Source organism: Aythya marila, assembly GCF_965140915.1.
Source record: "Aythya marila genome assembly, chromosome: 6".
NCBI lineage: Eukaryota > Metazoa > Chordata > Aves > Anseriformes > Anatidae > Aythya > Aythya marila.
Genome location: NC_139047.1, coordinates 16,966,071 through 17,110,249, shown reverse-complemented (window position 1 = coordinate 17,110,249; position 144,179 = coordinate 16,966,071). Strand labels below are relative to the sequence as shown.

Genomic DNA, 144,179 nt, shown 5'->3' with positions numbered 1-144,179 from the left:
AGATGAGGTGTTCCCAAGAGAGCAGATGAGCATAATTAAGCCTGTTACAAGGAGCACATTAGTTTGCCACATCCTGCCCAAGACCACCGGAGTGCCACTCTTATCCTAATTGCGAGACTTGCAAAGCTATTCTGTACTATCCAGGGCTCTCCCTGCATGCCAGAAAGCAGCCTTCCCATTTTACCTAACATGTGAGGCCATATTACTGACTGACTGCTATTCAGCTCAGGTATTTTTCAGGTGTTAAATGAAATGTCAGAAGTTTACAAGAGAAGTGCCGTGTCACCCAGTTCACATGGAGTGGCTGCAGAAAGAGGGACGTGTTGTGCTGGCTGCCCAGCTAGGGGTAAGCTGGGCTTGATCAGCAGGCAGACAAGCTCTTAGCGACAAAACCGCTGGAAAATTACAGCAAATCTCTGATTTCTAGGGCTGTTTCTCTTTCCCTCTCTCCATGACTCAGCCTAGATCCAGCCTGGAAAAGCAGGTCACCCATTTCTCCCTGAGTTTCAAATAATTCAGAAATTATCCAAGAACCACAATGGCTGCTGCTCCCACGAAGTCAGTGATGAAAGTCTCACTGAATTTAGCAGAAGAAGGATCTATGAAAACCTTCCAGTTCAGCCCTATGTGCCAGGCACACTGAACAGGAATGTGCCACCCCAGTGCTTTCTGCAGTGTGGAACAGTTAATTCAGTCCAGATACCAAACTAGGATTTGGTGACCTTCACACATCTGCTTGATATAGACTCAGTGATATCAGTACAGAAAAAAAGGATCCCCAGTACATTTAATACTCAGCACATGTTGTCTTCTCCTTGTTTGGCCAATTCTTCAAAGAGCTTCCAATTATTGCAGGTATTTTTTATGTGAAGTCATTCACTAAAACTTATCAATACATGAAAAAATGACATGCAGAATGTTTGCTGTTGAAAATACAAGGCTTATTCATTCATCTTATTTGGGTAAAAGGCCACATGCTGTTTTTTACAGTTCACATTATGATGGAATAATTTTTACAATTAGATTTCTGCTACTACTATTACTTAAATTTCAAAAATATATATTTTTAGACTCAATTAAAATTTACTTACCTCTCCTTCATGCAGAAGTATGTCTATTTGTCAATCTGCTAAAACAACCATAAAATCAAGAAAAAACTAATTTAATATGAGTCTTTGCGGGACTAACCACATACAATCATGGGAAATATTGTGCATGATTCTGACACTGCAAAAGGAAAGACATCATATTAAATATACAGCAAAGCTGAAATACCTCTTCTGATCCCACTGTTTCTGGAGGCTCAGATGCAATGGGGAGGAAAATTGAATTTCCAGTTCTTGCAGCATGAACTAAAGCCTGCCTAAGTCCTGTAAAGGACTACACAGTACATCCATGGACATGTACCATATTGGTAAATCAAGAGCTGCCTTCAGCAGTTTCACAAGTGGCCTCAGCCTCTGCCTGCCTAGGGGCAGCTGTGCTTGTAGGTGAGTGGGCTAGAGGCAACCAGCTGTGGAGACACCTTCATCCTCAAGTAACTTAAGACCAAATTTAGCACTGGCAGCCTGGAGATGCACATGTTGTCTATAGCATACTCATTTCTTTCAGCTATTGGGTTGGGTCTAACAGTTTCTGTACAGAACCAGTCTATGCGCAAAAAGGCTTTGAAATATCTCATAACTAAGGCAGAGGCCCATGGTGAAGATGATGCAAGAGATTTTTGTCCCCTTTCTACTACTTTAATTTTAAATTTGCCTCATATCTATATATTGAAGATACTCAGAGGGGATGAGTATATAAATGAAAACTACCAGGGAAATAAATAAAAATTCAAGTTCTCTCTGCTAGAAATACAGACTCTTTCTCAAGCACTTTTTTCAAGTTGAGCAGTCAGAAATGTATTAAATTCTGATATTTGCTCTGATATCAGCTAACTGAACAGAACTGGGTGATACACAGAACAGAGAAAATATAAAATGTATACCACCAATGATATTTATTTACTGTTTTGTGGATTTCAACTCCAAGCTTCCCATTGCCTTTTGAAGAATCAGAATGCCTAGTACAATGACTGGTTACTTAATCTGGAGTCACACGTACCTCATATAGGAACCTGTGAGATGAATCCCAGTCTTGCAAGCTGTCCTTGAACTCAACAGGTAGGAGTGAGACATTGGCTGACGGTGTCCTGATGTGGAAATGCAGAGTCTGCATCTGAAAATGTGATTTTATTTTTTTTTCTAAAAATCTTCTGATAATATTTAAATCCCCCAAACCAAACCAAAACAACAACAAAAAAGCACTTGTATCTTATTCAACTCATTGACAGGTTCAAGCACTTAAATGAGGAATACCCATGGTCTAAAATATTGATTTCCTCACATAACTGAGCTGCAGAATGTATCCACTCTTGGTCACACATGTGACAATGGAGAGGTGGAGCTGAGATACTTCCATAGCAGGTACTGCCCCTCACATTTCAGTGCCTCTGTCTTTTTATTTAAATTATTGCTTATTTTTTAAGATGGATTTGACTGTTAAATCCCACACCTCCAGGACTGGGGAAGAAGTGCTTGATAGACTCACCAGCCAGGTATCCAAGGAGCATGTGGTCTCTGCTCTGATAGTATTTTCCTGATGAATCCTTGAGCCAAGATTTTCAAGAGACAACATGTTTTCCTTTCTTCTACCTGAAGCACTTCAAATGGATTTTGGAGAGAAGATCCACAGAACTTTCTAAAAAGACTGTACCTGAAGACTGTACCATAAACACCTCTCATTAATCCTTCTTTCTAGTCACTTCTGAAAACCTAGACCTGAAGAGAAGGAACAGTGTGATCCAGATTTCAAACACAACAGACCATTATTGTTGCGCTATTTCACAGTGACATTGAGACATTTTTTTCAGTAGTCTCAATCTTGAACTGTCTTTCTCTAAAAAACACTCACCCAACGAGCTGCTCATATCAACTTACTCCCCTCCTACCTTGTGTCTGCTTGCAGATAATGGATCTAATTGTTGTACTGTGGTCACTGAAGATTGAGTTGAAATAGGGACTGGGATGCACGACAGGTTGTACGTGTAACCAAAGTACTTAACGTCTCCAGCAACTTTTGTTTTCAGGAACACAGAAAATAGAGAAAATGTTTTCAAAATGAGAGGGAGCCTGAGCTCTGCAGAAGTGCCGTGCCCTGGTCACATCCCATGGCAGTGGCTGTAGCCGAGTTGTGTGAAATTTCTTCTATGCTTCCTGTGGAAAAGATGCAGGATGTGAACCACAGAGTACAAATTTGTTCCGAAATAATAGAAGAGCTCAGAAATGTTAATTTTAATCAAAACTCCCTTTAGTATGCAGGAAACATGCTGATTTCCTCAGTCTTTAAATTTTGCTTTAATACCTTAAATTAAGCAGCTGGCTGAAGATGACAGAAAGATGACCATTTTTCCCAAGTATGTAATGTTTGCTATAACATAAATATTGACAAAAACAGCTTTTGAAATCATTAATTTTGAAGACTTTTTTTTTCCTTATATATGAAACATCATTTTCAATGAACATTGTACTGGTTATGTTCAGAACATTAATTTTTTCCCTGTTTGCTTTTTAAAGATCTTCTGTGAGGGGCAAAAATAATAATAATAAAACAGTTTGGAAAAATTTCACAGATCCTTATAAATATATATCAGTACTACAGCCACTAACAAGATCACTGCAACTTTCTTAAGAGCTGTCAGACACATTTACAATTCAGATGATTAAAAGTTGCAGATATAAACTTCACCACATGATATTTTCCAATAATACAAACAGCCTTTGCAGCAAGGGTAGCATGAAATTCAAAGGAGACTTTGATTACATCTAATCTGGTAAAGAAATGAAATCATAAGCATGCTTATCTCAACCAACAAGGAAAGAAAGCAAAATAATACATCAAATCCCTGAGTGAGCAGTCACAAAAGACCTTTAAATAACTCAACTTTCTACAATATTTTATTATCCTTTCCTAGTTTTATAGCATTATCTGCTACAGAAATGCAGGGAGATTTGTAAAACACTATAGCATTTAAGTCATTACATTTTATAGCTAATTTCTAATGTGGATTTGATTTTTTACGAGCACAAAAAGAATCTAATTTGCATTAGTGACAGTAACTAGAGAAATTTAACACCTGGCACTGGTTGTACTAGAAATTGAATATTAGCTACTTGGGTGCTAAAAAGCACATTCATATCTTCAAGGGGGATTTTTCATTTATTTATGCTGTACTCTCATGTTTATCATTACAAAAGTGTTCTTACATCATGATGGAGGAAAACTCTCAGGAATGTAAAAATACTGTGCACTTGAAAAGGTAGTTTGCAGCAGCAGCAGCAAAATGAATCATTTATACACTAAAGAATGTACAAACCCAGAAATAAATCTCCAATGAGATATAAAATTAGAACAGCAATGTACAGACAATTCATTTCCACAACTGTCTTATTTATTTATTTTTCTGTAGATGCTACCGCTTTCTTAGAGCAAAGCATTAAACCCAAATTAAACCTCCATTAAGAAGAAAAGAAAAAGCAAAAAACAAACAACAACAAAAAATATAGCTGACATGAAAAGCTGACCACATTTCTATATGAGCGATCCATGTATTTATAAAGTGTGGAAAATTAGGAGTTGCAAAACAGGCAAAGCTGCTGTAAAATGATATGGGAAGTGACATTTTACATAGCCGGCTACAATTAACACATTGATGGCATTTTGCTGGGCTCCTTGCAGTGATAATGCTGTTGTCAAATGTGTTTAGTGCACCAAATCTCCTGGAGCCTTCAGCTAGGCAGCAAGCTTTTGACAGATTGAAGGTTCGGAGATAGGCTATCATGACAGATGGAAACTGGCACCGATGTTCAGCTTTCGCCGATCACAGGGGACCTGCCCCCCTTATTCTTCAGGGCTCAGCTCTGCAACCTTCCCCCTTCTGATGAAAGCAGGGGATGGCATTGTTAAATAGTGCATCTGTGTGAGTTAGACTACTCTGATGAAAGCATAAGGCAGACGCTCTGTGAAGCAAAAGACAGCCTCTGCTCTAACTGCATTTTAGATAGACTTGGGGAAGGCTCCAGGGAGCTGGGATAAAACTTTGGTAAATTTCAGACAAAAAGAAAAAGCCCACACTAGCCATTAAACGTTACTTCTTAGAGATCTGCATTCCTAGGCTGGGGGAAATGCACACCTACAAGTTACCACCAGCTATTGTGTGAGACTCTCCATAGCACCCTCTGTTATTATTTTGATCATTTAATCAAAGTGGATCCTAAAAAACACACATTAGAGACCCCCATCCAAACAGGAGGTATGTACAGAGAGGGAAGCAATGTGAGAGCCAGTCTGTTTGCTGTGTACCTCCAGCTTGCTCAGAGGCTAATTCAATTATTAGGAGAGGCTGTTCTTGCAACTGGTCTGGATTCTTGAATGCAATATTAAAGCCAGGGTGGGAGCTTGTCTTATTGAGCTTTACACAGCTGGGCATAAACAGGCAGATAATACAGTTAATTAACCTTTCACCCCCCCAACACCTTTTGAAGAAAGGCATTTGTTATTTTTTTTAATCAGCCTCAGGATATTTCAAAGGCTCTTGTCCCAACTATATTTGCTTCTTTCTATCCCTGACAAATTCCTGTTTGATTTCTTTAAACTGGGCTGTAGAGCCTTCTTTTTGCTGTCTTAATCTTCAATTCCACTCTCGCTGATATAGTATTTGGAGTAGCATACTGCAGCCCATTTGAGGTATGATAATCAGCTGATTAGCTAGTGAAGTCGTTTTCCCTGAGGCTCTTTTCTGTGCAAAATCCTCACACTCAATTGACATGTGGACATCATAAAGCTGATGAAATGCAATTGTAATGAACAAGAGGGAGAGGCATCTGCAGCAGTCTAAATGAAAGACCCTTCCCTCTCGACATGCTAATTCAGAAAATCTGCTCTTAACTTGTACTCCCTCTGGATCCCAGTGGATGTGAATCTCCATGAATGCATATTCAAAACAGTGCATTAGCCTCAGTAGCAAGTGAAATTTGAGCCTGGATGGACCAATTCTAATTTCAAGACAGATTATGCTGCATCAAACGTAGTAATGATTTGACAGTTCATTTGTGACGAGAGTCCTGCAGTCAAGGTTTAATGTGCGGACAGGCGCAGGTGTGCTGTGAGCACCAACAAAATCCAAAGGCTGCCAGTTTACAAAGTCCCAGACATGAGGAAAGGTGGGACATGGTTAAGAAATTGATACTGTCTTCTTTAAAGCTTCTCCAGGCTCACCTTCCTTACCACGCTATCCCACTCTGGTGAGGAGGGACCAGGGAGGGCAGCCCAGTGTACCCCAGTTGGCACAAATTAGCTCCAGGATGGAAAAATTAGGGAATGAGGCAAGAAGGTAGTTTGGTTTCCTAACCACACCTTAGATAAATAACTGGGTTTGTCTTCTGGAAGTTGAGGCAAGCTCTAGCCATGTCCTTGTCAAGGTGTACGAGTGCAGCCACTGGGATGTAGTGGTGTGAGCAGGGTGGTGCTGGGCACTGCCTGCCTGGTGGAGCCTACAGGCACCCCACGGGCTTTCAGTTCTTCTCCTGCAGCTTCCAGGGTCAGTTCTGAGCTCCTCTGCTTCAAAATAATCTGAATCACTCATTGCTTTTACCAGCCTGATACCCTACAATTCCTGAGTTTTTGTCATTCGTGTTTCTTTTTTAGAGAAATTTAAACACACATATTCCTGCTGTGTGTATATATTTAAGTAAAACATACCTTTAGAACCTGGAAATTTTAGAAATAATATCAAATGCACTTTCAAGGGTTAAAAATGCATGCAATAATTTAAGCATAAAATAAAATAGTCATACATGTATAGCCTTTGCTACACAGAGGTTTAAGTGCTAATTAGCTGACATGTTCCGGTAGCCTGGAAACTCCACCCGAGCTCAGGAAAAGTCATTGCCTGACAGGATCTTCAAGTTATCCAGCACATCTTGTGCCGTAGGGCAGAGAAATTAAATAAAGGAAGCTACTCCTCAGCTCCCCCACCCTCTCTCATGCTGACTGGGCATGTAATATGCAGGTACAAAGAGGGGCAGGAGCCCCAGGTTTTCCTTCAGAGATATCTGGTCTAAAACCAATGCACGTCAGGCATGACAGGCTATCGGTGCCCATACTACAAGAAAAGTGAGCTGCAACAGAGGTGAGAAGCACCCTGTCCCTTTGCTGGTTTTGCCTTTTCTGGTTTTATTGTGACCAGATGGCTGGTATCAAAGCTCCAGGGCACATATTTTTAAGCACTGGGCTCCCCTTGAGCCAAGTGATGGGCTCTCTTTGCATTATGAGGTGGCAAAGCCACCATGAGCAGTGGATCTGGGAGAAGTCCAAGTCCAGATCTGGGGAGTTCCTAGAGATAAACCTGCTACAGGATATGACCTATCCCCAGGTAAAGGGCATGTGCCATTCTCCTCTCATGGGAGAAAAGTTGTGTCAGAATTTTTTCTATTTTTCTTTAAAAACACCACACACACGTACACACAAAAAAATAATGTACTGGCACTAGTCTGTGATGGGGTAGCTGCCCTGCATGGAAGAGAAACATTACCAGGAAAGGCTGTTACAGACCTTTTCTGCTTGCAGGATAGTTGTGTAAGACATAAATTAAATAAAAAAAATATTTTGTGTAGCCCTAGCTTCTTATTTAGCCTGAGTTTTTCATCACTTAGGTGGAATTTTTATAAAGTCTTTAAAGTACTGAAGTATCAAAGACTAATAGTTATTGCAGAAACACTGTCTGAGGCCATAAAAATCATAGACATTGGTCAGACACACACTCAGATCATAAGTGTGTGTGTGTGTGTATATATATATATATATATATAAGCATCTTTAAATATTTTCCCTCCCTCGCCAAGGCAATATGTACTTTTTAAGAACAGTCATGGCTTGGATATCATCCAATCCCTCTCCACAATGTATTTTTAGGGCTGGGAGAGATAAGGGAAGTCAGAAGTCTGCGGAGTAACAGTAAATTTCCCACTTAGCTCTTACTTACATATTCCCGAATTTGTCAGCAGTAGCAATTTAAGATCAAATAATTCTTTTTTTTCCTGGTTTCTGCTGTGTGTGCTTACTAAGGCTCAGAAAGAAGACTTTCCAATGGTCTGCAAGAGTAAGTATGGAATCATTGCTTACAAAAACCACTATCATTCTAAACATTAAATATTGTTAAGATAATATCATTCATACCATATGTCATGAGTTTGGTTCATAGTTAGTACCCTCTTCAAACCTGCTCAAGGGTAACATAAACCAGAGTCACTTCTAATAAATTACTGCAAGAAAATGTGGCTTTGTTGCCTGTGGCTTCAAAAAGCACCATAATGACTATGATGCTTAACTTTTATCTTTTCTTTCTTCTTCTTTCTTTCCACTGAATGCTTCAAACCAGTTTGGCAATCCTTAAAAGGTTAATGAGTACTATCTGCTACAGAATGCCAAACTGATTTAATTCAGAAAATGAGAAAACATCCCTAAAATGTAATCAGCTGTCACTTAAAAAATGACATATAACAAGATAGGAATGTTTTACATTTTGCTTCCCCTTCTGAGAGGTCTGGAGAAAATGTCAGGTGACCCTACCAAGATGCATCTCTCTCCAAATTTTTTTTTTACCTGGAAGAACAAACAGCACTCGCTCAATTTCCAATTTTATGTCCCTCCAGATAGCTACAGCCATGGCCCCTGTTTGCTCAGGACACCCTAGCCTCCTCTCACCTCACACATTTCTCATTGAGTGGTATCTTTGGTGTGCCCCTGCACTTCTCCAGCATCTCAGGGTGATCTGAATGCCACTTGGTGCTCTGAGCATGCCTGCAGAACCTCTGTGGCACAAGGAGCTGGAACAGAGCAGAAGGACCTGGCAGCTTAGAGACTGGCACCTGGGGACGGACACATGGGGTTGGAGTGAGCCTCTCTATTCTGCCCACAAAAAGAAGAACAAAAAAATGAGACTGGGGAACAGGGTCAGAGTGGTAAGGAGCAGAGAGCACCTCCTTGCCCTGTAGAATTCACATACCAAGGCGCAACCACACACCTTTTCAACATGATGGACCCAATGAAAAGGTCTCCATCACAGGTCTCCCCTCTCTGAGGGGTACGTATGCACTTCTGGAAAATTATCAATACCCAGATACACTGCAGAACTTCAGGAGGTGTTGTTCTGCTCTTTCCTTGGCAGCACCTACCTCAGGTTGGTTTGACAGGGCCACATTTTAGAGTTCTGGCCAGGCTTGGGAGTCATAGAAATTACATCAGCTTTTTTTTGAGTTGACAGGCTAAGTAATTTTACATTAATAGAATTCACAGCCTCCTAGAACATTTTTGAAGCAAACAAACAAAAACAACAAACATCTGTAGGTGCAGGTTACTTGCAGACCATGTTGGAATATGATACTACATGCCTACAGAGCAGCTTGTAATTGCTTCATCCAGGCCTTTCTGCAATTGTAAGCCCTGCAAGACCCCACTCTGCACTGTGCAGCAGTTGAATAGATTTCATCCATATTATCACCATAATTTTTTAAAGTTTTTCTTCCTGATTGAATTTAGTGAGCGTCACTGCTGCTGTCAGCAGAAGGAGCCCTTCTGGCATGATCTCTGAGTGCACAGAAGCAGTAGGATGTATTTCTTCTTGCTGGGTAGCATAAACAACCTTCCATATATTCTACATGTATCAAGAATGCTGTAAACTTTAAATTGGGCAATCTGTAATTAACTATGTTTTTAAGAGTTTGTAGGCAATTTCAGAGCAGGGCTCTACCATATTAACAGTTTCACAAGGAGGAAGCAGAACTTAAACAGAGGAAACAAACACAAACATGTTCTTTATTTGATGGCAATGAAAATCATTTGAAAAAAGTAGGATTGCAGTAAACTCGATTTTTTTTTTTTTGAATGAAAGCTTCCTGTGGACATCTAATTAACTAATAAATTAATTAAATTAACCAAAACCCAAATAAACTATTCATACGTGTATTTCTTACGAAGTCATCACTAAAACCAATTACTCTACTGTTATCATATTTGTACTTTGTGTAAGTCTGTTTTTGTAGTTTACCCAGAGCAATGGTGTTTTCTGTAGTAGTCTTTTATGTAAAAATATAGAGAAAGCAGCAATATTATGTAGACCTTGGTCAGACTTCTGGATTTGAATACAGGCACAGGAGAGCAATTATTTGTCACCAGCTGAGAGGCTTTTCTACCTGCCAGCACGATGCAGGAAAAAAGAAAACAAACAAACAAACCAACCAACCTACGACTATAAACAAGTACTTTTTGTTTTGGGTCATCCACAAGGAATTTCCGTTGTTAGTAATATTTCCAATGGCTCCAGCAGATGGAGGAACAACCACTGCTAGATTTTTGTATTGCACTGTGAGAATGTGAAATTTGACAGAATACCAGCAAGCCTCATCATTAACAATGTGTTCTCTATACCCTTTAAATAATATAAAGGCCAAAAAGGAATTACAAAAACATATTTCCCAACCCATTTATGTCCAGGCATCTTGTGTGTTGTTGTTTTTTTTTTTTTTCCATGATTTTGCAAACAAATCTCAGACAGGAGGGAACCCCGAAAACTACCTGTGCTTTAGATCTCATTAGCTTTTCCTCAAGAAATACCCTACACTTTGTGAAACCGAGAGACCTCCAAAGGCTCTGTGCACCAACAGGGTGCTGGGGCAGGCTGAGATGACCACAGAAGGCTTAGAAGAGACCTAGCAGTTTCACTCTGCCTGAGAAGCGCAAAGGACAAGCGAGGCCAGTGCACATCTGGTATCACCTCCCTGGGGTATTTCAGGCTTGTGGTGAGTAGTGGTCTGTATGCTTCCTGGGGCAAGCAGGAGGGCCTGGTTTAAAGCAGCAGTTAGTTGTAGTTGTAATATTGAATATCTTACCCTGTAGTAGGATGCTGGCTGTGAATAATTGTTTTCTAGTTAACTGGCTAATACTTTGTTCAGGATTGACAATATTTCTGCATCCGAGCACACAGGGGGTGTGGGCACAATGGTGAAACACAGCAGCACCTATTGATACCTCAGCAGTCTTGGGTCAGGGGACAGACAGAAGGGCTCCTGTCTGTCTTGTTTTCCATCACCTCCTTAATGTCTTTATTGATACAGAACTTAAAATTTGTCATTAGTTTGTACATATTTCTAAATCCTTTCTCATCTGCAGCTTAAAATGTCATGCCAACACTGGGAAACAAAACCTTTCCAATTAGGCAGAAATGCTTAACAATTATTTCACAGTATGGCTTAATACAAATCTGTTGATTGTTTAGGGATAGTACTTTGGATCATGCAGGAAACTGCACTTTATCTACAGCAAAGACAGTAAGCCAAAGGGTATCCCAAGCAGTCTTGAGTGCACATCACTAGCTGACACGTACATTGAGGGATACTGCCTCAGACCAGTGGCTGAGTGCTGGGCTTCACCCTCACATATGACAATTATGTGATATAAATACAGTAATTACAGCTCTCCCCTTTCTTCGTTCAAGTAATTTCTTCCCCCTTTTACCTGGCATTGGCAAAACTTCTTGATTTTGCCAAGATTTTAAAAGTCATTCAAAGTGTTTAGCTCCCTGTACCACTGAAGTCACCCAATAGCCTAGGAAACAGATATGCTTTCCTTCCTCCTTTGACGATTTAAGGAATTAAGGTCAAGAGTATTGCCCAGTGCTACACAAGTAACTACTGCAGTATGAGGAGAGAGGGAGTAGTAGCCTTAGAGTGTCAATTCTAGCACTACAACTACCTGGGTTCTCATAGAAACATATAGAATCATAGAATGGTTTGTGATTAAAAGGAATTTTAAAGATCATCTAACTCCAACACCTCTGCCATATGCAGGGATGCTATCCACCAGATCAGGTTGGCCAAGGCCCCATTCAGCCTGGCCCTGACTGGGCCTTGATCATTTCTTCTTCACCTTCCTAAACTTTACCCTACCTCAATCATGTTTTCTGTAATTGTGCTGAAAACAATTTTGCCCTCTTTTTCACATTTGTTTTATCTTCTTTCAAAGGTGGAGAAGGGAACTGGGTCAGTTCCCAGATGAGGGAGTCATCCAGACTTGGACCTGGTTCTGTGGTGCAACCTGTATATGATGGCAGCGAACCCTTTGAACTCCAATAATTAGATGAATATACTTAACAAGGCTAAAAAACGATTCTGCTTTTTGGTTTCCAATACACATCACAAAATCAAGGAGGAACCCCCATGTCCCCCAAACAAACATGTAACATGCTTATAAACCTCCAGCTTATTTCTGGCCTTTAAAGGTAATTTAAGAAAGAACAATCCTGTCCAAACTCTCAGTAAATTAATCACAGCCCCAGAATTTGCTGACTGTCTAGTTATCTGAACATCTCTGCAATTTACCAGACCAAAGACTGCTCTCTGCTGTCTTGGCTGCTCACCTTATGCAAACCTCAAAATCACATCCCTCTGAACTGCACCTCTAATAAAGAAGCTGTGCTCTCTACTGATGATCCTGCTGCTTGTAAACAGCTCTACAAAGACAACCAACAATAATGGAAAATGTTTTGTTTTGTTTTGTCAAAACAAATCACTAACTTGATGTATTTTTGTTCCCTGGCCCCAAATATCATTCTGCAGTCCAGAATCATCACACACTCTGCAGTGATTGTTTTCATGAACAGTAATATAGTCTCAAAACACTCTGACTAATATGGTTTCCTTATTCCCCAGGACCGCCCAGCATAAATTCCCTGGTGCTGAAATGGCCAAGCCCTTTCCTAGGTGAGGCACCCTACCATAGTCGATGGCTTAAGGGAATTATTGTAGAAAAATCATTAAACCATTGACCTAGTGCACAGAAACAGGGAGGGAGGCAAGCAAGATATGAAATGGTATTAGCAAGGAGACAGAGCAGTAAACAAGCATCGATACATTTCTGTGTGAGAAGACCCTTAATAGCTATAACCTGTCTGGACCCTACCTAGACCTCTTTGCCGGGCTGGGCACTGCAATGTAGAAAGCACAGCAGTGCCTTGCAAAGGATGTACCATAGGGCAACAAAGATAATATCAGGTCTCCAAAATCTAAGTTGTAAGAAAAGGTTAAGGGAGTTGAGTTATTCTCCGTAGAAAATAACAGCCAAAGATATGACCTAAAAGAAGTTTTCAAAATTATGGGAAGGTTCTGATAAAATTCTTAGTGATACTTTGGTCACAGTGGTGAGACATTCAGAAAAAGAGAAATACAAATGTTATACAACTGGGATCAAAGAAGGATTCAGAGAACGGAGCTATTTCATGCATAGATAATAAAAAATAACTGTACTCTTCACTTCCAGGTCAACAACAAAAAACTTGATTACCCTGGAGGAAATAGAGCTATTCTAGAGTAAATCCCAAGACACACAAAAACATATTGCACAGGTGTTAAAACAATGTTTTGCTCAGCTATTAATTTCTGAAAAAAAGAGCAGCAATGCAAGAGAAGCACCAAGAAGAAAAAGGTGAAAGTACAATAGAAAGGCTGGGTGGCATTTCTTCTTTCTGCCTGGGAGAACACATGTTGAAGGAAATTCCTAGATCTAGAGTTTTTCTGGGAAGGCCCAGGGCTGAACCTGTCTCAGATGAGGAGGAGGCAGCCATTAACCTGGATTTTACTGTTCTGCATCCCCTATCTGTGCATTCATAGATGAGGAGGAGGAATTGCTAGAAGTTGCCACTTGGACAAGGAACCAATGCCATGGGTGCAGGAATCTGTGGCCTGCAAATCCAGCAACTGACCTAGCTTCAGTGGGAAGGTGCCTGCCATTGAAATAAAGCACCTGCATTTCTCCTGCCCATGAGCTGATGTGGGGAGAGGAGGAGGAGCCTTTGTGATCCCTAAGCAGGGAGAAGTACCAGGAACCATCAATCCTGTCCGAAATGGGGGAGAAGAGAATGCATTCAGCAGGCTCTGCAGGGAGGGAAACACTTCCCTGAGCTCTGGCAGAAATGCTGGACAAGCAGCTAAATTCCTTCCCAGAAACTGCTCTGGTGACAACGCAATGCCTCCTGACTCCCTCCAGCCCACCTCTCACAATAAATGTCAGCCTGCAGCCGTATTGGGCATAATTAGCCTATGATAATAAATTACCCACATTTTCAGGAAAATATTAGAGACCATCATTATTTGGAATAGAACTGCATTCAGCTGCACAACCCTACCTAATATGATGGATGGAGCAGTCATAGCACTGAATACATTTATCTAGAATGAAGTGATTATTTCAAAGATGAACACAGTCAGAAATAAGTGCATATGAATCATATACTACTACACACTGGAGAGTATCAGAGTAGCAGAGGTTGTAGGTCAGCTGACCAGCCCATAGCTTTTAGTTGATAGATTATTTCACACATATACCCTAGGATTTTAAAACTCAGTCTCAAAATCCCTCTGAATTTAAAAGTGATTCCATATTTTCTCTTAGAAAAAAAATACAGGTGTTGTTTTTTTTTTTTTCCCTCTACCTTAAAGAAGATCTTTGCTCTTATTCAGCTCCACTGTCCACACATAGATGATACCCAAAATATCATAGGCAAGCACTTTAAAAAAATAATTTTGATAACAGCTAATTATTGTATGAAAAAGAATGTAAGCAAAGATGGACTTGCTGTAAGGACTCACTAGTGTCCAACTGAAGGAAGAGAGACAGGAGGCACTACAGCAAAAAAAATCCATCAGCTCTACAACAAAACTATGCATTCCTTTTTTCACATCTTAGTTCCCTGTATTTCTTTGGCCTTTTACAATCATTTTAGTAAAGTGATGAAAACCATTCATAATCATGGGCAAGGTTCACAACTCTGTTCTGTAACAGAATGCAAGCACTGGCAGCATGTTGCCCTCTTTTCCATGTTCCATTAGACATCACATTCCATTAGACATCAAGAGTGCATACCTGTGAATGAAGATAAGGTTCCTGCATGGCTGCTGGCATCTCCAGAGTGCTCTGAACAAAATTAGTTGCTTCAGACAAGGTGTGTGAATATGCTGCTTTGTGTAGCTTCACCTTTCTAAAATGCAGTAGCATAATTATATCTTCTGTAGATTCCTCTGAAGCCTGAACTTGCTTTTGGATGCATGTGGAACAGTGTAGAGGCTCTTCGCTCAATCTTGCAACTCAAAAGGAAAAAAAAGTGCAGTCAATTTTCAGTCATATTCCATGTTCCTATTATCACCACCCCTGGAAGACACAGCATTTTCCTCCCTTGAATCTGACACAATCACAAAAAAAAGTTTTGCCCCCAGAAACAATGTCTAGGTTTCTGCTGATAGGGGGAGTGTAGTCAGCTTGTGCAAAAAAAAAAAAAAAAAAAAATTTACCAACATTAATGTGACATCTCCAGCTCCGAAAAACTAAAAAGTGCATCTCTTTTATTGTCAGAGTAGGAAAATCCTACTTATCCTTTTTGGATAAGAAAAACAGAAGTAATTTTTAAAGGTGAAGTTTTGAGTTATTAGATATATTTAACATAAATTGCCACTAGATATGTTTTTTTTGTTTGTTTGTTTTTTTTTTTTTTTTTCTATTGTAGTTGTTAAGAGTATTTATTACTTCAAGAATCCTTCTTAAAAGTCAGATGTCTTGTTCACCATAAATCAGAATTATAAGCTAGTTTCTGGCTGTGATACTGGTTATGGGTACATAACCAAAAGTCAACCTCATCAGTGTAAGCATTATAATCACATAAAACTGAATGTGTGATGATATTTCTTTGGTTCAGTTAAATAAGTATTTGAAAGAAATAGTATCTACATGAAGGCCAATATTTTTATTTTTTTTTTGAGATTTGCCTAAAACATTAATATATTCCGAATTAAGGAGCTATTTAAAGGTAGAAATCAATGCTACCCCTATGAGAGTGTCCATCATAGCAATAGAACATTTAAAATGTAAATATATATTAAACATTTGAAACATAAAATAAAAATTCAGAGAAGTTCAAATCTTTTCAGATAATTTTTGTTTTCATGTGTTCAATTTATTTAGGAAGCACTGGAGCAGGTGAAACTCTTTAGTAATGCCTGCTGAAAGAAAGAGGTATGCTAATAAATCGTAAAGCAGCCTGGATGCGTTACCCATGTGGTGAATAAAAGATGGAGTGAGAAGGGAGGAGCCTTTTATAGCTCAGTCTATCCTTCAAGAGCTGCAATGCCTGATAGAAACAATTACTTTGCATCTAATTTATCAGACTTCCAAGGATAGTCTGGTTGCTTTGTCTTTGGACAACAAATTTGCATGAAGAGCTGAGTAAGCCTTTCACGCCCTCCTGCACTGGGTTATCTACCCAAAGGAATTGCTTCATGGTGAGGGCTCAGCTCAGAAGGGGCACTGCAACAGCACCGTCTCCACCATTAACAGGAAGGAAAATCCCCTCTCCTCTGCTTCTCTCTTTTAGCAGCTGGTGACCGAGATCTTGTCAGGCAAGGTGAATGCCAGCGTGAACTGGCAATATTAGGAAAACAAGGTGACTGTTTTGTTAGTGCACTAGGTTGTCACCTGCAAGTGGTGGCAAATGAAGGGATTCCTGGAGGCATCCTATCTTTATCCATGCTGGGAAGATGTTTCACACTTACAGCTTGTCTTTTTGCCCAGGGAGACTGAGAAAGGGAGCATCACGCCTTTCCATAGTCAAACTTGCTTCTTGATGATTTCTGGTCAGTTGAGGAGAAAATAAATTCAGTACTGAGGGGATAAAAAAGGCAGAACAGGATAGAGAATAAGAACAAGATAGGAAAGAGAAAATAGGGATTTTTTTTTTTCATCTGTTCTTTTAAAGTTGATCATTTTATTTATTTATTTATTTTCTATGAAATTGATATTTTCAGGTATCTGCTTTTGTCCCAGCCTGGGTGAAAATTGATATTGAAACTTATTAGTCTGGAAAATGTGAAGCACAGCAATGCCAGAAATCTCTACTGAAATACTCTTCCATAAGATATCATGAAGCTTTGGGGATCCATAACTAAGGTACTTCTCACCCCGCACTCACAGGATGGGAGGCTGTTTGGGAGTATGAATTCCTCTCTCAAAAGACTGACTCTTCCACTCATTTATGGGCTGCTTTGTATCACTGCAAGAGCATGCAAAGCTACACCACTTGGCAGTACATAGATTGAACACCTGAAGCAGGGAACATTCCTTCCTCATTTGAATTACTTTAACTACAAGAAGTTTAAATGCTGCCCTATTGGGCCAAGTACAATGGAGGCAGCAGGTCTTCATGCTCCTTCTGCCATTAGTGGAAGTGCATACAACCAGAAGGCACTATATGTTCCCCATATGCAACTTACCTAGTGCACATATACACATTTCCAAACACTCACACATATGCATGTTATGATACTGAAATCATCTCCTAACTAGGGCTTGATGATTAGGAGAAAGGTTGCTCTATTAGTTACACCAGTCAATGCTCCCTCTGTCACAGCAGAATTAAGTCAACATTGTTTTAAAAGTGCTCAAAATCTTCCTTCATAAACTTCACAAAATGAACTGAAATATGCAATAGAGATGTAATGATCAGCTGCTCTGCTTTTCTGATAGGAGTTTGACTCAAATCCCAAACCTCTGAAGGTATAGACAAATGGGAGACTTACTCAAATTAATTTGCTAAAAGAACAGGTAATCATGAAAATTATCCCAACATCTGATGACAGGGAAGCCCATGGTCATGCACACCCAGTCACCCACACATCCTGTCACTGAAAACAAAGGATGCATATCAGAACTGAATTGCTAGGAAACCATTGCAAAAGAGCTATTCATACATACACAGGTAAATTAATTAGTAAATAAGCAGCAGCTTATGTGGTGCAATCTTTTTTACAATCTTTCTCCTAAGCTGTTAGTACATCATGAGATTTGTCCTCCAATATACTTGTCTAATCTTTGGCTATTGGCTAGTTAATTACTAACCAAAATTTTAAAGTGACTACTTGGTGGGGGCTTTCCATATCTATTAAAGATTAAAAATTACATTTTAATGTTTTATACCCAGTCTTTCTTTGTACAGTGAAGGGAAGTTGTTTTTTTTTTTTTTTTATCTGATTTGGAAAACACGATATGCTTTCAAATATATGTTACTTACTGTATTTTACTTTAGATTGGTTTGAGTTATGGGCAAGCCAAGAAAACTGAACAGCAAAGTAGCCTTCGCCCAAAGGTGAAAAGCAAAACCTTGTGTCCTTCATGTTCCCAGAGCATCCTTGCCCATATACAGCAAGCCACAGAGAAAATCTCCACCTGAACTGTATGGGAGAGGAGGAAAGCTGCCGCCACAAGGTAGGAGAGCAAAAAGTGTCTTCTGGGACCTCCTTATGACTCTAAACAATTTTCAGCTGGCAATAAGAGATCAGTGTACATGTTCAATCCTGAAAGTCAGAGGGAAAACATCGTGTCACATCTGAGTGCATATCCACATTAATCCTCCCTTTACCATCAATTTGTCAGATACCTATCTTGTAAGTGAGGTTTCAGACACCCAGGTTTGAGGTGTATTTCTCTCGATTTTGCCCAAGGGCCTTTAGAAGTAGAACAGTTCAGGTCACGAGACCTACAAAAATCATTGTGTCCAATTGTCTGACCACTTCAGGGCTAACCAAAAGTTAAAGGATATTACACTCAACAACTATTAACTGCTATAATGGCCACAATACATGACAACAACTATTTTACAAGTCTTTCCAAAATTATTTATTAGTGTCATACAAATATTACATGTACTAATACATAAAGTTTTCCCATGAAATTCTTAAAAATAATAATAAAAAATTTCCATCCCCAAATGATATTTTTTTAAACAAGATCCTTATAACAAGGTATAGCTTCTCCAAGAAAGTTGCATTTACTTTAAAATAACAATGCCATCAACAGAAAACATAACTAGGACCTTATTTTCAGAAAGTACCCTGTGAACGTCTTGACTTCTGCAAAGAATTAAACTGGACTACCTATTCATAGTCAACTGTCTACACAGAGCAAGAGAAGACCATAGGTAAAAGGCAGTCCTTCTCAAGGAGAATGGGAAAGCTGCTACAACATCAGTCTGCTGTGCAGTAACCCCTGCTCCTCAGATTCATGTTGGTCACATTTAAGGCAAAGTATTCAGGAAGTAAATGAATATAGTTAAAGAAGCATTCATCAGTGACCTCAATCACAGCTTGATCCAGCTCCCAACAGCAGAGTTCCTTTTGACTCAAGATCAAACATTAAAAAGGAATGCTTTTTTTTTTTTTTTTTTTCTTAAAAATGCTATATTTATTTGGTTGATAGGAATTATCAAGTTATAACCGAAGTCTTTTAAAACCACAAGAGTCCATGTGATACTTATCTTCAGCTCCTTATAGACTCCAGAATTTAAGGTTTTTTTTTTAATAGAAGCAGAGCAAAAAGTAATTCACAGTCTGCTGAAACTACCAAGATTATAATTGCTTCTACTCAAATTAGTAAAGTTATCCTAGATTCACTGAAAGTTTAGTTCAGACTGAAATGCAGTTAGAGCTTTCAGGGATGGTCAAACTTTTGGGTAGACCACTACATTTTTCAGACTTCTGTTAAAGCTTACAGGCATGCTTCATTTTCAGGTCTGGGATCAGAAAGAATGGAAAAGGGATAAGCTATAAAGTACTTTCTCCCACAGAGTGATTTTAAAATTACATCAGTGGAGAATTTAATATCAGAAAAATGTACTGAAGTCACCGACACAAATGTGCCAATACACACCTAACAACTTCTACAACACTTTCAGTCCCTTACATATACTTCTCCAACCCATTTTGTTTTTCATTCTTCACAACACCCCAGAACTGTGAATTCCAGCCAAAGGGTCCCTAGACATATGTCTAGTTTCCTAGTACTCAGGCATCTCCAGATGATCACTGGATCAGATGCAGTTAAAAATATTAGTGTAAAAATATGATGTTGCAGTGATTATTGTGACAGTAAAAGCAGTGTGGCATACGGTCTCTGAAGTACAAGATTAGGTACTTAATGTATACTATTTTATTAACTTTATATCTTCCATATAAAAATGCATGCATAGGGTTTTAAAAGAAGGTTTTTTTTAAATAGACAATGTATTCCACAATTTTAATCCTTTCTTGTGTATTTTGTGCTAATCTGAGTTTGCAGTATGCTCACAGTATCAGCATCTTTTTGATTGCTTATGTAACAGTGCTTCTTTTACAGGACAGGTCTAATCCCTAATCTGATTCTATATTTAATCACAGGAACATCATGTTTTCAATTTCTGTGACCATTCATACAAAAGACACTCATTCCATATTCTTTCCACAAAGGAGGTGCACGAGAGAGAACCGTGATGAAGGGGAACTAATGGTTAAACATAGCTAGAGCCACCAGACGTTATTACACGTTCACCCACTACATAAAATGCATATACTAATATCATTGACCTTAGAGACAAAGCAGAACATACATTTACAACTGTTTCTTCAGATGGAAAAATTCAAGCAAGTTTTCTTTAACATTTTAAAACACTTTGTAAATCACATTAATACATCGTCAAACATTGTTGGTCCTAACGCTGCATTTGTTCCCATTTGCTATAAAGAATCATAAGAAAGAAGTAGTAAGTGCTTCAAAAATGCATACATCTCTGCCTAAAGAATGTGTATTAGTGGCACATTTGTCATGGGCTCAGGGAGAAGGATGCAGCCCAAACCTCTACAGTCTGCAAGTGTACTGAATTCCAGACAAAATTTCTTTGAAGCCCACTGAGACTTAGTGCAGCTGTGGAGCCTCCTCTCTTGCCCTTGCCCCAGCCTTAGCTTACACCCTACATGCAGCCTGGCATTGCCTCTCCTACAATAGTGATTCTGGTCCTGCATCTGGATCAGGATCAGATCCTTACCAGACACCCGAAGCCTCTAACCCCAGTGCAATAATTTGTAAATGACTTACTAACAAGGGATTTTGAAAAACCGATGGGAAAAATTTAAGGTAGTGGCAAATGAACATATATCAACATCGGTAAAATCAAAGAATAAATATACCAAGACACAAACAGCAATCTCCCAGAAAGCAGGTCCTATTCTCCAAGTCTGCATTTCTGTGACAAATGCACAAATAAAGCATCACTTTATGTTGCTAACCATCTTGTTTGAAAAAAGTGTCTCGTGTTTCTTCTTTACAGCATTTCAGCCTTTTTGTCTTTGTAGATGTTCTAATATGTAAATGACCTTCCTTAGCCTCTTCAGAATAAAAAGGAGATCTTTGGAATTGAAATTCTATTTATATTTATCATAACTTGATAAGAGGAGCGTGTGTTTATTTAAATACTCTACCATTATTTCTTCTTAACAACAGGCAGCTCTGAAGTGCAGTTATAAGTCTGTTTACACCACACAGATATCAAATTGACTTGCTAATGGTAACTTTTATTCGGTATCCATGGGTTACTGTGTCATGTGATTTGACATCAAGTACAGACAGTGCTGATTAGTAGCATCCAGTTCTGTCCATCTCTGTGCATCACTGAACCATCTGGTCATTTATTCACTAATAAGCCCCTAATGGCCCAAATATTCACCGGCCTGTCATTGTGACATGGCATAAAATGCCTACATCTTTCAACTTGCTTTGACATGTTGCTTGTTTCACATCAAAATCCGTCATTTACAGGAAAAGAGCTCAGAGGGGTAAAAACTTGACCTAATCTGCAGTGTTAACACAAAGACAGAGGCTTTGTTATCTGGTAGCCTGACTGAAAGCATGTAAATGGGCATGAATTCATTTTGTACATTTTTCCATGCTCATTTTACAACATTCTTTAAGTTTGGTATCATTCCTAATATAGGTTTTTATGTGGGTTTTGCTGCGAAATCTCTTTTCTTTATCTGTTAATATTCTTAGGAGTGTTTTACAGGGAACTGGATGCCCAGAGACATTTGTCAGTTTTCTATAAGGAAAATGTGCATCAATGAAAATGTTATGGAGAGCCATGGAACTTCTTTAAACCCTTATTTAAAAATTAGTATGATTAACAATTTTTCTTTGTGTTTCTCTTATTTTTGACTAAACATCAAGAGGCAGCATAATACTTCCCACCCTGAAAGAGGGGAGATGCATTAACCATCTCATGTGCAGCATGTTGTATTTTGCAGAAGCTTTCTAGATGAGAAAATCTCACAGGATATCATTGCATGGCAAAGTCAAACACATTATTACTTAAGGCTTGTGAATGCTTAGTAACTGAAAAATCTCTCTCTTCAGTCCCATCACACAAAACTGCTGGAGAAGAAAGAGGTCACAATCAATGCTTTATTTTTTATTTTTTTTTTATTTTTTTAAATCTTACTGGATATAACCACAGTTAAAATAGTTTAAAAAAAGCAAACACCCATTAAACTAATTGCTGTTGAAATCTTGGTTAATACATCATTAAAATGTGATTAAAGCATGATGTAATTGATTGTAACTAGAACACTTAGGGTGGTTTTATAGCTCTGCAGTCATTGGTGTGATGGGACATATAATTCACCCAGTATGTTAGCTTCACTTGATGTGTGCCTCTGTTGGCACACGAGCTTCTTGAAGCAAGCATACTCTGCTCAACAAAAACTTCCATTGTGTTGCCTTCTGGCTATTATACTGGTTTAAAGGTGATGACAACAACAACAAAAAAATATTTTAACCTGACAACCTGACAGAGCTTTTGTTTTGTTTTCAAATAACATTTTTTTTTTTTTTTTTGGTTTGGTTTGGTTTTGGTTGTTTGTGTGTTTTTTTTTTTGGCTCTAATTATATGTATGTTGCCAGTGGTAGTTCCTGTTAAAGACATGAAATCATTCAGAATAAATCCTCTGCCTGTGCAAGCTAGTAAATTTTATCAGAGAATTCAGGTCAGCTAATGAATCAATCTGAATTTTGGCATCTTCATGCTGAGATGCAATCAAGTTTAAATTCATTTTGAAATAGTTAGTTTACAATGCTTACAATCAAACCCATAGCCCAGTCTGAGGATATGTACACAGAATTTAGTACAAGCATTCAAATATTTCTACTTTTTGATTATTCACTTTACCAATTCTTGCTGCACAATGTTATTCTCAAGGGCATCAATAAACACATTCACTCCTGTCTTACAAGCTTGAGAATACCTCTTGCACTTGAACCCTGAGTGGGCTGAAAAACAATCGTGTTTTGTTACAACTGTTGAGGTTTTGAAACTGATTTTTATTCAACATTACAGCAAAAAACAAAACAGAGTCAAGTCAAGCAAGATATAAAATGGTATCTTTCTAACTCTTCAGTGGGCGTCTTATTCATAATGTTGTTAATTCCTTTTGCTCTAAAGAAAAATCCTATTCCATACAAAATCCTTTCAACAACATTTAATTCAAGTGGAAAATTGCCATAAAAAAAAAATCTCTTTTGATGACCTGACATTTTCTGATGGAAAAAGCAGTTTTGTCAACAAGATAAACTGTGAATGAACCAGGATATATTTCCATTTGTGGAAATAGGACTTAAAGGTACTAAATATGAAATGTAGGTTCTCAGTCCCTTAGAGGATTTGTGCGCTGGTTCTAAATTTTTAAAACTGACTGAGCATGCTCAAATCAGCTTATACAATAACGTTACATATCTGTACTGAGAGTTGCAGCTCTTAGGAGAGCAGTTCTTTTGCATGTTATGTTTTTCATATTTCTAAAATTAAATAACTAAATTTATGTGAGCTGAAGAAATGCATTCTAGCAATTTTGGTCACATTGATACTTCTGAAAACTTTTATGATTTTGAAATATTTTTTCAAGAATGAATCCTTTGAATTTTCTTTTTCTTTTTCTTTTCTTTTCTTTTCTTTTTTTTTTATTATTTGAAATGTGTGAAATTATTTAAAATTTAGTTGACATAAAAGTGATTACTTGAAATAAGTAATCAGGTCAGGCAACCAATTTTTTCATTACATAAATTATGAAAGTGAAACATTACAGGTATTGGGGAAAAAAAAAAAGAAAAATAAAGAAATATTGGGTAAGAAAATGAATGGTAACTACTTCCACAACCCTGGCCATTCCCAGGAAATATGTTTTGTTTGTCTAAGGGGCAGTCTCTGAGACAAATCCTAGATCTGCACAGGACCTCATAAGCCTGAGCTCACAACCAGCTCTAACGGAGTAATAGTAATGGCAATGGAGTGGGAAATAGGAGCTTATTTCTGAGATTTATGGGGAAACTTCCTCAGAAGAATCACACTCTGGAAAACTTTTTATTTTTATTTTTTTATTTTTTTTTTTCAGGAGGAGGGGGCTCAGGACATCTTAAATTTATCTTGAATAACATGTTCTGTCTACTACTGTGTATTATAGGACTTGAACACATCTTGAAACACAATGATGTTGTCAAATGGAATATTTTTAAACCCAAGTGACAATTCATTTCAACAAGCATAAATATGCCATGCAGAGATGGAGTAGTAGCTATTGGGTGATAGTATGTGTTATCATCAGCTGGCCATATTTTAAACACAGAACACTGTTGTCAAATCTCCGTTCAGTTTTTAACTGTAGAAAGGCCAGATCACAGGTCTAACATGCCCAGATATTAGCAGAAAAACAATAATGCTCGTATGATTAATGCTTAGGTATTTGAAATGCCTAACCAACACTTCAGACAGATCCCTTCAGATCAGAATTAATAGAATATAGCACCACCTATTTTTGGAAAAAAACAAAAACAAACAAACAAAAAACCTACAATGCACACAACAATGGATTGCCCACTCCTTAAACTAGAAAGCTAATTTTTTTTCAGGAAATACTTTCCTGATGGCTGATCTTTTGCACTTACCAGAGAGAAATGCTTGCCTCAGAATAGCCATTTAAGAAGCCGACTAATAAGTATTAAAAGGAAATCTTATTATTACTTTCTTACATACAAGATAACAAGATTTCATTTGTATAGCATTGTTTGACTGAAGATCATAAAAATTGCACACCTGACAAGTAGTGTAGCGTGGGGCTCCTCACCACAACTCTGCTCTTGACAGTGCAACTTTGGTTATCTTTTCCAGACTTCCTTAGCAGAGCACTTAATTTCGTGCTCTTCAGAATAAACACCAATTACTAACTGGCCCACTGCAGTAAAAAGCGCCTTTTTTTAAAAATATATTTTTAATTCAATGAGGTACCATGAAAACTGTTCCTGGCTATTGAGGAAAAAAATCTGCCACTAATCTCATACACTTTGAAGTAGTAGCATATTGCTACTGTTCACTTAGGTGAGATTTAATGTGATAACAGCAAGTTTTCATACTGAAAGCCAAAGCTGCAAAAATCTATTCAATGAGCCTCTGAGGATTTTTCCAGAAAATATCCACATTTTCAGATAGAAATAATTATTTGTGAAAGTGGCACTTGTACAACCAGCTTTACAGACAGAAAACATTAATACTGCATCCTTTCAGAGTAGATAACCTTACATTTTTTTGACATTCCAATTAATTACATCCCAATTCTGCAAAGACATTTATGCATTCACTTAACTTTTCATATATGAATATTTCTATTGATATAACATGTATACAAGCCTTTGAAATATTAAGGCCTGAACACAACGCTAATTACATGCAAAGACCATTTGTAACTCTTGGTGACATCAACTGTCCCATATGTGAAGCTAAATGTGCCTACTACCATGCCTAATTGTTGACTTTCTATCAAGTATTTTGCTTGGAAATGCAGTGGTAGAAATTGAATTTTAAACTTGCATATATGGGTATTCAGACCCAAACTGATATGTATTATAAAGAAACAAACACTGTTTATTAATGCAACAGAAATACTGCTAGTACATTAACCACACCATAATTAGGAATGTCAAAAATAACGTATGCCTCAGCATTACTAGATGCAACACAAATGCACACTGTATGCACCCAGACATGAGAAAAAGTTTGAAGAATTCAGGTCCGTTATTGTTCATAAACAGTTAAAAGAAGCTCTCTAATTCAATAAATCTCAAGGAGGGTCAAATATATGTGTGGCAAGCTAATGAACAGACTCTCATGATATCCATATGGTGACTTAAGGTGCAGACCTAGATTTTTAACGAGTCCGATTCCGTCTTCTGAAATAACAGCTGTGATGACTTGCCACACAACTCTGCAAGCAAAATGACTCTTGTGCATGACTGACTATGCATGCCCAACACTAGGCAAAGCAGCCATCGCTTTGGCCTTGAAGTCACGCTTTTTGCTACAAGAATGTCAGGCAGTTTAATAGGTGATGGAGAGGAGCTGAAGATCAAATCTTCCCCTTCCATGTGTGTGTTTGTGCACATGTAGATAGTGCTCAGTCTCCTAGCACATCCAGACCCACTAATCACTCACAAATGATCTGATCCCACGTTTGCTCCCTGAAGTAATTAACTAACAAAGGTGATTATCCCAGGGCCACCAGCAGGCTACCAAGAAAAGATTGTTACCACAAACAAGACAGACTGGAGTGAGAACATCACAGTAGTCTGATCCACTACAAAGTTATGAGCCCTGTTTCTGTGATAAGAAAATATCCTAGTGTAGTTACACACCATCATATGGGTGTACCGTTAAGATTTGTCACCAATAACAGACAGTTTGTTCTGCAACATTTTCTCAATCTGCTGTATCTGATGTACATGCTTGTGTTCATTATTGTCATCTGCACAAGTATCTGACAACAACTTTATCTGCACACACGTTTTCTTTGGAGCTTCCACTGAAAAAAAATGCCAACCTTGTCCTCTCAACAGTTGTCAGACACCCTTGGTCAGTGCTTTCAGAAAAATCTCTCTTTTTCTGGTAGATTCCTTTCCAGTAATCTACCCTGAGACTCTGGAGAGATCCTCAGATTCTTAGCATGCATAAAATAATCCAAAAATCAATTGCATTTAAGGGTGTACAATAATTCTAAAAATAGAGACAAAGCACAAACTTCAAAGTGCTTAGAATCTCTGCCTTTTCAGAAGAAAAAAAGAGACTCACTCCATGTCAAACTAAATCTACAGCACAAGCGGTAGTCTCACTTTACCACTGCGTATAAGAGAGCATTCATCAGCGAGAAGTATCATTTCCCAAGGAGCCCAGTCATAAAGACCTCACCCTGATAAATCTATCTCTAGCTTGGATCTAACTTGAATTCTTTTCTTATATAACACCCAAAATTCAGTTCTTAGAAGCAACCATCAGAGCACCTGTCACCAAATCCCTCCCTCATGGTGCTGCAGTGCTGGCTTTAAGAGAAATAGAAGCTTTCCTGCAGCTGGCTTAACTCCAGAATTAATTATCTGAGATTAGTGACCTGCACAAACCTTGCTGATTTCAAGGAAATTCACCAAACAGACTCCAAAACAAATGCAAAAACATGATTTTTTTTTTTTTTTTTTCACACTGGCAACAGCAGCCCTGTGTAAGATATTTCTCCCTCCTGTGAAATCACAGAAGAAAACTCACACCAAGCAGAAAAGGGGTTTAATCTATTTCAGAAACAAATCTTTTATTTTTAACTCTCTCTCTTTTTTTTTTCTTTTTTTCTTTTACTTTTTTTTTTCCTATTAATTTTCTTCTTTTTCTTTGCAGAGGGATCTGCAATTTTTAACAATGTTTAGGCCATGGCTGCTACAAATATTTGTAGGACATCTATGACATTTCACAGGGGAACACTGGTACTTAAAAATAGGAGCAAGGATCATTCTTAAATTCATGTGCTCTGTGAGGACCTTTGTCATACCTGAGCTCCCCAAGTGCAGTGAAATTACTTTCTCCTACAAGTCAGGATCCATCCAAATGGAAATGCAAGTTTTCCTCAAGTTAGAGACTTCCTCCAGTTTTCTAGTGAAAGGAGAGGAAACAGTATGTTAGTACCTTCCAGTTAATTTCTGACAAATAAGAGAGGCACTTACTTTAGACTACTCACACAAACAAGGCTGCTAGGTGAGAAAAGTTTGGATTTGAAAGGATTGAATCACTAGAAATAGAATAATCAGTTCTATTCAGTTTTGGCACCTTTATATTGTTTTAATTCCTACCTACAGTAAGAACAAACAGTGCTGGGCAGCATTCCAGAAAACCCTGCTGAAACAAATAATGTATTATAGAGAGGGCTCCACCTCTTACAAAAATGAACCAAGATGTTGATGTAAATAATTTGTATTTATTTATATACAGGAAGCATAACTTTTATATTAATAATTCCAAGACTCAGACTTCTGACTGAGTTTATACTGGCAATATTCTGTTCTATAGTCAAAACTGTATCAATCTCTAATATTGGCTGTTAAAGCCATAAGGATTATCCTCATTTATTTTTAAATCCAGTGTATACATAAGTAGCATTTACTGATGTAAACTGCAGTGCATTCTTTACTGAACTGGCTTTCTGCAGGAACAAAAAGTAGGCTGAATGAATTAAAATGCTTGAAGAGCACGTCCAGTATATAAAACTAGTAATGTAATGCAGTTGCAGAACTCCATGAAGCATATAGAGGGGAGACAGAAGGGAGGGTGCATTTGTTTCATAATTACCAAAACTTGCATATTTTTTAAAATGCTATCAGGTGTGAGTGAAAGGGTGACTATATATGTATACTTTAATTTCATTTCATTGAATAATTATTTTTTTAAAAACGTTGAATGGAAACACTAAGCACATTATGTGTCTTGTTTTGTCTGAAACCTTGTCAAAAAAGTAGTTGTAAAACTGTTCAAGCATTTATACATGTATATTATGCAAACTCACCACTTTATAATTTTCTATTATGCTGAACCATTCTAGAAAGGGTACTCTCCAATGCTGGTAGGCAAGAAGTGTCCTGTTGTCACATACCAGATGTCAGAGAATATGTCACTTCCAGGGACTAACAGCATCATCACAATTCATACAGACAGATATATTCTATTTCTTCCACAAATAAATATTTTCTCTGATGATCAGCGCAGAATTTTAACAGCTGAATGAGGACGTGTAAGATTCCTGCCATAAAGTCATAATTTCAGTTTAAAATACAGAGTGTCATAGGAAAAAAAGACAGATAAAAACTGAGTGGACCAAGATCCATCATTCTCAGTCTCACCGCAAGTGAATACTTACCACCTGGAATGGTCTCATTGAAGTCCATCACCTCTTTATAAATCTGCTTTCTTCAGAAAAGAAAAATACAGAGTCATGGGGTTCTGAGGAAAGTTAAGATCACCCATCGATCCCAGGAAAACGTTATTTTTTCTCCTCTGTTTGGTAAGGGAGTGAATCCTTTCAGAGATGAAACAGTTGCCTAAGTAATGGCTGCATACCTCTGTTCCCACACATTTCCTGAACTCCATTAAAGCTAACACTTGCAGGCCTTTAGCAAGAGATAAGAAAATTTATCCTCTGATAAAAGAAAAATCCTCTGTGTATTTAACTTACACTTTATTTGTTTTTAAAATATATTCAGGTATTCCTGGGCAATTTGTTGCTAATGCTTAATGAGCCAAATCCTTTTAGCTATTTGTCTACAGCTGTAAAATTCTCTACTGGCCTTTTCATAAAACCAGAGGTTTTAGCCCCAACTTATTAGAGGCAAGAGAAAAACAGAAACTCCAGAGGCCTTCCCAGTGCCTGGTGCAGTCCACTGTCCTGTACTTTTTGCTTGTAACTGATGAAGAGTCTTAATGTGTATATCCTCAGGTGCATGAGGCAGCCCAAGAACTGGCATCCAGCTTTAATATCCCAGAGCAGTTCCATGTAGAGAACACTGCAGTAATTCCATGGGGGACTGAAGAGGACCCAGTGAGATTCACCCTCCTCCCCCTAAAGCGCTCTTTTGCCAAGTGTGCACTCAGCAATCTCTTCCAAGACTGCTCAGCCCCTGCCAAGATCTAGATACACAGTGTGTGGCAGCAGTGCTCAGCTCTAAGAGCCTGCAAACTTGAGAGCCTTTAGGGGATGGGGCTGCCTGTGTGGTCAGCACCATCAGGAGCGAATCTCCTCGTGCAGGGAAAGCTGGGTCCCCTTTCCTCACAGCTACAAAAGGGCACTGCATACTGTAACCAGCTCTCTGGGGCGCAGCTGGTAACCTGCTCCCCAGAATTACAGTAGTAGCATTAGAGTTAACTCTACTCTAAATTGGTTAAGATGGAGAAATCTTAGACAAATACAGCACTGCTGGGAAATAAAAAATAAGAAGAAATTCAACCGTAACCAATGCTGACTTCCTTTAGACAAGGCAACTAAAGAAAGAAAGAAAGAAAAAAAAAAAAAAAAAAAAAAACACATTTTGAGGGCTCTCTGTAGGCTATTTGGACACCTTATTTAAATTCTGTAAGAGAAACTGAAACCATAATGATGGTCCTACGGAAATATCAAATAGCTCAGTTATGCAGGAACAACATACCCACAGGAACCTTTTTTTTTTCTTTTTTTTTTTTTTTGCATAGGGCGTCAACAAACACCTATGGATTTGAAGACTAGATGGTAATACACAACAAAAACTGTAATTCTCTTTAACAGGAAAATCAGAAAGAGCCCATGCAAAAAGCTGTAGCCAGAGATATTCCTAACATAGTCATGAATTTAAATTCTGCCAGAAGCTCTTTCGCTAAACATTTAGCACATGTTTGTGTCTTAATTTTCAAAAAAAATCAATATAGAGCCTATCTTTAATAAATAAATTTTTCAGTGTTGAGCAGACCCATCTTGGGCCCTGGAGTTCTAAAATTGCTGTATTTTTAAATTTCTTTAAAAATTCAGTGCAGTTGTCAGATACATGCTCATTTTAGTTATGCATAGGTGGGTTTGCAGTGACATCAAATGTGCAATTAGCCCATTCCCAGGTGAACATTCTCTGCAGATATGTCACTGGAGAGTCCCTTTCACATCCCTGCCTATTCAGAGGTAGCAATAAACCAGTTGTCGCAGCCTTCACACTTCAAACTGATTTCTGAAGCTGTGCTGTAGCAATACCTTCCCCATGCTACAACGCTGACAGTGCTGAACGCACCCTGCCAAGAGCTACTGAGGAAGGACCCTGTGTATGGACACACCGGCATGGGACTTCTCCTGGGAAAGAGGTGTAGCACTGATAGCAACATGGCAAAGTGGCTGATGAATTACAGTACTTTAAAGGACCTGTCTGTGGAAAACAGAAAAAATCAGACAGGTAATGGGAGAGGTTTGGAGAACTAATCTGGTTACCAACAAGGATAAAACTTCTCTAGAACATGTTTACCTCACTTGCTGCCTACTGAAGGAAACATGGGGAGCTCAGTATCTAACAGACCAGGATAGCAGTGCAGTTGAAATGCCTCCACCACTCTGACAGAGTCAAAAAACTTACAGGTCCAATCCTCCACCAATGCATGTCTAAACAAATCAACTTCAGGGCTAATTCTGCAGTTCTCAACTCACGGTCATGGAGCTCCAGTTGGGTAGTGCCAATTTAACCCAGCGGAGCATCTCCCTTCAGTTTAACACACAAAAAGTATCACCTATAAAACAGAGTCACACAAAAAAATTGATCCCCCCCATGCATGTTTCTTCTAGCACCCTCACACAGACTATGGTTATATGCAGTATATGACCCCGATCCCCTCCTGAAGGCCAGGGCATGCCACGCTGCGGGTGCTCCCACGCTAGCCGCCTGTGCTCCTGGCGTTCATCATCATGGGACGGACTGCAAGGCGCTCCCAAGGCTTTACAACCAGTGAAAATCGGCACCAGCTTCGTAATTCTGGCACAACATGTCTTCTCTTTGAAGTCTGGTTGCTGGTTTTTACAGTTCTATTTTTAAAATGTATTAAAGATGTTTAAAAGTGGCAGGGACTTCCAATAAAAGCCATGCTGTCCAGAATCAGGATGCTGGTCCCAATTTAAACTGGCTGTTAAACAATAGTATATCCAAATAAAAGTGTTCTGATTTACAAAATACCTCAGACTGATTGCATGTTTATTATCCAATTTTTTCTCTTTTCAGGTCTTCAGAGGTTATTTGCTTTATCTTTTTCTGTTTTGTTTTGTTTATCTGCAAGACTTTCCACAACTACTGTATGGAATTCACTTACCATGTTTAAAATCCAACTGTTAATGGGAAATACTAAAGCGTAATAAAGGAAAGATGCTAACAAAGATTTAACATTTTTTCTTGGCTGCATGCATGATTTAAACAACAGCTTACAATATTATCTGAGCTCAGTCTTTTGAAACACACACCCAGGATATAATGCAATCAGCTTCTGTTTTTTATCATCAGGCATTTCTATTTTCCCAGTATAAACTCAACTCATATTTAAAACTTTATATCCACAGCACATTGGATTTTCTATTCTGGAGAAATGAAGGGACATAGATGGGACATTAGCTGGAGGGATGCATTGCTCCAAGGAGGAGCCCAGAAGAGCCAAGGCAGCTGATCCCCTGGGTCCACCTGGAGTTTGTAGACCTTCATCTCTGACCAGCCTCCTGTTTCTGCTGTGATCATGGGTGAATCATTTCACATCTCCATCTGTCTCATCTGTTTAGGCTGAACTCCTCAGGGCAGGGTTTTTCTTTTGCTTTGTGTATATATGTAGTGCAAAACTAACTCAAAAAATTAAGGTGATAATAGAAACCAACTACAATACACGAGTAAAAAAAGATACAGCAAAATTTAATGTACAAGAGGACTGAGTTTGATGACCAGGGGTAGCCAACCTTCATACAAAACTTTTGCCAAGATTTTCATCACTAAGGTTGCTATTTCTGCAGCCTGTACTCATATCTTGTAGTTATGTCTCTGCAACACGCAACTAAAACAGGTTTCCTACCCTATCAAATCCTACCACTTCACATAATTCTGCCATAAAATAAAGCTAAAAATTAGTATCCAAAAATCTACAGCATTTTCTAGTATATTTGGCAAGCAGACATAACAAAAACCTAATGAAAATTTCAGATATAAGTAGCTTACTTGAACTTTCTCTCCCGTCAATACCTTCCCTATAAATGGTAAAATACTTGTTTCCCATTCTACAGACTGGAAAAAAGGAGCAAAGGACAAGTAAAGCATCCTGCCCAAGGTGACAGCTGACTTGCATGTCCTCTGCAGTGGACCACATGGCTTGTCAGTGAAATAGCACAGTAACTGTGAAGTCATTAGACCTCCAAGATTCATGGTTACCAAGCATTCCTAAAATTTTGATTAAACATTTTGTTTCCTAGTAGTTTTAAATTGGATGTGTCATTTTGTAAATGACAGATGGCTACTATACAGTAAGCAAGTAGGTTTTTTAGTTTAGGACAGCAAATACTTGAATACATTGGCACAGAGTTTCAGATTATTTTTTCTACTGAACTCTTGCCAAAAATGATATATTGGTGTCCTGTTTCTGGAAATATAAAATCTGCAAGTGGGTTTGGTTGCCTTTTGTAAAACATAGTGTACTGAAAAAGAGCATTAAATTACCATCCAAACACAATATTAAACAGATCAAAGAAATATATTTTCCCAGAAGCACATATGATTTTCTGTCAAAACATGAAACTAAAAAAAAAAAAAAAAAAAAAAAAAAAAAAAAAAATTTGGCAAGGAAATAAAAGTAAATCCTTGCCTTGCAAAAAGCAAAATCCATTATAAAACATACACAAAACAAAGAAAAACCATTGGACAATAAAACACAAAAATATACATGTTTTAGTAGAGTTGAATAAACATGCAGAGGGATGCTGCATAATTTTCCTTTATTTTCTGTTTACTGGTAGGGATGTTTTTGTAAGAGTGAGTTTAAACTTTGCACAACATATGTTAACTCAGACTCAGTTCTACTCACTGCTTTTATCAGCTCAACCAACTGAAACCTATTGCATTTCCTAGATGTTCAAGAAATCCAGAAAACATGTAAGAATTAAAACAACAGGTTAATTGAACAGCTAAGAATAGAACTTGTTTCTGTTGTTGTTGTTTGCTTTTTCTTAGGAAATTTTGTTGGTAGCATAAAGGACTTCAGCAAAGAAATTGCAATGACCACAGAAGTCCAAAGCCCATCCAATCCAGGATCCACATACCTTATTAAGTCAATCCACGTAACACATCTGTTAGCACAGCTCACAGCACACCAGGACCGTCCAAGCTCACATTCACTCCATCTTGGCTCCTTGGCTGAAAGCTTTGCCCACTCCTACCATTGGTACTGGCACTGTCTTTTCCACACACCTGAAATTATTTCTCTGTCTTCAGACTAAATCATTTGCAACAGTGGTAGGGGCTTTGCTGCTGCACCCTAAGTAAGACATGGTCTCTTAATTTAGTCAAAATTTGGCCAAGGACCTGATGCAATGTGTTTTGAAATCACTGTGTGTCGGAAATGGCAAAAAGGGAAAGAGTTGGAGAGTTATCTCTATTTCTGATCAAGTTTTTGTGCATGCCTTCTCCATCTGTTGATGAGGAAGGACAATATAACACCCTACGGTGAGCATAAACAAACCCCAAATCCCTTTTACTGAGAAAAATAGGCAGTAAGTCATCATTAGTATAAAGTCCCCGAAAAAACAGTAGCTGTAAAGCAAGTTCCTAGAATTCACTCTAGCCTCCACTATTGCCACACTTTCCTAGTCCTCTGGCAGGAAATCTTGCAGCACAGCATGGCATGGCATATCATCTGGTAGTTTTTTGAGAAGCCCAGGCTGGGTGAGGATGTGGCTGGATGCAAACACATATGTAGTGTTTGCATCACTGTATTTAAAATCTGGTTAAGCTAAGCCATAACCAGAAGTTATTTTTAGTGATCTCCAGTGCCAAAATTTTGTCACTTTGAGTGCTCTGTGCCTATCTGATGTCTTTTTTTTTTATTGCTGTTCTCCAAGTTTTCAATTTATGACTACTGCTTTTATGCAGAAATACAAATCTAACCAACTATAAGCACACAATATTAGTTATTTGATAGTATGCACATCAGGAGGAGTTAAACTGCTGTTAAACAACTTAGAACGTGGTATTCCTTCAAGACAATTATTTAAAAAAAAAAAAAAATCACAGCAGGAACAGCTGGATGTTATTCCAGCCTTGGCTATTTTTTCCACTGGTAAACAAATCAGATACAGGGTTTAAAAGTTTTTTGTTTTTGTTTTCTGTCACCTCTTTTGCTTCTCCAGGCAGTAATCATGATTCAGCCATATTTGTTTCTTACTGATTAGAGTCTGAATTGCTTCTAAACCTCAACTTGGTTTGTAAACTTTCATTTCTCAGAAAATATCATCTGATGTAAAACTGAGATGTAAAACTGAGTCTCATCCCCTTCAGACTAGATTCAACTAATACATTAGAGCTACAAAAATAATCTAATGGAAAAAAGAGGCAATGTCCTGAAAATATCCAGAAATAAACTGCAGGATCATTTTGATATTGGGAAAACAATTGGTCAGATTTTTAATGATAATTTCTGAGATGCAGTAAATGGTGCAGGTTGGGTTAGCTGTTGAATGGTGCAACTTCTGCTGCTCAGAAAGCCAGCCTAAACTGTAGGCTGTAGGGACTAGAAGAGAGATCTGATGAATGTTGCTGGGCAAAGGAGGGATTGAGCTGCTGCTGCTGCCGCCTATGGAATTGAGCTTTTTAATCACATACAAAAAAAAAAACAAAAAAAAAACAAGCACAACAAAAACCCTTCCATCATTTGATTAAATGCTATATTCTAATAATAATAATAATAAATCTTTGTTGAATAAGGAAGAGGTTTCCTTTTTAATTCTGTTCAAGCAGGTACAGGTACTGCTATTATGAATGATCTCCTGTCTGCAATTTCTTCTGGAACTTCTCAATTTCTGTACCGGCCAGCTACTCAGCTGCTACACCATGCAAAATGTTTATATATGTATTTATAAAGTCAGCCCCATTTTGTGCACCATGACATCACATTGCAATATCAGACCCAGATTCCTCAACTACTTCTGAAATTAAACTAAAACCCAGCTATTTCCTTTATTACTGTATATTTTCTTCTCAACACTAAGCAAATTAGTTTGCACATCTTGTTTTAACCTACAAGTCACAGATCAGGGATAATGCTGCTTCACCATCTGCATCTTCTACGGGTGCCTGCAATAATTGCTCCTACTGCTAATTTTTTTTTTTCCTTAACACTGGAGCAAAAACGGCAAAGGCACAAGTAGATCATTACACTGGAAAAAAATGCCTTCAAGATTCTGACAAAGAGTGGTCTTAGAGCTGTGGCATGTTTGCTTTTGAGAATCTGCTGCTGTAAACTGGCTTCTGGAGCTCAATATCCACATGCAATCTTCCTGGCCTGTATGGGCAATCATAGCACTTCATTGTCCAGTGCTATCATTACAATATTGTTATCATCTGAGCTTGAGTCTGACACTTTCTCTAAGACCTTTCAAATAACCCCTTTACTAGGCTTCAGTACCAAACCATTCAGGGCAAATCTCTGCTTTGTGCTTGTCAGCCTTAATAGACTGGATGTCACTTTTGCCTGTAAGAAGTGCCCGCTCTTCAGCTGTCAGTCAGTCCTTGCGGTGTCAGCCGAGAGCGTGGCTGGAGCCGCTGGATTAGAGGGTAGTTACCACAGCTGTCAGATTACTGACAACCTGACACCCACATCCCCAACTTCCTCCTGCTGTATTTGGTTTCCATCTAGCTCCTTGGACCTTTCTTAAGGTGGATCCATCTGGTGAAGTTAAATAATAAATGTTGTAACGAGCTAGGAAAGTTTTGCTCTTGCCTCCAATTCCTCTTTGAGGCTGGTCTGCCTTTCTCAGACACTCACCATCAGCTGCTTTTTCTGAACTTTTTGCTGATTTATGAGGGGAGAAAATCAATTTTCTCAGGTCTCTACGTTAATGACATTATTTCTACAAATCATGCCTCTGTGTTTGGAGATCTTTTAGTTGTTGATATTCGTCAAGGACACTGGGGAGTTTTTATTTGTTTCTCAATGCATTTTAAATTTACTTATCACCCCAGTCCTTCAATTCTTCTCCACTTCTACTCTTAAAGGGTTGCATAGTGAGCAATTTCGTGAATATTTTAGTTTTTGGAAGTAACATGCATTATAGCAGTGCTCTATAGAACTTGCCCTGTTTCACATTCCACAGTTGATGCATATGTTTTTCTTATTGCTAGTACATAAACCAAGACTAAGAAGAAAAAATTGCTTAAATATATTATTTAGGATGAGAAACAGTCACACACACACACTTCGTCTGTCTTCACTTTGAGGAATATCCCTGGAACTGAACTGCTCATTCAGAGTTAGTCACCTTGCTCTTGTACCCCCCTGCAGTTCGAATGTAACCATAGTTAATTGAAATAAATCATCTATATTCTGTCTGTAGCTGGTCTCAGCCAGTAAGACAGAGACAAAAACTGTTTTTGCCCTCTCTGTTTGGGTTACATAAATAAATGCCTATTTTAAATAACGCTTTCATAAGCTTTCAGGGAAATAAGGTGAAGAACACTACTAAGAACTGTCCTTGTGGTGGAAGACAGCATACGTGTAAGGTTGGCATAAACTTGTACCCATGTCTCCCTTGCAAATATTTTAAATTTAAACGTCTCTTTAGGAAAAGAAATGCAAATCTTCACAACATTTTAAGATACAGTTATTTGCTTCAAGATGATTGAAACCTGTAATGTAACCCTGGACCATTTCAATTATGTAAAATTATTGTGGAAACGCTGCCATGCAGGGGAAGTGCTGGTCCCTCATTTGCACTAAATATTGCAAGTAATCTACAAATCAGAAGAGAAGAGACAGGTTCTGGACCATCACAAACACTGTTCTTCCCATTTAGTAGTAAGTGGGGGTGTTGTGTTAAAATCCAGCATAAGGCAGGTAATTTTCAATATGGTGGGCATTCAATGCAATTTTTAAGGGTGTAGCACACCCCTTACTTACTGAAAATTGGGAGACTGGCTTGCGAGCTTGGAGGGAAGGATTTCATTCCCCCCTGCCCCACCACCAGCTCTACATCCCTCCGCTCAGTGCCATAGGAACAGCAGTCATGTTCTTGCCAGCTAGCTCTGCCTATCTGCGTTTCTATCTACATGTTGAGATAGCAACATGTAATAAGGGCTTCTCTGCTCCTTACTGCTGGCAGACCCATTCTTTGGGTTTTCAGATTTTCATGCACTCTGGTGCATTGTCCAATAAAATTTGTAACATATATTATATTTTCATTAGGTGCTGAATAAGTGCTTACCAAACAGCTTTTTCAAGAAAGATTAAAGCACTGAAGCAAGGCAAGAATTCTTTAGTTCAGATGAAACCTGCCCAAGACTTCACCTCAATTTTCAATACTTTTATAAGTTTGCAAACACAGCTTTTTTTTTTTTTTTAAATGCAGATTTAAATAAAATTGCTTATACCTAATGAGCTTTAGAGATATCATCAGCTCCTCTATAAATAAGACTGACTCAAATTCAGAACAAAATTTGACTTTTTTTCTTTAGATAGAAACCACATTATGATGCATTTGCTACCTTTTCACATTTCTTTCAGTGTTTTCCTTATTACACTTCATGCTTGTGTAGCTATTGCCTTGCCAGACAGACAGATGTGATTATGGATACTCCACACCTCATCTAACCTTGCTATTCAGAAAGCCAGGCAGAAATGGTTCCCTGCCTGAAACCAGAAGCTGAGTCTCTGCCTTCAGACCAGAAGAGGAACTAACAGAAGGTGACGTGTCAGAACTTCAGTATCTTACTAAGCTATTTTCATTAAGCAGCAGATTAGTTATCACTATGTTATACCAAAAAGAGCTAAGCAGGTAAACATTGGGTTTACCATGCATGTTCTTCTGACTTGTATGAACTGTCACGTCAAACCATGTCATATAAAACTTCAATTACCAAAGCTTGACATTGTTTCAAGTACCTTTATGCTTCTTTCCAAGTTCCAGATACTTTCTTTGGTTCCCCAATAGGGAGTTTACCATATTGGAAACTGAACAAATACTTAGAGAGAACTTCAGAATTTGGCCTCTTGATCTTATGATAAAAGATACAGCGATGACATTTCCCAGCCACATTTCTGGAACAGAGCATTCCCTCATCAGTCAGGGGAAAAGATAAGAAGCACCTCCAAATTTGCAACAAGGTTTCAAGAACATGCATGGGGATTGTTTTCTTTTGATGATGTCTAACACAATGAGCCAACTTTATTTAAATATATTTTAAATATTTATTTCAATTCTAGAGGTTCTCAAAACATTGCACTGTAATATATTTTTAAGTGAGATGAGGGTTATAAAAATGCATTATTAATCCAATTCAGCTGAACAACTGTCAGAAATGTCATACCTAAAACCATTTGCAAAAATTAATGCATAATATTACCCAGTAGATAGTAAGGCACAATTCACAGTAGTGGGTAAATCCCTGTTTGAACAGATGGGCTGAAATATTGGGATATCAAACTGACTCATTTGGGTACCTCCCAAGTAACCTCCATAACCATGGGTGTGCTGTTATTTTTCCCTCTCACTGCCAGGTACAGTTACAGAGCAAAATCCAGCAGTGCTCCTCCAACCGCCATGCATGGCACGTGGGCATCATTCACAGAATTCACTAACCCAAGGGAAGAGCTCTGCAAATGACAGCCACACCTTCCCCTTCAAGATGCAAGGAGGAAGCATCATGTATCTAACATGTCACAAAGTCATCTTCAAACCCAGCTGGGGACACTTCACTCCTCTGCTCAGGAACTTTCAGGGAATTTTTGGCTGCTTTCCAGCCTAAATGCTTGCATGTACTCACACCACTGTTGGTGAGAAATGCCACATACTGGCAAAATGAAGCCAGAATTCACCTGGAGATTGACTGTGTAAGCTTCTTCCTGGTGAGCCCTTCGTCAGCAAGGCTGCCTCCATAGATAACCACCTAATGCAAATCAGGGAAAGGAGTTAACCTCTATCTTCTCTGCAAAGGTGGCAGAGCCAGGCTTGCTGACAACCAGAAAGGGAACGATTCGCGTATCATTTCCAGAAGTCCTCTTAAACAGTACCACCTCCTGATCAGTGCTTTGCCAAAGGGGCTTGGAAAGCTTTGAGGAGAGATCCCCAGCACCCCAAACCATTTGGGTCTATTGCTGATCCATGTGAGTGTAAAATTACCCCTCAGTTTCCCAGTGAGCCCAAGGAGAAACCTAACATGAAATGGCCCTTTTTAGCCCCTGTAGGAGTCAGGATTTCAGAAAAAGTAGGTGTTTGGTGACAGCAAACTCTGGACTTACATTCTAGAGCTAAAAAAAATGTTTTTTGTTAAGTAGCATCTTGCTGAACTCAGGAGTAAGTAATTTTAAGCTGTGGTATCCTGGTTTATAACTCTCTGTTGCAATACCCAGTATATATTTCTTTTACAGAAAACTACTGGCAATATAACATATTAACAGATTGCTTTCTAAATATATATATATATTTTTTAATAAAAGTTTGTGAGTTACAGAAGTGCAAAATGTGCTTTAAACCTCTTAATTTGTTTTGTTTACTTCTATGGCTTAAAAAAACAGCCAATTGTTTTTAATTGGTTTAAAAAAAATTGCTCGAGGCAGAACCCAGAAAACCAATCTTCTGTCTGGAGTAAATTTTTACAGCTGCCTTTTAAACCTCTGAAAATAGGGTTTATAATGGAAGTGCTGACACAACCTTATCTACAATATATCAGTGTGAACCGTACTGCTATAATAAGCAGTTATTATGTATGTGTAAAAATAATGAGAGCCAGTGTCTGAGGAGAGTTAATGTAAAATGCTAAGCAATTGTGGTTGGTTACACAGTATAGGTTAATATTCTTTCATATAGCTACACTTTTTCCCCTTTTGTCCTCCAGAACTCCTAATGAAAATTTTGATACCTGACGGTAATGATAAGCAGCCATTCACACGTCCTTTGTGTCAAGGCTAGAGCATTAATGCTTTCCTTCATATAACATTTTGCATAGCCTAAAGCATCTATTAAAATCCTTTGTAAAATTCATGAAACAAAAGTGGTGGGTTGAGTCTAGTGGGAGAGCAAGTAAGCTGCTTATTAGCAAAAAGTCAAAAACACAGGGCCAATTACAGATCTGAACAAGAAGGGCTACAGAACAGCACGGGGAGTAATTCTTTCTTCAGCCCAATGGGCTCAAGTGAGAGGCAACCTAGATAAAAATATAGCAAATATTCTAAGCAGTAATTAAACTAAAATGTTTGGAGTTAGAAACAGCTCTATAACAACTGAAGGATATGCTCAAGTAAAACAATTGTCTGGTCTCACATAGATGCTAAATTGGAAGGATTTAAGACTGCTCCCTAAAGGAACGACTAAGGGGTAGTCAAGAGGAGCTGTGAGCTCAGGAGATATGTAAAAAATCTGTTTGGTATTTCAAATGCTATAAATTAGATAAAAAATGAGCTTTTCTACTGAACAAGCAACATAAAACTGAATAAACCACAATAAGATTGCCCTTTTTCTGTTATAAACTTGACATTAAGCCTGTCATGTTCAATGACAGCCTAACAGACCTCATTCTTTACCCTTTGGAATTTGAAAGATTGGCAGATGTCATGATTTCCTTAACATAAAAGACCTTGCTGATAATGTTCACCACACATACTTTTAGTTTCATAACTTCACTCCCTTACTTTCAGATTCATTGGGAAAAATTTCCAAATAAGACTTGAGATTTTTCTCTGCTCAATAATTGTTTCTGACCCTGAGGAAAATCTTTTATTGACAAAGGAAAAAACGTGACATGGGCAGCAATTTTTATGATTTGCTTTACTAGTCGAAACATGCTCTTACATTCATAATAATGAGCTGCTTTGCACAAAACAGCTCATTATTATGAACAGAGGGGTATAATATTGTTAAGTTCTTTGGAAAGCTGAGTCAAAGCAGAACTAGTTGAGGTTAGCTCTCAACTGGAAGCAGTTTTCCCTTTAAAACATCCCTCCTCCCCTTTAAAATCTTTTGAAAAAACACACGCTTATTTTTAAAAAATTGGAATGTGGCAAGAATCACAACTCACATTTTCTAACACTTGCTTGGTAAACTTTATGTGTTGTTATTCATTTACTTTTCAATGTAAGAATTGTTCCAAGATGTTCTATAAGTCAAGGTCGTTATGCAACTTCTTAGGGGGCCACTCTTTATTCCTGTGAATCTGAGAGAGAATTTAACACCTATTTAAACAAGGAAATCCTGCTCTGCACTTTCGCAGCCAAGCACTATCAAAATGCAATGAAGCTGCTGAGCTGTATGGTGGGAGGGAAGCAGGAAGGGTAGATGCTGCTGCAACCCATCCTGTGCAGTCAAGCTCTCTGCTTGCATTCCCAGAGAAACATCTCAAGAAGACCAAGCAAAGGTCATTAGCTCACCTGCTTCTTGGTCAGAGAGCACTATCCCATGTAGATTTGCCACAGAGAATCCTTTCAGAAAGCGAAGTGTTGAGTGGAGATTCAGTAAGCGCCCTTGCCTTGCAGGATGTGTGAGGATTTCATTCCTCCTGCTGTCATCCAGGCTACACCTTCATGCTTGGATTTTGCCTGATTTCACTCAAAATCAACCTGCAATCTCACAACAGCTCTCTGCAAGTCAAATGCATTTGTTAGCATTGAGGAACTTCTCCTGCCAGACTAGAGAGTGTACAAAAACCATGCCAAATGTTTGCAACCTCTTCTCTTGTGACAGGTTTACCCCTTAGGAAGTTGTATCAGCCTCACCACCAGCTGCTCGCATTGAAGCAGACACCTGAGCTCATGTCTGAAAACAGACAGAGCCACCCAATTTACATACAAAGGTAGATAAATAAACAAACTCTATATTGCGCCTCCAGCGTGCACACATCTGTCTACAAAATCAGAATCCCAGAAAGTGTGAGGTTGGCAGCAGGTCACCCAGTCCAACCCCCTGCTCAAGCAGGGAAACCCAGAGCAGGGTGCCCAGGACCATGTCTGGGTGCCTTCTGAGGATCTCCTTCCTTGGAGACTCCAGAGTCTCTCCAAGCAGCCTGTGCCAGTGCTCGATAACCCACATAGTAAACAAGTGCTTCCCATATAATACTGTCACCTTACTAAGATCTTCTGCATTAGATATATAAATACTTCCATTCCAGGACTGATATGTTTTAGGGAAATCTTTTAGGAAGGCCATCCACTCAAATGCCAGCAATGGTTAGCAATTTTTTTTTTTTTCATTTTTAAATTCAAATTTACAGGAGCATATTGGCTAAACATCCACATTCTGTTTAAATCTAGATTTATTTTTTTTTAATCCTGCCATAAGAATACGGGTATCATATACTTCTCAAACAGAATGTATTAATGCAGCATAATTAAAGAAATTGTAATGTCTTTCTCAGTCAGTAGTTATAATAAAATAAAATAATCTATTTATTGTTATTCCTGGTTCTGATACACTTCACTAAATAGATTTGATCTGCTCAAATTTTCACAATATGAATTTGTTTTTTTTTTAAAGAAGTTTCCCAATTGGTCATGTTTTATTATAACATTTTAACTACTACCTCTTCAAACATAGAACAGTCTAATCAAAAAAAAGAGGTTGTTGAAGAAGCATATAGCATGGATGACATAATTGCATTAGAATAAGGAAATCAATGGGGCCGACCAGCATTTCACTCCAGTTAGCCATTTACATACATTAAAGTCACGATGTTGATAGGAGTAGCACAAATATGACTTAAATGTACTAGATATTATATTCAAAGGAAAAAAAATCAAAACACAAAAACAAATCTCTTTGAAATTATTCCAAATATAGCATCAAGAATGTCTTGTGGTTTGCATTTGCCAAATGAGATTTCTTAAAATGCAATTTAAAAAAAATACGTAGCACTGAACAGATTAAAAAAAAAAAAAATCCAAGGCTGTATCTCCCTATAGTTTCACTAACATGTTAACCTACTTACAGCAATTAGTGCTTCATTAGTAAGGCTAACTAACTGTTGCTATGCCCTGTAATGATTTGCCAGGTTTTCTATATACAAGTGCATAATCAATGTTTTCCAATTACTGCTATAGTGCAACCACTATTTCAAATAAACTAGATAATAATACAAACCCATTACTGAATCTGGAGTAGCAGAGGCATTTAATTGCAAGGCAGTTCTTTTCAGCTTTTAAAATTTTTCACACTAATGAAGTGTCATACAAAAAAGTTGTATTGATTTTTCCACCACATGGCTTCAACCACAAATATGTAATTATCCCTTTTATATCTAGCAAGGGGATTAAAATAATCTATAGTATATAGCCTTTACTTATCCCTGATGGGTCTAGTAGTACTTTTACCCTTTTCAAAATATGCAGCTTTTTGATGAATGAACTTTCAGTAAAATGTTGCTTTATCTGCTTCATATCTCTACTTTTTTTTTTTTTTTTAAGTCAGCCAGCATGCAAGGGTGGGAATTTTAACTCCTCAATTCTGCCACTAGCAGAAGGATAAGAAGCTTGCCTCAGCGTTGCTGAAACCAGAACAAGTCTGCTGCAGAACCAGGACCACAACAGCTAGTTCTGGTGGTCTCCAGCTGGATTGTCCTGATCTGTTCACTTCAGAGACCAGGAAAGACAGATTTGGCTCGTAAAAACCACTTTTGGTATTTTCATATTCTCTACAGAGAATAGCAGTTCATGTATGCTACTAACATAACGTACTTAGCTAAGTACCCCTCAATTTGCTTGGGAAAATGCAAACTGATGCCTGAGTTCTGCAGGGCCTCGCAGGTCCTCTGCAAACAGATCATCCCCTCTGCATGAAGGGCTCAGCCCCCAGGGCCTTGCTGGGCGCTTACCTTGGGAACAACTACACCTACAGAATTTGGGTGCTGTAGCACTGATTGGATACTTGCATTTTAAATGTCATTTTAGGAAAAGGATGCCAGGTGCAAATATGTCAAAGAAATTACTGTTCTACTAGATGAGATTAGGACACATGATCAAAATTGGGTTGTTTTCATGGATATTCTACACATCCTTATTGAAATGCTTGGGAGTAAATTTATTAATAAATTAAAAAAACAACAACAACAAAAACATAGAATGAAGATAAAAAAGAAACCAAGACTGAAACACAGCTTTAACACAAAAAAATGTTCTTCACATGTTCTTCATATAAGTAGGTCCAAAACTGCATCTCCTAGTAGTTTCACTAGCATGATAATCTACTTGCAGCTGTTAGTTCATCCAGATGTTGGAGTTCACTGAAATTTGTTGGTTTTCTACATGCTGTGGAATACGTATTTTACACAGAAATTTGTGCAAATTAGAAAGCATTTTGAGATCATATACACCATAAAACTAGGTGGATATTTAAAATAAATCCGATTATATGTTAAAACTCAGCAAAAATAGAACAGCCATTGAATGACAAATGTTTTTGTAGAAGCAGGTATCATCTTTCCTAGATTTTTATTTACTTGAGGACTAAGCACCGAGTATTACGTAACTGATGTGAAGAAAAAAAAGTATTTGTGGATATAATTAAATGATATTTAATTAAAGATAAGTATATTTTATAGATCACTTAGGAAAAAAAAAAACAGTTGGAATTTGTAAAAAACAATTTAAATAATAGGAAATATTTAATGTGTAATTACCAAATAGAGTTAAAAAAAAAAAAAAAAAAAAAAAAAAAAAAAAAAAAAGCTTGAAACATTGTAATGCTCATTTCTTTCCAAAATAAATGTATGCTATTCCTGGCAGTAACTATATGGGTTACAAAATTTCTTTGATTTCTTTAGTAGGACAATGGACTGGAAAATCCAATGAAAAATTCAATATTTTAACCACAATAATAAAAAATCAGCTAAACTCAAAACTATGTCCCGTCCAACTAAAGCTGAATAACACTTTTATGATTTTTAATACTGCATACCTCTCAGTACTGTATTTTTTACTTTTTCAAATAGGTCAGTTCCAAGTTTCCCTTTTATTTTTTATTTTTATAAAGTATAAGACATAATACTTCTCATCACAAAGTTTACAATAAAACATTTCAGCATTATATCTTACTCAATTTTTCATTCTTCAGCATATAGTAAAAAAAAAAAAAAAAAGTAAAAATAATTACATCATTTCTTCTGTTTAAAATACATTATATCACTTGCACAGGATAATGAGTAAAATAGTGCATATAAGTTGAAAAAAAAGTTCTCAGAAGTATTCAAGAAAAAAATATACATGCACCTTGTGAAAGTGTTTCCAGGATGATAAAAGGCCATTACCTTGACCGCTGACATGAAGCCATCAGAGTCATATTTATTGATGAAACTTTCAGCTCCCAATCTGCTGCACTGAATGAGCATCATACGGCTGTCAGCAAAGGCAGAGCACAGAAACAGTGATAACTTTTGACATTTTTCTTTCATAATTTATGAAAACAAAATACCTTAGAGTTTGTAGAACACAAGAATAAAAAATTTGGAAAAATTCCCTTAGAGAAAAACAGTCCATAAATACTTAACAGTACATCTTCATTACCAGAACAATTTGCAGATAAAACTGAAGACATACATGAAAAATTAATTGATAATCCTTAAGTATAACTCTCTATGTAAAAAGAAATGCATCATACCTCTTGGGCTGCCAAGCCCCAAATAAGCCTGAAGTAAGGAAGACCTAAAAATGAGTGTCTGCAAAGTAACCACACCATGAGAATGCTCTGAGTTTCTTTTCAAGACCCTTTTTAATTAATACCATTAATTAATTATTATAAGTTGCATAATGTTGTAGGAATTGAGACAATTACATGAGAATTTAAGTATTACAATATCTCAAAATGAGAATTTTTCAATATTTAAAAAAAAAAAAACAACACCATTTTCATGTTAGAAATGATTAAATGGAGAAATTCATCATGCTACGTTACACATCTTCCACCTCTTCCTTTTCTGCTGTTTGGACAAGCTACAAAACTGAATCTGCTTGGAGTTTCTCAGGTGTCAGTGCTCTTGCTTACAGACTGAGACAAAACACTATGATACCGACCTTCACCACATAGCATTGCATCCAGGGGGACACTGCCAGCACCACATTAGCTGGGGAATCATACAGCAACCCCACCTGCACCAATTTTGGGGGCCCTCTCAGATTTGTCCACCAGCAGCTGACACACTAGCATTACTGCATCCAAGAATGACCCAGCTTGAGATAGTGGATATTTTATACCACAGAATCTCAGGGGTTGGAAGGGACCTCAAGAGATCATCGAGTCCAACCCCCCTGGCCGAAGCAGGTTCCTTAGAGCAGGTTGCCCAGGTAAGCATCCAGAATATCTCCAGAGAAGGAAATGCCACAATCTCCCTGGGAAACCTGTTCCAGTGCTCCGTCACCTTCACTGTGAAGAAATTCTTTTGCATGCTGGTGCGGAACCTCTTGTGCTTCATCTTGTGGCCATTACTCCTTGTCCTGTCCCCACAAACCACTGAAAAGAGGTTGGCCAAATCCTTGACTGAAGATTGTAGTAGTGTCATGTTTCTGGGTAGCCTGCTGCAGGTGGCCCTTCTTGAGCACGGACAGGGAGCAGGTGACCTTGAGAAGTCCCTTCCAGCCTCAACCTCTCCCCAAGATCAACAACAGAGCACACCAAAAGTCATCCTGTACATAGTTCTTTTCGGAATGACAGATGTTTGGCACTAACCTGGTTAATCACACGTAAAGTTGCCTTCTGAAGCAAATGTACCAGATCTTGTACCAGATCAATAGCTCTAGTAAGCAGCTGCGGTGCCCATAGACAAAACGCCCCAGAGGAAGACAGGGGCAGAGAAGGATGAACACCTGGCCTCCTGCAGCACCAGGACCTGCAGGGGCAATGCCTGTGCAAAGGCAAAACCACAGTGCCTGAAGTAACAACAGGCAGTACTAGCAGGATGGGCTCAATGAAGGGTAGAACATTTTATCGCCCATAAATTTGGCCTCTGGCCTTAAGATCAGCTGTAGGTAGTTCAGCATCACACCACTGCTTGAAGGGAAGAGTACCAAAGCCATTAAGAGGATGATTACTGTTCCAGCAGATCAAAAATAATGAATCAATCTGTGTTTATAAAGCTCCATGGCTAGAATGTAGAAAAGCTTTCTAAACCAATACACTGTGGACTCCTAAATATAAATATACTCTGTTTATAATCTTCTCTGGATTTGTTCCTTTTTGCTGAATAGAGACTTAAAAACGAGACCATTTCTTCACAGTATTTTGTAATAATCTCTGAAGTGGCTAAGGTTTAAAGAAAAATGCTCAAACAGATGATCTTTTCAAGAAAGGCTGCACAGGAAACTGAAGTACTGTAAATTAAATATTTTAAAAACTACTTCTGTTACGAATTAAGCCATTTTTAAGAACATTATATTTTTCTAAGGACTTACAAAAGTCACTACGACACAGTTGTGCACTGCATACAATCCAAACAATGAAGGAAAATTTTTTAGAAATAATTTGATAGAGAAATAATTATATATCCCAATGTTCCTTAAAAGTATCAGTATTAAAAGCATGCTATCGTCATTTAAGCAACTGCAAAAATTATGTTTTTTTGTGGTTGTTTTTTGATTTTTTTTGTTTGTTTTTCAAATAGTATTTAAGAGAACGTTTCATCAAATATTGTATGTATGCCTGTATAACATAGTTTAAGTGTTTACCTACCTGTATAAGAGTCCAGACCAAATGATGTGGCCAGTTTGGAGATCAGCAGCTAGTGACTCTGCAGATGTCCTTCACTTCATAGACAGCTTAATGTGTCTTTGAGCCCAGAGTCAAAACTTCATCTACAAGTCCTGTGTTAATTTCAACTACTGAAATTCTCCTTTCCTTTAGCTTTGTTGGTAAAACCCTTGATTAAGTTGAACCCTGAGAAGCATCAAACCTCTGGTCCTCGTAGTACTTTGTCCAGCACTGCTCTGGATGCAGCCCACTGGGAGATTTACCAAAACAGAGCTCAGGACGGCAGAAACACCTAGGAATACAGTGGCATTTCCAACTAACCCTGTAATCCGTACCTGTTGCATTTGTGGGTATGCATGGCTTGGATAAATAATAATTTATGCCAGACTTTTTCCTCTTGTGACTTTAGTTTTGATATCACATCATGATTCAAAGCCTGGTGCACCATAAATTTTCTCCAAATGTGTAGTAATTCCTTGGCGCAGTCTAAAGTTATGATTCATTTATACTGGAGTGACAGCATAATACCTAGGTGTCAAAATCCATTAAAACTGTTCAATGTCTTCTGTTTATTTTTAGAACCAATTGAGACTTAACTGATGGTGAAAAATATACAGTCAAGTGTGTTTACTTCACCTTTACAAAGAATCCGTTATAGTCCCAATTAATTTGCTATTCCTGTCACAACAGGTACTGGATACTTCAAAACTGTCATTACCGTTTCTCTCTTTCTTTAGCTCTTTTTTTTTCTTCTATATGACGGCTTCTGTTTATTTTTAACCCATTAGTAGGTAATGTTTTATTGTTTTGTAAAATAAGGTATTTCACACTATTTTCCATTTTAATTAAAATAAACGTGATGAATAAACACATTTCTAAACCAACTGAAATTTACTGTGCTCAGATTTCTCTCTTCCTGTCACAATCAGGTGGTTTAGTGCTGAATTTAATAACCATTCATGGGATGATACATCTTGTACACTGGTATGATTAGCCAGATGGAAATTAAAAATATAATGCATGAGACAGTTACAAGCACCAAAATAGTTCTTAATACAAATCCAAAGCAGCTTTTTCCATGTTAATTGTTAACAGTGTATTTTTGCTTGTAGAAAATTCAGAACAGGGCTTTGTAAAAAAACAAAATGGGCTCTAAATCTGAGATCCAAGCATCAACTAAAAAGCAATCAGCAACACATAAGAGTAGCTCTCTCTACATAGCTGTAAACAATTCTACAGAAGAGTGTTTGTGGTTTTTGCATTTGAGAAAAGGCAAGATAAATACTCATGTGAGCATTTTTGCAGTCTTTACCCATTCTGAAATCAAATCAGTAATAAAGTGTTGGGGAAGAGTAATCACAGAATAAAACTGGGGTTGAATGAAAATCCAACTATATAAACATGCATATCTTTATAACTATACATGCCTATGGTTGTGAGGAAAGGGAAGGGAGCTGTACTAATTTATCACTCACCCAGCAGCAAAGGTCAAACAGATGCAGACATCACCAGCTGCTTGGGAAGGATGGGCCCACAGCCCTTTCTGCCCTGTGCTCGCCTGGCAGCAAAGCATTTAGGCACATCACAGGCACTTTGCACATACCTCCCAGCCAGTCACCTAGTTACTGGGTTTATTTAGCTTCTGGACAAACAAAATACAGAAGTATAATTCCATACAGTACTTAATATTACTTACAGGCATCATTGGTGACCCCACTGCTGCCCCAGCAGCATGGATTGTCACTCATTTTTGAGGTAGGTTAGCTCATTTGAGCAAAATGAGGCATCACTTTTTTATTTTTATCTGTTATAAGGATTTTATTACAATTTGGATGATTATACTCTGTAGTCATAACTATTTAAAATTAAGCATAAATAGCTTAACTGACTCACAGGAATTAGAAATGAAATAAGCCTATTAAAGTAACTCTATCCTCCTGTCATTACATTATGCTATCTACAGTATATTTTCCAGGGTCTTGAATTGTTCAGTTTTAAAAGTCTTAAGAAATAGGCTTTCACAATTTCCTTTCTACAATTGATCCCTAACCTAATAGACCTTACACTTAGGTAAATTTTTGTGATACTCAGCTTCATTCCAATTGGGTTTCCTTGATTCACCCTAAAGACCATATCAATATGATCCCTAATTGTTGTACCTTTCCAATTTTTATGGGTTGCAGACATGCTCTCTACCCTCTGCTGCTTTTGCTCTTGGGCAGGAAGAATGTCTTCCCTTAGGGCAACTGTGGCACAGAGCTCCTACTTCACTGCATCTTTTGCATTGTTTTGGTGGCTCAGGAGTCCTACCTCAGGGAGAGCAGCACCTCCTGCCTCAGCTCAACTTCAGAAGCAGATTTTTTTTCTTTTTACTTTTTTGTTTTGTTTTTGTTTTCAAGCAAAGTTTTTTGCTTTTGCCATTTGGTTGGGGCCTGTGAATGTGCTTTAGAGCTCTTTAGTAACAATATAATGCCTAAAAACTGCAGCCATTACTGTTGGACACTGCTGTAATGGTACAGAAAGAAGGAATGTGCCCCGTGATTGTGTCTGCTATTTACTAAAAACTGCTGGCAGTTATTATCCAAAAATTTCTCCCTAGTTAAAATTTTCTGACTGAAAAACTCTCCAAGTTCTTAACAGTCTCTTGAAGTATTCGCAGATATGCACATTGGCATTGTGCTCTTGCCTCCTGCCTTAGTTAAAAATCAAGAAAAGCATATTTCAGCATGAAAAGAAATGGTGCAAGATCATCCACACTTAGGAGGATGCCAGTGATTTATTTATTTATTTATTTATTTTTAACATTTTTGTAAGAGGTCATTTTCAAGCATTTTAGAGCAACTATGCTAAGTGAATAGAGGTGCTGCAGTAGGAGGAACAAGCAGTAAGAGACTACAAGGTGCTGCAGAAGCACCTTGGTCAAAATATATTTTTTTCCTGATTCCCATACCTGTTAAATCACATCCATTTGTCCTCCCAGTTTACAGGTGGAGCTAATGCCTCTGACCTTGGCTCAAGTGACCAGTAGGTTACCCCAAGAGTCTGCATTGCCTTTGTAGACAAAAATGGAACAGTTAAAAAATAACAGTAATAAAACCCAACACAGCATCTAAATTCTGTTAATCAAAATTCAGTTGTTTGAAAAAAAAAATGTATTTTGTTGATTGTGTTTTTTTATTTGTTTTCAAAACCTGTACACAAACCCAACATGTAGCACAAGGAAACAAAAATACCAAACACCAGCACAGTCACTGTCAGTGAGCCATACTCTGGAGACGTGTGCGGGAAACTCACAAGTCTAAGCACAGTCATGACCAGGAATGATGTGGCCTACATTCAGCTGAAGCTAATTGGTCTTAACAGTCTAGTTTCAACTCTTATCAGCCAACTCTGCCTTCCAACCCCTTCCCTTTCATAAAGCTACTTTTGCATAAATGTAGATGTTCCCATAATGATGTGTAAAGGTCTATTGAAAATCTCATCACCATGCATTAGGAATGAGAAGAACAGAGAATTTTGATATATTTTCATGAAAAGTATATTAAATATTACAAAGCCATCGATGTGGCGCTAGCAGAAAACTAGGAAGATCACACAAATACTATTTTAATAATCAGATAACTCAATCTATTTTTAGAAAAGAGAAATTGGTCTTGTTTTGAATATCAAATTATTGGACTGAAATAGGAAACTTGCAGGTGTCTGCAGCAAAACTCTAGCCGCCTACACAACAGTTTTCGAGCATATGAAATACCACAATCAAAAAGGTATCAAGATTCAAATGGACACTTCACCATATAGCTGAATTTTCAGCTGTAAAACATTAAATTGCATGATCATAATTTCTAAGGTAATTAAAATTTTTCTCCACAGCTATGTTTGTTTGCAAACATAACTAAGAGGAAAATTTAAAAACAATGTTGGAGACAGTTCACCAGCTTTCATGTCCTTCTCACTACAGACATTAACAACAGCTACTCACACACAGCTGCTTGATACATCTGAAAATACAAGTAAATATAGAGGTGCTCCCATGCAGAAGCCCAGGGGTGTTTTGCATCTGCAAGAAGTGCTTGCATGGCTGTGAATATCCTGGTCCACAAACACCACCAGTACTCTTCCTTGAATCTGCTGCAAAACAGAGCAATAGAGCTGAGGTCTGAATGGCCTGTGGTTTTAGCATTTAACTGGTGACAGATTTCATTGTTTTTGGGTGTGTTTTTTGTTTCCATTGTTGGGTGTTTTTGTTTTTTGAGGGTGTGGCAGTGATATTGCAATCTATATCTGTAGGAGACAGAGGAGATGAGATATGGGAAACCTGTACAATAAAAGCACTGGATAACACTTAAACATGATAAAAATCATGTGTCCACCTAGATGTACCCAGAAGTGATTATTTGGTTACATTAGCATTTTCTTTCTAAGGTCCAAATCTAGTAGAAAGCTGTCTCCAGTAAGAGGTGAGCTTTTCACAATCCATTTAATTCACAAAGATTTCTCCCCTTTCTAAAGGGGAAAAATTTAATTTTTGCCAAACATACCAAAGTACCAGGGCTCAGCCCATATCACTGATTTCAGGCAAAATATGGTATTTGGCAGTGGAACATATAAATTTGAGTAAATTCCTGTAGAGATCGTATTTTCTGATTTTAATATAATAGCCTTCAGGATCATTTCTTGTTTTCTTCAATTTGCAATGTAGCTACTCTTATTTAAGTTCAAGGAAAAGACACAACACAAGAATAATGGCAGGGAAATACATGCACAGTGACATATTTACAGCAAATGTTCCAATTTTGTAACGAATGGGAAGGTTTTTCTAACTTTTAATGAGACCTCACTTTCTTCATTTTTTTTCTTCGTTTCCCTAAAGACTTGCTCCAAATTACTGCATGGCACCCTCCAGCTCTCACTGTGCAAGTCCATGAACAAGCTATGTGCTTTTTTGTGCCCACAGTTATGGTCCATCATTATTAACGCCTCTCATTGGATGGACAAGGTGCTTCATCATGAGCAGCCATCCATCAGCACTTGCCAAGCCAGCTCTCTCCTGACTTCTGCAGCAATCATGCTGCATCACGGAGGCCAACCGCCTGGTTTAGCAGCAGAGCAGGGAGCAGGAGCTCAAGATTAAGTGTGCTGCTTCAGGTTTCCATTCCCAGGAGCTGAGCGGGCTGATGTTGTATTGATTACAAAAGTTTACCAGTAAGTATCACAAACAACAATAGCCAGGTCAACGATCAGTGATGCCTGAATATGAATCCCCAAGGGGTGTTGGGCACTGGCTCAGGCTCTGCACTCGCGATGGTTGAGCGTGGGTCGGATAAGGCTCACAGCGAAAGGAAGAGTGAGAGCCTGAAGCTTGCAGTGACATTTAAGCAAGTTACATGTGGGAACGGAACAAGAGACAACAATGCAATTATATATTCCCTGGTTTCCCACTGCAGCAAACACTGTCATCTCTCAGTGTTTATGTGTGCAGCCAGCCCCACGTTCACTGCACTAAATAGCTTCAGGTACTAAAGGATGGAAAAAGAATACAAAATGTAGGTACTAGTAAGCATAAACCAGAGATATGACACAGCAAAAAATGTTTCCAAGCTTCTCTTTTCCTACCAACCATATGGGTTTGACATTGGGATCCAAAGTAGGAACTATTAATAAATTTGTGAGCTTGTTCTGGAAAAAAAAAAAAAAAAAAAAAAAAAAAAAGAGAGAGACACAGACTTTCCAAAACCTGCCTAAATCTGTGGAATAAAACATTTATTTTGATGTTGTGAAATTCAGTAGTTGGGATTCAATAAAAAGCCTGTATTTAAACTATACTGTGGCTTATTTTTATCAGAATTAAAGCCCAGACTCATTGGCCGTCCTCTGGTGTGAGAACATATCCCACAGACATCTGAAAATCTATTTTTAAAGTTTTTATGCGCATTACTTTTAATGCGTTCCTAATTACTCATACTTAAAACTGGAAGCGATACTGAGGCTTTATTTGATATGATCATTGTTGTATTAATGAGACATTTTGGAATGGTTATTAGAATAATTTTTAAAAGTTCTCAAAAACTTACAGTCAATTTGTTTTCCAGGCACTCCAGTTTAACAAGAAATATATTAAAAATATTTATATATTTTATAAATATATAAAATATGAAATATGGAACATTATAATCCATTTAGAGCCAAACACTTCAACCTATCCGAAATATTTCTCACAATACTATTCCTAAGCATTTCATAATTTAAATAGTAGCAAAACATAGCTATCTTCACTAATTATAAAATTCCAGAGAAAGACATGAAAAACATGTAAAAAACTATCTTCATGACAATTTCTTTCTTAAACACTACGGCATCTGTAGACATTCTCTTCTACATTAATATTACTGTATATTAGTCTCAGAAGCCTTATCAGAAGCCTTATTTTGGCTCAGGAGCCATAAGATAGGACAATCAAATATGCCTGCCATGGAAATGAAGACTTGCAACAGTTGTATTTTGCAAATAGAAAACCTACGCAAAGATTTCTTACACCTGCTCACATTTTATTATGCTCACAAAATCCTGATGAGCAAATTGATCTAACGTGGGTTGTAAATGACTAGCAATTAGCACTACATAGATCTTACCTGCTGATGTGGTGAATGCACTCCTATTCATCTGAACACCATTACACATTTGTTCATCCCTCTTCAAATGGCATACTCCAACGTGAGTTCAAATGGGTAGCCAAAAAGCATTTTCCCCATGCCTTCCATGAAAGGCATGCTTTTTCCTCTGAAACACAGATAATAACGTGACTGTTTCATCACCGCAGTAACATTCTAGGAATCTACAGAAATTCCAGAATTTATCTAGAATTCTAATAGCTCTAACCCTGGGTTTTAATTGTCCCACTTAGAGATTAATTTGCTCTTAAAGTCTTTGGCCTAAATGTGTTTTAAACATTAAAAATAAATGGCAATAGGGCCTAATTGTCGCATTTAATATATTTTAACTACAATTTCCAATTCATGAAAATTCTATGTCTGTGTGTTACGGAGATTAAACTATGGGATATTTTATCCTTTGCCTGAAAATGAAGATAAAATAATTGTCCACTGTGCAACTACACAAATAAATGAATGAAACCTGTGCAAACTGACAAGCTTGTTATACAAACAGAAATAGGAACATGTTCAAAAAGATTTTAGTACCATGGAAACCATTGACACTTACTAGATTACAGCTCATATTATTGCACATTACCCTTGATGATACTTCCACTGCTCATCAGAGAAATATTAGTGTCATTGCAAGTCTGATTATGAAAACGTATTTCATATTTTATATATACATATACTTATGTAACTGTAGACCTCAAACATCACTTTTAAGGTTGTTGTTTTTTTGTTTGTTTGTTTGTTTTTATCAGAGACTGCATGTTTTCACTATATTAGTTCAATGCTGTATAAAAATAATTGAATGAGAGAAAAAAATATATGGTATTATGTTTTCTTCTATGAGTATTCTGGAAATTGTTATAAAAGGTACAAGTTAGGTGAGTGAAATACAACAGAAAATGCATAATGTATTGCTGATTTTTTTTTAATTGATGTTAAAAGATAAAGGTATGTACTTTAATATAAGATGTAGGGTACAAACATTAATAGTACATAGTACTTGAAACATATTTTCTGAGATAATATAAAGATTTGGTTACAAGCTTGCTAGTTAGTTATATCATTTGACATTTGGGACTAGATCAAGTCTTACCGTTCTGATTAAATACTATTTTTATCTGCCCTACGGAAGTACTTGTACTGAAGTATTTGCAGTGCTTTCAGATGAAAAGTGTTTGTTGCATAAATATGGTAACAAGAAAACAAAGCAAAATGTGAAAATAACTGTTAGGCTTTAGACAACAAAAACGCGGATGCCACAACATGCAATCTATCTCATCTATATCCTTGCAATTAACATGAAACAGTTATGAGATAAGTATCACTTCATAATTAGCAGAACACTTTTTCAAGTCTGTTGGTAAAAGCGTTTAATAAGCACATTATAACCCATGGGTTTCCATTAAGATAGTTCACAGCACTTGTAGTTATTCATAATGCAAATCTGCAGCTATGGGGGTTAACAGCCTGGGAAAATCTCAGAGAAACATTACTTTATTTATTTATTTATTTTAAGTTCCACTGTCTGTGGATTTTTCTTCACAAATAACTCAGTCAAACATGCTGCTGCAGCAACAGTGAAGGACTTTACCTATAAAACTCTATTCTTAGGCAGCCTTTCCTCATACCTAAGACAGTGGAAGTTTTAGGAAGCACTTGCTTGGCTTTTGCTAGCCAATACCGTGCAACCACATCTCCACTGCTGACTGAGGGCAGGAGGATGCTGAACATGGAAGTGTTATTTTCTCATCATTCTTTCTAATCATAGGTAACAACAGCAAAACTCAATCCTCTAAGCTGAGTGTTTACTATTACTTGACAAAAGTAATTAGAACAAATGAAAGGGAAGAAAGAATTTGTGTCTGGTTGCAGCAATTTACTAGCTTTGGCCTGGACTGCATGTGAGAGGACCAATGCAGTGCTTGGTGCCACTGGACCAAGCAGCGTGTAAAAGCCACTTGAGGGGAAAAAAATAATGACTAAAAAAAATTCTTCATTTTAACCACTCACAAATAACACAAAGTTTCTTTGTCATAGTTTATCACAGTAAACCTGCATTAATACTTTCTAATCATAGTGACCTCATCCTGCCAGAATGCACTGGCCCCTAATCCTTACTGTAATGTTTTCTCATTAGCTGCTCAGCTTTGGCCACAATGGCTGTAGCAACTAAGCACTGCCTCAGGCACCACTGGAATTAATTACTGGGAGAAACACGGTTGTTTTGAATTGTCATCTTGAATTTATCACTTGCCACTTAATGTAACTCATGTGACCTAATGCCTCCTCCATGTCACCGGGGCTTTGGCACCACCTCCAGTGGGTGATGGTGGGGCATCGAGCATCCCTCCCCAACCCACCTGGCACACAGCTGCTCCAGGCCTGCTTCAAATCCTACCCTGGAGGCAGAGCCAGCTAACGATGCCCCCAGCAAATTGCAGATTACCCACACATCACCCTGCATCTAAACCCAAGGAGGATGCAGAGCTGGACCTGGTCCACCTGACAGCCACTGCTTGAGATGATAATCTTTCATTTTGCTGGACAGAGCGACACTAACCATTTGTTTCATTCATGTTCTGTTTTTAAAAATAATGAAACTGGCTGTTCACATACGGATGAATAAGTGGTTCCAAGGGACCTTGAAGAGTTAGGCCTGTGGCATCTTCTTATAAATTGTGAAGAAATTGCTCATTAAATTATTCTCAAAACAGAATATACATCAGTAATATAATACATATATGAACTTCCTCTGCTTCCTTCCACCTACATATATTTTCCATTTATTTTAGGATGAAGGATGTTTCCATTGCTTTTTTCTTTAAATTACATAATAAATGCTTTCTTTTTCTTAAGAAAAAAAATATTCAGTGTAAAATACAAGTTATACTATGCACATGCTCTCAGTCCCAAGTCCAAGGTTTATCTGTGAAGAGCTTATAACTGCAGTAGACTCATCTGACATTTTTCCGACAAAAAAGGAATAGCCAGGATGCCCACACTTCTGCTGGAAGTTTAACATTTTTAAGTTCTATTGAAGAGCTTAACTCCATAAGAGATGCAATTTTACTATTGTTGAAAACAGGAATGACTCCGTGTAACAAGCCAAAAACACCCTACAGATAAAAAGATAAATATAACAATCCTGCCTTTTAGTAGCCTTTTAACAATGACAATTCTGAACATGTTTCTTAGACAAAAAGATTTCCTCTTGCTACCACACTGTATACTCAGCACAGTAAACTTAGAGAGATGTATAATGTGATATAAACATTAATAGTTTCACAATTGTGTTTTAGAAAGACTATTTATAGAGAAAATACAAAATGCCTCCCAAAAGTACACTTAGACGTAAGCCACCATAATCTTCTTGCTCATGCAGCAGGAAATCTAATACACCAGCTCAATAAACCTGTAGGAAACAAAGGTTTTATGTAGCATTAAGAGTCACAATATTAAAATACCACATATTACATTCAACTGCTCTTACAACACTCATTTTAAGAGCCAAGAAAATTAAGTGCCAGATTGAGAGTAATAATATCATAACATGCAGAAAGAGACTGGAGAAGTACAAAAATATGTGAAGCCCTCACAGTATCTTTGTTGCTTGGGTCAATTCCAGACACTGGATGGTATTGATGTTTTGGGTCATCAACTGCCCCAGCACAGCAGAATTCTCCAGAATGTACTGCGAAATGCAAATTCTCATCAGCTGGCTCAATGAGATTATTGCAAAACGTATACTTCATTGTTCTTAATAAAAAAGGTGAAGTAATCATCATCATTGATATGCCAGTCAAAATCCAGGTTTGAGCATAAGTGCATTAGTGAGAAAATATACATGCATGCTTTTGAGAGTATATTAAAATGAGGTAAAGATCTGACTTTGGTGCAGAATGGCCTAGGCAACTGATAAAAACATTCATGACATTCACTATATATATTTTTTTTATATTATTGCCCATGTTATTTATATCATCTTACCTGGGAACTACTCCCCAAATCATTACCAGAAGTCCAGCTTTATAGGATCCACTCCCAGAATCAAGGCTCTAGGACTGAAGATAAGAACAGAAACTGGGAATCCCAAAGTATCCCATTTCCCAAATCCCAAGCCCTTACTCCACTTCTAGCTAGCAGTGAAAGATACAATTAATTTTTAATTTTTTTTTTTGATACCTCAAAAATTGGTGTGGCTTTTGCATTTCTTTTCAGGTTCATGACTTGATATTTAGGAGGGGTAGAACTGCAAAAAAAAAAAAAAAAAAAAATGCTGGGTGAAAAAGGAAGGAAGGAATATTTTCCAGCCAGAGACATTTTGCAGATGTTTGCTTTGAACAGAGCTTCGGAATGTTTTGGTGAAATGGATTAATAAATGAAGCACAAGTGCAGTGATCAAGATGCATAGCAAATAGCAAACATTTTTATTGTATAATTCATACTCGTGTATGTTGCCTATATAGTTATCTAATCATAACAACTTTATCCATGCAACTAAGTGAAAAACATTATTTTTAACCGTTCATAGGAAGGCTACAAACCCCCTTAGAGAATGAAATAAACTTTTTTTTTTTTAAACATAGCATATCCAATTGTAATTATAAATACAATTTAAATAAACACAGTGAAAATGTGCTGATCCAACCAGAATTCTTGAGTTAGCATTAAGCTTTGAATAATAGACTGAAAAAAAAAAAAAAGTAAGGTGCAAGTATTTTGTGCTTCTATCATACATCTGAAAAAAATGATCTTAACCATGAATTTGTGGAACCTAAGTGTTTATTTCATGCTATTATTTCATTTTCAAAAATCCATATTTTAAACAGGAGGAAAAACCAGCTGGCATATAAAAAAAAATCCTTGCAAGAGGAAAACATATCTAAAAGCAAATTGTGTGTATTTGTTATTGAGAGACTAAGTTTATGCAAGCAATTGTCATGCAAGCAGAGTTGTAAGTAATAATGTGGCCTTTAATGACGGAATGATGGACCTGCCAAACACTAGCTCCTGCCATACACTGCTTGTATTTCCCTGCACAAAGATGCCCATCTGGGAGTTATTAACATATCCTCGTCAATTCAGAACCTACTTTAACATAATCCATATTTGTTGGAGGAAGTCCAACATCAGCTAGAGAACAGCACTCACGTGATCCAATGACACATTTCAAGCAGCACACATAAAGCATGCTTGGGCAGCTAAGCAATTCAGAAATGCAAATAACAAAAGCATTCTTCTTACTAGATAAAAAGGACAAATCCCTTTTGGCATAACATCTTATATACTCTTAGTACTGTATGAAAACAACAGAGAGAAAAAGGAAAAAAGCACTACTTTTCTGGAGGTGCTTTTCTTTTTATTCCAAGCATGCTGATACACTCGGTCTCTCACCAAAGCTGATGTTTCCAAGACCCAACAAATGCTTAGTTGCATGGAGGCAGTGGGAGAGAATACACATTCTCTTAAATCAGCAATATCACATTTGCTTGTAAGGTACTTAGAAAAGTGAGCATTGTTTTTTCAACAGGACCTGACCTCTGCATCAAGGAAACCTCTCATTAGAAAATTGTTTTGTCCCACAGCATAGTCTACTTTTGGAAGCTCATGTTTTCATTTTTCATTACAATTTTTATTTCGCTATAGATAGGGCATTGTTAAATGCAGGCTCCATTGAGAACCACATTCATATTGGGCTAGATAGTTTTATATTTTCTTTGCTTAATATATAATGAGAATTTGTTGAAATCAGATTTACTTAGATTTCACATAGTATTGCTGTTATTACTTCAAGTGCCACCAATACAGAACAAATTTTGTTAAACTTATCAAATACAAGGACACCCTGACCAAAGAATTCTACGTAGGCTACACTAATACAGCCATCAGAACATTTACATGAATGAGTCATGGGGTGCTTCTGCTTGGAGGTCGGCATAAGGTTATAAGAATTAAAAGAAAAAGGAATGTGAATACAAAACTTGTATTTTGACTTACTTTCTATTATTTTCTAATTAAGAAGCATTTATTAGTACTTTGCTTATTAGTGTTTTTAACTCCTTCAATGATCATAACAGACAAATTAAGAAACAGATTTCCATTTGAAGAGAAAGAAATCGAATTATGTTGCTGCCGTTGTTTTTGTTTTGTTTTTAACCAGCATTAAATTATATGACATATACATGGTTTTCCTATATATAGGTTTCCGTATATAGGTTTTCCTATGTCAGATATGACATAGGAAAAGAAATTGAGTGCTTTTTCTTAATAGGAGTAGTTAAGTGATTTCTAGAACAAAATTTGCATAAGCAATACGACACTTTTTTTTTTTTGCATAATATCTGACTCACCATTGGAAATTTATTGACTGCCTTACAGCTGTGAGGGACAGAAGGATTTGAAAATCAACATCAACAATGTTGTTGACATCAACATTCTCTGCTATATTATAAGGTATTTCTTATTTTATTTATATCACAATTATATACAATATATTCTCGACCTTTCTGTAATAAGAAAACAAATATGAAACTCCTGTATCATACCCCTATCACTAATTAACAGATCAAGAAGCTTTCTACAGTTCCATTAGTCTTGAACTGTATGTATATATTACAAACCTGTACAAATTTTCCTTTGACACATCCATTACTTCAAAAAGTACACTCCTCTAAAATGGCTCAGCAGCCCCTGTGTTCCCAGAGGGATGAAACAAACAAAAAAACAACAACACTGTACCAAGCACTCCTGGCTTTTAGCTAGAGTACTGCTATTTACAGGAACTCCCCAACGAGCTTGGAGAACAACCTGTAACCCACAAGTCCATAGCTGAATCTAAAGAAAAACTGTCCTGCGTTCTCCTGAAGGATATCATATCACATGAAGGAGGAAAACTTTCTCCAAGTAGTCTAACATATGACTGTACCCTAAAGGCTTTAACAAATGTACAAAATTAGCCTATATTTGGATTCTCAAGTGAAATCTAATCATCATGATCAGATTCACCAAGAGGCATGATAAAGTCCTCATGGACTTCATCATGGGGAGCAGAAGTAGCCTCTGCTTTCTCCATCATGCAATGCCAAAACAAGTAGTCAAAGTACCACCAGGGGATGTGGTTAAGTATATCTGCTTGCTCTGATTTACAAATTAAACTTCTATAAATAATAAAAGGGAAAATAATGCAAAGATATCAAATAAAGAATGAAGTGGAGTGCTTGTTTGTTTGCTTTTATTTCTTGCATTAACCTTCAGGTTAGTAATTGGAGTCACAAGTAATCACAAAAGTAATCACAAGTAATTGGAAGCTGTTAGCCCTAACCAGCCTGTCATGCCTCAACTTCCCACAAAATTCAGCACAAGTGCAAGGAAACTTAGACAATGAGAATTCAGTATCACTTTTTAAACATAAAATAACAGGAACACCTGTAATTTTGTCTTTTTTTTTTTTTTTTTTTTTTTTTAATGTACAAATCAAAACAGGGAACATGCTATTCTTTCCTTTGAAGAAAGAAAGACATGCATGTAACCCACCAATGAAAACAGTAAGGCAACTAAATATGCAAAGAGTTATTAATTTGTGCAGGTTAGTCCTGCAAGAAAGAGGAAAGGCTACAGTAGAATAGGACCGAAGATTTGAATCAATATAAAACACATTACTGCAAACATTTACTTTCAATTGCAGCATAAACCCAAATGAGTTAAAAATTGTTTCTTAATCCTTGGTCAGAAACATGAAATTTCCTACTACAAATTAAACCAATACTTGCAGAGTCTCACACTTTAAGCATGTGCTGAATCCTCAGCGCAGAAAAAAAAAAAAAATCTCCACACCTAAAATGGTTTTGAACACTTTAAATTTTCAAATGAGAATTTTCTGAAATTTGAACTTCTGTTTTCAAGGCTATAGTGTTACTTCTGTAATTTTGCTACATTATCAGCAAAAATCCCTGAAACTTCAAAGCAGATGAAGTATTGTGAGAGTGCCAGCACTCATGGAGGGCTTGGCACAACACTTTGATGTACAGGATTGCAAGATGTTGACAGCTGAAGACTAACCCCCTTTTTAACCCTCAGTTCAATGGAACATGATATTTACTGACTTCAACTTCTGATTGGATGAAAACCCAGAAAACTCTTTTCCTTCTTTTTCGTCCAGGTTTACTTGATGTTGTGATCTCTGATGTTCAGACTAATATTGTTTATGACCTTTAAAGACCTTCAGGGAGATGTTGTTTTCCCATCACCCAGCCACTATGGATGGATTCCAACATATGTCCATGAGCTACAAAAGGGTAGTGTAAACATCTCCCCCATTAAACTTCAGTTTAACATTAGGACTGCTATCCAAAGATCATACTTAAAGATAGCTGAAGTGTTACTATATTCCTTTGCGTAGCTCAGTCATGACCCTAATTAATGTGTCTAGGTTAGACATGTAGTTCTTTAAGTAATGGGTGGTTTTGTTTGGACAATTAGGCAGAGTTGACAAGGAAATTTTCCATCAAACTGGGTCATAAAAAGTACATTATTCAGCATTATTATGAGTAAAACACCATTTATTACCTGAACTTTACAATACACCATTATCAATCTTTACCTGTCATTAAGGTATGTTAACATGAGATCAAAGAGGCAAACCCAACTTAAACAAACAGAGGTGCAGAGAAAGCTTTTAGGCTTGCTTATTTAAATTGAAACAAGTGTAATTGAGTCCATTAATTAGTTAGAATTTCCTTTCAGCTGAAGATGCAAATCAACTAATCACTAAAATCTCAGAGCATTTCTTATTCACATGTCACAGCTGTGCTCTTTCTGAGAGAAAAGTAGCTAAATTCATCCACAGAAATACAAAAAAATATCATTGGGCTGTCTTCTGGATGAAAGTTTAGATAGACTCTCTTTTCAGCTGTTACCTAAAATATTATTTACTCATTAAAAAAAAAATGTGGACAGACAGAGGTCTCTTGGAGGTTTTGTTTCAAGGGGTCCATTTCTTTAAAAAAAAAAAAAAAAAAAAAAAACACTGCTGATGCAGCAGATTATTGTAGATTCAGAAGTATCTTAGTAAACTATTTTTGTTGCAGTAGCCTGTGTTGGAGTACAAGTGCTCTAGTCATGGAGCAGGACGCCTATATCCTGAGCACCATGTACACTCTCTCAAATACAGATCTAGGTCTTTCACCTTACTCTGTGCCACTTAACCAAACAGCCATGTTGCAAATCAGGTAATGATCCTGATTTGCAACAGGGTTGAAGAACAACCCTGTTGTAACCTTGAACATTACTGTAATGTGAACAATGTGACAATATTTTTTAGGAGATTCCACAATGGAATGTGGAATATAGACTGTTGGGAAAGTTTTTGACCCAAAATAAAAGATTTTAGATGTGTGAGCACATTTTGCTTTTTCCAGCTACACTGTTTGACAATCTAGCTACAGATTGCAATTCTATTACATCTGCATAATTCAATGGATATTTCAGAGAACCAAGAAGGGCAAAATTAGAAATCAGGTCAATGAAACTTGAGCCAAATCTTTCTGAAATTTCCAAATGATTTAGATTCTTTATTTTTCAGTATAATCAGAATCTCTATTCTTTTCCAGATAATATTATGCATGTTGTAGACACATTTATTTATCCCCAGTTTCATAGGAACATTTCCCTCAAAGAGAAGTACCATACCAAATGTGTACATAACATCTTCTCATTTCATCTCTTGACCAAAACCTCTATATTATTACACTCCTGAGCATTTTTTCCAGCACAGATTCAGGTCAGTCTGTAGTCTAAAAGTTTATAAACATGGCTTCATTTTGTATCGTACACATATGCAATGCATAACAAATGGTAGGAGGCTGGAGTTAGGAGTGGGTAGCAGTCTTCAAGGTTTCAAAAAAATAACTACCACTTTTTGCTTTTATTAGGAGGTAAAGCATCACTCAGGATTGCTCCCTTATCAGAGATCTTTTAAGATTCCTCTTAAAGTTATTGGAAGCAAACTAGATCATTTTGCTAGATATCTTTCTACTACTCCTCTCTTGTTAAGCTTATTTCAACATTCACTAAGCTCATTAAGCAATTTTACACAATGTAACCATCATCTCCAAACAAATACCTCCTGACCTTAACCCTGACCATATGGGTAAGAGGGGAGAAAGAACTACTCTCAATGTATATTTGCATTTTTTTGCATATCTACAGACACTAACACTGACCCATTGGGTAAGAGGGAAAAAGAACCATTTTCAATGTATACTTGCACACATATCTGATCCCAGTACAAAAGAGGTGTTTTTTCTGTTTGTTTGTTTTTCCTCATTATTTGTTTTACAAATACATGACCATTAAGGATTACTTTAGAGTCACCACAGAGATTTCACTTAACCCTATTCAAGGCCTTTCATCTTCTCTTCTGAACCATATGAGCCATTTGTAAGACATAAACGAGAGCTTCGAATGCTAATACCTACACATCACCAACTAGAAGTAAAACACTTCCTGTGCACCTAGCTGAATGGTCCCATTCCTGCGATATACACACTTCCACTGGAGGCATCAAGACACAAAGAAAGAAGACTACACAAAAAAAAACTCGGAATGGGAAGCTGACACTCCACTACATTTGCTCTAACTATCCCTAAGAAAAGGTGTCATGTTAACATTAGTTGGCTATTCAGATTATTAAAGAAAAATGGACGGAAATTCTATCTGTATGATGACATTTGACAACTTGGTACTTAATGTGACATGAAAACAACAAATTTAGAAAGAACATTACATAATTCTAATGATTAGTATATAAAAATGATCAAAATACCTACGAACCCGGGTGTGCCTTGTATACTAAAAAAGCAAGGATCAGTCTTTGTTAATAATTATCTGGTGTATTTTGAAATACAAAACCTATATATTCACATTTGAATCATTCACCAGCTACTGAATTAAAGCTTCCTGTGAAGTCCTATCAATTTACTCCATACAGTTAATAGTGCACAACTGAGGACAGAAATGAGATAGAGCACTATATAACACCAAATCTTTAGAAAGAACTTGCTTCAGCAGAATATACTTATTCCAGAAATATCTAAAATCTATTTTAGCAGAAGAATGAGGTTAAAAATTCTTCTGTGAGGTATGCTTGTGGATCTTTAGCAACCTCAGCGGTCAGGACCTCTGTATTATATCATCTGATAGACAGATTAGACAGTTCCAACATGTATCGTAGCCTACCTCATTCCAAAGATTTAAAGCTGTACTATAAATATGTAGTACACAAAATAATGTGAAGTCATTCTGATTTATTAGAAATACATTAAAACTATCTTCATGTTTTCTCTAACTCAAAAGTAACTGGAAGCTTTCTGTCATGTTCTTCTATGCTGAACAAACTAATTTCTTCTTCCAAGGTCATCAAGGCTGCCATAGGATTTTTTTTCACTAAAATGCTAACTTCTCCTTAAGACTTGTTTACTACTTTACCAAAGTTTAAAGTTTACTACTTTACCAAAGCATGCTGAAAACAGTTACATTGTACAATCAAGACCTCCCCATTTCCTCCAAATATCCCCATCAAGCAAATAAAGTAACCAATCTGACTTGCCAAAAGGAAAACAACTGTAAAAGATTTAAGCTCAATATACATGTGTATATATATATATATACATATATATATATATTGAAGTACAATAGGTCTTTAAACAACTAGCATTTCTCACTTTACAAGAGAAATGCTCTGATTATGATCTTCAGAAACAGTAGTTACATAATTGTTTGCTTCTTCTTAGTCTTCCCCGTTATTTGCCAGAGAGGTAATATTTTTACTAAGAAATCTACACTGTTAGAAATAGTGTTTTGGTTTCGTAGACACAAATCCAAGAGGGAGCTTGTTGAGCAGTGCTCCTCAGTTGGTGAGTGAACAGATTTATTTCCAGGACAGTCATAACTGAATAAACAATATTTCCTGACTGTTACAATGGGATAAAGTAACTGTTCAGCTGGAATGACAGTCTTAATTAACTGCTTTTACTCTTCCCAATAACGTCTTTGATAGAGGACTGTCACACATCCCTCTGCAGATTTTACCATTTTCATAGAAGAGCACAAGTTTCCATTTTATAACCATCTGCAGACCACTATGAAAACCTAAAATGGACCGTGCTGCAAACTCATAATGCCAAGGCACTCCAAGAAGCAAAAATGTATTTTTGCACTGCAGTAGCTTCCTTCCATGCCAAACCATGCTGAATATGGCTGGGACAGTCAGGATTCTCCCAGAGCCTACCACTGAGGATCACTCCCTTGAATGTTTCAAAGCATTCATTTCCAAGGATCCTGGCATCCCTTCCTTGTACTCAGTAACTCAGCATGACCACATCACCTTTGTGCATGAGTCACAAGCAGAATTAGCTGTGTCAGTTGACCTTGGCAGGTGCTTGTTGAGCCCTTCCCTGAAAGTCTCCGATAACGGAAACTCTCCTCCATGTGGAGGTCTCCTCAGGACATTGCAATGTTTACTAAGTGATTTTGAAAAATGCTTCTCATTACATTTATGGCCTGTATTCTGCTAGTTTCAACTTTTAATTTACTATTTGCCTTCCTCCTTTGCAGGTTCAGTCACATGCTGTTTTTTCATGTGCTGACAGTGTGCTCAAGTTGAGAACCAGAAGCACAACAAAAGTGATGGCAAATAATAAAATTTATTGTAAATACTTTTGGAGGAAAAAATCCCACTGAAATTAGAGTATTTGATGAATAGCAACCAATTCTAAAAATACTTACAAGCAAAAAAAAACAGACTTTTCTCATATTCTCATATAAGAAAATATTTTTTAAAAATGCATTCAAATAATTTGACAATTACTCTTTGTAGATGATTAAGATCATACCTTAATATAAGACAAAGTGTAGAATTGAATCAGTAGTATTGAACAGTTTTAAATAATTATAGTATTTAATAATTTCATTGTAAAAAATACGATTTTGTTGAGCACACATCTTAAACATTCTATAATTATTGGACTGACACTTGCATTTGATTTTTATGACTAAGCTATTTAGTCAATTACTTTGCATTCCTTTTCCTTCCTTTTACCATCTTTGTCATTGAACACAAGTTTTTATCCTTTTGGAATAAAGAATCTTCTTCTGTGATGCTCTACAATATGAAGCAGACCTTGTTTCCTAATAAAAAATATCATGGACTATGACAAGGAAATGGTCCAAAATTTAGTTTCATAAGATAAATAAGGAGGAATATATAAGCAAAGAATGGAATGTACCCCAAATTTTTTGAAATGTAAATAAAGCTGGGGGCAGCCTGAAGCCTTCACAATGCAAAGAACACCAGTTGCAAGGCCAAGGACTCCAGAAGTCAGCACGAAACAAAAGAGGTAGAAAAAATGCATAAGAGAAAATATTAATGGATGTTGTTCTTTTCTGGTTAGCCCTATTTTTATTTTCTTTTCATACTGTCAATATATCCCATTCACACTTCAATAAGTGTTCTAAGAAAGCAGAACCTAAGAGCCATCAGGACAGCCACTGTACAACAGAGATGTTCCTGCTTTGCAGAGACACACAAAGTAGTCTCTCTGATTCCACATTTAGAAATGGTTTCACTGAAAACACTTGAAAATAAGACTTTTCTTTTCCCCAGTAGTTATATTGTTTTGCTCAACCTGATCTATTGCATTCCATTATATCTACAAGATTTTACCTTTTACAGCTCATTTTTAATTGCATATCGTTGCTAACTTTTGTGTAAAGAGACAGGGCTCTGCCATTCTTACTAATTATCCAAATCACCAGTCCTTGTTTGCATGTGTGTGGCCTTGCCTAAAGCTTTTAACCACAAGTTGTGTCACTAAATCAAAGTAGTCTCTGCTGTAGTGACAAACTATGTGCAAAAGATTACAGAACATTCCTTTAAGGTAATTGGAAGTATTCTTTCTAGGATTACAGTACTCAAATGCAAATAATAATTTGGTAGAGGAGTGAGAGGCAGGGATTCTGGAAGGTTATAACGTGCTGTGAATTAATGCACTGCTGTCCCATTGAACCGCAGCCTCAACAACACTGCAGCCCTAACTGACTTGGGCAATCTCAGACACCTTTAGTAACAAAAATCTGCAACAGTGAGATCAACACCTTCACTCTTGCCTCAGGGTAGCTCCGGATAAATTGTGTGTGAGGAACGCCCTGGAAAATGTTCTTAGTCCTATTTATACAGACCAATGCTGGCTGCTTTTCTCTTACCATATTCCTTCTTATTCTGACTTTTTTTTGTGTGTGTGTTAACTAATAATATTGAATTTATTAAATGAAGTAGAAAGATCCAAAATTAAGAAAAAAATAATTACTTTCTCATTATTAAGCCAAAGCTGTAACATGTATTGCCATCTGTGCACATATGCAGATATCCTGCTCATAGCATCATGGTAATATCTTTTTTTTTTCTTCCTGAAGGGATACATCTAGCCTTATCCCTTACTTATACATCCATTGCTTTCTTTCATCCTTTATTTTCTGTCTTAAGTCCATCAAAATAAGAAGGATGATCTGTACATATCCAAAACTTCCCTTTCACCTTCATAATCGCAATCGTATTTGAAGCATATTTTTATTCTTTTAATTTTTCAGCTTTTCTTCTTGTCTTTTTGCAAGCAAAAAGAAAACCTTTCAGAGCATTTTATGACAGCACAAGAGACAGAAAAGGGAAGAGAAAGATTTTCCCATAAGAATTATGGAGCTCATGAGACAATAAGCTGATATGCAAGGGATTACTTATACCCATCTCTAACACTCCTCCTTCCACTTCTCATGAATCAATAACTGGAGTGGGACTAAATGGTGGCTTCTCCTCTTCCCTATCTCTGGTCTCTTAAACCTTTAATACAAAATGGGCCTTCTGTAACATGGCAGGCAGAGAAAGGCAGAGGCCCATTCAGAAAAGGCACTTGGTTGGGACTACAAGTGGCAGAAACAATTCTCACCTACCTTGCAGCTCTGACCCAAACCCACACATTCCAGCTGCGCACATACATATAGGTCACTTGGCCAGTCCATGTGTCTACTCTGAAAACACTTTCTTCCCTCAGCCCTAGAAACTACGCCCATGGGATGGTTCACACAGAACACATTCTCCTACCAAGTAAGCTTTGATGGCTTACGATTTTCTTTTATTTACTTTATTTATTTTTAAGTCCTGGTTAGTAATTTTACATCCTGAAAATGAAACATGAAAAAGTTATAACACCGCTGTTGCAGAGAAAATATTTAGGGTTTTGTGATGACTCAGAGACAGATACTTAGTACTCTCTATATAGGTTAAATAGCATAATATGGTATAATGCCTTCCTTTTTTTCTGTTTGTTCATTTTGAAACTATGGTGCCAGGCCAAATACAAGTCACATGTCACACACTCGTCATCATATAGAGATTTCAGAATAAATATGAAATGCAAAACCTTCCAGATCCTATTAACACCAGCTTGCCAGCTCTGCGTTGTGTCTCTCAGAGAAAAAATATCCATTCAGTAAGAAACAGAATCTCCACCAGTTTTTGTTCTCTAAACTGCCATCACCTGCAACTTAATCAGGCCAGTATAACTTCTCGCTCTATCACATGATCTGTTTCTCAGTTTTGCTGGCACTACGTGAATATTTACACTGCACAGAAGTCTTCCAGTACTCACCAGTGCCAGCACAAACCTGTCTCCCAAAGGATGTTCATATAGATCACTCCATTTTTTTTCTTCCCAAAGTTTTTGACAGAAATCTGAGAAAGTTTCCTCTGATCTGGGGAGAACAATTTTTCAGAGCAGTTTGCCTTCACTTCATGGTTAAGGTTGTCAGAAAAAGTACGCCGGTAGCCTCTCTAAAGGGGAAGGGGTCCTCCAGACATCTCAGCAATGTGATCTTACAGCTCAGTTGGGCAGGAAAGGCTGTCCACTGTGACAGAGCTTGCAGATGGCAGCCGCTGGGCTCATCTCAACTGTTGCTGTGGATGCCTTAGCACTGCCCTGCCCTGGACCTGCCTCCAAGGGCAGAGTTTTCTGAGCAGGATAAAAGGGAAGACTTGCTTTGATAGGGCTGTTTTTAAGCAGACCCAGGAAGTTCAAGGAACATGATCTTCTATCACTATGAACATCAATCAGCTTCAAGCAACCAAATGTTCCTCTTTCAGAAGCATGTGGGCCTGTCCTGCACCAAATGCACTAAAAAATCTGCAATAGCTCTGAAGTCAGTAGGAATTGTGCAACTCCTCTCCCACTGCAGGTCATCAACAAGACCAAGACCTAAATCCTAATCTCTTTTACAATGAAAAAATTGCATGAAGCAAGCAGGATCTGGCCTCAGGTAAAGAGACAAACAAAAGCCAGGTCATTACCTCATTAATCCTTATTACTGATGTTACCAAGGAGAAAACTATTCCCTTAAATTTGCATTTCTGCATTATCCCTTGCCCTTGGGTTAGCTCAGTCTTGACTTTCAGCAACTGGTGTGTTCACTGAGAAATAAAAAGTTATACAGCTGATCCAATCCTCTGTTAGAGTAATTAGAAAATCATGTTATGTTGTTGGTGGGTTTTTGTTAAATCATGGTCCTCACTATTGATTAACATTCAAGTGCTGAAAAGCCAATAAATTATTACCAAAAGGAAATGTAAATAAATTTCTCTGAGGAAGGACTGCATACAGTAGGCTGGAACCTCCTTCAAGTTAATTGCAACACAGTTCACTAATGAAACTTTCCATCTATTAAATCTTAACAGGCATAACTATAAAAATGGCGCCAAGCTCTCTCCTGCCTAGAAATGTCCCAGACAGCATCTGTAGAGACTTCACACTTATTGTCTCTGCAGGTATTTATAATTATCCCTAAGTAGCAATAGCAACATAGAACTGACTTCACACTGGTTATAGATTTTTTGAATTAATTTTCATACTGGAGTTGGCAGCAGCAAAGAGCATAGCAACAGCACTTCATTGTCACCAAATACTTCATAGTGTGTCTGACCCAAGGTGCTCTGAATTCAACAGGAATCACCTTCCTTTAATTTCACTGAGCTCAGGATTAGGGCCAAGATGAATAAGGACATCACTAGCACTTCAGCCAAGATCTGTTTCTGCTTTTGAAGCAAAAATTTAAATTTCCCTCTTTCACACCTGTTCAAAAGAGACCACACAGTATTGCTGAAGGGTAACTTCCTTACATGCACGTGATAGTCCTGCAATGTGCTTTTGCCTGTTCATGGCTGTGTAGACTACCTTTATCCCATGCTACTCTTGATCTTGTTCTTAATTTCCTCCTCTCATGAGTGTTATTAAGTATTCAGACTCCTGACCTGTGTTTCTGGTCTGCAAGACTTGCCCAAGCAAGCTTTTTAAACTTTGCTTTTCTGCCATTTCCTCCATGTTTTCATAGCTGTCTTTGCTCTTTATTTTCTCTTCAACTACAAAATTACAGGTGATACAAAACATTTGGACTAATTCACTCCTGAATATTTCAGTGACTGTATACTTACTAAAACATGGCAAAGACTAAAAACATGTCCTTTTTTAGCTGAGTTTTGACTTGCCGTCCAAAGTGTAAAATGTCCTTTCATTCTTTTTCTCTGTTCTTTGAGACTACTGAAATGCAACCTGTAATTATGTTACAAGTCAGGATGCTCTTCCAAGGATAAAGTACCAGCATTTTTGAAGGCCCGAGACTGGAAATAAACACATGGGTGAAACAACCATAGGTCTGTGTATACCGGTCATTTTCACATGTGATATTTTAAGTAAACTGGAATGCCCTATTTTACCAATGATCTCATCTATGATCTGATCTCAACAAGCTGAAGCCAGTAAGAAAGCTTTTGCTCCAGTATTTGGTTCTTTGAAACTGAAGTGTTTATTTACAAAATAAATAAAACTTATTCCTGTTTTGTTTTTCCACTTCATTTTATTTTCTCCTTGCACTCTTTGTACTGAAGAAATCATAATACATCATCCCTGGATGTCCCTAGACACTTAGTCTTTGAACAATAAGAAGAGACAAACTTTTCATGTCTTACACATCCTACTCACAAATCTTTCTTAACAATTACCTTAAAATTTGCTCTAGTATGGCTTTAAAGATGCTCAGTGAAAATGGAAGTCCTCCTGTCTCCCTTTAATTTACCTTTCTAATTCAAGTAATAGAGTTCTATTGTATTACACTGAGGAAGGGAGGAAATAGTATTGCTACAATTAATAAAATATTGACTAAGTTAATTACATGTAACAAATAGTAAACAGAAAATTTAAATAAAAGCTACATATATATTTTTATTATTCACATGCTATAATTGGCAAGTGACAAAATGTGTGGTATATGCAGTATACTAACAAAGCTAGCTGAAAACTTATAGCCAGACACACAGAAAATAATTAAAAAAAAAAAATCTGTTTAAAGTATAAGTATTCAGTATTTCTCCAGAGCTTATCCAAACTTTAAGAAATGTATTGCCAGCTAAGAACACCTGTAATGTGCTTTGGTAGGCTCCAAAACTTAGCCAGTTAAACCATAGAAACTAAAAACAAGAATTATCATCTCTCCATGGGAAAACAAAACAAAACAAAAAAAAAACATGTTTTTCAATTTACTTAAAAGGTTAAAAAAAAAAAAAAAAAAACTTGCTAAATATTTAATTTCCTATTTAAAACTTGAAGGCATGGCAACTTCAGGGTTTTTGTTTGTTTGTTTGTTTGTTTGTTTTGGTAACACATCCTAATGTTAGAAGTATTGAAATAGCTTTTATATTTTTACTGAGACACTGAGACATAGTGTGGGAGTCACTGTGTGCAGATCTCATACTCCTTGGAATTTTCCTGGGAGCATTTTGCTAAACAAGTCTTGGCAATCCACCAGCATCTCAGTTCGAGGGCAAACACTGGTGTGAACTATTAGGAGTTCACTAATGAGTTCTGGATCTAGAAAATTTCCATGAAAAGTTACAGTGCTATTCCTACACAACAGACACAACATCTTGACCTCCAAGAGCTGTTAACAGACTTACATACACAGGTAAGGGTCCTGATTTCAAAATGTTCCACCTCTCGGTTTACTCCATGCAAGCAGTGCTTAACACCATGTACTAACATGACAATGAGCTATAACATAGTTCTGACTTGGCAGGACAGTACTGGGTTCCCAGTTAGAAATCACATCAGTTTACATAGCTTCAAAACAGATTATACTCTGCCAAGGCTCACAGAAAATTCCAAAGTCACTTCACTGAAGGGGTGTACAGTCAGGTAATGCAGGCAGAGCTTTTTCTACCTTTGATAGGTTAGCAAGTTTTTGTCAAAGATTACAAGAAGGCAAGTAGTTGTCTAACCTCGTCAAGATGTTTGAGCAAACAAAAGTAAAGAAGAGACTAAAAAGAGCAAACAAAAAAAGGTTCCTGACCATCATTACACCAAATAAAATGATGAAATAAATAGAGAGTCTGGAGAAAAATTTAAGGAGCATGAAATTATACTTTGATTAAAAATATTTAAAAAACAAGTCCTATATACAGAATAAGCAAATGATTATGTATTATCACAAGTACATACTGTTTTTCAACCTCTGTTCAAATAGACCTAGAATGGAAATTTTGACATGCATTACATTCTCTGTTAAGGTCTAGATGGTGGGTCTTCAGAATTTTCTATATTTATCTAGAATATCTATTAAAATGAGAACAAATTCAATATATACAGACGCAGTAATAGATAATAGAATACATCACCTTACCTACATAGACGGTCCACAACTGAGCATTTGTTACTTCTATACTTGTGTGCCAAAGACCAAAGAGGAAAAGGAAAATATTTTCTGGATCCAAAACTTAAAAGACATACATAGAACTTCATCTTCTCCTTGTGATCTCTGTTATCAGAATCCATACAATTATACATACACCGTTTTTTATTCACATTTCATGACAGCCTCCCAGAATCTATGAATAACAGTGTGGTATGATTTGAAAAAGTACGTGCATATGCTTAAGGAAAATGAAAAATAGGATAAGCCTGGTGTTCAACCTTTACTATACTGCATGATGGATGTAGAGCTGCTCTGCAAGAATTTATGAATACTGTATGTTGACCTGGTTATTGAAATGTTTATTGTATGACTATGCTGAGTTAAATCAACAGGACTATTGAGGAAATGAGGAGGAATCACTCAAAATAAGCCACCCCATGGTAACTTCTTAGAGTTAGTTAAGAAAAAATGCCTGAACTATCTCCTGTGACGATTCTGCCTCCCAGATGCAGAGGCCTATTATATTCAGTTTGGAACTTTCCACATACACTACCATCTCTTAAATGTTTCTGCTCCATCTTTTCAAGCTCTCATGCCATTTTAAAAGTCATCACAGATTTATTTTTTTTTTCAATAAGAAATTAGCTTCACTGATGAAGAGTGGAATTTTCTTTAGAAATTCTGATTCTAGAGTATATCATGTTTTCCCTCAGAATATCTGGGCTCTGCCAAGCCTATTTCTCAGCTCAAACTACCTCTACCTTGCTTTATTTTTCCTACTGTATCACCCAGTTCAGTTGCACTGCAGATTAGTTCCATATGTAATATTTTTATTGTTCCTCATCTATTTACAATTGCTTCTTGAGAAATGAGAAATTGCGTTTGTCATACTTCATCTCCCAATCTACAGTACATTTGATGGAATTAATAACCTCTCTTGTCTAAACAATAGGCACAGGACAAAGGACACACAGGCATGCTGCTAATGTAACATCCAACATAGCTTCAGAAGGCTTCAACAAGACCAATCTCAGCTGCCGGACAGTTATCTTAGCACAGACCTTTTAAAAACAGAAGAGTCAGCAGTTTAAATAATATCACTTCTGATGACAGCAAGCTGTTGATTTTTATAATTAACCTACTGCAAAAACTCTTATATAGGAACCAGTATTGGGGAGTTTCATTTATTTATTTATTTATTATTTTTTTTGTATACAATATTAAAACGGTAGGTAACTGACACAAAGTGGAGAAGTAAATATGCATACTTGATTGGGGAACTTCACCAGCAAGCTACTTCATTGCAACTCCACTAAGAATGAAGCTACTCTCATTTTCTTCATTTTTTCGTCTTTATCAGGGATTTATTTTTTCTTTACTTATTTTATAAGATTTTTGTTTGAATTTAGTTAGTAAATTCTGTGGTAAGGTAAGCATATTTGTATCGACTTTTGATCTGATTACTCCTATTAAAATATATATATATATAGATACACATGTGCTTGAAGAACCCTATTGGTCCTATGGACATTAGAAAAATCCATACCATGCACTACAGGATTCAAACATAATACGTCTCGCACATGCAGTTGGCAAGAATATTTAGAAAGAGATACATAGGACGATGCAGATGTCACGAATTCTTATTGCCAGATGGTACATTATCAGAAAACCTCATGCACTCAAATGCTAAGCTTTTTCCACCACTTAGGTACTTCTTCCTCCTTTCCCAAAGCCCTAGCATCTCTGCCTTCTTCATCAGGTAAATGTCATGTTTAGTAGTAAAAATTCTTTAGATTGAAACATTTTTACTGTGGGAATTCAGGTTTCTAATAACGTATCATAACTAAAGAAAACAAGATAACTTTATAGCTCTAACAAAGAGCTGAAAGCTAAAGTTTACATTTCTTATCTGAAAATAAAGGTCCAGTACTTTTTTTGAATCTGAGAATTCATCACTTTTACCACTGAAAGTGAAAACAAAACATCCACTGGTTATTCATATTACACATTAAACCAGAACTTAGAAGAATTACAAGACTGATCAAAAATAAAAATCAATATTTGAAATGACTGATCATTTTGCTTCACAAAGAGAAGTTTTAATAAAAAATGGTGCCATTATTGCTGTTAAATGGAAGTTTTGATGGATGTTTCTGCAATACTGGGCACAGCAAATAAGACTTAAAAAGTTGCATCTGTGTGATTAGAAAAATATAGCATATTAAGAGTATAGTGTTGAGACGATAACGTTAGTAAATTTTGTATTCAGAACAAATTATTTTGAAGTTATATTGAATCCTCTCATTTCAGAGAATCATAATTTTAATCAGATCTTCGCCCTCTGTGCATACATTTCCAGAAATCTGCTTTCTTTGTGGGGTCAAAATAAAATAAAAAATAAAAATTAAAAATAAAATCATTACTAGGAATGGTTTGTGCAAATCCCTCTACACACCATGAATGAATTTGCACTGAAAGACCTCCAAGTGCACTTACTGCTCATTCATTTGTCAAAAACACAAATAAGCAGCCCATGTGACAATTAAAACTGCTGTCAATACCACAATCACAGCTCCTAATGCAGTCACCAAAAAACATATGTACTACATAAGAATGCCACCAAAGAAGGAGAAGCACCAAGGTGCCCAGAGGCAGTCCCAGCACACTGGAGAGCTGTGGGCACCAATGTCCTGCTGGCCCGTCCCAGCTCCAGTTGCTGGCAGGGATGGTGCAGTGGTGAGGTCTGCTGCACATCTGCAAAGGAAGTTTCTGTCATGAGTTGCACTGGTTGATGACTTTCTGGGTAACAGATATTCAGCTGTTCACACGAAGCATTTCAGACCTGGCCAGTCTCACTGCCAGCCACGATGTTAAGCACTCAGTCCTGGCAGGAGTGGAAAGGGCTGAGTAACAGCTGATCTCATTGCTCATTTCTTCTTAAACAGCTTCTAGGCTAAGATACACAAGGTACTCTTCTACTCAGTGGCCTGTGAGAAACTGCTTGAAGTGGAAGTGCCTGTTAATTTTTTAAATGGTCTTATGACATTTTTGCCCTTGTTCTGTTCTATCCAAGAAATTAATTCAATTACTCTGCTTCAGGTGCAGGACTGAAGAAACATTTATTATCCAAGTCCGTGTTTCTACCACCTGAATTGACCTAGGCATCCTTTTAGATGACCACTTGGTCAGTTATCCACAGCAAGCCACCTTTGTTATCTTTTTCCTCTGGGGGGTAATATTGCCATCTGCACAGGGCTGCACTTTGGAACCACTTGGGTGCAAAGGTGCAGCAGAGCCAGCAGTGTATGCATGGAGAGAGGCTTTTTGTCGAGCGTATGGCAGCTGGGCTCCAAAAGAGGTGTGGGGGGCAGTGTGAGATGTTGTTCAGAGCCATAAGCACTGCAGAGGGCCTGCTGGCAGCTGAGCCCAAGGGCTCCCCACCTCCAGCGTGACACTGCCACTGCTGAGAGGGGCACTGGGCAGGGAAAGCTTCAGATGGCAGTTTGTAAGGTGTTGTTTGTGGGGCCTGCGGGAGTCTGGTACTTGTTCTCTCACACTCAGCCCATGGCAGACGAATCCCAAGCCTTCCCAGACGTTCCACAAAAGCTGTACATTTAATAGGGCTTGCAAAAAGACTAAGGGTTTGCTTCTCAAATAAAGAAGGGATGAAAGGAACTTTCCTGGGGTTGTGCTGGCTCAATTCCTGTTTGATTGACTGCTCATGCTGGTGCATTGGTGGTTATTAAAGCTGGTAAAAAAAGCGCACAATTTCTGTCCTGTAGGAATTTCCTGTACTTCACATTTGTTTTCATTCTGAAACAGCATTACAAATTTCAAAATAATGAACACTTTCATGGAATGAGTAGTCCTAAATATAAATTAAGAAGTGTCATTGTGTGTGTGTGCATGCACAAAAGCACATTTTCAATCCAAAAGGGTAATCTTTGTTTCTCCCCTAGACAGTTACAGGGGCTTCTAAGAGCTTTATTTCCTGATTTCTCATATCACTACTCTAGCTGATTGACCCAGCTTCTTGGGAAGACTACAGCATGCACTGCTGAGCCATCACCACGACGCTTTCCCTCCCCCTCCTTAGATTCCCTGGCCTGATTGAGTCCTACATACATAGGGAACCATGAAACTACTATCTGAAGATTTCCCCAGAAAAATCAACAAGCACCAAGCTACCAACAGCTAGTTCCTACACCCTCTTTTCCTTACAGTCCTTTTGTGAGATGCTCTGAGATGAGGAGTACACAACTTAAAACTGTGAACATCAGCATCCTCAGTTGTCAAATGGCCCTCTGGGGCTACAGACACCACAGGCAGTTCAGAGCAGTCTATGCTAACTAATCCAACCTCACTTTTTGCTTAGCTTCAGTGAAAAACTAGCAACAAAATCCATCTCCTTATACCCAACATGGGTTATAAGTTTGAGCAAGGATAAATGAAAACCAACAGCTGGCAGAAGAGGGCATGCAGATAACTGCAGTGTTTAACAATCATTGTCCTGCATGGTAATTGCTGCTGTCATGAGCACAGCTCAGTCTTTACTCTATACTCCCCCTTCACTCTATAGTCAAAATACTGACTAGTCAATAATGAACAAGTGACTTTCAGCTCATCTCCAAAGCCAGAAAAAGAATGCACCAACTGTCCCATCTGAACACCTCTTGAGGTTGCAACAAGACCCTTGTTATAATTTCTGCATTGTTCATCCCTCAGTCATATCCCCCCATTCCTGGCTGAACTGTGTGGCTTTAAGGTTAATATCACTGCATCGCAGCCTACTAGGCAGAATACAGCTGCATGAGTGTCTCTTGACTTAAAATAGTCTTTATGAAGTGCTATGCTTTAGGGAAATAACGTTAGCAAGGAAATGTCAGATTTTGCTCTAGTCGTTCAAGAACAAAATCTAACAAGGTGGTTGTCAGCTATTATGCTTTTGCACTGAAAATTGTACAATCCTTTTAAGTTACATATAATGATTTTATAGCCTTTTAACAAGAGGAGCACCACTGGGTAGGATTTTAACAGGGGAAACAGGACTGGTGGGTTTTTTATTTATTTATTTTTAAACAGGCTGAATTCCCCAAGTTCTTCCTTGATTTAAGCCATGGTCTGTATTACAAACAGGAGAGATTATAAGCATCTGAAGCAGCCATGGTTTTGATAAAACTCTCTTAAGTAATGATGATCCAACAGCATTCAGACAAGTCGGGGTCAATATGACCTTATTTGCCTGTGCCTTTCATTAGGAGCACTCTTTCTGCAGTACCATACTTCTAGTACCTCTGAATACACAGAGGATTCATGCTTCAGTTCTGCATGTATTAAGAATGCAGCCATAGCAACTACTAGCATTAATGAACTATTTGCTTATGCAGTAATAATTAACTTCCATTACATTACTTTGTGTGATTACTTTCTTAATTGCCTGAATTATGCATCCATTTAATATTTAATAACCATTCTCAGAAATCAGACACTGGTAAAAAAACAAATTGCTCACAGTTTCCTTGCAATAATTAAGCTCACAAGAATAAATGAAACCTTTTAAAAATGAATGCCTTGTGATTATATCCTTGCATATAGAACAAGATCCTAAATTAGCTATTTATTAAGTCTAAATTTAAGACCAAATAGTACATTTTTCACTTACGCCTTGGGAAATCAACCTATACAGTACCTGACATCACCAGCATAATTAAGTGCCATCTATTTACTTTGAGAGTCACGAATTCTGCATTAGTATTTAGAGCATTTAGAAGTGTGTGGGGAGAAATCTTTTAAAATGCCTCCTTGAAAAAAAAATAGCATCTTCTTTACCTGAGATATCTGCTTAGTTGTGCTTAAAGTACTGGAAAGATCCATGAAGCGTAAATAGACTTCTGATGGGGAGGGCTGGGGAGGATATATTTTTTTTGGTCATGTTTTAATTTACATACAAACAATGGAAATACAGTGATACAGACTGGGGTCAGGCTTACCAAACAAGATGAAATTCATTGTTGTATATGAAAATGATGTTTACAATCAAAAACAAGCAGTCTGAGCTACTTGCTTTTTTCCCCCACATTGTCATCTGTCTCTCTCTAAGACCTCATGCCCTGCTAGCACCCAAGCAAAGCCACATGCTGATTTCCAAAGTGATAATGCCATTATGTTATTGCACATCAGCTTTGTTTCCCAGTGGTTTGCAATGAAGTCACGGGCTTAAATAAAACGTGTGACTGTTTTATTGTAGGTGGTTTTGACGAATAGAGTCTATTGAGCTGGACAAGACAGATAACTGCAATGAGGTTTTTGTGTTTTGCTTTTTTTTTTTTCTCTCCCCGAGTTGCAGCTGCAAAACTGCTCTGCCATTCCACATCATGGCAGCCATGTACAGATGTGTTTATCTGAACCATAACACTGCTCATCTGACGCTACAGGGACACTGGCATGTTACTATCTGTTTTCCTACACACACACATACTGCAAACAAAACATATACAGAGAAAAACATATTCCAGGCATCCTGTACCCAAGTGAACCAATACAACAAGAAGAAACCAGAGAGCTCCTCTGCTGAGATGCAGGTGGGAGCTGCGTCTCCCCCATGCCCATGCAGGAGCCTCCTTTTCCCCAGGACACCCAGGAGCCAGGGCAGGAGAGATAGTTCCTGGTGAGGGTGTCAGGAGCCAGCCATGGCTGCTTGACTGAGCTCCCAAACCGAACTAAATTGATGCCAATCTCACTGGCTGTTGTTACAGTGGGCAGCATCATTAGGATTTGCTTTTTAAATGATCTCTCAGCCTGTAAGTCTGAGAGCTGCTAGCAAGGCAAGGTTAGAAAGAAAATGATGGCAGCATGTTGATGCTTCACAGACCTCATGATAGTTTCCGTCTGTCATTATTTACGTCTGACTAGATGCGTCATGTCAGCTACCTAGAAGGCACTTTAATATGAAGCTCTTGTTTTCCTCTGCCTTTGCACATCCAGACTGGGTACTATTATTTTTTTTGCATCACTACACTTAGGTGAAGCTTGCTTCAATCTCTCCGTAATGGCACACAAAGAAATAGAAATTGTTTAGCTCGTGTTATTATACATGCTTCTATTCTAACAGACCTCTTCGACATTGTTCACAAAATGGTGAATTTAAATCAATAAACAGACATCTATCAAAAGGTCAGCCTAATTTTATTTGTCCAGCTTCTTTACCAATATTTTAAATAAAAGCATTTTTTTTCTTTAGTTGCTGATAAATGTTGTATTTGAGGACTGAAGCAGCAACCTGTAACTTTAATGGCTGATGACAATTAGTAGTTCAATTAACATGTTATTAATACTACATTATAATGTGATGAGTTCTGTCAGGGTCGATGTAAATAAGGTTACAGCTATCAAGTATGTGTCAGTTTTGCCATTATGCTACCTCTTGGCAATTCAGATTCAAAGCATTCATTGGCACTGGTTTGGGATGAAATGTGTAATTCACTCCTGAGGAGTACAGCTAGCCCTTAATTCAACCTGGTAACTTTTTACAATATTGGCTCACGCAATACAAAAGGACCCGATCCTTCAAGCTTTCCTGCACACAAAGCTCTTGCTTAGAGAGGCGCTGCCTCTGACACTCCTGAATGGTTTTGGTGGGCACCAAAATGCCCTTTAAAAGCCATTCCCCTGCCACATACAAAGGAATGAGTCAACCGTAGCATTTATTATGTGCTATTTATAAATATATATTTATATATGTATAATATATGCCCCAAAATAGCAGTTGAAACATTTGCTGGACTGACATTGCTGAATAATCATATGAATTTATTAATACAACCTACATCGCTTTGTCTTCTTGTTCTGTCACATGAAATTAAACTGCAAGCTCTTTGCATGCTTTCATTCGGTTGTGCTGTGAGGGGTCTAGCACAGCTTTAGGTTCAGTAAAACAATCAACAGCTCAATACTGCCAAAAATTATTCAACAGCACTTGATCAGCTGGATTTTGTTCATTTATGTTTGGATTTTTAAAGTTATGAAATAAGGTAAATTCAAAATCCCTTTAACTGGTTGACTGCATACTTGCACTGCATACACTATGGAGCTTTCTCAAGAATTATGTATTGTTTTCTTAAAAATATTTTACTCTGCTAGGTGCACTTATCAGTTTAATAGATTTCCCACACTACCTTCTTTAAAATTTAGTAAGGCAGGTAGTCTTCTGTAAGCATTACTCACTCATCTAAATGAAATCATTACCAAGTTTTCTTATTAACCACATCAGGGGGGAAGTTACTAACTTCACCTCTTTTTTTTTTTTTTTTTTTTTCTGAAAATGATAAAATTATGTTACCAGATCAAAAGTATTTCTCTAAATCTTTAAATAACATTTATCTTCAGACAGACTTTAGACAAACAACAAGCAGAAGACAATGCTTTCCTAAAGTTATGAGTACAGCTGGCTGAGTTACTCATTGAACTAAATTCAACAGATACATTATTTACATATTTTAGTTCCTGAAAAGCCCATGGATTTATTGTAAAGGTGCTAGATATTTGACATTTTCCTCTGTGAGAAATCTATTTAAAAGAATTTTAAGCTCAGAATAATTTAGAAACAGCTCACTCCAAGCGGCTGTTTGTTATTCACTATTTGGTATAATTAGATTGGTCACCTGAATCATAGGACTTGTTTTTCTTTTTACGTGACTGGATGATATTAGTACTGAAAAGACACCACTAGTTTGTCTCCATGGATAGTGTCCTAATGGTTAGTTTTTTGAAAGCATTATATAAGGTTGTCACTGAACTTTGTGAGCATGCCTTTTCTTTCCACCAGCATTGTAAAATGAGGGAGGATGAGCTTCCCCACTCCCCAACCCCCCCCCTTCTTCTTCTTCTTCTCTTCCTCCTCCTCCTGGACAGTGAAAGGTTTTCATAGGAATTAAATCCATCTCCCATCACAGGCACTTAATGTGTGAAAAGACATGTAGTAAATGAAACCCCAGAGGTAGCAACCTGCTTACTATCAGAGAGGCTATTACATAAAATGTTCCCAATATGTAGTTTATGGTGAACTATAACTTTTGTGAAGACATTTTTATTTTACCTCTTATCCTGATTCTATTAGTAAACATTAATATAGTAATACAGTTTGATCCTTGAGTTTGTCATTTTGTAATGTTATGTGTGTGCACACAGTATTTTTCATGCAGTAACTGTTATAATTACCACAGGCACGAGACTGCAGGACACCAAGTAACAGGAAAAGCTCGTGACAGTCCCTGAAGTAATGTAATCTCAATTGTCTGAAGTAACTGTTTGTTTTTTTTTTTCCAGAAATGCTACCATGAAAATGGTCTGAACTGTGCTTTCTGATTCTCAGGATTTTGAGTGGTACAGATACTGCACAAGATTATGGTAGTGAGTGGTGACAGGGCCCCCACAAGGGCCTCAGATGGAGAGGACAATTCTGTATGATGCAGGATGGGGCCTTTGGTGAAGCAGGAGAGAGAGCGTTTGGTAGGCTGCTCCTCAATTTTCCCCTTAAAATGGGATTAATGCTGGGTGAAATGAGAGTTAAAAGACAGCCCCAACTAGAAATCTGTTAGACACTAAAAAATGATGAAAACCAATATTTGCCATTTGAAAGTCCAAGAGGCTTCTAAATCAAGTGCTTTCCCTTGTTTAACTTTGTGGGTTTTGAAATTCAAATGTGAAGCTTCTCCAACTTTTTTTGCCAGCTCTGCATGCTAAATGCACCTCTCAAGTTCTTCAGCATCTTTCACGCTGGAAATTTATAGATTGCAAGCCACAAGAAACACTTAATATTTGCAAATCCAGCTGTAGCCTCCTTTTAGATCAAAAATACCTTGTAATAAATAGCTTTTCTTCGAATTTGACAAGAATATTATCCCTCCTGCTGCCGAAGCTGCTGATGGCTGGTGTGATGAGCAGCGAGCAGTAGGTGGCAGTCACGCCACTGAGCTATTTCCATAGTCCTCCCACACTGAAGCATTGTTAAAAGTCAGGGGAAAATAGTATCTTTGGGGAGTTTAAAAGGTATCGTTTTCAAAAAGCGAACTTCTCCGGGGCCTCAGCTTTAGCAGCAGTAACAGGCTGTTTCAGATGAAGAGCACAAGAAGCCCTGAAACTTAAGTTGCCTGATTTTGAGTTCTGAGTTTGTTTGGAGCTCAGGTTTTGGGGGTTTTCTAAACTTATGGGAAGGCTCTTCCACCCTGAAGAAGAGCTGTCCTCTGATGTCCTTGGCTGGCCATCAGAGGTAGCATGAGGATCCACCACACTACTGAGACAGGATATGCCCCTCCCAGATGGGGCACAGCTGACTCAGATTTGCCCATGTGCAGACTGATGGGGTAAAACCAGAGCCCTCACTTCACAGGCATACAAAAAAGAAAAAAAGAAAAACAAACAAAAAAACCCACAACGTTTTATTTCCCTTTCTATGGCACATACAATGAGAAAAGCAATTTAACATCATCTCAATCTTTTTCCTCCTACTGAAGTGGCAAATATCATTAAACATAAGTGTCTAGCATCCAGAAAGTTACACAGCAGCACAGATATGTCGCACGCACAGCAGGACTATTAATCAGAGAGGCTATCTCCATGCATTCATGGACCTCACAATATATCTCCTAACAGATCAGCATCAGCAAGTTCTTAGGTGCCTTCTACACCAGTATTTAGCACTTGTGACAGATCAAAGTAAAATTTGGATTTATACTTCAGGAAATAATGGCAGTTTCATGAATACATTTTCTAATCAAGATCCTGTTACCTTGTTCATCAACCTATGCATGAAGTAAACCAGAAGTATTTTCTAATTCAGAAGTAGAAAACAGTGGATCTCTAGTTATTTTTCTTTTTCTTTTTTTTTTTTTTTTTACACTACTGAAGCTGTGCCACTAACAGTCCTTCCAGTCCCACTTTCAGCTCCTGAACTATTCATTGGTACAATACTTTTTTCATCAATTTGCTCTCATTTAAGGGACTGCAGGACAGAGGTAAGAAGGTTTGTAATATTTCACTTAGAGGGATCATTCAAGCTCTTTGTGGCATTAACTCTCATAAGTTTAATTTTATTCCTACAGGGACATAGAATAGCTTTGGGAAACCACTGAGCACTTTTTGTTTCCCAACACAGTAGCTGGATTTTATGAGCTTTGCAATTCTGAAATGTAGGCTTCCTGAGCGCAGACATGGCCCAACAAAACCCAGGAATGCATTGAGCATGCATTGCTCGATGAGATCATCTGAGCAACACAATGAAAGTTAACTTTGCAGATTTGAACCATGTCTTCTGCCACATAACCCACAACAAGGTTATGCAATACAACAAATATGCAAAGGGTCAGATTTGTACTGTGATATCTAAAATATTTCATTTGGAGATATATATTTCTACAACGGTAGGTATAGGCTTAATATTTCAGAGCTTTAACTGGTTAAGGGGCTGATTGAGAACACCCTCCATGTTTTAGAAATGTCTCATCAAGAGGTCAAGAACACACACATCTATCTTATTCCTGTTCAGCAAGTAGAACAAACAAACAAACAAACAAACAAAAGTGCTGTTGTATGAGATACTAAGTAGAACAATATCAGAAGTCAGAGACTGGGTAAACTACCAGTAGTTGCTGGGGAAATGTAAGGACAACTAATATCTAATGGTCTTGATTATGAGAAAAGGAAAAAAAAATACTTTGAAATGTCTAATTTTCTTTTTTCTCTATTTAGAGCTATGTGGTGCTTTGGAAGTTCAAAATGAAAAACTTGAAACCTGCTTAAAATTAAATTTATAACAAAGTAATTAATCCACAAACTCAAATCACCACAGTGCCACAGACTTCTCAGGAAGCATCTTGCCTTCAGAGCTCTGTGTGTTAACACTGGTTACAACTCTGCAGCCCTACACAAAGGCAGTCAGGGACCTTTAGCTGAGAATGACAACTAACTTCTGGTTGAACTAAAACCAGTATTCAAATCAATTGATCTGGTATCTTCAAATCCACCACAGTTCCTGTTAAGTTGCTCCAAAATCTGATAATTATCCTTGGTGAACATTTATACCTGTTCCTAATGAAAATGGGAAGGTAGCAAATGAAGAGAAAGATTCAGATAATTTCTTTACCCTCCTTAACAATCAGCAGCAAAGAAGCCATCTCAGGATTGTTCAGTATCTCAGTGACTATTCCTTTACAAAATCAGCTGAGAATTGAGGGCCTGGAAAAAAAAATCATTAAAGGACCATATAAATAAAGACCTCTAGACAGATGCCTTACTTTGCAAAGTGCACTAAATAGTTAAGATTTATCTATGTAAAAATAAATAGGATTCAATTTCTCTGGCCATGCAAATAACGATCAAGCTAACAATGCCACCAAGAATTCAACAGAATGAAAGCACTCATAGAGATGCCACTATCCCTTCTGTAGCAAGCACTGTGAATTAATTGAAATGTCTTTAACAAACACGCTGTAGTTCAGACTTACAGAAACACCCCAACCTGCCTAGCAGATTAAGCTGGAAAGCAAAAAAAAACAAGTTTATTGTCTTACTGATAGCTAAAAAAAAAAAAAAAAGATCAGAAATCTTCAATACTTCCAACAGCCAACCAAAACCACCAAATCTTTCTGAAGAGATAAAAATGTTGTACTCACAGCAGTGTTGCTAATCAGTATGTGGAAATATGAGTACATTATCACAGTCACATCATCTAATGTTAGCAATCAAACAAAATGTAGGATAGCATCAAGGAGATTAGGCTGGCCTTCTGGAATGCCAGCACTGATATGTAAAATTAAAAAAATATACAAGTTAATTCTTGCTATTACAGTATGTAAAAATAAAAGGGCAGCAGAAGGCAGGAAAGGTCATAGGAAAGCACCTGGCAGGCTTTTTGAAGCAGCTAACAACCACCAAAGAGTCGCAGTTTTGTGGTCAGCTGCTGCTGCAGTGGCTCTTACACAGGATAGCTTTTCCTGTTAGTGCCAGATTCAAGTCTTCCTTTCTCTGAGAGGAAACAAAGCTTTTTTTTCACATGAAGTTTTCCCTCAGATATAAACACTAAGCAGTACCAGTATTTATTATGAATGATATTTGTACAGACTTTATACTCATACTTTAACACTGTTTCTAATTTCTGTTATGGAGGATTGCAAAATCAAAACAAGGACACATACTATTCACGTATTGTCAGGGACTGCTGGAACAAGTGTATTTTAACAAGGCTTTCATAGGCAGGCTAACAAAAATGGTGTTGGAGCAGGCAACTTCCTACATCTTCCAGAAATAGGTTCATCAGTTACAAAAAGAAAGATGATCTGTTGCTTGAATACCATAGATGACACTGCAATGTTACATTTTACTAATTTACTTTTTAAATAAAAACCCATTCTTCACATCTTTTAGGTTACTACTGAACTAAATATTAAACAATACTCTAAAAGAATATTTAAATAGGTCATAATACTTCTGGCTGAATAATGCAGCCTTACAGACATAAGATGATAAATGAACACTGAATTGAAAATACTTTCCTACTTTCTACTTTCCCTGCACCCTCAGTAAGTTTGCAGATGACACCAAGCTATGCGCATGTGTCGATCTGCTTGAGGGTAGGAAAGCTCTGCAGGAGGATCTGGATAGGCTGCACCGATGGGCTGAGGTCAACTGCATGAAGTTTAACAAGGCCAAGTGCCGGGTCCTGCACCTGGGGCGCAATAACCCCAAGCAGAGCTATAGGCTGGGAGAGGAATGGTTGGAGAGCTGCCAGGCAGAGAAGGACCTGAGAGTGATGGTGGATAGTCGGCTGAATATGAGCCAGCAGTGTGCTCAGGTGGCCAAGAAGGCCAACGGCATCCTGGCTTGTATCAGGAACAGTGTGACCAGCAGGGCTAGGGAGGTGATCATCCCCCTGTACTCAGCTCTGGTGAGGCCGCACCTCGAGTACTGTGTTCAGTTTTGGGCCCCTCGCTACAAGAAGGACATCGAGGTGCTTGAGCGGGTGCAGAGAAGGGCGACAAAGCTGGTGAGGGGCCTGGAGAACAAGTCCTACGAGGAGCGGCTGAGGGAGCTGGGCTTGTTCAGCCTGGAGAAGAGGAGGCTCAGGGGCGACCTTATCGCTCTCTATAGGTACCTCAAGGGAGGCTGTAGTGAGGTGGGGGTTGGTCTGTTCTCCCACGTGCCTGGTGACAGGACGAGGGGGAATGGGCTTAAGTTGAGCCAGGGGAGTTTTAGGTTAGATGTTAGGAAGAACTTCTTCACTGAAAGGGTTGTGAGGCATTGGAACAGGCTGCCCAGGGAAGTGGTGGAGTCACCATCCCTGGAAGTCTTTAAAAGACGTTTAGATGTAGAACTTAGGGATATGGTTTAGTGGGGACTGTTAGCGTTAGGTCAGAGGTTGGACTTGATGATCTTGAGGTCTCTTCCAACCTAGAAATTCTGTGATTCTGTGATATATACATCAGGTATTTGGGGTTTGATTTTTCTGCCTTTTTAAGAGAAATAGTCGATAAGGATATTTCTTTGTGCTAAAGAAATGTTCCCCACAATGTAAGAATAAGATGTCAGATTGGCCTTTTACATTTCTAGTTTTTCATTCCCCACCATCTGCTGGGCTCCTCACCTTGCAATTTCCTTTGAAGAAAGACCTAAAACATTGATTAAGGAATAGGCATAGAAGAGCAACCTCTTCCACCTAAAATTTACACATCACTGTTCATCAATATACTATTCACCCCTACCTTTTACCAGGAATACTTTCATAGGCTCTTCAAAATACAAAAGGAAAGATAATTTAGTTTACTCCCAGAATGTAAGTTAGGGTTTTTCTCTTCAATGCATAATAAAAAATATAGGAATTGCAAATTTAGTACTTACCTTTCTATTTTACTCAATAAGTTCATTTTGATTTGTGGAATGGAAGACACAAAAGGTGTAATATTCCAAAAACTAGTAGGAGAATTCAAGGTAATTCTTTACTCATCTTAGTTACTGTTTCTCAGCTTTATATACATAGCTCTTGTGCACATACCCTTTTCTTCCTCCATATCTTTCTAGAATTTGCATTGTCATATTTACTATACATATTATACTACTACATTTTCTTCATTCATAAATTAAATTTCTCTTCAGTCCCAAGCAGCAACTGCTCAAGTAAACCACTGTGCTCCTTGCAAGACAAGTAAAAGAATGAGCACTGATTGACTACAACTGTTTTATTTTATTCCATTTATTCATTTGTCTGCACAATACTTCATTTCTTAAACTGAAAAAAATATATAGTGAAAAGAATGTTTGCATCCAGTACATGCAGTAAGTGTAAATAGAGAACTGACTTCAGAAAAAAAAAAAAAAAGTAAAATGAGAAGGAGGATGTATTTACTACTTTTCCAAGTTTTACATCTCAACATATTTAGAGGAGGATCCAACCAAAATTTTTGATTCCCACCTGTGAACACCTTCATACGTAATTTCAATAACTACTTGGTGCCCTTGAATATTACTCAAATTCATAAGGTATACATTTTCTTCTACTAATGTACGCTCAGATTCCAGCATCCAACATTTGAATTTGCACTATAAACATTTTTGGGCACATTAAAGTTTTTGTTAGACCTTAATAACTGGTTTGTTGTGCTACCAAAGTCAGACTGCTTTTCCTGTTATCTTTGCACTCAGGAATGGACAAAAAGAGATTGCAGTTGTGGCAGTATTCAATTAATATATGAATTGCTTGCATGCATATACTTCATAGATTCACTCAAGTAATCAGACTATAGATGCTTGCTTACTCAAATGCACTTACCCACCTCAGAGACCAGCAGTGGACACCCTGGAAAGTACAGGAGGAACACATGGCATTTCTAACCTAAAACTCTCCAACACTTTTTCAGGAGATTTCTTGAGCTCGCTGTTGTTTGCACATCTAGCAACCCTTGACCAGGCATATAATCCAAGTATTTGCCCAGTGTCCCAAGGAGCTTCTACACACCTTTGGCGAGGCACACAATGTACTTTTGAAGAATGACATCTCCTGTTTTCTGAATCAGTTTTCTATAACCTTCATTTGATGGCCCTTGGCTCTTATGCTGAAACAGACAGTGACAGATCTGTCCCTCTCCAACCCTTCATGATTTTGTAGACCACTATAATATCACCCTCAGTTGTCTTTTCCCTAGATGAGAGTCCCAAACCACTCATCCTTTCGCATCAAAGCCTTGGCTTACATGCTTTCTTTTGAATCTTCCCAGTCCTAGTACATCCTCATCGAGATGAGAGAGTCAGATCTACGTGCAATATCCAAGGTGCAGGTGAACCATAGATTTATATGGTGGCATAATGATGTTATCTGTTTTGTTCTCTAGTCCTTTCCTCATAATTCCTAAAATTTGATTTGCTTTTTAGCCTGCTGTTCAGTACAGGCTGATGTTTTCATGGAACTATCCATCATGAGCCAAGGTCTCACTCCTGAGTGGCAACAGACAGCTCAGAGACAATCATTTTATATGTGAAACTAGGATTGTTTTTCCCCACATGCATCACTTCACATTTATCTACACTGAATTTCATCTACTATTTTATTGCCCAGTCACACAGTCTCTTCAGATCCTTGTGTAATTCTTCACAGCCTGCCCTTATCCTTACTACCTTGAATAATTTTCTATCAACAGCAAACTTAGTCACCTCACTTTTCTCCGACTTTTCAAGCCCTTTTATAAGGATGTTTATGAACAGCATAGCCCCATGGGACACCACTAGTGAACGTCCTGTATTGCAGGAACCAATCTCTCACGCCTTAGCTGTCTCATGTCTTTTAAGCAATTAAACTGTTTTCCTCAATAGCTGAAGGAGTGATGGGAGGACACAGAGGCAGTAGTTGGGTAAGCCTTCTTACTATGAAGAATAAGGTAGGCAAGAAGAGAAATGATTTTTGTCATAACACTAGATTCTATTTAGTTATTTCTAATATACACTGGGCTCATCCAAAAACACTATGAAGGTTCATTTATTTTTACTTGAGTATCTGGAATTAGCTATAAAATAACAGCAATGGTAGTTTACATGAGATAAACATTAAGGGCTTTTATGACCTTTTGGAGCTTCAAAAGACTGGCAAAAAGTTCTCTCCCGAGTGCAATGAGCCAAACCCACTTTAACATGGCAAAGTGGGGTTTTATCTGACTAAATGAGGCAGCACCCCCCTATTAAAGGTACCTGTTTGCAATTATATCTCTGTACAGTGACCACATTGATTTCTCCACATTATGCTTTTGGAAATCCCCCTTAAAAGTAAAAATGTTTTGTTTGCTTGTGAAGAGAGGTTATTATTTTGACTCAGACACAGTACTGACAAACACAGCCATAAATTTACCTTCAGAGAGACCACTGGCAGAGAGAAGCAATACGGAACCGCTTAGCTTGGGCAGTTACATAAATGTGGAGCTGGATACAGTCCAGCTATTTCTGAGCAGCTTTTCAGTAGCCTAACTTGAGCCTTTGTCTAGGAGGAGTAAAGTTAATCATGGGATGCTTTGCACTGCCCCTGCCCAGGTCCCCATGCAGTGGCTGCAGGATCTGTTTGGATCCATCACCACCCTGCCATGCTCTGCTGAGCTCCTTGGGGATGCTACAAGCAAGGCAAAAGGAAAGTAGCAAAGAAATTCTGGCCACGGGTTCCTAAGTAATGTGATCTTGGAAGAGAGGTGAAAAGCAGTTTTACAAGGTGAAAAGTTTTTTTTCATATTTGAATCATTCAAACTTCAGAATTAAAGACAATAAAGAATTCATTTCACACACAGAGCTGTTTACCCAGTTTGGACACACAAGCACCTCATAACTTTAAGACATTAAATAAAGATAATTTATGATCTGACAACTCAGTGGTCATAATAGAAGAGTGTTATGACTCCTATTCTTTGCGCATACACAGTTTAGTTCAGGGTTTGCTGCTGTGTGATGACGACCACATAACTCCCTGTGATCAGAAGAAAATACCTCAGTGCAAACCATAAATTTGAGGTTAAAAAAAATACTAAAGCTGCCTGCTTAAATTTGTTTTTCTAATACCCTCTGTAGGCTTCCAAAATCAACCTGGTTTCACTTTTGAGAATCAGAACACTGCTATTTAAAAGCCTGACTACAGATCTAAAAGCCTAATTTTAAGCACTCAGATTTGAAATTTGCAGCCTTATTTAATAAATAAGGAAAATAAAGGCTGTGGAATACCTTGAAGACAATATGAGGAAGGAATTAAGCTGCTTGCTTGTAAATCTCACAGTATGATACTGCTCATGCAGTGAGGGAATACAGTTCTTACCTTCAAACAAGCACTTTAAACTACAGCACTTGAAGGCAACTGGGAAGATGAACTTACTGACCTAGTAATTTCTAGGACCTTTTTCCAAAGAGCAGATGGGATCACAGACAGCAGGTCCATTCTCTCATCGAGATGAGTAATAACAGTGGATGAAAATTATTCCCAATTATGTATGAGCAGTTTTTTGGAATAATTTTGATCATATACATTTTGATAATCATTTTGATATTCTGAAAGCATAGAAAAAGCTTTTTAAATGAAAATTAGAAAGAAGAATCTATTAACAAAAATTTAGCCTTCTGAAATTGAACTTTACATTGTAGAGAAAATATAATTCTATAATAAAGATATAAGGCAGTTCTTATGAGTTTTTATTTTTTTTTTGCAGCAGAGATGAAGCAATATTGTACACTGATAAATCCATATGTACAGATACTTTTTCCCCCTCTTCACTTATTAAAATAAAGGAATAAAAACACTGAAAATAAAGTGTACTGGTATTACTGAATTGTAAAACTGTCACAGGGTTTATAGCTAGAATGCCATTTGAAATCTAAATATTAAACACAGAATAATGCCTCTGGAAAACAGTCGTGGAAGAATATGATATTTGTTAAAATGTCAGTAGTAAGGACTAGATATATTTAATTTACAGTGCCTAAGGATTAGTAGTTTCTCATTGGGGTATCACAATGCTAATATTTTATTATTTTATTTTTCACATGAACAACTCATATTTCATTCATTTTTTCCCTCAATTTTTCTCTCATATCAACTTTCAAGGCAGGAGACCAAAGAGAAAAGCCTTTTTGTCTTCTTTTTTTTCCCTTTCAATGTCAGACATTTTCTGCACTTCCAGGGGAAGGATACACTGATACATCCACCTAACAGCTTGGCTCCATACATATTTCTTTTACTTGCCTGACCACACAGAAGTATTAGTGCAGGACACACACCGGCAGCAGTTACCAACCCATCTTAACTTCAGTAGACAATGAAAAGAGGATATTCATGGTGACAAGATTCCTCTGGTGATAGCGGCATTAGTGGAAACAAAGTGAAACTGCAAATACTTGCCAGTTAATGCACCAATAAGATATGCAATAGTAGTTCACCAAACTGAAATTAGCACTCATGTTTTGTAAGCTAGTTACAAGGTCTTCTTAAAGCATTTTTGTGCATAAATAACAGTGCAAATAATTTGTTTTGATTTCTTCCTCATTACATAATTACCACCTACATCTGTATCTTATTCTGCCTCATTTTCTGAGAACTGATCTCTGCATCAGCTGCCCAAATGTCTTTCTGTAGTGAAATCCAGTGGAGGAACATTTCTGGATGGTCTTTCCTGAGACATCATAGGAACATTAACTCCCCTAACACTACAGCTCTTTCTGGGTTATCAGGGCTACCAGAACATTGCATTTTTGAGGATCATACTTGCAGCTTTCAGAGGCTTTCTAGAGAGCTATAGGCATGAACTGAGCTTGATGCACCATCAGAACTGGTGAGCTGCATCCCAAGGCCTGTCAGCTTTTTCCCTCCAGTGCCTTTGACCACCTTCAAAGGACTGATTCCATTCAAACCTCCAAAGTTACAGTCAAGCAAGAGTCTCCATCATATATCAGATAAGTTTCAAAAAATTTCAACTATAGAACTCATTGCTGCAAGAGCCAAGTGAGTTAACTCACTTAGCTCCAAGCACTACTAAGCACCAAGAGGCTTAACTCACTGGCAGTAAAAGAAAAAAAGGCTGTTCTTACTGCTTTGGCTTTTGTGCAGTAAGTCGTCATCCCTCTCACCTCATGCAAGCACATGCAAACCCAAAAAAATACACTTTCTTGTATACTCTTGGAAGATAGAGAAGGAAAAGGAGATGCAAAGACAAGGTTAAGTAAACCTGGTTTCAACTTTTTTTTTTTTTTTTTTTTTTTTAAAGAAAAAGATGGGACTGCTGAGTCTACAGGAAGGTCAACTTAGCTTAGTAGCAGCTGGTAACAGTAATACAGTAACAGATTAAGCTAGTTTCCACCAAATCAGAAAAAATCCTCGTGACATGAGACAGACATTTGTGGTCAGTGTGGTAGCCACAGAAAGAGATAAATGTGTTTGAGTGGACATGACTTCATACAGCACATGCTAGTCAAGTACACCAGCCAGCAGCCGACAAAGTAAGAGTCACTAACATTTTTCCTTTGCTTAACTGTCTATAGCGGTAGTCACAAATCATATTGTTCATGTAGGCAGCCATACCACCTATCTGAAAATAAAATACTGTCTTCTCCCTGATGAGTCACTGATCAATAAGATGGGTACTAAAACCAGCAACAACAAAGCATTTTTTCCTGTTACATCATTCAAACAATCTTTCCTAAGTTGCTATGTACCATGAAGAACTGAGGAGACTCCAAGCAGAGTACCAAAGAGCAGCAATTATCATTGTTAGAAACAAGTGAAAAAATGCATTTTTCACTTGATTTAAATGATTTTTCAGATTCAGCCATAGGACATCAAACAGCTACAAGTCTGGTACAAATTGCGGGCTGATCCCTTACAAAAGAAAAAATGCAGACTAATGCCTTTTGTGCTAGGTTTCAAAGCTAATGTTTTCCTGTGTGATGAAGCTATTAGATGAGGATCAACATAACATCCATACCAGAAAAAAATCTCAATGTCAGATTAACTCAAGTCCTTCCTTTGGATAGGAAGGAGCCATTTCATGAATCTGAACATTCTTAAATTTAATGAGTATTTATGATCTGGATCAAGCGTGTTTGCATCTTGAAGCCAGGGCTGTTTGTCACTAATCATACACACCCATACTCTTCACTTCTTGGAAGGGGAGAGGTGTCTTGGCTTTCTCTATTCAGTACAGAAATTAAGAAAACAGCCAGCACAATAATAATTGGAAGTGCCATAAAAATCCACAGTCAGCTTAAAAAGAAAGCTCCAGAAGTTATGTACCACTAACAAGCATTACATTTTTAAATTTATTAGTTACATATAGAATATTACAGTGATCCTGAAGGTCTAATCACCCTTATGCCAATCCCAATTTATTTAACTAAAAGTGCCCAATCTAAATTTTTGACAATTTATGTTTAGAAAGGTTACACAGTTAATACAGATGGTTCTCTTCCTTTCTCAGCTTGTGTTCCTCAGGGGGATCAGAGACTGCAAGGGCTGTCTAAGAGCTAAGGAGCATTCTTAGGGGAGCATTTAATCCTCATTGCGAAGAAAGACAGTCACTCTGCAAATGAGAGCTAAAGAAAAAGATCATAGGTTATGGGTCCAGTTTGCAGAATCCTAAAATGCTATATCACTTGAATTAAATATATTTTTTATATTAAACAATTTTATTTTTTTTTTTAATAAAACAGAACACTGGAAAAAAGTAGAAATGCTAAAGCAGAACTAGAGTTGGCTGTAAGTGCTGTTTTTATTCATACTTCATGAGACACAGGAGGAAAAAAGGACTTTTTTGCCAAATATGTATCTGCAATTTTTTTTCCTGGCAGTATATATTCCTCTTCCCCTTTCCTCATTCCCAAAAAACAGGGAGAAGTGTTAGTTGGTTTGGTTTTGTTATTTGTTTTAAGTACTTGAAACATGTTTTAACTATTTAAAGGCTTACTTTACCTTTAGTGTTGTTTTATTTTATTATTTTAAAATATCTTCTCAAGCACCTAGAACAAGTGGCATAGGTCTGTCCAGATTCAACATTTCACCAGCTGTGAGTTATTTTCCCATATAGAAAAAAAATTGTCTTGATAAATAAGAAATGGTAATTGCACAATTTAAATGGAAGACATGGCAAAGACGACAGCTTGCAATACATGAAAAATCATGCAAAAATCAATACATCCAGTCCTCAGTCTGAAACATTTTAAAATGGCAATGGTCACTTAGGAAAGGATGTCAAAACTGCCATCCTTCTTTTCCTCATCTATTAAACTCATGTATTTCTTATCTGTCTCCTAAATTCCCCTGAACTGGAAGACAAAATTGTATAGAAGTCATTAAGGGATAATTTGTGTTATGGGGCCATCATCTAAGGTGGTTGTTTTTTATTTTGTTTGACCCAAGTTCTACTCGACAGTCTCTCATTTGCAGAGGTATCTATTCCATTTTTATTCAGGTCTCTACCCTGGCAGAAGTCTCTTCAGATCCAGACTTTGAAGGTTTCTCTCACTTCTCCTACCGCTTCTTTCCCTCCCATCTCAGGAACACATCCAAATCCTTTTCTCTCACCCACCTCCAGCAACCCTCAGGGATAAGACTCCATAAATCCTTCCCTTCTGCCTCTCCAGTCATTCACACACAATTTCCTCCAAAACCTCCAGAAGAGGCCCTTAATGACAGTAACTTTGGTCTGCAGTGCTCTGAGCATCCCCATTTGTCCACAGACTCAGCCTCAGCCACAACCTTAATCATGGGGGGCTCTCCCTTCCATTGATATGCCTGACCTCAAAGATAGGTTTATGTTAGTGACTAAAGCACTGCTTTCTTGCGTCACTCGTGTGTTCATAAGATAGTGTAGTATATTGCTGCACATTTCATAAACGAAACATCATTTTCATTACTTTTTTTCATGACCAGCTTTACCTTTTAAAAAAGACTTCTTAAAAAATCTTGTATATGTTGCCAGGAACTAAAATAATGGAGTATGCAATATGTAAGACTCAAAAATAAATATTTCACTACTTACGAGTGACAGACTAAACTACTGCCTTTAAACAAAATGGATTTTATGGAAGGAGAGAGACAAGCTGGGAAGAGATGGACAACATGGCCCGCATCTTGGGAAAGCCTAAATGGTCTGTGCTGGAGAAAGATTTGTCCCCCACCAGCACCACAGGCTACAGCTATGACTAGGCCTTTCTCCTCCAGCTGTGAGGAGATGCTGAGGTAGCAAGGCAATTCTGTCCTTTTCTATATTTCCCCCAACTACATCCAGGCTGAGAAAATGTCTCCATTCCACTTATGGCTCCACAGACCCCCAGCCCTTGGTTGTTCTGGGCCTAGAAACTCTGCTCTGGCTTTCTATGTCAGAGCCACTATTATAGATAGTAGGACCAAAAAAAATAATAAAGACCCTTATAGAATTCACAATTTGACAGTGAGTGATGGCAGATCAGAAACTTAAGATGTTGAAGACCTGTTGGTAGAATTTTCTGAGCATTTGGAGGCAAAGAAAAAATTAATTCTACAGCAAGAGTATGCAGGAAAGCTCCTTTGTTTTGCTTTGAACCATTTCTTCTCTAAACTGTTACTGCCAGGCATTTCTGGCTCAAACATTTGTTTTTTCTTTTGTCATTTTACCTTTTGGATAATAGTAATAAAAACACAGTGATTACAGGATATTTTTCTAAGGAGTTATTGGTGGGGTGTGTTTTTTTGTTTGTTTCTTTTAAGCTGTGTTTTCTTTCAAGTTAACAGGAATATAATTACAAAGCAAATGAAGATGCTTTGAAAAATCCTGAAGGAATTTTTGGAGGGTCACTTTAAACCTTCTTAAGTCTTGCATCAGAAAGACAAACATAAATATGAACGCTGCTACCAAATTACAGAAGGACAGCTCAGTATTTCATAGCTTATCTGCGTGCTGCGTGTTCCTCTCCTGCTCACCAGCTTCTGTGTAGCACTGTTCCAGCAAGGCTCTAGATCAAACAAATGATAAATTCACTAAGTGCTATTACTATTTTTTGTCCCTATAGAGTTTTGTTTAGTTGTGGCAGAATCATCTTTTTAACAGCTTTGCCACTCAGTTGATTTTGCTAGGTGATATTTTTGATAGACATGTATGCCATTTTATTTCTATTTTTTTTATGAGGCAAATGCATTTGGGAATGAAGCACAGAAGAGACAGACTTGGATGCATAGGAGATGGCTACAGAAGCCTTCCGGTGCCAGAGTCCTGAACTGGCTCAGCTGTCCTGCTGGTTGCTATTATGCAGCGTTTCCAGTTTTCTGAATTTTTTGTAGATGAAGTACATGAGGGCTGCTCTCTTCAGGGTGACGTGCAGTTATTCACTCAAGGTCTCATTTAGTCCTGTGGCTCTAAACCAAAGCAGCAGCAGCCACCAGCTGCATTTAAGAATAAACAGAGTACCCATAAATACCTGCTTCTGACAAATTCGTAAATAAATCTGCACTAGAAGGTAGTTCTTAGTACAAAGTACTTTTGTGCATACATACTGCCTGTCTTTTGGGAGACAGAGGAAAGAGAGCTATAAAAGAAGGGAGACAGGGAGGCACCTACAGAAGCACAGACAAGCAACAGCAGCATCATGGCACTCAGACCTTGCTAACAGACATGCCAGACCAGAGAGTGGTACAAAAAGCTGCATTCTGTGAGAGCATGGGCTGAAGAGATTACTACAAACTGAGAAAGAGCTTTGCAAACAAAATGGCCATAAGCATCTCAGAGGGAAAACAGAGATGTGTTGAAACAGAAATAGTTTCTCCCTAGAGATACTAACTTAAAAAACAGTTTTAGTTTCTAGATATTAAAATTTGCGAGTAAGTCAAGACTATAGCAGCTTATAAATTTTTTTTTATGTTTTCTCCCTTTAACTTTTAAAATTTAAAGTTCAAAAGGTTTGGGCTTTCTGGCTTGCAGTACATATATCCACAATAGGAAAGTTTTAGCAATACTAATGCTGAAGATTTTGTATGCCAGTAAGTTATCTTAAGACAGCATAAACAAGTTTTATGCCTGCAACAGAATTTGCTTCCTAGCACAGACTAAGGCTTACTACTGAAATAAGGCTTCCCATTTCCTCTGAGTAAAAATGGAAACTAACACACTTCAGAAGGTGAATGGGTTCTTAGAGAAATTATTCCAGTCCTGGTTTAGATCCAGCATGGACCTTGCAGTCCATGCTGTACACCTGGTACAGCAACACCTCCAAGTACCATCTCTTTGCTAGGGGTAGGAACTGCCACACAGGACGTGTGGAGGCCCAGTAGCTGCTTTTTTTTGTTGTTGTTGTTAATATTGAAATTTTAAATATCTTGGTTGTATGAGGTAGCCAGTTGCTGTACGCAGACCACAGGTTTATTAAGAGTTTTGCAGGCTGCCCAACACCTCCCCACAAGCCCAGCTCCGATCCAGTGCAACTCCACAACACAACTCCCATCAGCAATGCAGCAGCATGATCAAACAGTCTGCACATGCAGCTACAGCACACACAGCTGTAATTAACTGTCCTTTGAACACTTCAGCCTACAAGTAAGATAGTACTAATTTATACATGTATTTTTGGAAGACTTTCCTTCTGTCACTGGTAATTCTACAACGATGCTCATTATCAGACCCAGGAAAACAGACTGGATCAAGATGCTGAACCTGTCATTGCAACATTTCCACACTGTCCCTAGGTTTGTTGAACACAGTGCTTATCACAGCAAATGAGCCCAGAACAGACCAGTGATGTTTTTATTATGAAGTTTTGCAGGATTTCTTAAAAATTCCATCTGTGGCACATGGATTTATAAGGCAATGACTTTCACTTTAAAACAAAACACTTAAGACTCCTGTTGACCAGGTATTAGCAGTGCATCAGAAGGTAGAATTTGTCCCTTAGGTTTTCTTCACGCTACTCTAACAGACTCCTATACTATACATATGCAAAAAGGGAAAGATGATAGTGACAATAAAGAGCTCCAGCAGCTAGCAGTAAACTGAAGAGAAGTGCTCTGCAGGCAGGCTTTAGAGGTTTCTCCATTTCCAGGCACTGCACAGACTGCTGGCTGGATACTGACTTTGACTTCCTACAGATGAATAATAGGAAGTACCTGACTTCCACATTTTAACTGCTACATTTTCTCAGCTCCTTATTCTCTGTATTTTCACTCAGATCGAGAAAGAGAGAAAAGATGTCATGGTAAAAAGTAAGCATAAAAAGAAGAATATAAGAAGTTCACACTGCTTTTTCCATCACACAGTTATTTTAGAGATTCTTCTGATATTTCTTCTATAAGTAACAGTAATTTCTCCAGCTCAGAATAAAGGTCTTGCCAATGACTTAGACCATTTTCCCTCCCTGTTCTGATTTCATCTCAGTTACAGTGTACATATGTAACAACTATAACATCCCTGTGTTTGAAGAACAGCAATACTAATATGGCCATTTTAGATTGCCACCTAAAACCTAACTCTTTCTACACATTTCACTTAACTACTGCACAGAAAGTACTTCATGTGTGTTAGTTCCCTTTTCATGAGTGAGTTTAGGGCAATTACAAGTTTTGTGTATTCTCTGAAGGTTTTATCATCAGATTGAGGATCAGCAGCTCCCAGTACAAGAGCTGCCACTGTCACGTATTTAAAATATTCACACTGCGATTACTCAAAATATGTTTAACCCCTGGTGAATAACTGTGATGCCAGGGGCTATTAGATTAACTTGCCTTGCTAAAGGAGACCACGATAGAGAGGGACACTCCTTGGGCCTCATGCAGAAGTCCTTCTTGGACTTAATTAGAGATAAGGAACCTAGTGTTTAACCCCAGAACTGTCTTAATATCTCCCTTGGCACAAACACATAACTCCTCCAACTCAGGACATTCTGTGCTTCTATGATTCTCCAGCCAGTGCATAGTTCCTCTCCATACAGAAACATATAGCTTCATTGCAGTTAAGTACAAATATCAACACACATAGCAGTAAAAAAAAAAAAGTATCAGTCACATTACACAAGGTGAAAAACATGCTTTGTCATAAAAATGCCCATGAATAATCCTGAAATTTTAGTAAATACTACCCACTAGAATGTGCATTTGATGCATGCTGAGCTGCTTGGAGCACTTGTATCCATGGTCTGCTTCTCCATTTCCCCCCCCCCCTTTTTTTTGTGGCTCTCCTTTATTTCCAAAATTTTTATGTTCAAATGCATGTTGCTACTGCACCAACTTCAGTCATTCTCTCTAGAGAGTTCCACTTCTATTACTTCTTGCTGTGACTCATGCAATATAATGATAGCTACATTTCTACATTTAGAAATCCTCAGAGCTGTCATTTCAAACAGCTGCAACTTGCTGATCACTCTTCTTCCTCCTTTCAGACTTATCTCCTTACTCCAGCAAGATCACTTGAAATGCCATTAATTTATGTAATAAATTCTACTTTTAAAAGTGCAGAATTTCTCTCATGTTTTTGAGCCCCACGGAATTTTAATAAGAGGATTTAGGAAAAAAAGACAGTGGAATTTGCATATGCCATCTTCCAGTTTTAGAATGTATATCTCTTCAACTATCATTTTCCAGCCTCAAAGCTGATAAAGAAAATTTTATACATATTAGCATTTTAACTAGCACTAGGTGCACCAGCAAATTCTTTCCAAGTTTCATAATGGACTCACAAGAAGGTTATTTCCTCCTGATTTATCTTTGTTGAAGCTTTTGTCTAGCTGTAATTGTTACAGCCAGTAACTTGGGCAGCCAGTTCAAGTTACACACAGCCTTCCTGTCCTTTATTTCAAAGTAGAGTTATGCTATCCCTGTAAGATCACAAACTGCATTGTAAGTAAAGGCTTTAGTTTCAAGATGCTCTTGCTATACTGTTGGAAAACATTACTATTTTCCAGGTTTGGGACAGAATTTTATTTTGAAATTAAAATCCTCTTGGAATAGGATCACTGCCACTTGCAGGGATCTGGCTCCAATCAAGTCAGAAAAAAACTTTAATTTCTTCTATTTGAATATACATTGGCAGTACTTCAGCAAAATTTGTAATAAAAGAGAAAAAAATAAAAGAGCACTTGTAGCCTTAATTACAAGGAGTCTTCTATCTGTTTCTACTTTGGACTTGCCTTTTTTTTTTTCAGCTCTGTAAGAGCAGTAGACTGATGTTAGAGACAGATGAGTGGCTGTAACAGACCACTGGTCAGATCCCGTAATGACAGTTCACATGTACCAATATAGGTTTATTACAATTTTATCAACCCACTGCAACTGTCTGAAATCAGTATTGTGACCAGAAATTCTGGGTGATCAACCAGAAACCTGTTGTCTGTAAAAATAAAGGTCAGATGAGAAATACAGCAAGTAACCAATAAACAATAGAAATTGTGTTTTTACAGTATTCTCTGGAATTACAGCTAGACCTTAAACTCTGGAAGTGTCTTGCTGGATACTTAGCTTCTCACTTCTTTGCTTTATCTGCATGTACCTAAGTTCTTCAGGAGCTCCAGGCTAATGCCAGTGTCCTCCTCCATTTCATAATTCCCCATCTACCACTAAGTGTTTCAGTCTCTGTATGAGCTTTTCCATTTCCTAACCATTTCTGTTCTGCTAGATCTGTTTCACGTTTTATAACTTCTTTATTAGAAATGAATAGCATTTCTTAAAGTTTTCACCTCCATAGTAATTTACCTTCAGTGTTTGGAAAGAAATTTGGGACGATTTTGCTGGCTTTCAGGGACAATTTAAGTTGTAAAAGGAAATCTTATTTGTTCCAATAAAATCATAACTCATCTCCCAAAGGAGCTTCACTACCCAGGCATATCATCTGATTAGCTATGATAGGATGCAGAAATCCAAAAAGCAGGTATTAATTCACTACATTTATTTTTTTGACATGCTTCATTGTAAGGTACATCTTGAATATAGAACACCAAAGTTATTATAGCAGAGCTAAGCGTAACTGTAGCAGGAAAAAGTTAAAGTTCACCACATTGAGACTTTGCAATAAGTTTCTTCCCCTTACATAGGGATGTTAACTCATCAGAAAGTGAGGCTTAATGTTTTAAACTCAATATTAACCATTTGGCATTGTCCACTAATAATACATTTAGCTATACGAATCACTTGCCTTTTTCAATAAGCAATTCCTATTTTCAAGGCTGCACAAGTTTAGAAGTGAAAGTAACTCATATCAGGACACTTCATTTTTTCTAAGGATTGTTTTGGTGAGTTTGACAAGTGTCATACATTGCTGTAGTGGAATAGTGCCACTTGTACATATTTCAAACATTCTTAAACCAATCAAAAATATTCTTGAAGAGTATAAATGTAATATTTAAAGTATTGGTCTGAATAACATAGAAGTTTATCGCCTCATAGACGTATATTATTTAGAAACAACAATATTACAAAGATGACCGCAGTTTTTGTTGGAGGAGACACTGATTTTCTGGTTGGAGAACTTTAAAAACCAAAAAGCTTTTGAAAGCTACAAACACAGCTGCAGAGTTTGTATATTTAAATACAGCCAGATCATCTCCACAATTGTAGAATGCCTTGATTTGAAATTCTGTGGTAGAGCATTTTTTTGGTCAAATTATTCATCTTCGGAAAACAAGTCTCGCAGGATTTCTTCCACCTAGAGGAGTAACAGGGGAAGTTCTCAGTAACAGCCTGCTTACTAACAGCTACTGAATGCAAATTCTCGTTCCTTTGAGAACAGCAAAACAGAGAAAAAAACAACACACTTTCCCACTTGGAAGTCAGTATATCTAATGCATAAGATGACATCATGTTCATTTCCAAATTTTTGCCCTAGCATAGACAAATTTCTGTTCACAGCTTTTCTCTCACCAGGTCTGTTCAAGAATCTCAGTACCCAGCTCTTAGATGCCACTGTTCCCAACTATCTGAGGAACCTAAGGAGTCCTTAATATGACTTGCGGGTTTATAACCACATGAACACTATTTGGATCAAAGACCTTCCTGATGTCAGACATGCACTTGGTAGTTTAAAGATATTAAACGTCAAGAGTGGTGGCAATTTTATGCTGAAAATCTAGAAGAGCTTCCTTATGTATTTTTATAAAGATGTGTTTAATACATTTAATTAAAAAAATGGTGATAGCCACCATACTTAAATGTTATTGCTGATGCTGTTTATGTACTTTACAGCTTGTACACTGCTTTCACTGAACAAGTTTCTCTCATATAGATCTTCAAAAAAAAATACTAGATATATCATCTCCTTTTGCTATGCACATCAGAAGGCTTAACACCACCTAAATCATGTCATATATACATTTGAAAGTGTTATACTCTCAGATCCCTTTCTAGGAAATTATCCTCTATCTTTAACTAGAAAAAAAAGATCTCACAAAGCTCTGATTTATTGTTACAATTTATTTCTAAGTGCTTTATTGCCTAACAATAGATCAACTTAGCTTGCTTTAGGCATTAACAACAGTACATTAGTAGGCCAATTATAACACTAAAAGTTTAATTTGTAAACTAGTAGAAATCATTATTGTTTCACAAAATGAGGTTTCCATCCTATTACTAACATATATTAGTACTGCCAATTTTAGTCTAATTGTGGGTTTGATTTAAGATGCTTAAGTCAATTTTATTGATAAGCAGTGTCATCTACAATATATTACAGATTACCTGAAAGTTTACAGACAGAAAGATAAAAACACAGCTGTAAGAATTCTTTGCACTGTTCCCTACATGTTGATTACTTTCAGGAACCAAACATAACAGGTGCCAAGGACAATCCCAGCATGAAAAAAAATTACATAAGTGATATAATTCATCTTTTAATTATCTATAAGAGTTATCTCCTGCTAGGGGAAGAGAATGTGAATACTTGCTATTGTATTCACACAGCTTCCCAGTAAACTTGTAGAATTAAGCTGGTTCAATAAAGAATCACTAAACTGGAATGACCACAATTTGGTGGTGTTTTTTATTTATTTTCTTTTTAACTTGCTTATATTCAAACCAAGCAGCTACAGTAATCTTTACACATTTCTGAATTTTCTTCCTTGCTATATTTACTGCACATTCTATTGGTTATGGTTAGAGACCTGTGGATGCCATTGTTCCTGTAAAGTCAGTAGTAGAAGTCTGATTTTAATTCCAATTAAAATTTTAATTCCAAGGCTTCCAAGGGAGACCTTCCTTTGCTAGAGGCCATGAAAGCATATGAAATTTGATTGGTATAGTACTTAACTGCACTTCTAAAACATGTCATCAGGCTTTTTGTTTTGTTCTTGCAAAGCAGCAGATAAGACACTGAGAATCTACAAAGTACCATCCCTGCCATCTTCCTGGCAGGAGAAAGGGAGCCTGGTTTAGCCTGATCTCAAATACTATTATGATACCATATTTAAGTATTATTACAATGGTATCCCAGTTAAGAGAGATGGTGTGCAAATAGCAAAAGAATTTTGAGATAAGTTATGAGGGATGGGCATGTAAAAGGAAGTGCAAGAAACCAGAGCAATCAAAAATAAAGAATTAAATAATCTAATGAAAAGCAATCCATGTGTATATGGCCACTATTTAAGGTATTTAACTTTTGCAAGAATGTGAGAGATCAATCCCTCAGGCAACACATCTCTCTCTTCAGCTAGCAAAAATATGTATTGTACTGGTCCATGATGTGGAGGAAGCACATGGAAAGGAGGTGGCATGGCAGGAGGCTATGGTACAGAAATGCCAATATGGTGACACAAGTCAGGTGTCAGCTTATGCCAGCACTACCTGCAGGTCTTAGCTTTATCCTTGAAGATATTGACAGCATCTTGATGGTATAATTAGACAACTTAGAGGTCAAGGATGTATATAATTTCCTGTGAGCATTCAGATGCTTTCTTACAGGAAGTGGAAGTCAGCAATATCTAAAAAGCAATAAGACCACACCACAACTTGGAGGTGGACAAGGTGGAACAAGGGTCATACCTTAACTCAGTAACTTAAACTCATCAATGTTAAGGTGAAATTAAAAATGGGATCATCTTGATCACATCCTCCTTTTATCTGAATTCTGTCATTCCTCTCTAGGGTTTTTGAAGCCTATTGTCTCAAAGCTGTTATTTGTATACTTCTGCCAGCTCTACTAAGTCCAACAATTTTAGTTGTTTTGCTTTTTTTTTTTCCTCCTCCTCCTTTTTAAAGGATACCAATATTATATTTCTTGTTTTTATCAGGGGTTAAATCAAGAAGTGTGTCAAGACGAGTATTGAGGCCTCTTCAGAGCCAGCAGTTTATTAGTCTAAACAGTATACGGTTATTAGAAACATATTCCCTTATTTTATAGAGCCAAAATTGGTATTGTGCATAGGAACTCAAAGATCACACAGAAATATAGACAACAATGCAAAAGAAGTTTGCAGTGTTTTGCTTATTAAGCAGCCTTATTGTTTTAAGCAGTAGTCAATTAATCATTGAAAATGTTGCCCTGACTATAATTAATAACTACAGACAAAAGACTATAGGCAAAAAGACAAGTTAGATCTTGATAAAAGCAAACACTTCTAAGAATAGATTTTTGCTCTTTACCATTCCTGAAGCTCACAGATCATACCAGAGCCTGTGGCTGAACTACTGAATGTAAAAAGGCAAACAAATATGGTCCTGATAAAGCACTCAAACTTTTATGTGCAGGAAGATCAGACAGGAAGGACTAAACAGTAATACTTTTTAGATAGTAATGGATACATGAAGAAAAAATAAGTCCCTTCATATTTCATGCAGAAACATTAAAACACAGGAATTGTTACAAATATATGAAGATCTTCAAATTTGAATGCCACAATTCACATGGAAGAGCTAACAGCTTTCCATAAACAGATAATTTTAAGCTCTAGGCAGGTGGGCAGGGATGGGGACTGGTGCAGAAGGTAAAAGAAAGCAGTAGGTTTATGAACTGGTTCCTCAGATGCCATCATGTGTCCCAGGTAATCTACACTGCAGTCTCCAAGTCTAGCAAGCTCCTTGCCACTAAAGCATGAAGGGGAATGGTCTTATCTTATCTTTTGCCTTCTGCTCCCTCCCCAGCTCCAACTTTGATTCCCCAGGTCCTTCCCTTTGACCTCTCGTCATTTCTGCAGGCTCCACCATTGGCTCAAATGGCAGAAGCTAGTTGAGCTTCTGTCATGGCAGCAACACCTGAGCAGCATAAGTTTGTGAGAGAGGACTGAAGGGGCCCAGCCCTCCTCTGGAGCAGCACTGAGGCAGTGATGTGCTTTGTCTCATGAAACTGCCCAAGTCACCACCCACTGGTTTGCACCAGCTGAAATGCTCCTAGAGTTCCATAATCCAATAAATCTTTACTGAATAACAATAACTTCAGAAGCACAGTCTATATCTAAGAGGTATAAGATAGAATAACTCTACCAGTTTATGCAAAAGTTTGTTGTCCCACAGTTTGTTTGTTGTTGTTTTTTTGTTTGTTTTTGTTTTTCCCAAAATAGTTTGAGGTAGTTCATTCTGCAGAAGAAAATGTGTCCTCCTTTAATTCCTTCTATGTCAGAAGTCCTAACATGAATAAGTTGCATTTAAAATATATCACTAGGCAATATTGCTAAGCAAAAAAAAAGTAATACACACCTTTCAATTGAAATTTTGCATAAGTACAGATGACAGGCTTAACTGAAGAATTTGTTCTTCAAATTCATCAGCAGCAAGTTCCAATACTTTTAGTTAAAGCCAAGATAGGCTTGGTCTTTGAAGTTGAATTGAATACTTTTTCCCTACACAACATTCCCGCTGACTTACAATAGATGCTCTACATATGAAGTGACAGACAAATATTTATAGTTTCGATTTTATATATGAGAACATATACATCATGATATAATATATTCATTCCCATCCTGTGTATGTACTAAGTAAACATAAAGACTAGGAATGTATGCATTATTTCTTGTTAATTTTGTCCTAAGAACAATATATTAAACTTCAAACCCATTTTCTACTCTTTCCTTTGCAACACATTTCACATCCTAAGTTATGAATGTGCAACACAGGATGTCAAGGAAGCAATCAGCTGAAGACTATCATTCAGAAGTCATTTAAAGGAAAACTGAAAACTTTTTTTTTTAAACGTTTAAAAATGCTACAATATATTAAGAATATAAGAATTGCTTCTATTACTGCCTGGAGTGCTGAATTTTTATTCATACTTAGGATTATTGCCTTTACAAAGTACTAAATTCAGCAAGAACATGGCATAAATTATGACAGTGATTTCCACGTAAAGAGAGACACTACTGAACTCAAGAAGTGCACAGTAAAATAAGCGAGGAGAAATCAAATTCCTTGCAAGATACACAACAGAGGCAATATAGAGTCAAAGCACTCTCAAGGCCAAAATTTATAAGTTAAATACAGCTTATATCCCAGACTAACTCCAGGAGCAACCCAGTCTCTGCTGACTCCAGCATGATGCTTCTTCCTTCCCAGACTATGAAACTGCCTTTAGTCCCACATCATGGCAAGCATCTGGGGGACCCAACACAAAGCCTTTAACTGGTACCTGGAAGACTCTGTATAGGAGAGCTCACTCCTTACAAGAGATCTGTTAGGCTGCAACTCCATGAACAATGCCAATAGAGACAGAATAGCCTGAGAAAAATATGAATGTGGCAGAAAGAATGAAACGGAAGATAATGGATTCTGAATAAGATTTATAAATTATTTGGACATATGCTTCTTTGGCCATCTAGCCAACTTAATTACTTTTGCACTGTGTTGGGCATTTTCCAACCCAGTTCTACAATCACAGGAATAGTACTAGTCCTGAGAAAACTAAAGCCCAGAACAGATCTAGCCACTCTAGCAGAAGTGATCCTGAAGTTATGATTAGGTTCTACCGAGCTTTAATGAGAGCAGCTACATAATAATTCTACTAGGCACAGAGCAGGACTGTCCACAGTCAGACTGAACACAGCTAACAATCATTTTCAAACAGCTTTAAATACAGATTCTGTGGATATGACCGAGGTTATCTTATAGAGCATTTACAACACAGAAACAGGAACCAAAGAGTCACAAGTGGCTTTTCAAGTAATCTCAAAAATCATTTTGTATTTTATATGAGCTATTTCACACAGGACTTTGTACTAAGCACCTTCGTGCCATTCACACAATTACTTTCACAATCTGGTAAACCAATGAAGTTTGCCAAGCAGCCACTAAAGCCAGATCCCAGCATCAGTGGTAAGCGAGCGATACAAAAAAAAAAAAAAAAAACCACTAAGCTGTGCCAGAAGGAATTGACCCTGCCAATGCTTTCATTTTTATTTCCTCAATATTTGTTTGAATTAGAGTATTTTCCAGACAAGAAAAGACTACAGAAGAGACCCTGGGCTCAGTCAAGAATGACTATGTAGCATAGAGCATTACCAGGAATTTGGAACTTGCAACCAAAATAGTTACAATGCATAATAACAAAACAATAAATGCAGTGCTAAACTATTATTTCACTTTCCAGGACAGTTAAGTAACCACAGACAGAACAAATAGGAACACTTATACATCAGAATTTCTGATGCAAATTCACAGACTTAGGATCTATGCCAAAGCAGGAGGATCTATGCCAAAGCAGGAGACCCCTGGGGAAATGGAACTCACAGTATTATTCTTTTCAAGTAATAGTATGGGTAAATAAAAACAGTTCGGGAAGGATGGGCTGATATTGTCTGTGACAGTGAATTAACCATCAGGGACCAATTCCTGCCTTTCAGTAAGTATTTTCAGAGGAATGAAAGTAAATTCCACATTTTTAAGAGTGGAAAGTGTCTCTCCAGCCATTTTCCAGCCCTAGCTTGCAACACCTGAAACTGGTAGCAGCTAGGGTATCCAAGGAAAAGAGTTTTTCTTTAAGAGTGCAGAAATACTCCTTTATTATGTTTTCTTTCTGTAAGCATAAGTTTGAGCAGAAAGGGAAATTTGAAACACATGAAAAAGTATTTAGAATAACACTTTACATGTTCATCTGTAGACACAAACTCAATTCCAGCTGTGAAATCCAGACTGGCCATCTTACATAATGATTTTGCACAATTCTGCTGTTTCAATGCTATAATTGCATATACATATATGCCAAGTTCTTCCAAAAAAAAAAAAAAAAAGGCAGCTAGGCAAAAATCAAATCATTCAGAAAAGTCATGAAAAGTCATTCTAATACTACAAAACTACATCTGAAAAAGACTATTGAGTAATTGAAATAAGGGAGGTTTTCAAATGAAATTTCTTTTGGTGGATAGTTTAGAATAGTTTTGTTAAAAAAAAAAAACTTATTCAAAGTTTTTAAAATGCAAGCTATGTTTGTCATTTTCCCAAAAAAGTTCAACTTGTAATGCTGGTGAAAAAGGTTGAATAACATTATTACCAGTTTATTCTAAAATGAAGAATTCTTATTCTAACGCTTACTCTAGAAGTCAGGAAACCATCATTTAATTTGGTCTTTTTACAATCTTATTGAAACTCCCATCCCCTCCCAATTTGGTCTGAGTGAACAAAACCATAAAGGAATCTAACAGCAAATACTTATATTCAATCAAATCTGAGTCCCACTACTTCAGTACAGTACCACCTCATGACCAAGATCAGGTTGGACAGTAATATCAAACACAAAGTTTAATCCATAAAGCCTTTTTTTTGCCCCCTACAGTTCTGGAACATTTGAAAGACTGAAAAATAGCATGTTGTCTTGCAAGCATTTTGCAGCACCAAATTTTGTCACATTGTTTGGCAAGTTGCATTGGACTTGTGCAACTTCCAGAAGTCCAGAAAAGGCGTGTCAGTCTAAATTTTTGTCTTGAAGGATTATGAAATTTAAAATATTCGGCCAGGAAATCTCAAACAGTTCTGCTGCTGGGCAAGTAAGACTCCTGCCCAGCAGCAGAAAGTGACTTTTGGCCATGGAAAAGACACATGAACCATAAAGCCAGTAATGAGTAACTGCTAAATTCAACATTAATTGAAACAACCAGCTAGCAAAACTTCTAAGTATATAAACCTCTATTTAAAAAAAAAGATAAATTACAACAATATAGAAAATTTGTTCAAAATCCTATTACAGAGCACCAAAATAACATTAAAGTCAGGATCTGTCACGCAGAACAGAAAATAGCATTTTTCCCCCAAGTAGTCTGTTATAGGTTGCATTATATCCCTCAAAAACAAACTGTATTGATAGTAGACAAGAATAATTTTACCTAATCTAAATATGTAGGATTCCAGAAAAAGAGCAGACAGAAGGCCAAAAGCATGAATTATGCATACTGTATCATCAAATTCCCATCCTACTTTATAGCTAGAGCTGGTTTTGTATGGGAAAAGAAATTAGGGTAGAACACATATTGAACAATTTTCTTCGTAACTGGTTCTTATTCACCTTAAATATAAAATTTTATTTATCTTATATCATAGGGAGACATCCTTATTAAAGTAGCACATTTACATAGGTCCCTTTGAAAGGATTTAATGCAAACAAGACTGAAATAATTGAAGGAAAGACATTTTCAGACTGTTCTCAAAAGAGCTTAGTGAAGAAGAGGATAACAGGAAAGAATTACTTTATTATATTGATTTTCCTAGAGAGAAAAAAAAAAAAAAAGCTAAGCAAGGTAGGTCAAATAAACCAATTCTCTTTTGCAAAAATCAATACAAGCTTGAAGAACATCAGTGAATTTACATGTCAAAAGTGTTTATAACTGTACTGCAAAACAAGACCTGCACATTATTACTCTAATAAGGCAGGTAGTAGAGGAGACTAGCTTGGTTCATTACTGCACCTTGCTATTTTAAAAGTGTTTAAAATGCAATATATACACATTTTTCCTAATCTAATCAATCCATTAATCTGAAATATGACTGATTATATATTACATTGCAACTCCCTAAAACATGTTGAACCATTGCACGGCTGGCCCTCAGTTGCTTAAAACACATCTATCTGAAAATGAAAAATACTTCTACACACAACACTGCAAAGAAAATTGTATACTTAAATCTTTACCGAAGTTCCATATTCTTTACCTCCAGGATACTTCTGTTTTATAGGTAAAACCTAAAACCCTACTAGCTTCTTTAAATGAATAAATATATTTTCACATCAGGTATCTGAAAGTTAGTCCCCTTTACATGATTAGCATTCACAATAGTATACTCACCGTTCTAGATACTTGAAACTGGAAATGTTTTAGAGCAATAACCTTAGCTCAGTGTTATCAGTTACTATTGTTAGCATCAGTCAGATGAATATTAACTATAGAACTGACTCCCAGTTTCTGGCAGGACACATGCTGAGGACATAACACCTGCTGGTATGTCCTGGCTGAATGACCCAGCATCCAGCTGTGATGAGGAACCCAGGTTTTCTAGCTCCTTTACTGTAAGGCTCCAGCCACCCTGCTGTGTCTCTCCCAAATCTGATTCTGCCCCATGAAAGGGGCATAAAATTCCCTGAATTTCTTCTTTAGCTATTGTCTTGTCCATTAAGGCTACAATGAATTTGTCTGCAAAATTTGTTGTTTAGAGCAACATCCCCTACCTCCATCAGAAAATAGTAAGTGATAAAGTGGAGATGAGGAGCTGCAGATCCTGACTGAAGTTTTGGTATTAATAACAGAATTTCCACTGATTTTGCTAGGGATAGTATTAATGTGGACAGAACAAATAGTTTGAAGTATCTCTTATTGATAAACCTTTTCAAGAAAAACAAAACAGGGAACCAAGATCTCTCCAGCTTAAAAGCCATCCAACGCAGTTGAGGAGTCACACTGAGGACTTGATCCTGTTTCTTCTGACCCCCTCTTCCAGTACAGAGTCAGATACTCAATCTTATTTCTTTGCATTATTTAAGCTCCTTCTGAAATTACTTATTAGAGCCTGCAAGAAATTGAACAGCAATCTTAGTGAAGTTATCTAGTATTAAAATAACATTGTCTGATTTCCATCATGCAATCAGTTAGTTAAAGCTAATTGTTTATAAAGGCCACAGAAGACATACTTTCCTCACATTTCCAAAGAATAGCCTTCCTACTGCTGAACAGTAGAGTTCCTCTAGGACAGTCAAACCTCTGAAAGAACTACTAGAATATCTTTTAAGAGCTACAGGGAAATTCTCTCCTCACCTCTCAAAGTATTCCAAAAGAGCATTAGGGTTTTTCATTCCAGCTTAGGAACCACATATATACACAGTTTCCAATAACAAAAAAAGCCACACACCTTTTCCATAACCAATTAATTTTATATTCCTCACAAAGACAGTAAAGATATAACACAAGGACAAAGGCCAAAATGTAAAATCACAGAATCATTCAGGTTGGAAGAGACCTTCAAGGTCATCGAGAATTTATGCTCAAGATACCCATTGCACAAATCTCCAGCTTCAGTTAAAAGCACCAAAGCCTCAGAGTAGAACCTGTTCCCACCCAACTGGCAACACAGTGATCAGAAAACCTTTCCAAACCCCATCTTCAGTACATTTCAATGAGATCAAAACTAATGTGACATCCTGTGATCTGAGTTTACAATGGGAAAAATCCATACATTTGCAAATATTCCATACTGCAAATAATTCAGTGTTTGTTTATAGCAGTAGTTAAGACACCTCTGGCTTTTGTTTTCTTTTTGTCATTCACTCTATTCTCTGTTCTTTTTTCCTTTCTCAGTCAGTTTATTTTATTTTTCTACCTAGTTATTTATAACTTATTTATCACTTATTTTTGTCTCTGCTAGCTTCTCCATGTTATTCAATTTTTTCCCATGTTTGAATACACATTTTTTAAATGACACAGTCAAATGTCTTTACAGGACTACAGTTTCAGTTTTGAGTGTTATTGTAAATGAAGATAAACTTTTGTAACCCTTGAATGATTATCAAAATAGCTTCCTTGAGAACCTTTATTTTTAATTATGCATTGATGACTAGTAAATATAGTATATTTGATGTATTTTTGTGTACTTCATAGCAGAAAGTGTAAGCAAATATTAGGTAGAAGAATTCAGAATATGTTACTCACCACATTCATTTATTCTGGTAGCCTGAGGTGCATTTCATGTCACCCAAAAGAAGTGCTTCTCATTTTCCTTCTTCATAACTGTCTTCTAGGTTTAAAACACAAAATTAATTTAAATTCTTAATGTAAGAGCAGGAAACAGAATACACAGTCCTTTTCCTCTCTGCATTAGGGGGACTGCCAACTTTGAGATATTCCATTACCCAGTAAATAACAGGGCTTAGCCCTCACCTGCTCTGGGATTTGTCTGGGTTATAGCTAGCAGTCCGCTACCTACATGGGTAATTCAGCATAAACTCGAAGCAAAGACAAAGAAAGCAACCATGATCATCAGCAAACTTTTCCTCCTGCTTTAAACTTCATCAACACCAGCTGCAACTTTCCTTGCCTCCAGCAACAGTTGCATCAGCAACCAACTGTTGAGTTGGCAGATAACTGAATACAGGCAGAGATACAGAAAAGAATTGTTATGTCAGTCCAAGGTAAATTAGAATTGAACTAAAGAAACCCATGAACTTACACCAGCAAGAAGTCAGACAGGGTTTCTTTTCTAAGAGCCACCATTCAGGCAAGCTACATTTGCTTTCACAGAGACGGTCCTATTGCTTTAGAGATTTCTTTATTAATCTTTAACGCAAAACTTATCCTAACTTCTTTAGCATACAAGCTATGGTTTGAGGACACATTTCACCTCTACAAAGGGAGGTATTTAGTACTGAAAAACTTTACATATAGCAAAAAAAAAAAATGCTAGTTTAACTCCTGTTTTCCACTCCTTGGGCAGAAAATAGCTAGACTACACCAACCTTCAGAAATGTTGTACTTGTTACCTACCTAACCATACCCAGCCAGTGTCAAAAGCTTTGCAAAAAGTTATTGTCAAAAATATTACATTAGTTACAGTTATTTACAAAAGCAAACCATCTACTAGGGGATGAAGCACGCATTCTCCCTTTTCTTCCAGCAGCTCCCCAAAAAAGAGAGCTCTTCCAGTCCTATCGGGCAAGAAGAGCACAAACACTATCCCCATACTAAAACAAAAAGCCTCCAGCAAAACATCCCTATCACCACCACAACGAACCTGCAAACAGAGGATAAAATTGGAAGCTTTGAAAATGAACAACTACTTGGAAACCAACACAGACACCTCACATCCAGAGCAAAACCACCCCCATTCCCCCCTCCCCAGCTGTTATATAGCTCCTGATCAGGGTAACCAACTCCACCTGCTCTCATTGCCCTGCCATCAGCTCAGCTGCTCTCCGGCCTCCGTTGGTGCCTCTTGCCTGCAGCTGGGGCCTCCGCAGCCTCCCCCCAGCCACTGAGGGCTTTGCTTGGCACCAGGCACATCAAAAGCAGTGCCAGCTGCTTCCTTGCTCCATCCTGAATGGCATGTGTGGAGGATTTTCCTGAACACGCTGATGTTTGGTGGAGATGAGCAAGTCATCAGTACAAGAAAGCCTGTTTGAAGAGTTAAAGGTGCATGTTTGCTTCCAAAGTGTTGTTAAATGAAGCTAGATGGCTAATTTAGCTTTTCAACACTATAGCAAACATATAGAAATGTTGTAATAAAGGCAAGTCCCATTTACGTGTGGGTATCTGAGCTGTCCTCTTACACAGTTATATGGAAATGTATCTCAGTACGCAAATACCAGGCATGTTTGTGTTAAAATATATTTACTGACAGGCACCCTTGGTGATTTATAATGTAGAATAGTGGCAAAGGAGAGCAGACAGGTTATGTACTGACATATACTTGGATATCTTTGCCTATTACTAATGTCTAGAAGAAGTGAAGAGCACTACTTTGTGGCAATGAGCTGTGACAAGCATCTGGGCATGAGGATATTTTCTTGCCAGTGAGAGCCATCAGGCTGCAGGGAAGGCCTCAGGAGCAGAGCATAGCTTCTGCCTGTTCAAAGATGACTGGAGCTGCAGGTTCAATGAGGACACCTTCATGCAGTAGTTTGGCACTCCTGACCTAGCCCATGACGTTGAGGTGTAAACAACAACCCCGTTAAACACCTGGCTAAAGGTTTTAACTGTAGTGACAGTGGATGAATGGGAGAAGATGAATAGAAGTAGATGAAAGAGTGGAGGACTAGGAGAAGAAAAACTGCTCTTTGTTGTCTGCTGCAGCATTACTATCCCTACCAATTCAGATATAAAATACAACAAATCTCAACCTCTTTAACATTGCAGGCAAAGTTTATTCTGCATCTTGAAATTGGCACAGACTGTTGTAGAAGGAGGCATGTTTTCTTATAGCAGGGAATTAAACAGAAAACTTCTGTGTGCCTGCCGTTCCTATCCTTTCACTACTGAAAATGGACACACCTGGTTTATGGGAGAAAAAAAAAAAAAAAAGAAAAGAAAAATGAACTAGCATTGTGGACAGAAAACATATTTAAAACTGCCTTTGCTACAAAGTGATAACAGTTTGGTTTGCTTTGACACCTCAAAAAAAAAATAAATAAATAAAAAATCAGAGAAAGCTCTCAGGACAGACTGTTGTGTTATCAGCAACAATCACCCAGTGGGCAGCTTCTGCTGTGCAATGCACTTTTCTCCTGCTAGCAGGAAACATGTGCTGCTCTCAGAGCTCTCCTTGTAAACAGTGAGCTTCTGTCCTTAAAAGCAATAAAAAATCTTATCTCTTCTCTCAATTCCCTCTGTTTTACAATACTGTATTCACGATTGCTACCTGATTAACAAGCTGACACCAACTGGATGGTGAAGGGAACACTTGGCTTGCTTGGCATACTGTCCTGTGACTGCAATAGAAATAGAATATCTCTAAAGCTCCTCCTGTTACAGCTTGCTCTTAGGAAACTTTTCTGAGCCCGAAGTCCTTCATTGTCAGTCGTTCTGCTCTGTGCAGAGAGAGTGTTAGGGAAACCCTACCAAAAACATTTTTTATTGATATTTTGGTACGTATAACCAGTTTTTAACTGACACATTTTTGAGTAAAAGTTGCACTGAAAATTTGAAACATGGTGACATTTCTTATTAGGATAAGGATGAAAAGGATGAAGAGGAATAAGAATGAAAAGTCTTTAAATCTTTTTCATTTTCTTATGATATGATTTCGTATTTGCATTCCACTTTCCATATACGTGAGTGAGCAAAAGAGTGGAGGAAGAAGTAGGGCACCTGTTGTCACTGACTGCTGGTGCTGCTGGCATCAGATGACTGCTGTCAGACCCAGCATTGCCTGCCTGCACTGCTGCAGTGGCTGGGTGACTTCTCTCTGCCAAACTGCTTCTGCAAGACCTTGAAAGACCTCATGCTGTAAAGATCTATCAGTCTGCAGCCATTATTAGCTGCAGCCATTTGCTGTAATAGCATGTTTCCTCTCATGAGAGGAAACAATTTTCTTATTGGAATATGTATTATTACATCTGTGAGAACTAAGGAAATGAATTGCGTAAATAAACACATTACAGTGAACCCAAACAAACAGAAATGGAAACCCTTTAACATGTTTAAAGTCTTTTTAATAAATATATCATCAACTATCTCATCTTCATGTATCAATTATATAAAATCAAGGAAATGAACATAAATACATAATAAATTGTGTGCTGCTTCAGCACACGTGTTTTATAGAGAATGCATTATATCACAGCATAACCTTAATTCTGACCTTAAATATTATTACAAGAGAACTCTCAGATTCCAAACATAACAATAACAACTACTTCTGGAAAATACAACCATGAAAAATTATTTATATAAGCATTAGTGATACCTACCGACCAGCCCCAAATGCAAGTCTGCACATATATGTATTTCCTTAGAATAAGTGGAAAAGTACTTTAATAAACTACACAGTAGAACTAACAGAAGCCACAGCACTTTGAAATGCTTAAAAATTCTACATCAGGTTCAAATATTAGACTATTAAAAATGTCCATAGCCGTTAACTTGTTGATATAAAGAATCCCCAGCAGACTGACCAGCATCGAGACTGCAGCATTGTCATGAAGTATGTATTTCTTTATAATTCAATGAAAGTTTATCTAGGTATTTATTGGGAGGCTGAGAGCCCAGCTTTAATGTCTAGAAGTATTTATTTTTCTTGTTTTAAAAAGTTTATTTTCTGGTGGGTCATTACTACCATTTGCCTAATAATTAATTAGATATTTAAATATTTTTTTTCTTTTGTTTTCCCTAAGAATTTATTTTAAAAGCTATTATAAGTCACAAAGAGAAATGTGTATGTGGATCAGCCCAGCTGACCATGGCAAGGTGCGAGGGCACTGCAATACATATCCTTTCACCCTTCCACAGTCTCCTTTCAGCAGCTCTTAAGGACTTGCTTCAGGCATCTTTCCAGATAGCAGTACCAAAAGAACAGCTTGAGTATACTTCTCTCTACTTGGAACCTTTTTGCCCTGCCCTTGCTACAATTCTCCATATAGCTCACAAAGAACTTCAGAAAATTGAACCGAAATGAGATTACCTTGATAATACGGTGCTCCTTTGGAGGCCACCTTTGAGAACAAGGTACAATACTGCAAATCTCCAAGCTGAGCAGGTGTGATAATGAATTCAAGAGCTCAGAATGTGTCACTGTGAATTCAGTTGTTCTCAAAGCTTAATATGTGCATGTTGCAATTTGATGATGCTTTATACAATCGCAAGGTTGTTACTGTCAGAAACAATCTGTTTACTTTGCATATTTTCACATTTTTGTGAGCTGCCTAGATTCTATCTTTTGCAATTGGAATGGAGATTTACCAATTTATTTTATTTTTCAAGATGAGTAGCCTTGCAAAGGATCGGAAAAGGTCCCAACATTCAGAATTTGGGAAAATTCTGGGGCATAATGATATTCATGAGGATTCAGATTCCACATTCATCTGACCTTGACAGATGCAATGAGGCCACAGGATCTCAAAGAGCAAGCTCCAGGGGTGAGAACAATCCCAGGAGCATTGTAGGGAGGAAATAACCCACTCTTGGTTTGCCAGTCCAGTACTCTGAGACTGGACAGAGAGGCTTTCATTTCAACCAACATACAAACATGGTTGGGAGTGATAATCAGGGTAACAGGCTGGGGCAAGGACACTTCTAAATGTTTACAGTCTTTGTCTTGGAAGTACCAGACACAAACATACATGTTCTCTCACTGATAGTATGGCAGTAAAAGCTATGACCAAAAAACAATTATTACAGTAAAAGCTATGTTTTAGAAGACGTTTCTTATTCTACTAGCTTTTCTCTTATTAAAGAAATATTTAATTTTATGTAAAGTCTTGAGACCAAAAAAGGAACACCAGTTGTCTGCTCTTACAAACTACTTCAAAAGTCAAGCTCTTTTTAAGTGACGTTCTACATTGCTAATTGAACCTCAATGCCATATTTCACCTACATTATATGTCTAACAGAGAGATAGATATATATACACACCAGTCATTTGCAAACCTGTAAATCCCATTTATGTCACCAGGCATGACACGAGCGCACACTCTAGAGGGTAGCTAGTGCTACCTCTGGGTTGTTTCAATTAAAAGTCATTTTCTTGACACTGTTAAAACTCCAGTAGGGAGCTTTGTGAAGTAGAAATCTCCCATGGGATATCTGCATTATCACGCTATTGATACAATTTGGCTTGTATCACATGCAATATCTGCAGAAAAAGCAGGACTTAATTACTGGCCAAGACAGTGAGGAGAAGAGCAGGCAGGGTGCTGCTTTCCTTCAGGGGTGCCATTCCCCTAGCACTCAGAAGCACACCCAGGCTCTTGTCTTCACAGGTGAGATTTTACTGTGCTGAGAGATTTCAACAGAAATGTAATTATATAAATAAAAATCTGAAAAAAGTGAGAAAATAATATATAGTGATTTATAATATGTCTTGGGTACCTTAGGTCCAGCTATTGGTACTTATGTGACCACAATTGCTGTTCTTAAAAATTTCCAAACACTGAATATGATCCTTCATAGACATAACTGCCACAGCTCTGAAAAATAAAGTGATGTCATGTTACAGGATTATATTACCTGAGTACCTCGATCACCACATGCACTCTTTGCACAGCATTACATATTTACACGTGCACACACACACACACACCAATAGGCAAGCCCAGATACATCCTGCAGCATGCCCTTTTGCAGTTGCTGCATCCTTGACAGTTTTGGAAACAATATTTTGTTTTATTTCAGGCATGTGATCATTTGATAAATGCCTTTTTTGCATTATGAAGCCTTAATGATTGCGTAAACTTCAAGACAAATTCAATTTAACTTTGCAAGAAATCGGGGCTGTGAAATAAATAGCATGTGGCACTTGCAAAGCAGAGGTTAATGGAAAAAATATTTAAAGGAGCCAAATATAGATAGGTATAGAAACAAAAATGTATATTCAGATGAAGTTTGCAAAAACTCTTTTTAAAAGAAAAGCATTTTTGGAAATAATCATATCAACGGTTTCCCCAAAATATGAGCTTTAAATTTGAAAATGATCTGGAAAAAACAGCAAAAATTTAGATATATTTTTTAAAATTGTCTACATTTTCTGAGATAACAAAAAACTTTTTTCAGCCTTTTACAGTGACATTAAACAAGCTCAACTGTTACAGTGTTTCTAAACTTCAAAAAAACACGAATCCTGTTTAAAAGTAATAAATCAATGCTGTATTTTTCCTGGACTAAAGCTTTTGTGTTTATACTACCTTTAACAAGTTTTTATCTATGTAACTTGGCTTTTTGTGCCTTTTTTTTTTTTTTGAGAAAAAAAATATTTTTGTAGTGACAAGCTTAAAATCACTTTTTTATTATTATTATTCCATGGATTATATATTACTGTCAGCAATTTTAGAGGAACTTCTAAAAAAAAATCTCTGCTTTGAATGGCATTTGAGACTACTCACCATTTTTCAGAAGGTACTCAGCAGTGTGCAGGTTTGGGCCCACAGGTCTTGGATCAGTGAAAAAATTATGAAAGCAACACGTTCCTGAAATGCTAGGTCCTACTTCCTTTCCCCTAAGGCTGTCTAGGTTTTTAATCTAAACTCCCGAAGTTTATATGGTTTGTCCTGTATTGTTTATTTCCAAGCTGGTTTTTAGATGTTGGAGAGAAGTGTAACAGAGCTCAGAAATTTCATAAACTCTAAGTTAGTATTTTCTTTTTTAAGATGTTAAACTAAGTGCATTCCTCTTTCCAAGAGATAGTCTAATGAAAGTAACATTAGTCCAGAGAGTCAATTTGGGAGTTACTCTCATATCTTTTTGACTCAAAGATACATTTAACTTAACCAAAAGAAAAACAAAAAAGAAAAAAAAATAGCCTTACTCCCTAGAAAGCTTAAGAATTGTTCACCACTGTTTGCTTAATTTAATTTTTATTTTTTTTTTAAACACAGTTAGCATCTAAATAAACCTTATCAAACATTTCTTACTCCACTGACAATTTTCTGACCTCCTAGTTGAAGATCTGAGCCCTAACTTGGTTCATGGATGAGTAATCACAGCAGGTCCACAACAGAACCTATCCTAGAACTACAAATATATCATCGGCAGCCTTGTAAATCAAAGCCTCAAAGAGCATCATTTACCCTGAAGCTAAAATTGCTTGTTTATCAGATGGTGCCTAGCTTAGCATGGAGTGGTTCCTTGTAAATCTCAGGGACCTTTTACAGCATATACTTAAGCAAGCACATTGGCTCCTGGGAGACTTTCTGAGAGCTTTAATGACTGCAGACTGCTAAAAGATCCAGGCCTTGGTTTAGTTAAGTGGTTACTTGTATAGCTTGGCTCCATTTTGTAAACTCCCAAAGATAAGGTGTCTGCGTTATCTGGGGAAAGAGCAAGCATTAGTTTCTTAGGAAATCTTTATATCCTAAGTGTTAATGTTCTTGTGTCTTTTGGTATTTTGACCTTTGTCTGCTCACTTTTGATTTACTGTGGGAGCAGAATCTTTTTTCCCCTAAGCCTTTCCTACATTTTATAGCTACTTTGAAAAGAACAGTGAAATACTTGGAGCACAGCTTTTAAAAGCAGGCATAAGACTGCACTATTCATAAATACGCTGTACAACTCCAGACTCCCTAATAGTAATGAAGCAAGACCACCCATTTTATTTCATATTATTGTGGGTTATTTTATTCCATAATGAAGTGAGTGGTGATAGCAACTGGATGGACTGCTGCTTGGTGCAACCCAAGTTAAACCCCAGAATGTGCTCACATTGGAGTTTTGCCCCTTTAGGAGAGAAAAGCCCACAGGTTCTGGGTAGACAGTGGTGGCACCAGTGGTAAACTACCCAGAAATCTCCCATTGGCTTAGAAGCGTAAGCACTCACTGTAGTCATGAATAACACATTGGCTGGATCTACCCTGAGGACACCGGTGGCCAGTCAGCCACTTGCTGATAGATGCTTGCATACACTTGATGTAATTCGCTAATTGTAGAGCTTGTTATCTGGGTTTCACTTTTTGATTTGAATTAATTAGAGTTCACCTCGATACAGCCACCTGCTGTGCTGTCACACGCAGCATACATTGGTACAACAAAAACACGGAATTTTTTTAATAGGCTTAGTCAGGCAAAATCTGCTCCCACTTAGATGTGTGAAATGGCATCACTGCAATATCACAGACTAAAAAGGAGAACATCATTTATTTCAGCCAGCTTAGTAATGATGTAAATGAGGGGAAAAATGGTTCTGCATTTATAGGCAGAAGACCCAACATATTTTAAAATCTAAATTGACTTTACCAATTATTCAAAATCTTTAAGTATTTCTTGCCTTGCACATTTTTCCTTATTCCAAGTCAAGAGCAAGGTCTGATTTTTGTTGCCTTTGGTGGTGATAGTAATATTTCTTAAACCAAGAATTTTCATTTGTCTTTTGAGTGCTAAGTTCCTACAGCACCAATTCAAAGACTTGCCCAGGTTTGTGAGTGCAAGCACAAGCTGATTATCACAGAACTGAAAATACACTTTCCTGCTGCATGTTTTTCAAACAGGAACTAACCATTATAACACACAGCTAAGGAAAAGGCAAGTAATTTTAAAGGTGCACAGAAGCAGCTGCCTTCCAAAACCACCACTTTCAAATTGCATTGAAAAATATGAGATGCCTTTTCAGTAGGTATTTAGTTTTGACTATGTCAAACTTATTTTGTATGCATTTGTATTTGTTTGCTTTTTTACATTTTAAAAACAGTATTGGACACCAAATCCTATTTTGTTATACACAGTGCAAGTAAGTAGGCTTTTGTACAAGAGATGTCTGGGTATATGGAGTGCATCTGGAGTTATTTTTTCAGCACAGGGTCAGCAATGGATGACACTTACTCTATGCCATTATTGTGCAAAGGCAGTGGAGCTGAATTTGCACTACCTGTTGCAGTCTAGGTTCAGATGCCAGGAGCTCAGATTAAAATAGTTCACCCAGGCTGCAAAACACTGTGTGCTCCTTCCCCTACCATGTGCCTTTTGTTCACCATGGAGTGCTATTCTCTGTTGTGAGCTGGGCATTCATTCAGGGACCTCTTCACATCTGGACGCAGACAGGCTTCTTTAAATCTAATGTGCTCTCTTCGAGATTATACCAATACTGTTGGTAAGAGACATCGTGATAGCTTCTGATCTTTATTGAAAGGCAAAGGGAAAATAAAATTGGAATTATAGAATGAAAATTAAGTCTAGATAGCTGGGTATACAGATAGATAGATATGGTTCATATCTATCAAAACAAGATCACAACACCTGCTGTAACTATACCTTAGTTGAACACATGGCTGCTGCTTGCCCACATGTGCCTGCTCCAGCAAGGGCCACCACCAGGCACAATGTGCTGTGGCACAGGAGCTGCACATCCCATCCAGGACACTGGGCACGTACTGCTGCCTTAGCTACATACTTCAGGTACAGTTTCTTGATTTGAAATTACACCTTTGGCTGTGTATGGCCAAAGAGAATTAGTGGCAAAGTCACAAATTAAAATTGGGATTTTCTTGTTCCAAAAGCAGTGTCATTTCTCTAAGCTCCCAAAAAAGTGACAAGTAACAAAACCCCTGTGTATGTTGCTGGACATACACATTTGAGTTTTGCAATCTAAAATATAAATGTCATCCAGAAAGTCAGGGAGAGCATCTTAAATGGAAGAAAAGCCTTTCCATGAAAAAAGATATGTCATAGTGAAAGCAACCAAAACAACAAAATTATCACTTGCAAGAGAAAATGACATCCAACACAAAAAGAAGAAAATCTGTGCATGCAAGAGGGCACTGCAGGATGGAGTTCACAGGAAAGCAAACAAATATCCAGTGGCAAAGGGTACAATTGTGCTTTAATCTTGGAAAACAAAGAACTGCCAGAAGGCAAGGCATCCTTTAGTAAACACTGTCCAATTGTTAATGCAAATCTCTTATTTCAGAGAGGTCTTGAGGGAAAAAAGTCCATACCAGAAAAGGGGAGGTGTTTGAGCCTTCCAAGCACTGAGTCTATGGGGTGGATGCAACAATTGACCACCATTTTGTGTTTGTCTTTGCATCTTGTATCCAGGTCAGACTCCCAGGTTTAGCACTGCCCGATTCTCACCTGGATCCTGTTTGGACTTCAGGTCCAGAGTCTAATACCACATTGCAGACAATGTGAAATATAAACTGTGCAAAGTCATAAAAAGTGAGTCTTCCAACCAACACATTCATCAGAGGAAGAACCATAACTGCCCAACAAAGGTTTAGTCTCTTCATGCCTGTGAACTGAAGGGCATAATCCTGGACCCACTGAAGGTGCAAAAACTCTCATGACTCAATTTCTTTCAAGAGCTGGTCGTTTCTGTGCGTTGCTACAGCTTCTGTGTGGCTGTATTTTTAAGGCCATCAATTACTTCAACACGCGTTAAAATCAATATTTTTGTAACTATATGGAATTCATTGTGTTGGTGTTATTAAGAACTCGACAAGAGTTGGAATTTAAAGGCAAACAATTTTAAAATGGACAAATGGTGCTAATTTTTAACATTGGAGGTAATGAATCAAACTCACACAGGCAGTAATTGTTTCTCCAGCCCTGGAAACCTCCTAGGTAAAGTCTGAAAGCAGCTCTGGAAGGTTCTTAGGTCAAACAAACATTCAGCTCAATGCTGGAATAGGAGACTAGATATGTGAATACATGGATATTAAAATGTAGATGCTACATACCAATAATCCAGTAATCTCTTCCTGTCATGGCACTGAGAAATCACAAGAACAGCTTCAGATTCAGAGAAACTGGGAACGTTGGGATGTCCCAGTTTTACCTAGCCACAGAAATACTTGTAAATGGAAAAAGTGGCTGAGTGAATAAATGCTCACTGGGGAAGACTATTTCTAAAATGCTCCTGGTGGTTAGCTGGTAGCTACACAACTTCAAAGCGTTCTCACATCTAGACACACTTCTTTTGTCTGAGTAGGTTGCTGTCCTTGATTTCACTGGGCAAAAATTTTAACACATTTTCCAGAGAATAATGTTTCTAACAGCCTTTCATGAACTGTTTCACAGCTATGAAACATCTCACAAGTAATAGGATTCTTACTCACAAATTTGAGTGTGTGATTGCTTTTAGAAGAGGAACTTACTTCAGCACGAAAACCAAGCAGGAGAATGGCAGGTGAGTCAGGCTGGTTTGCTTTTAAGGTAAGCAATACCTGTGCTATCTCTGCCCATATAGAAGCCTCAAGTACTCTTGCATTTAGACTATGAGACCTTTTACTGGCAGACATGCTGTGCTCACATTTGTTTACAGAGCATGCCGTAACGATTGCTGTTAAAATAATACCAATGAAAAATGCTCTGCTGATTTATTTTTTTTTCCGTGCTTGATTAGCCCAGGAGCCTAACAAGCCTTCCCTAAACCACAAAACCTGCTAAACTCTGCTTTGAAAAAAATTAGTGCTCCCTTTCTACTCTGGTCATCTAGCACAGCCCAGTGGGACAGAGAGAGAGGGGTTCAGTGGCTTAACCCCACAGCTCCAGCTCTCCCTTGCCTTCTTCACAGGGAAATGTGGTCAGACTCCCTGTATAGCTGGTGCTTTTATAGAGGGAAATAAAAAGCCAGTCGTACTTCACCCTTGTTCTTGTGTCTTTTGAAAAATGGAGGACTTCTTGCAGAGGCAGCAACCAGCAAGTGATACCCATCAGACACTCCACAGGGTGTGCCAAGACTGTGCATCTCTCAACATTTCCGTATGTATGGAGGATGGAAGAAGTCAGATGCTACCTTAAAATAGGTGGGATCTCTGCACCTACAGAGAAGGTGACAATAACACTGATAAATGTACTTATCTCCAAATTTCCTCTTAGGGGTAAAAGGGCCTTGTCCTAAGATACAGGCAGCTCTACAGAGAATGCAGCATTTTCTTTCATTGCACCGGCCCAGGTAAATTCAGGCACATCACACATTTTTTCTTCCTCCACATGCCTCATTAGTACCACCAAGACACTGGCAGTAAGGTTGGTGGCTTGCATTTGTTGTTGGTTATTTATTTGTGTACTTTCACATTGATCTGTAAATACATCTGGGAGCACTTATACCATCTGCTGCACATTTGTCAGTCACCGAATGGAGGGTGGACATCTGGGGATGTCACTGTTTTGTGCTGATTTTCCCCCATTAGAGCCACTGGTTCCTTTCTAAGCATGATGTAAGCAAAGAGCCTGGCTGACCACCGTGAGAGGGAGGATGGATATATCTGACATTACCTCAAAATCCTTAGGATCTGAATGTTCTCCCAAGATTCCTCCCACTCTGCTTAGCTCAGAGCAAGAAAACAGTGCAAAATGTAAAAGCTGTAATATTACAAACTGAAGTGCCTCACATGTCCAGAACATCACAAAATCCCAGAAAAAAAAAAAATGGAAATTATTGGAAAAAATAACATGATTTAATATATTCCCCTCGATTCTATTTTAACAATTATTGTACACTAACAGACACCAAGAAGGATTGTTGGGGCTTCCTACCTGGGCTCTGGAACCAGAGCACTGATATTCATTGATACTTTTGTCACAACTGATTCAGCCTCGCCTCCCATTTTTCCCATGCATCTACTGTCTGCACACTCACATACACAACTACTCACAAGTACAATATTACTACTTAATCACCTACACGGTATTACCAAATATTCGTGGTTAAACCTTGACATTGGGGACAACTAAAAGATAATAAGAGATTGATTTTAACATAAGAGATTTTAGCCTAACTGGAGCATTAATATTTGGTTTATAAGAGAAGCTGATTATTGCAGGCCCTGTTCTTGAAAGAGTTTTTATTATTATGCAATATGTTAGAACAGAGAAGTTTTCAGAAAGCTGCCACAACTGCCACTGGGATGCTCCTCCAGGAGGGATGGGGGAGGCCTGCTGGCCTGCCTCCCTCCTGGGAAACCGGGCTAGGTGCAGAGTGACTGCACACTGACTGATGGCTGAGTGCTATCTCCTCCTATTTTCCTTCAGAGTCACCTTGCATTTCATCTAGGATAAGTTGTCAATATGAGAAAATGTATAGTTGCAACATGTTGCCAAGAAATCCAAGGTTAGCATTTATTTAGATGTGTTTTCAACAGGAATGCAGATATTCTCCTACCTTTGCATTTTACTTTTCTTTTTCCTTCATGGAATTGTTCTCATTGTTCTACTTTCAGCATTGCTGCCCACAGTATGCCGGTAGAGGTGAGATATACATCTCATTCTGGTGTTGTAAGTGAAATGAAAATAAATACTGCTTATCGCTTGCTCTTGACCCATTTTCATGCTCATTCTGTTGTTCTGTAGCGTAACATAACATTACAGCTATTTCTGACAATATGGGAGTCACGGATAGAATTTCCATTCTAAAATGGCTATGAATATCAAATTCATCCCGTATGTGCACAATAGCTAGGAAAAGGACATTTGTATACTCAACCACAAGTGCTTTTCTGTAACAAGTTCATACCAAAAGAAATTAATCCAGCGCATCTCTGACTGGATTATGTTCAGCAGGACATGGGGTGGGGAAATCACATTAGCTAATTTAATATTTCCAAAGGTGTTGGAGATCGGTAGAGGGGTCATAGTACAAAATCAAAATGCTCAATACTACAGAAAGCTTAAAAGCTATGCTTGACTGAATGTACTGATATTTTAATTTGGTTCTTAAGGTTCTTAATTTTCTATTTGAATTGCAAAATAAGAATACAATAATGGGGTTTTGTTGATAACATTTTAAAAAAAATGACAGTGAATTGGATTTTTTTTTTTTTAATTTATTTTTATGCTTGAGGCAGAATAAGCAGTCCATTCTTTTGCTTGACCTCTGTATATCTGGAGAATATGTAAACATATTGAAACTTTGTTGTTTTCTACAGTGAGGGAATGAAGTGCATCGATTGCTTGCGATTATTAGCTAGAGTGGGATAAGCCTTCTCCTTATTATGCAGATTAGTGAAGCTCTCAGTTCCAACATATTGTACAGATGCAGGAGAGCAGCTGCTCTTACAGATGGCAAGTACACAGCTCCATTAGTATGTATCTATTGTCTGCTCTTGGCTTGCTTAGAGGATGGAGAGGATGGGTAAAGAGGAATTGTTATACAGTGAAATGTAAAGGAGAACACACACTCTTAAAAATCCATACCCAAGAGACTATTTACACAGCAGGGCAGACAGCAATCAAATTAAAAATCTACCCTAAATAAGGACTTTCGTATGTCACAATTAAGCTTCTATAGTTTTAAAACAGATTAACCATTAAAACCAAGGAATAGAATTCAAATTTTGCAACTAAGTGGTATTAAATAAAAACAAATCCTGGGAGGTTCATTGAAAATTTGGTCATGATGTATTTGGCTTTTCCAAAGCTTTCTTTAACAGCTCCACCCCCTTTTTCCCCTCACCAAAAAAAACTTACTTCCCCAAAGAACAAATCCTCGTTTATTTTGCATTAAATAACAGACAGAAAAGCAGAAGTGTGCTTCATTTATTAAAACTTTTCACCATCAGATTATAGCATTTCATGCAATTTTTTGCATTAATGAGAGCTGAAACAGCTAAATTTAAGTTAGTATAGACAACATTGATTGTGCATCTATGTCAATTATTCTTTGCAAAAATGCTAAACAGAACATTAGTTAACCATGTGGTAATTTTTAATGTGGTGAAGAATTCCTGAGGAAATGTATAGCTAACGGCTGACTACTGAAAACAGAGTCAAGTAACAGACAATTATTTTTAACACAGTCTGGTTGGATACACAAATTATGGTTGTACCAGCAGGTTTTATGATATACTTAACATACAGTTCATCCTTATTTTTATTTAGGATAGAGTTGACATACAGTGGAAGAGGGCGGTAAGGTACAAAGGAAAAAGCAAGTGAACCCTGAGTTACTGTCTCACTCTAACCTGATCATGTGGGACGCTGAAGATGCCTAAACAAACTCAGGGAAAAGAATATGCACTGAGGTCAGATGCTCATATTCAAGTCATGCAGAAATTTCTCCCATCCTGCTAAAGTTTGGAAAGCAAATCAATCATTAAGCATCCGTGCTAACAAGTCATATAATTGCTACTTAATTTAACAAAAAATGTCCAAAAATAAAAATACCATTAAGCCTTCTCTAGAGCTTTATGAGTGTAACCTGCAGGCTCTCAGTTTTCTCCCTGCATTCTGGGTACACTGCAAAGAACAGGATTTTAGCTTCACACTTTGCAGAACCAGTTTTACATTTCCCTGCTTTGCTTGCTGCTGGCCTTGTTCAAGACAGGGCAGGAAGAGAAAGAAATATGTCATCTTCCATGGAAGTGAAAGCAAGAGTAAAGAAAGGAAAAAACCTTACTTAAAACCACTCCTTTGTTCTTAGGGCTCAACCATGGTAACGTTAAAAACTGCCAGAGATCTATCTGAGACTGGGAATGGGAGGCACATACAGAAGGGAAGGACTAATACCAGCTGGTCCGGATCTCAGCAGCTTGGGGTTCCCGATACACCTGTGAGACCCTAACAGGCACCATTGGGTCTGTTTAGTGTTTGGGAGGCACTGGATCTTAGGGAGAAGCCTTTTGCCTGAGGACATCTCAAAAGGTGACTTGCCTGTGAGCAGTCAATTGTATCTAGGTTTGCATACCACATCAGGTACTGTCACATTCAAGTACTGTACAAATACTGAATGAAATAAAAGAATTGCCTCATTTTGCTGTCTTCTTTGGGAGAAACAACTTGGTTTATGTCCAGCATATTTATAAGTAAAACAAAGTAAAGATAAAGATCAAAGCAAAGCGCCATTTTCTTTTGTTTTCTAAGGTAGTGGAATCAAAGTTGGTCATTTTATTTCATTTGGGCTTGGATACCTACAGTCAGATAACAACTGCTGAGTGAAGCTGCTGTATTTGCCTCTATTTTCCATCTGGACTGCATCCTGATGAAAGCTTCATTAAAAAAACAGAGTGTTTTGTTTCAAGAAGTAGCTGAATTTTATTTTTCAACAAGAACACAAAAACACTAAAAGATACAGAAGTGGTAAGGGAAGAAACCTGTTTGGGGTTGGCCAATAGCAGAATATTTTTCTGTCAGAAAACCAGAAAATCTTTGAATTGTCTTAATGGTTTTTGTTTTGGTTTGGTTTTCCTATGTGAATACAAGTGGTGTCAGGCAATTCAAATACTCAGCTTTTAGCTTAGAACTGCATCTATTCTCCTAAACTCGATCACATCAAAGATCAAAGAAGAGCACTTTGAGAGGCTCTTCTGTTTCCCTTTAAGTCCTACATCCTAACTAGCAACAGTTTTATTTAAGGAAGCTGGAGGTTTTGGTTAATAGGGTGATTTATTTTTTTTTCAGGAAGTTGATAACAAACCTTTCCTCCTGACAGCAATAATTTTGATTTCTACCTAAGAGAAGAGAGTAGCTAGAGCACGAGAGTGGCTCTCCTGCTTTGCTTGTTCACAAACCATCCAAGATAAAAGTCAAAAGTATATCCATGCATACTTGCATGCTCCGAGTCTAAAATAAATCTAAAGCAGTTTTGAGCCTCCATGCAAGGTGAGTATTTGGAGCACAGCTGCTTGAGTCTCTTCAGACAATGAACTGTGAGCATCACCATGTCGGGCAGCATCTCAGGCAGCCCCTATGGGAAGCTCCTGTGCCTGGAGATCTATAGATTAGAAGTACATTCAAATTAACCTTGTATCTGGCCTCACAGATTAAATGGATACACTTGAAGGATTTGGTTTTCAGTGGTGTTACAGGATTTGAGCTCAGATGAGAGCCGAATTTTTTACTTTCCTCCCAAATGTACCCTCTGCATCCGAGTCCGTAGCAGCAGCACAGTCCAAGTGCAACTCCAACAGTTTCCCTCTTCCTAAAGGCTATCAATTAATCTAGGTGTTGATCTAGCCAGAAATAACTCCTCAAATATCAGCAATATTAATATTGCTCCTATAGCTTTTTTCTATTAATGCTAAAGGTACATAATGACGACAGAATCATCATAGAAAGGTAACATGTTTGGGGGGGGACCTGTGATGGACTATATGACTCCAGATATATAGGAAGAAGAAAATGAATGACCTAGGAAATGGGCCTTTTTTTTTCCCCCATCTTTGCTGAACTGTTTATTTCATGTTAATAGCACCTAAATGTCTGTGCTCTTTTCACAACATTTAACTATAAATCCTAGTACAAAATCATGAGATCACTCATGAAAGATCATTTTACTCATGAAAGATCATTCTACTTTCAGTGCTTTTCTACTTGGTAGTTTTATCTGTAAGGAAGTACACAGGTTACCTAAGTGTATGAAATAGAGCAATGTACTTCAGACTGTACTGCATCATCTGCATGTCCCTAAAGCTACTTCTCCTATATATTTGAAGGTTGGTTTTTTTCCCAACACAAACAAAAATCCTTAATCTTAAATTGTGTTTTTATTTTTTTCAAAACCCAATATCCTTAAGAGAGATTTTATTTGATTTTTAAGATTAAGTTTTCAGATGTCTTCAATATGATAAATTTGAGAAAGGCAGGGATCCACCTTTATTAGTTCTGAATTTAGAGAGCTTTAATTCAACCTCTCTCTACTTCTAGCAAGGACTATGCCCTAAACTTATCTTTTGACAATGTAGATTGGATCAGGTTTTAATCTCTTTACCATACCTTCCAAAATATCAAAGTCTTTATCTACTCATTGCCACATTGATTTGCAAATTTCTAACACTTATTGTCAGGACAGTATTATTTAAAAACACAGCAAGCATAGAAGAGGAGATGCATAGTTATCAGTACAGTACAAAGAGAGTGGCAGAAGTTTCTGCAATGAAGTTTGCCATAGTAAACCTGCCAAGCAAGACCAAATACAGAGTTGGCTACAAGGGATCCAAGAAATCAGAATTAATTTTCCTGGATTCTGTTTTAAGAGTCTAGCACTTTTGTTATTTCTTTCTTCCTTTGCTTCTTTCTTTCTTTCTTCCCACCTGCCCTGCCCCCCAAGATACAAAACATCATACTACACATCTCTGGCATTTTTCAATTGACTCTTTTGCCAAGAACAATCTGTGCAAAAAATAAATAAATAAATTATATATACATATATATATATACACATACATATATACATGTATGTATGTATGTATATATATATATATATATTACCTAGACTCATATCATTACCCTATCAGGTAGATGTGACAACAGGCTGCCAGCATACAGGCATCAGGCCATACAAAGCATGGGAGATGGAGACATCTTTTGCTAAAGTCTGAACTCAAATGTTCTGAGATGACAGCCTGTGATAAAGCATTGTCTATTGATTTAAAATAAAAGATTAATAAAACAGAAATATTATAAAGTCATATGCCATAAAAAATTAAATACATAAATAATTCCACATGTATTTTAATAATAGCGTTTAATATACACACGTAGCAATACACTTTCTTGCTTTATATATGTAGTAGTAAATATATCATCCAAGAAACCATGGAAAATACAGGGGATATTATTTTGAAAAGTTAAAGGTCATTTCTGATGTTGTATTCCTAGGCTTTTTCCTATTTTATATGGGTATGCAATGCATGTCTACTTGTAAATCTAGAATATACACATGCAGCTTCCTGGTGCCTACAGCTTTAGGGAAGAGATTTTAATGTTTGAAAGCCAGTCACGAAGCAGAATTTGAATGCAAGATTTCTGAATTAAACCTGTTGGATTTTAAATGCTTCTTATGTCTTTTAAATAAGATGATAATAACAAATCATGGCTGCATTTCATTATGAGATTGTATTTTTATAAAAACTAAAGCCAAGAACTTTAAACCAACTTTTAATATGGGGAAATCATGCGATATAAATGGTCATTACTTCCAATGTTACAAGTGGTTTCTATGCTACTCTGAGGTTAGAGGGGCTGTTTAGACATTTGTGCTCTGTGATGCAAGACTACAAAATCATTAAAGACCACAGTGTACTATTTTTCCCAGCAGAGTGCTGGTTTCTCTTCATTCTTGTTAAATTCATATGCTAACAGGAAATAAATCCCATCACTGAGCTCACTGAAGACAGTCTGAGGACAAAAAAAAAAAAAAAAAAAAAAAGGAAATACATGTTCTAGACCACTCACTATGCAAAAGCAAATTCATCACACACAGCCGCAAGAAGACAGCATCTCCATCCAGAGCACCTCAAAAGAGATTTAATCAGAATTTATCTTGAAGAACAACGAGGACACCCTGGGACAGAAATGTGATCTGGCAAAAGGTTCCAGTGCTTTCAGCAAACCTGAAGACAAAAAGCAACTTCTTTGTACTAGTGTAACGCACTTCTGTTGAAGGAAACAATTCTCTAAGCACCTGAATAATTCAAAGGAACTGGGAAAATTAAAACAAAACAAAAACACTTAACAGCTGGGGTAAATTTTTCTCTCCTACTGAAATGAAAACCTCCTGGAGCTCTTTCAGATGATAGTCCTTAAGTACTAGAACATGTTGTATTGAGCATGAGTTCCTATGCAACATTTCCATGCTGTATAAACCTTAGATTTCCACAACTCTTTCCCTGATGAGGTTAGTAAAATAATTTATGCAAAATAAATGAGAATATAAAAAGGTCAGTCAGGATATCTAAACTACAAGAGGGGGTTGTCGGTTTTGTTTTGTTTTCTTCCTCCAGAAGACTGTTTAAGTCTCTAGCTATCAAGAATGCTTGAGAGAGACAGATAACAGACAACAACTGAGCAGTTTAGATGCCCTTAAGACCTCAGGATTCCTGAATTTTAAGCAAATTATTTTCAAGACAAATCCTGCCTAAATAAATAAAAGTTTAAAGTTAAGAAAATTTTACTGCCTGCCATGTCTTCAATTATTTCATGTAAAGGGAAAAAAAAATCAAAATTCAGCTGTAGATAACAGAAGCCTTGGTTTTGTTTGTTTGTTTGTTTCATTAAAAAAGAGTAAGTAGAAATTATGACCAAGACAGAGGAACCCAGCCCCAAGACAGCCAAAAACTAGTATATTCAGTTAATTTTTTGTTTAAAGAGCAGTATTTGTAATAATGACAGTTACACCTGAAAGAAATAACAAATGATATGCACCTACATAAATGTAGGTTCTGTGTTTGATTCTTTTATTTATGTAACTAAAAGACCTTTGTTCAAGAGAAAAAATCAGCTCCTGAAAAGGATCATTTTCTATGATGGTTCCTCTAGGTATCATCCAAATTTCAAAATTTAAGTAGTACCATGTATAACTCTTTAAGCTGATAACAATCTCATAGTCCTACAGAAGCTAGAAGTACAAAGTACATCTCTTGTTGCATGAATGAGGTAATAGACAACAAAATACCTTCCTTATAAGTGGCCATTATATGGAAGACACAGCTGTTATGTTTTCCTATGGTTCATATTAATTCTACTCCTCAATGTAAAGTCTTTAGATGATTCTTAGTGGGAAGATAATTCTTCAGTCACAATTTTGTTTCTCACTTTGGCATAAATATTATTTATTAAAAAAAAAAAAGTCCACACGTTATAGTAGAAAAAAAGTGTGATTATAGGTGATGTGTGCCCATTAAGCACTAGATGCAAATATATTGGGAAAAAAAAAAAAAAGAAGGATTTTGGAGTATTTAGGAGGACAGTTCTGCAGGTAAGACTGTGGGCTGGAGATCAGGGAATGACAAAGCGAACAAAGCTTGCCTCAGTCACTGCCTCTCCTTGCCTTTGCTTCCAGCAAGGAAGTGGAAACATCTCCTGCCATCTTGTTTGTTCAGCTCTTAAATTCTTTCAGAGAGGTGTTTTCACCACTGTGTTACACAATAATCTCCTCTAGGGCCCCTGTGTATTGTTCTATTGCAAATAAACAATGCAACGCTGAAAGCAAGTCATAACAGGTGGAGGTGTTTGTGCCTGAACCTACTACAATTCCCTTTCAGCTGGCTCGTGACTGCCAAGAATTAGGCTGCTGAGAAGAAGCTGAGACACCTCCACACAACACCCTCTGCCAAACTACAAAACCAGAAAGGTCTGTGGCACCCTACAAAGGAAGCTACCAAGCAGCAGAGGTCAATCAGAAGAAGAAAATGAAGGAAATGAGCATTGATGCTCCCTGCCAACTGTATTTGTCAGAAGCCAACAGTGGTTTCCTTAAGTGCACATACTACACAGGGGCAAGAGCACAGCGTGGTCCAATCCTACAAGTAGTGACTTGTTTTGTCCTAAACCCTACTGGCTCCCTGCATTTTTCTTTCTCTGAATGGAGGGGTTCAGCTTCCAGCAAAGTTTCCCTTGACAAGTGAAGCATTGCTAAGTAGATATTTCCCTCCTGTCAGTCAACACTGCGGGTACTCAGCAGCCAGACACCTGAATCCTACAAAAGAGAATGTGCCAGGAGCATGTTCTCTTTCCCAAATACTATTTTCAAGACGTCTGAAACATACCTCTCATCTTGTCACCAGAAGCTAGCTCTCAGCTACTGAAAGCCTGCCTTTAACTTTAGAATATAGATCAAAGTTTTTGAAATACCAGAGGAAAGATATGCACAAACATTTTCTGCTCCAAACAGTTATATAGCAAATCATATCAGCAAAAAAGCTGAGTGTTGCAGGCTTCAAAAGCCAAACCCTGTTCGTCAACCTGATCTTGGTGCTGCATATGTTATATGTACAAAAATAAATAAATAAGAAAGAAAAGGGAAGACCCTTAACAAGGGAGGTTTCTCCACCCAAATCATAACCAGCCTGTACTGGGACTTGCAGCACTTCCCTGAGCCAGCAGGCAGAGATGTTTCTGTTGGACTGATAATGAGACCTTGACTCTGTTTGCGTCAGTGTGATATTGTCATGATACAATTCCCATTAGTGACACATCAGCTTTAGTGGGGACTTTGGCTGCCTTAGAAATACCCATGGTAGAGCTCTGCCAGAGCTTGGCTCTAACTCCTTATCCAACCACATGCAGATGCTTGGGCAAGAGGAATGGAGAAGAACAGGCAGAACAGTATTACATTGCAGATATTACCACTATTAAAAGGGAATTCTGACCATTTCAGAGAATGAGGAACTGTTGCAGTGTGATATCAATAGAATGATAAAACTACTTACAGAATGATATGCTCTGAACAAGTCTCCTCTAATCTCCACCATCAGAAAAGTTCAGCTTGCTTAGACTTTTATGTTTGCAAGAATAAATTGTCCCCTAAAATCTAAGGCCATTAGCCCTCTACCTAAAGTGTACTTAAAATGCTACTTTTAAGTGAAATGCTTCCACTTTGTGTGCACTTTGTCTACTTCATATTTGCAATGAAGATGACGTTCCCAGCATCATGAAAATCACTGCAAACATGCAGATAAGCATGTAGTAAGCCAGAGGAGCTCCTTCACTACTTTGTCTCATCCCTTTAATTGTTCTGACCCCCATATCACATCATATATATTCAAATGGTCAGCAACGACAGACAAATATTTCACTGCCCATCCCAATCACTGTTTTTTATTGCTGTGGTTGGTTTTTGTTTGTTTTTGTGCTGTTGGTGTGTTGTTTTTTTTTCCTTAAAAGAGCTAAAGAGGAAAAAAAATTATCTGTAATAGGAGTAGCACTTGGTGTAACATAGTTGCTCGGCATATGTTCCTCTAAGTACAATATTAGGGACCTTTATACAGAAGTTACTAACCTAAACATCTTGGAAACCTCACCCAAAGTAACTTTTGCAATTTAGTTCTTGATATGACGGGCCAACACAAAGCCCAACTGCAAGATTGCAAATCACTAGGGTATCATTAGTGTCTCAAAATGACCAAAAAGAATTGATGATTTTGTGGGTATCATGCAAAAAGCAAGAATTCTGTCTGAATTGCTCACATAACAGATGTTTGCTAGGATCCACCATGCAGCCTGCATACACAGTTATGCTAATTTGGCACTGCTTCCCTTCAAGTTAGCTCTGAGTCATTAGAGCACGCAGCTAGTAGGTCCTTCTGTCTAACTAATAATTGCCTATTATTGATATTAATTAACATTTTTTGCACCTTCCCTTGGCTTTGACCTAGTATCTGTTGGTAGTCTAATCACAGTGGCCTATTAAAAGTCAAAATATGGGGGCCTATAGCAGTCACGAGCCATTTATCAAAAAGCAAACAAGGCCAATTAAACAGGCAGCCAGACAGTTGTCTTGATTTGCCGCTGACTGTTTCTTGATCACCATTATAAATTGCTAATCGGGCAGAAAGTGCTAAGCAGTGCATCTGCAGGGGGTGGTTATTGCTCATTCCCTGCCTGGTGACAGGTGAGGGAGGCTAGTGATGGTCTTATTGATGTGAACTGCCCATCAGTCGGTAGTTATTGTTAAAGTTCATGATGCTACAGCTGATCCTTTCCTGCTGAGAGTCAATCAAATTAATTAGTGCTAGAAATTCTTCTGTATTATTCTAACACAGAAATACAGAAGGAACATACTGTAATTTGGTTCCAGAGGCAGTGGGGGAAAAAAAAAAAAAAATCTCCATGTATTACAGACTAGGGGGGAGGGAAATCAAATATTGCTTCTTCCATTATTTTATAATAAGGGCTGCAGCTAAAGGTTTTTATAGCCACAGATCAAGAGATCATAATAGAAGCATATTGACAGATTTTTTTTCTGCAATACTCCAAGGAACTGGCTGTAGCAGGAAAATATATCAAAACCTTATCATCAGAGCTGAGATCTTCTGTGAAAAATCAATAAAGAGTTATACATGGTTTGAGTTTAAACAGTTCTCTGTAGTCATTTAAACATAGTGCATCTGTGCAGCTTTTTACCTCTGGAGACCAGTGTAGCCTAGCAACTGCAAGGCTTAAACCGATTAACTACAAATGAAGTACTGTACGCCTATCAAAGCAATTGCTCATGGTCGCCTTTGTTGCAGGGGCTGAGCTAATTGAACATGATACAGTATGAAGATAATTAACACCCATGAGTTTGTTAATTGCCTGTTAGCATTACAACACAGTCTCTGCGTTTCTTTTTAACTTGTTCTTCTGCAGCATCTTCCCCTTTTAAAAGGGTGCGGGACTCATTTAGTTGGCAATGATACCTTATAGTTTGTTAACCCTTTTCACGGGAAAAAATAACCCATGTGGAGTAATGAAGCAAACGTATGTTCTTGTCAAACACAAACTCCCACTTAGCCCGAGCAATTTGCAGGGAGAAGAAATTGGGTTTACATAGACTGCACAAAATATGTTTATTTTCAGGGCTAATTTATTTCAAGCAATTTAGCCATTATAAATGCTTTAAAATATCTTTTGTGGGCTGCTTTTATGACTCAGCTGCTCTGCCTTCTAAACTGAACGATAAATGTCTTTTAGGGTTGGAATATTAATTGAAGGCAGCATCTGGTCAGCAGCTGACCTCCCCTACTTGTCGTCTTTGTTGACTACCCAGTTAAAGCTAACAGCTTATTTGCTTTATTTGCCAGCTTCTCCTTCCGCTCAGGGGGTGGAGGGCTGAACTCAACTTTATTCATGCCGAAGAGTAGTGCCAACTAGTATAAAATAAAATAAAATTGATTTTTCACAATCTATTAATCTTAAATAGATTTATTCTGAGTAAATTTCTTTAAAAGTAGTTATTGTGATTGGAAAGTATTTCCTTTTTTATACCATCTTCTGAAATTGTGAAAAATGCATATGAAAGCTCATAAGGACAATGTAACATCTGCAATATAATTATATAGGACACTTCCTTATAAGGAGATGATACTTAAAGGGGAAAAAACATAAGCAAAATAGACAAAAAGAACAGCATTTGGTTACTACAGGCAAGGCTCTGATCTTTAAGCTCTACTTCTCCAGCATTACATGTAAATTCCCTTGGCTGCATCACAGTTGTTTAGGGTAGATTTTCTTAAGTAATCCTGGGTTTCTTAGCTGTTACTGTCGTAGTTAATACTTGCAGAGAAGCGGTTCCCTTGAGAAACACTACTAGTGCCCAATTACAAGTTCCATCATCAATCATAAGTATTATTTATTCAGCAAAATGAATTGCTAATTAATAACTGATGAGCATTATGGCCTTGAAGTCTGTAACACTATTAATTACCTTGGCAATTGGGATTCTGCCGGTAAAGGACTACCGAGCACATTTTCTTAACAATTAGTACAGAGACATCACAGGGTGCATACCTGCTTGCTATGATAACAAAGGGGTGATGATCTCTAAGGCTTTTAGACAGTCACATAGTTTCTGTGAAGAATAAACAAGATTACAGCCCTACTGCACTGGACTGTATGCATAAAATTGTTCAGCGACAAGAAGAAAACTCTTTTAGACAGCGTGACGACAGAGATTTGGCAGTGCATCCCAAAGTGAGCATCCCTGCATAGAAGCAATGTGGTAGCAGTATGCTCACGCTAGCATTCTGCCTTGTGCTTTGTACCCCACGGCTGCTTGACTGGTACGGTGTGCTGTGATTAGTACACTGGCACGCAACTTCAGACCTCCAGCAACTGCTGCCTACAAAGTCTCATAGTGACTAGCCATTAGCATCACTGTAAAAGTGAATATTTAATGAGAAAAGAAGAATGCAATCCTCAGAACAAGAAGCTTTTTAGTGACTTCAGTATTCACAATGCTGATGCTAATGTTGCACTATGAGTTGATGTTTTACTCCCAGTCCTTTCCATTCCTCCTTCGTTTTCTCTTTCCTATTCCTAAGTCACCTTGTATTTTGAGTGCAAATTCCTTGGGGCAGATGCCAGGTTTATATTTGTCTGTAAAGTATCCAGAATATCTATGGAGCTGTACAAACAACTTGAATACTGCCCAATAAACTGCAAGACTAAGATCAGCTCCTGCCACAACGCCAAGATTTGTTTTCTGATCGTCAATAAAAAAAGTTAAGCTATCGCAAGAGCTCAGCTAAGCTCCTAGACTGTGATAGCTGCACAGTGATAAAGACCAAAATTATTATTGTGGAGCACAGAGGTCTTCATGGGGATGAAGCTGTAATGTGGTACATGCTGTATAAACACACAGTTTCTAGGTGCAGTACAAAAGCACAGCCCTATATAAAAGCCATCATATATGCATCTGTTTTCTTTAAAATGCTAAAACAGGCTAGAGGATGTTGGAAATGTGCTAAGTCTGTCTTTTCTGCACTGCTTTGATAGCATGCTGGTGGCCAGTCCCTGTTGTCATTTTAACTCCTTACCCCAAGGCTGAATTTTGCCTTCATCAAATAAAACAAACAGCAGGTTTTGCACTGTGCAGCAAGGCGATGTCTGCCATCCCATCAAAAAGAGGCTATTTGCTGCAGTTATCCAGCATGGAAGTGGTAATAATAGGTAATCAGCTTTGTCAGAAATCTAAGCCTACTGGATAATTCTCAAAAAGCAAAACCAAAACCCCAATAACTCAGTCTTATTCATCACTGCAACCATTTTTACTGGAAACTTTCCACAATTTGAGGCCAGATATATCTCTGATCTGTGTATGTGAAGTGAAAAAGAAAAAATACGCTGTTTTCTGAAAAAAATACACATTGACAGCAACGATCTCCCTGATCTTTCTAAAGAGAAATCTGCTCATCTTCCATGAATGGCTTACACAGAATTTTATTTGGTGACAGGAAGCTTCTTTACCTTTCCTTCCTGAACCCAGTGGTTTCTACTGAATGTCAAACTAGCTTTTGTCTCTGTATTGGCTAGCTCTAGAAGTCAAAAAAAAAAAAAAAAAAAAAAAATCCTCTCCCTAAAAATTCTGTTTAAAAAGAATGAAAAATAGATTAAGGAAAAAGTTTTCTTGCTCATGACACCTGCCTTCACGTGAAATACAATGCATTACAATTAACTGTAAATGCTGGAATTTTTAGTTTGATCCTACCTACTGTGGTCTGCTCAGATCCATGTTGCTTACCTGGAGTTTTGTGAGCTAAAGGAAGGGGAGTACCCTGTGCTGCAGGAGCAGAGTGGGCCTTGCCACTGACCACCACCATTTGCGAGTCAGCAGGTTGGTGATAACTGACTTGGTTTGGCTGAAGAAAATCCTTAGATCCTTGATCATTGCATGTTCATGTGCTCTTGTGCACCCATGTCAAACAACAAGGTTGAAAAGAGACAGCATTACTGGTAGAGGGCCTGAACATGATCTGCACCAGATTTTGTTCCCTCTGCCCAGAACAGCCCTCTGCTGCTTTTCTGGCAGGCCCTGTGCTTTCTGGTACCCTGACATATCCTCACATCATGACAGCATACCATAAAAGCAGAAGTCTGGAAGCAAAACAGCTTTAACAACATTTGGCCATCTGGCTTCATTTGTTCCAACACAGAATCTGGATGGGCCTTGGCTCTGATCCCTGGGGATCTGGCCCAAACCTGGGGCCACTGCTGGGCGTGGGGTGTCACTGCTGCATGTGCTGTCTGGTGTGTCCAACAAGGCTGGGCTGCACTCAGGAGGCCTCCAGCACCTCCCAGGATGGTCCAAGATGTCATTGGTATGAAAGATAGAGCTTCCCCTGCAGCAGGCATTTTGGCAGATGTTTCTAGTGCTACCAGCTTTACAAATCATAAGGACACTGAGGAGGACTACCACTTCACCTTTACCAACTCAAGCACAGTTATGATGAGCAGCACTCACCTGAGTGGGACAGACCCATTCTGCTGGTGGTATTGTGGCAGTCCCAGAGACAAAATTAAAAAATAAATATGTATATGTGAAGCAGTTCCTACCAGCTAGTTCGAGGCCCAAGGCTCACTGCATAGTTTGCGAAGATCAGACATGCGCTCTAGATAAGAGCTCCTAGATGCATGCACCTTTACTAGGACAGAGCCCTGAAACGCACCAAGGGAGCTGCCACAGAGGTGCCTCATGCAAGGCTGTCCTGAAGCCAGATCACTCTAAAGCATCATTATCTCCTCAGAAAACTATGCTTGAATGGTGCCAACATGAACCCCGGAACCCATAAACTTGCTCAAGATACTAAAAGCTGTGATACATTTTAACTGGTAACAAAGAATTTTTTTTTTCCCTCTCATTACTAAACACTGTAGGAATCTGTAAGTTGAAAACATTTGGTAGAAAACATTGCACAATAGCCTAGGATAATAATGCTAGCAAAGATGAAACATTTTTCCTCAGTCTCCAGCTGTACTTCCTTTGGATAAAGGGAAGAAAGTATTCAAGATGTTGGCTAAATTATCTGTCAAGCTCAATCCTAGAAATATCCACATCTGCACAAAAAGCCTGTGCTGAATTTTGCATTTCATTTTGAGAAACTTTTATAGACAATTAAAACACCAGGAAGCATGTAAATTCACAGTCAGAGTTGCACAATAAAAGATTTCATTTCATGAATAATATCTACTACCAATGTTAAATCTTACATTTTCTTTCTTTCCTTCCTGGCCAGTGCAGCATGTAAACTAATCATGAGGCGTTTAGATTAATGTCTATTCTGTATTTCATAAAATATAAAATCACAGACTTTCT

The 144,179-nt window shown here is 37.6% G+C and overlaps 1 long non-coding RNA gene across 1 annotated transcript; it reads right to left on the bottom strand.

The window, feature by feature from the left end:
* Positions 1 to 59,426: 59,426 nt before the first annotated feature.
* On the bottom strand, positions 59,427 to 121,141 carry LOC309879416. Its single transcript, XR_014317741.1, has 4 exons — positions 121,118 to 121,141; positions 115,250 to 115,334; positions 59,591 to 59,657; positions 59,427 to 59,469 (listed from the first exon to the last, which is right to left on the bottom strand). It is a non-coding gene; the product is annotated as an uncharacterized lncRNA (long non-coding RNA).
* Between the last annotated feature and the right edge of the window lie 23,038 nt (positions 121,142 to 144,179).